This window comes from Oncorhynchus mykiss, chromosome 16 (genome assembly GCF_013265735.2).
Source record: "Oncorhynchus mykiss isolate Arlee chromosome 16, USDA_OmykA_1.1, whole genome shotgun sequence".
Taxonomy (NCBI): Eukaryota; Metazoa; Chordata; class Actinopteri; order Salmoniformes; family Salmonidae; genus Oncorhynchus; species Oncorhynchus mykiss.
The window spans coordinates 17,113,381-17,257,559 of record NC_048580.1 but is presented as its reverse complement, the minus strand read 5'-3'; the positions used below and the strand labels follow the sequence as shown (position 1 = coordinate 17,257,559).

The following is a 144,179-nucleotide window of genomic DNA, read 5'->3' as shown; positions in this document are numbered from 1 at the left end:
CCTGTCTTATCCGGTGTCCTGTGTGAATTTAAGTATGCTCCCTCTAATTCCTCTCTCTCTCTCTCTCTCTCTTCTCTTCTCTTCTCTTCTCTACTCTTCTCTTCTCTTTTCTCTTCTCTTCTCTCAGATGACCTGAGCCCTAGGACCATGCCTCAGGACCTGGCCTGATGACTACTTGCTCTCCCCAGTCCACCTGGTCGGACGTGCTACCTTGTCCCGGACCTGCTGTTTTCAACTCTCTCTCTCTACCACACCTGCTGTCTCTAACTCTGAATAATCGACGATGAAAAGCCAACTGACATTTACTCCTGCGGTGCTGACCTGTTGCACCCTCGACAACCACTGTGATTATTATTAGTTGACCCTGCTGGTCATCTATGGACGTCTGAACACCTTGGCCATGTACTGTTATAATCTCCAGCCGGCACAGCCAGAAGAGGACTGACCACCCCTCAGAGCCTGGTTCCTCTCTAGGTTTCGTCCTAGTTTCCTGCCTTTCAAGGGAGTATTTCCTAGCCATTTTTCCTAGCCATTTATTGCTGTTAGCCTATACCTACAGTGTGTAAAGTACACCAGTGTCTATGAACGCCATATGGGTATAATCAAATGTGTTAACTTTAACTTTAAATTGAAATATGACGTTGAGAATGGTTGCACATATTATTTGTATTAAATGTCATGTATGTCTTCTACTGTCTATATCGACCCTAATAGAATCTCGAAGCAGATATACACTATCTTGTACACCCATGATCCTATGATGAATACCAAATCAACCCCTACCCCCTAGGCAAGGTTGAGGCTGGCTTAAATATATTCAGTTACTTAAGATACAAAGAAGTGCCTAGGAGAAGTTGCTAGGGTCGGATTTGGAATTCAGCAAACGTGCCTATGTCAACACAACATATTAGTATTTGGTATTTATGGGTGCTTATTAGAATCCCTGAAAAAGCATCAGTTGCTCTTCCAGGGGTCCACATGAAATATGACATAATACATAGTACAGAACATTAAAAGTCAAGGACTGAAATACATACATTTGAAATGTCACACATAGCCTACATATCAGTGTATACTGTACACACAATATCTAGATCCACTACTGAACCAGTCAAAACATTGGACACCTTCTCATTCCAGGGGTTTTCTTTATTTTATTTTACTATTTTCTACATTGTAGAATAATAGTGAAGACATCAAAACTATGAAATAACACAATAGCACAAAAAAGTGTTAAACAAAAAGTGTCAAAGTAGGCACCCATTAACTTGACAGCTTTGCACACTCTTGGCATTCTCTCAACCAGCTTCATGAGGTAGTCATCTGGAATGCATTGAGACTGTGCCTTGATGAAAGTTCATTTGTGCAATTTCTGTCCTTCTTAATGCGTTTGAGCCAATCAGTTGTGTAGTGACAAGGTAGGGGTGGTATACAGAAGATAGCCCTATTTGGTAGAAGACCAAGTCTATATTATGTCAAGAACAACTCAAAAAAGCAAAGAGAAACGACTGTCCATCATTACTTTAGGACATGAAGGTCAGTCAATACGCACATCTCAAGACCTTTGAAAGTTTCTTCAAGTGCAGTCGCAAAAACCATCAAGCGCTATGATGAAACTGGTTCTCATGAGGACCGCCACAGGAAAGGCAGACCCAAAGTTCTCTGCTGCAGAGGATAAGTTCATTAGAGTTACCAGCCTCAGAAATTGAAGCCCAAATAAATGCTTCAGAGTTCAAGTAACAGACACATCTCAACATCAACTGTTCAGAGGAGACTGCGTTAATCAGGCCTACATGGTCAAATTACTGTGAAGAAACCACTACTAAAGGACACCAATAATAAGAACAGACTTGCTTGGGCCAAGAAACACGAGCAATGGACATTAGACTGGTGGAAATCTGTCCTTTGGTCTGATGAATCCAAATTTGAGATTTCTGGTTCCAACCGCCGTGTCTTCGTGAAATGCAGAGTAGGTGAACGGAAGATCTCTGCATATGTGGTTCCCACCGTGAAGCACAGAGGAGGAGGTGTGATGGTGTGGGGGTGCTTTGCTGGTGACACTGTCAGTGATATATTTAGAATTCAAGGAACACTTAAACAGCATGGTTACCACAGCATTCTGCAGCGATACGCCATCCCACCTGGTTTGCGCTTAGTGGGACTATCATTTGTTTTTCAACAGGACAATGACCCAACACCTCCAGGCTGTGTAAGGGCTATTTGACCAAGAAGGAGAGTGATGGAGTGTTGCATCAGATGACCAGGCCTCCACAATCACCCAACGTCAACCCAATTGTAATGGCTTGGGATGAGTTGCACCGCAGAGATAAGGAAAAGCAGCCAACAAGTGCTCAGCATATGTGGGAACTCCTCCAAGACTGTTGGAAAAGCATTCCAGGTGAAGCTGGTTGAGAGAATGCCAAGAGTGTGCAAAGCTGTCATCAAGGCAAAAGGTGGTTACTTTGAAGAATCTAAAATATATGTAACGATGTGCGCTGAGAGTCGGGAAGCAAGTTCAGGGAGCAGAGTGTTTTCATAAATAAAGGGAACATAATACAAAACAAGAAACTAAAACAGCACACAGACAAGAAACAGAAACAATGATGCCTGGGGAAGGAACCAAAGGGAGTGACATATATAAGGAAGGTAATCAGGGAGGTGATGAAGTCCAGGTGAGTCTGATGACTTGCAGGTGCACGTAACAATGGTGACAGGTGTATAAATCTGCCAATATTGAGCAGCCTGGTGACTTAGAGGCCGGAGAGGGAGCACACGTGACAATATAAAATAGATTTTGTTTAACAGTTTTTTGGTTCCTTCATGATTCCATGTGTGTTATTTCATAGTTGTGATGTCTTCACTATTATTCTACAATGTAGAAAATAGTAAAAATTAAGAAAAACCCTTGAACCGCTGTAGGTGTGTCCAAACTTTTGACTGGCACTGTACATAGCGCAGTTGAAATGACAATACAAGAAATATAAAATGGCTGTGTCTCTTCACAGTTCCCGTTGTGCAGTAAGGTGTTCTTTTATCTGTTTTTTTAAACTGGTTTTATTCCTAGCTTGAGTGACCTGGGGTGATATTTAATACAGTGCCTTTCCCAGCCTCTGTTCTGTTCTGGACCTGGGGACTGTGCAGAGACCTCTGGTTGTATGTCTTGTGTTGTACCAATGAGTGTCCAAACTGTGTGCCAACTGCTTAAATATAAAGGTCGGTACCTTCAACACATCAACACCTCACACAAAGAGCAATGGTGATGCAGTCAATCTCTCCTCAACTTTGAGCCAGGAGAGACTGACATGCATGTCCTAGCACCTACCTCTACACATCCATTTTGTACTCGCATAACTCCACCCACTAACATACCAGTAGACTTATGCATATGCATTAAACACATTTTCCCACGTCCCCCCCCCCCCGCTCTCTATTCATGTATTCATCCACCTTTCCCTCTTCATTCCGCTTACTTCAGCTTCCCCTGCCCACCTCTCCTCCAATGTGCACTAACAAGAGGGCGTTTCAGAACATAAAAACCTGCCCCACACAAAATAAACCGTCCCCCTATGCACCATGAAGGAATTCAATGCCCTGCCATATATCTCAATTACACAAGCTGAAAATCCCACGATGGACCTATGTGTACAGAGAGAGGAAGAGGGAGAGTGAGAGAGAGAGAGAGAGAGAGAGAGGGGAGTGGAGCAATGGATGCCTGACCTGCATGCCAAGTAGTCATCCCTGTACCCACCCTCTCTCTTTCTCTCTCTCTCTCTCACACACTCACTCACTCACACACACACACACACACACACACACACACACACACACACACACACACACACACACACACACACACACACACACACACACACACACACACACACCAGCCCCCTCCTGTTCTTTCAGACACTGCGGCACCACAACCACACCTGGCCAACACCTGCACACTGGTAAAACCTGGCATGAGCCAGCCCAGACACACAGATCATACACACATACACTCACACACCCCTCCTCTTTTGCCTGCAGAAAGGAGGGAGTAGAGGAGAGGCATACCCATTGCATCTTGTCTTACCTGCACTGGTCTCAGCTACACACTCACACACACTCACACAAATGAGCACACACTGGCTGGTCATAGTCACATGCACACACGCAGTCAGGTACAGAAACAGCTCTCTTCCATACATGCATACATCACTCTCTTTCTCGCTCTCCCTTTCTCCTCTCTCTCTGCCCCACATGCAGCGGCAGAAACACGTCTATTCCACAGTAACACCAGAACACACAGGATTCTGCACGTCTCCATTGATTAATGAATGAAAAGGAGAACTGGTACCGTTGCTGCTACTCAACGAGCCTGCTGCTGCCGCTGGCTGACTGGTGGTGTGCTGGTTCACATGATGCTCCACATGCCTCCCTCCCCTTCCTCCTCCCCCCTCTCCATTTTCTGACTGCGGTGGCTCTGTCCTCTCGCTCTCCCGCGAGCCCAGAGGAATCAGTAAATCCCAGGCGGTGTTGGTCTGGATATCTGAAGTAGAACCAGTGGAACTTCCTCTCTCTCTCTCTCTGTCCCTATACCGTTACAGCCCAATCGCAGTTTCAGTCATTCTCTCACTCCTCATCTCTCCCTCTTTGTTTCTCTCTCTCGCTGCTGCTACTGCTGCCATCCGCCCTCTCCACTCTCTCTCTTTGCCTAGGCATTGCCAGCCATATGATATCATTGACTGCCTTATATGGGAATGGGGGGGGGGGGGGGGCAGCGCGGGGGTTGCCGTGGCAACCGTGGACTCCACCTGTTTCTCCCTCTATCTGCCCCTCCGTCTCTCCCTCTTTTTCTCTCTCTCGCACACTTCTGTGTGCAGAAATAGATGGCTGTGCCAGGGTAAATACACTGGGAAAATAAAAGCAAAAGGGAGGAAACAGAGGAGGGGATGGAGTGATACTTGGCCGATGGAGGAGAGAGTGTGGAGAGACGGGAGTCTATGATGAATGGTGGTATTCACAGGCAGGTGATTGGGGTAGAGGGACGGAGGGATCAGGATAGAGGGATGAGGGTAGGGGAGAATAAACAGTCTACACAGCAAAGTCCTGGTGCTTTGCATCTCTAACAGCTTTGGCATGCAAGCATTGACTGCAAAGCATGTGGTGGGTGAGAGGAAAAAAAGAGAGATAGAGAGGGGGATTTGATGGGTGGAAGAGGTCAACCTTTCATGTATGGATCAATGTGTCTATTTCCTTCTTATCTCAAATCTCTGTTTCCATCTTCCTCTAACACCTTCTGATAACTATCAGCCAATGATGTCATAATAAACTGATTCATTGACATGTAGCCTGGATACTCCTGTGGTTCTGTTTTTGTACCAGGGATGGGTAATTGAGGGTATTAAGATGTTACCTGCTGTTGGCGGCCAAAGTTAGGTGATCTCTGGCCCTGAGACATACAGGGGCTGGCCGGATACTTCTGATTTTTCTGGAGGTCCATAAAGGCTTCGTGCTGGCGCTTTATGTCAGCCTTGTGAAGGTTCGTAAGGGCCTCCAGGCTCTTGGCAGCAAGGGTGTTGTGGCGTTGGCGGTTCCCAGAGGTTGGCGCCAGCCCGCCGTTGTTGTTGTTGTTGTGAGGGAAACAGCGCGTGCCGCCGTGGCCCAGGGTGTGGTACTCACACGGGAACTCTGCATCCCCAGTGGAGATCATGTGACCCTTTCTTCTCTCCCGACCTGGAAGGGTCAAAGATGAGGGAACGTGGGGTCAGGGGTCAAGATAAGAACATTTGCTGTGAAGGTTATACGGGGGAATTAAGAAAAAATGCTAGATCTCTGACTTTAACATTAGATTTCCCTAAAGTTAAACAGCCTCCTGACAATATTGGTGTATGTTACAGTATGTGTTCATGGGTGGAGATGGTGAAACAGGAATATCTTAATACTATGACCTGAGTACATGATCCTGTTCTATATAATGACAATCCAGAGTCAAGTAAGTCTCACTCTCCTTAAGATATGCGCGCGCACACACACTTAACCCCATCCATCCACACACACACACATGCATTCACACAAAGACACACACTTAACCCCATCCCTCCACACACACACACACACACACACACACACACACACACACACACACACACACACACACACACACACACACACACACACACACACACACACTTATCCCCATCCCTCCACACACGCACCCATCAATTTATATCAATGGCCTCAAACAGCTGCAGCAATTGCTAAATCCCACAACAGTCAAGGCGACACTATTGTCACAGGGTGAAGTCCCAAATCTTGGAGATGACAGCACTCATGAATGTCAGGACCATTCTGTGTCAGAAGCCAAGATTGGATGTGAGCTGTTCCCCCTTTAGGGAGTAGGTCATAGCGCAATCTAGATCTAGTGACTAGATCTGCAAGCTAGGCATTACCAGACTGTAGCAAACAGTTTTCCTGGGGTCTTCTGAGAATGGAATGGGCAGATCATGAGAGAGGAAGAGAGAGAGAGAGAGAGAGAGAGAGAGAGAGAGAGAGAGAGAGAGAGAGAGAGAGAGAGAGAGAGAGAGAGAGAGAGAAGAGCCTGTGTATCAAGTTTCAGGAGAAGACCCAGATGCAGACAGTGTCGAAGTAACAAAAGTTTATTACTAGAACAGGGGGCAGGCAAAACAACAGGTCAAGGGCAGGCAGAGGTCAATAATCCAGGGTGGTGTGACAAGGTACAGAACAGCAGGCAGGCTCAGGGTCAGGACATGGTCAAAACCGGGAAACTAGAAAACAGGAACTTTAGAAAAGACAGGAGAAAGGGGAAAAACGCTGGTAGACTTGACGAACAAAACGAACAGGTGTCAGACAAACAGACAGAGAACACAAGTGTGATAGAACCCCCCCCCCCCCCCCCCCCCCCCCCACCTGGGCGCATACCTGGTTGACCTGGGTGCCGGCGTTGGAACTCAGCGATGAGGCCTAGGTCCAGGATGTCCCTAGCGGGAACTCAGCACCTCTCCTCCGGGCCATAACCCTCCCAGTCAACCAGGTATTGGAATCCCCTGCCCGAGGTCGAACCTTCAGGAGACGCCTCACCGTGTATGCCGGTTTCCGTTGATGAGACAGGGGAGAGAGAGGTGGGCCTGGAAACAGGAGACAACGGGCTGTGAGACGTGGGTTTGATTCTAGACACATGAAAAAGGGGATGTATACGGAGGGTACAGGGCTACAGAAGACGAAAGGGTGAGGTCAAAAGAGACAAGGTTGGGAAAGAGAGAGTTGGAAAGAAATGAATCGGAGGCAAACGTCGGGAGGTTGAAGTCGCCAAGTACAGTCCAACAGCAAACTAATAAATAAAGGAGAGAATGGTCAGCATCATATACGATAGTGAACCATAAGCGTGCAAGCATCAATGCATTATTTAAACATTCTCTATAGAGGTCCATACATTACGCCTAATGCAACATCAGCTGTTGACCATTCACTGTTGCACTCCTCTCTGTTCCCGTAAGTAGGTCTTAGAGAAGTTAAACAGCTGACGGTATTGAATCCATACAGTAAATCACGTCTTATGGCTGCACTGATAGAGGGATCCATATTGATTTTCTGCAGTTTAGGCCCATTACTTAGTTTGTGGATGGGCAGCTCTATGTGTGATTATCTCGAGGTTAGAAAGCCACAGCCACACAGGTGTTAAAGCTCTCCGACCGACACAGATGTTCTCAAGGTAATACAGTCACTGTTACTGCATTGTCTGGGCTAGATAAGTGCCCTGTACCCAGTTTAAAGGGATAGTTCACTTAAAAACGCTATTTTAGAATTTTGTTCATTAATCCACAAATCTACAAAAAATCGTACATGTCAGAGGTCAAGTTTTCCAGATGGAGCTCTTTCAGTACAGAGCAAAAACGGTGATAATGCGTTTGATATCACTTCAGAGTTGAGGAGGGATGCAGGGATTCCATGATGCAGCCATATGACAGCAGAGATCTGTTAGAGGAGACAGAGAAAATCTGTCGGGGGCTGAAGGTTTTATAATGGAACATTTGCGAAGCCAAAGGCGTGTTTACACATCGATTGGACAGTATAGTATGTTATATACTAAAGTGATGACATCATGTAAATAGATGACGTATCACTTGAATTTGATATTCAATGATATCACTGTAACAATGACATTTTCAATGAAACCAGTTGAATCCATCTATACACAAGGAACCCTGTAGTATCTCCCAATGCTTTTCTACCCTGGCAGTATAACTCACAGCAGTAGGATTCTTAATGACCTGTCACCTCTAACACAGGTCCCATTATTAGAAACGTTATGGGAGAGTTAATTACACTATTAATGCTGGTGACGAACATCCTTTTAATTTTTTCCTATTCACACTGCAGAGTCTTTTATGTAAACTTTGTCTCCGTAGGAGGAGGCCATTTCTCACCCTCATCCCTCCCTCCCTCCCGACCCTCCTCCCTCCTCTTTTGCGAGGCGACCGAGGATTCATCATCGGCGGTTGTGTTCATTAGAGTTGAAGCAGAACTTAAAAACCTGTGAGTGATAGACATTTCCCGGCGGAATTGTATTTCAGCCAACCTGGAGCATGGATACATTCCAAATGGATTGTCTCAAGGCTGTGGCCAAACATTTCTCGTTATGGGGCGAACACAACAATCTTGGACACCGGTGACACGGGAGTGTGACAGAGGCCGTTTTTTATTTTTTATTTTATGGTTTCATCTCTGACACCTGATTATTTCTGTTCAGCTCTGGGAATGGCAAGTTTGTGCTCTGGCCAAGTTCTACTAAAATTATTTCCTAGCTTCTTCCTTCCTTAACTTCATAACTTATTTCCTTCCTTTCCTCCTAACCACCTTCCTCCCTATCCTTCCTTTACTCCCTCTCTCAGTCGCTCATTGATGTCAGTCATATTACTTTCCCAACTCGAAAATGGCCTTACTGAACCATGGACAAGCTAACCTGGTCCCAGATCTGTCTGCGCTGTCCTGTCAACTCCTACAGTATGATCACTGTCATCCCAAACGTTTGCAAGACAGCACAAACAGATCTTGGACAGGGCTAGGGAAACACTGCTTCCTTCCACCCAACAGTTAGCTCTTCTCATCCGGTTTGTGAAGAGCTTGGCTACTGGCCGATGGAAGAGCATGAGAGACAGCTCTGTTAAGCACCGGAACACAAAGTGACTTGAACTCTACTGTCTCCATTGGTTCATTCTAGTCAATGGGAATGAAGGGTTTGACATGCTAACCATTAGATGATAAATGCTTTGGGTGCTGGGATATTGCACAGGATATTGAGACAAATCTGTCATCAATTGCAGACAGTCGTGTTTGTGTGCATGTATTATTCAGCATAATGAAGATGACAAAATATTGAAATATATTGGTGCTTTAAGATGAATCTATTATTGGAGTGGGTCCCTGTGCTCCAAGCAGGGGGAATTGGTTCTGCCAGAGATAAACATCTCACCATGAAAACCCAATGTCCTCCACACACACATAAACTCGCACACGTCAAACGCATGCACACACAGATATATGCCCGCGCACACACACAAACATACACATACACACACACACGACTGATTCTCATTACTGTGCTCTGTCCTCCTCTCTATTCCTTCTCTCCACACAATCTCTTACCACCCAGCTCCCTTCCATTCCCCTCTATTGTCTTCTCTCACACGCTAAGCCACCATCCACTGACTATGCTATTAAGACACATCTCAATACAACCTTCCCATATGATTTGAATTCCCTTATCATACATCTTCCAATGGCCTCTGGCCCAAACGGTACATTCATAGCGTATACCGCTTTTTTGACTAAATACCACACCCATATCTCACAGTACAGTACCACAGTTTACCACGGTCCATCAGCTGACAGCCAGCCTGTCACAGAGCTTAGCACATGACACCCTGGAATTAAAGTGAAGAACAGCTTGTTCCCTCCACCAGTGAAGTCCCAATGGGAGGGCCTGAGGCATTAGTTGTGACATTATTTACATGTCAAAGGAAAGTGTACATCATAACGCAGAAAACACAGTTAACAGTCAAGATAGAGATGAAATGTTGAAACGGTAATTACGTAATAATGCCCTTAATAATTACCATTTTGTATTGAGGGATTCATTCCATTGGATATTGCATGGCGCTCAATACCTTGGAATATGTTTTTTTTTAAATATTTTCGGGTATACATTAGTACATGCCTACTATGACAGCTGGTGCCTGTAACTTTTTGACAATGCACACTATGCTTAGCATGACCACAGTCATCTGTTAATGCAAACGTTGTCCCTGGCCAGGATCTATGCTTGGAGCTGAGGAGACGTTCTCTCCCTCTGGGTTCAGACATTGACTGAATGCCGGGGCTGGATGAGTCAGAGTCTATGATCTAAAAATCTAATCAGTGGCCAAGATTGGGCTTGGGATTCAGCCAGGCAGCTCCATGTTAGTGACCAAGATTGGGCTTGGGATTCAGCCAGGCAGCTCCATGTTAGTGACCAAGACTGGGCTTGGGATTCAGCCAGGCAGCTCCATGTCAGCGACCAAGACTTTGACATGGTCGCGGTTTGACATAATTGTCACGCCCTGGCCATAGAGAGGCTTTTATTCTCTATTTTGGGTAGGCCAGGGTGTGACTAGGGTGGGCATTCTAGTTTCTTTATTTCTATGTTTACTGTTTCTATGTTTTGGCCGGGTAGGGTTCTCAATCAGGGACAGCTGTCTATCGTTGTCTCTGATTGGGAATCATACTTAGGCAGCCTTTTTTCCTTTGTATTTTGTGGGTAGTTATCTTTGTTAGTGCCACTATAGCCCTAGTAAGCCTCACGGTCGTGTCTTTGTTTCTTGTTTTGTTGGCGACATTTACATACATAAAGGAAAATGTACGCTCACCACGCTGCACCTTGGTCCGGTCATTTCCATGACGACCGGGACAATAATACACTAAAAACACCAGGAAATCAGCTCCAAGTGGTTTTAATTTAAGAACTCTGTTCCCAAGTCTTCCCACGCATGATAGAGAGACACGTGATCGAATATAAATGGAAGCAAGGTTTGAAATGAATGTTTTAGTGAGACATATCTGTTTGGGCTTCTCGGGGTCAACAAACAAACAGTTGATGATCCCTGGTCTATTCTGTATCCTTGGCGTTAGGAGGGTGCATTCTTTCGGAGCAGATGGGCTATTTAATTACCGGCCCCGCAGAGCTGAAGTATTGCTGGCTGTCTTCTCTGCGTGGCAGTTGATTGATCAACTGAATGTATTGATTAGGTACAAAATTCACTCATGTATTGATTAGATTGGATAGACTGGAGAGTGACCAGAGGTGTTTCAGTCATGTAGTACCCTGATCGAATAGCCCTGTTTTGAAGTCATACGACAAGCATACTGCATCAGTACACTACACTATGCCAACTAAGGGAAACATTTTCTGTGGATAGCATATGTACTGTAAAGCTCACTGCACGACGGCACATCGTTGGTTAGTCTTTAGTAATTTGCTGAATTCACTAATTTTGCTTAAGCGTCATCTCCAATCTGCCTTGACTGCAAATGTGATGCGCGCTGAGGCAATTCACACACCCAGCAACTCATAACTGGAAACTTTTTACAGACATATTCTACAATGGTCATAAGTCAACTGCTACATGGACAGTGAAGTAGGCTAAGCAATTAAAAAGACTGAAGCTCAGAGGAAAAGAAAGGCAAATGGGAAACTGATTCAGTTGAGCAGGCAGTTAAATAGAAAAGTGTGTGTGTGTGTGTGTGTGTGTGTGTGTGTGTGTGTGTGTGTGTGTGTGTGTGTGTGTGTGTGTGTGTGTGTGTGCGTTTGTGTGTGTTTGCATGCGTGCGAGAGAGAGAGAGATCCAGTGTATTGTGTGTCAAAATATTAAAAGCTTAGCTCATCTGATAATGAAAAAACACCACACACACACACACACACACACACACACACACACACACAAACACACACACACACCTCCAAGTTCAAGACAATGTGTTGCTGAGCATGAGGTCAGACAGGTGTATCGATGCATGTGCACAGCATCAACATCCTACCCTTTGCATTTATATGACACAGCCTGGCACCCCATGCTGTTGGTATCACTGATCTCTCCCTTCCATGTCCCCACAGGTCCAAATGTCTCCTTAACCCCTGCCCTCTGTAGCTGCTGGGTGCCTGGCTGGGCTGGTTGTCTGGCTGGGCTGGGGGCTGGAGGTTGGCTAGGATGGGGCCTGACTGGGCTGGAGGCTGTGAGTAATGCAGCGTGCCGCTGGGTCAGCTATTCTGGGTGGCAGAGTTTCAATCACAACCAACCTGCTGTAGCATCACGGTCAGTCAGCAAAAATACCACAGCCAGACCAGAGCATGGCCCTACCACAGCCAGACCACAGCCAGACCACAGCATGGCCCTACCACAGCCAGACCATAACATGGCCCTACCACAGCCAGACCATAACATGGCCCTACCGCAGCCAGACCACAGCATGGCCCTACCACAGCCAGACCATAATATGGCCCTACCACAGCCAGACCATAACACCGCCCTACCACAGCCAGACCATAACATGGCCCTACCACAGCCAGACCACAGCATGGCCCTACCACAGCCAGACCATAACATCGCCCTACCACAGCCAGACCATAACATGGCCCTACCACAGCCAGACCATAACATGGCCCTACCACAGCCAGACCACAGCATGGCCCTACCACAGCCAGACCATAACATGGCCCTACCACAGCCAGACCATAACATGGCCCTACCACAGCCAGACCACAGCATGGCCCTACCACAGCCAGACCATAACATGGCCCTACCACAGCCAGACCATAACACGGCTCTACCACAGCCAGACCATAACATGGCCCTACCACAGCCAGACCATAATATGGCCCAACCACAGCCAGATCATAACATGGCCCAACCACAGCCAGACCATAACATGGCCCTACCACAGCCAGACCATAACATGGCCCTACCACAGCCAGACCATAACATGGCCCTACCACAGCCAGACCACAGCATGGCGATACCACACCCAGACCATAACATGGCTCTACCACAGCCAGACCATAACATGGCCCAACCACAGCCAGATCATAACATGGCCCAACCACAGCCAGACCACAGCATGGCCCTACCACAGCCAGACCATAACATGGCTCTACCACAGCCAGACCATAACATGGCCCTACCACAGCCAGACCATAATATGGCCCAACCACAGCCAGATCATAACATGGCCCAACCACAGCCAGACCACAGCATGGCCCTACCACAGCCAGACCATAACATGGCCCAACCACAGCCAGACCACAGCATGGCCCTACCACAGCCAGATCATAGCATGGCCCTTCCACAGCCAGATCATAACATGGCCCAACCACAGCCAGACCACAGCATGGCCCTACCACAGCCAGACCATAACATGGCCCTACCACAGCCAGACCATAATATGGCCCTAACACAGCCAGACCATAATATGGCCCAACCACAGCCAGACCACAGCATGGCCCTACCACAGCCAGACCATAATATGGCCCAACCACAGCCAGACCATAACATGGCCCTAACACAGCCAGACCATAATATGGCCCTACCACAGCCAGACCATAACATGGCCCAACCACAGCCAGACCATAGACACAGACCACAGTCTGATCAAAGCAAGACCATTGAGACAGACCATGACAGACCACAACCAGAACATATAGTTAGTTAGACCTTACAGCCAATCTACAGACCACGGCCACTGACAACAACCAGACCAGTCAGGCTACAACAAGACCATAGCTAGACCATATAAATACCACAACTTGACCACAACCAGACCAGTCAGACTACAACCAGACCATAGCTAGACCATAGAAATACCACAACTAGACCACAACCAGACCAGTCAGATACAACCAGACCATAGCTAGACCATAGAAATACCACAACCAGACCAGTCAGACTACAACCAGACCATAGCTAGACCATATAAATACCACAACTTGACCACAACCAGACCAGTCAGACTACAACCAGACCATAGCTAGACCATAGAAATACCACAACTAGACCACAACCAGACCAGTCAGATACAACCAGACCATAGCTAGACCATAGAAATACCACAACCAGACCAGTCAGACTACAACCAGACCATAGCTAGATCATAGAAATACCACAACTAGACCAAAATCAGACCAGTCAGACTACAACCAGACCATAGCTAGACCATAGAAATACCACAACTAGACCACAACCAGACCATAGCTAGACTATAGAAATACCCCAGCCAAACCACAACCAGATCAGCCCCACCTCAGCCAGATATACACTCTTCCCTCTCATCATCTTTTTTAAAAAACACAGCATCTTGTACAAGGGAAATTACAGCTTTGAGACTGTATCAAAATGTGGGTCAATGTCTGTCAAGATGACCTCAACTAAAGTGTATGATTGAGTATTCTGATGGAAAGCTGGCTATAAAAAAATAGATGAAGACATTTCCAGAGAAATTAAGCAAGCCATCATAGTGAAAACATAATTAAGTGCTCTGGGAGATGGATGGCATTATGTCATAGAGGCAATTCTTTAAAAAATGTAAGCTGGATCAAAAAAAATGACAACAAAACGGTAATTGGGGTTGGGTTGAATGCAGAAGGCACATTTCAGTTGAAGGCATTCAGTTGTACAACTGACTAGGTACCCCCCTTTCCCCTTCCCTTTAAATTCAACCGGTGACATTCTTCCTGCAATAGTACAGTACCTCTTCGTTGAAAGACGTTTTTCAAGAAAAGAAAGCCCTAGATATCCGGGGATTTACAAACTGATATCAAACGAACATCAAAGGGATTCTGAAGTTGTAGATTAGTGGAATTTGATCAACACAACTTCAAAAGCATCACATTGATTCGGAGTCAGCAATCCTCTCCCGGCTGTATTAGAAAATAGAGTATATATCACCGGAGCTGCAGCTACTTCCGATATACGACGCAAAACCTCTGACGTACTCTAAACTAAAAAACAAAGTAATCATAAGTAATCAGTGTCAAAACCCAGAGGGGTGCAAGGCATCATCCAACAGGCTCGTCCTAATTTTCCCTTTGAAATCCTCTGACATCACAACAAAATATGAGCTAATTGCACAAGATGAATATATCCTATACTATTTGCATTTTGCCCTGACATGTCTGCTAGCTTACAACCTCATCCATATTCATGGTTGCCCCAGTCACGTGAGAAACGGACTGGCAGAAGGCTAACTGTGCCATTTAAGAAGGCGAGACCTCGACTAGTGCTCAGTATGGTTTTTAATAGTCTGTTAACTACTCAAGGTCAGTCCAGGTTAAAAGGGAAGTTACTAAAGTGTTTCAATTCCCCTTTAAGGTTGATGTGCCTTGCAGCCGCATACTTCTCTCCCTGGGCGGCAGGGCAGAGGATTTGGGCTCCACTACACTCTGAGCATCCAGCCCCTCTCGCTCTCCTTGGTTATGCAAAAGACAGATAATCTTGGTGCATGCAGCTTTGCAAGAAGGTCTGCTCCGCAGTCGAGCTGACTGCCTGGCTCATTCCAGCACCCCTCATCCAGTCCACTGATGCAGAATGTGTCAATTATAGCACAGCAGGAATGGATGGATCGTACCTGGCTGGTCCTGTGCCGGTGTGTCCTTTGCAGAGGCTCTACATTGTAGTGGAGTGTGTGTCCCAGTGTGTGTGAGGTGTGTGTGTGTATCGAGTGCCAGTGAAGAGCAAAGGAGGAGTGCACAGTGCAGTGCCGGAGATTGGAGACAGGCAGGGTTTCTGACTGTGCTGCTGAGACTGTGTGTGTGTGTGTGTGTGTGTGTGTGTGTGTGTGTGTGTGTGTGTGTGTGTGTGTGTGTGTGTGTGTGTGTGTGTGTGTGTGTGTGTGTGTGTGTGTGCGCGCGTGCGTGCGTGCGTGCGTGCGTGCGTGCGTGTGTGTGTGTGTCTGAGAGTATAATCCTTTCCCCGTCTTCAGGGACAAGCTGCAAATGAGCTGGTCTCCCTTTTCTCTCTTCTAGCTCTCTTCTCTCTCTCTTCTCTCACTGTATCTCAGACTCGCACATGAGCCTCCAGCACAATGATCCTCCCATGATGCCACCTTTCGCCTGATAACACAGGATGAGGCGAGCTGTCTTTTCCTGTCTCTATTAATGACTACGACGATATCCATCATCAGTCTCTCTCTCTCTCTCTCTCACTTTTCTCTTCATAGCAACTCGGTGGCCGCCTCGCTGTCGGTGCTGCAAAGTCTTGTGTATCTGGTGTACGCGATTAGACACCCACTCTACTGTGGGATTTACACATGCATGTTGTTTACACATCCACTGATCCACTCCAAGGGGATGCGAACACGTCCGTTTGATTGGGGATGTTTAGATATTCTAATAATTCCTGTAGTTTGTAAATTTATATTTGCGAAAGTGATGTTTACTTCCTATTCACACACTGTTGATGAGAACATATTTGGGGGGGATGTTGGTTTACTGTGAATATTGTGTTCGTCATGGTTGCGACTCAAATCTAACGCTAATAGATTCAATAACGGTATTTGCTCACCCACTATTGTGGTTGGGAGGATTATTTTTTTTAATAGTTGATGATACACCAGCACATCCAATTTGTGGTTCATCATGATTGTGGGGGAGTGATAGAGCCTGGAGTTAAAACGTAATCAAACTGGCAGAAGGCATTAGCACCGTGCCAATCAAAGGCTACATCATTTTCATCAGACGAGATCATTAGCAAGGTAGATCGAGACCATAGATAACGCTGCTCTGCTGTATTTGGCCCCACGTTCTGCTTTAAGGAGAAAGTGTGGGCAGTAATGACATCCCCTATTGTGCTAAAACCAGATTACCATTGATGTGAGGAGCAGTAAGGAGCAGCCCAACTGGGATGATTAGTGTAGACTTAGTGGGATTCAGGCTGAAGCGGCAGAAATATGGAGGGACTGCACACTTGTCATCCCAATAAAATCACACCGGAGGCTGTGGGACTGTTGTGGATGGGCAGGGTGAAGAACGAGCTTCTGCAGTGTGTGTGTGTGTGTGTGTGTGTGAAAACCCAGCACAATCTAATCAGCAAGCACTTTCTTGCTCTTTCTTTCTCTACTACTTTACCTTCAGGTTGTTGTTTTTTTACCTCATGGAAAGATTCCTGATGGGACATTGCCATTGTCAATCCGTTTTGATCCATTACATTTGAGTCATTTAGCAGACGCTCTTACTAAGAGCGACTTGCAGGCGCAAATAGGGTTAAGTGCCTTGCTCAAGGGCACAATGATATCTTTTTTTTACCTAGTCGGCTTGGAGATTCGAACTGGCGACCTTTCAGTTACTGGCCCAATGCTCTTAACTGCCATGCCACCCAATAATGAACCAATGCCTAAAGACATGAAAAGATAAGGAATTGAAATGATACATGCTATGTCCGCTTGTGGTGCAGGACAAAACATTTAATTTCACCGTCATATATCAGGATTTCAGAGGGACAGAGTGTATAATCAAGAAATCAGCAGTTGCTCATCCGCACAATGTAATTTAGTAATCAGGCTTTAGTCTCTGTTTGTTTGATTTCATTCAAGACATAGTTAAATTATCAAGCTCGCATCTGAGCAAACAAACGTGGGGAAAGCCCACATCTGTCACATACAAAATGCAGGAGAGAGAACCCTGAAGACAGACGCCTATTTCTGAACACCAGCCTTGGCTCAATTTCCTCCTGTAAGAACACCCAGTGTGAAAATAACCCCTTGCCCCCTGTGTCATGGCTGTGTACAGAAAGGAACTGGAACTATATAGGCAATACGCTTAACCTTCCAGTGGACTTATATTATTGGACCTTCGGCCATATAGCTTTTGACCCTATAGCTTACACCTTGGGAATGGATTTGGGGGAAATCAGTATGGGAATTCCTTACTGTCATATCCCCAGGCATTTAGCTAGGAACCTTTTTTACCAGTCAAAATGTCCCTCCTGATTGTAAAGAACCCTATATCTCACTTGATGGCTACAGTATATCTTACTTGAAACCTGGTCACTAGGAGTAACTGGCTTTCGAGCCTGTAATTCAATCTCATCTCTCCTACAGTTGACTGGCCTAATGAGTACTCAAAGTCATCTCACCTGCTGTGTACTTGGTTTAAATAAGCTCTTTCAGGTTTCAGCCTCTATGCCTTTCCCGGTGCTCTCTGCATCTCTGCGTGTCTCCTTGCCCCTGCCGTCTCGCCCACTGTCAACACGCTAGATCAAATGGCGAATGAAAACCAACATTTAGTTCAGCTCCGTTTTCCCGTTTCCAAAGACTGCTATTTCCGTGTGACAGACTCTTTCCTGTATCCCTTTTCCTCAGTCAGTCACTCATACGTTCTGTGTATCTGATGTTTGTCTTCCCCCCCCCCCCCCCCCCCCCAAGGCTTTTTCACATCACTGAGAAGAGTGAGCTTAACTCATTCAGTCGCTACACACAAAGATTTCAGGCTTTTAAGGCAAGTCTGAGAAAAAACGAGCAGTGCTGAGAAAACCTTCACTCTGCAGAGCTCAAAGCAATTCTCTAAATACAAACATACGATGCATGTCAGCCATTTATGGCCCAACACAAGGCAATGTGTTCGTTCAGTAAAAATATCAACTCATGTATAAAGTTTACATACACCTTAGCCAAACAGATTTAAACTTCACAATTTCACAATTGTTGACATTTAATCCAAGTAAATATTCCTTGTCTTAGGTCAGTTACGATCACCAATTTATTTTAAGAATGTGAAATGGCAGAATAATAGTAGAGAGAATTATTTGTTTCAGCTTTTATTTCTTTCATCACATTCCCAGTGTGTCAGAAGTTTACATACACTCAATTAGTATTTGGTAGCATTGCCTTTAAATTGTTTAAATTGGGTCAAACATTTCGGGTAGCCGTCCATAAGCTTCCCACAATAAATTGGGTGAATTTTGGCCTATTCCTACTGACAGAGGTGGTGTAACTGAGTAAGGTTTGTAGGCCTCCTTGCTCACACAAGCTTTTTCAGTTCTGCCCACACATTTTCTATTGGATTGAGGTCAGGGCTTTGTGATGGCCATTCCAATACCTTGACTTTGTTGTCCTTAAGCCATTTTGCCACAACTTTGGAAGTATGCTTGGGATCATTGTCCATTAGGAAGACATTTGCGACCAAACTTTAACTTCCTGACTGATGTCTTGAGATGTTGCTTCAATATATCCACATAATTTTCCAGCCTCATGATGCCATCTATTTTGTGAAGTGCGCTAGACCCTCCTGCAGCAAAGCACCCCCATAACATGATGCTGCCACCCCCGTGCTTCACGGTTGGGATGGTGTTCTTCGGCTTGCAAGCCTCCCCCTTTTTCCTCCAAATATAATGATGGTCATTATGGCCAAACAGTTATATTTTTGTTTCATCAGACCAGAGGACATTTCTCCAAAAAGTACGATCTTTGCCCCCCCATGTGCAGTTGCAAACCGTAGTCTGGCTTTTTTATGGAGGTTTTGGAGCAGTGGCTTCTTCCTTGCTGAGCAGCCTTTCAGGTTATGTCGATATATGACTCGTTTTACTGTGGATATAGATACTTTTGTACCTGTTTCCTCCAAGGTCCTTTGTTGTTCTTCTGGGATTGATTTGTACTTTTCGAAACAAAGTACATTCATCTCTAGGAGACAGAACAAGTCTCCTTCCTGAGCGGTATGACAGCTGCGTGGTCCCATGGTGTTTATACTTGCGTACTATTGTTTGGAAATTGCTCCCAAGGATGAACAAGACTTGTGGAGGTCTACAATTTAGTTTTCTGAGGTCTTGGCTGATTTCTTTTGATTTTCCCATGATGTCAAGCAAAGAGGCACTGAGTTTGAAGGTAGGCCTTGAAATACATCCACAGGTACACCTCCAATTGACTCAAATGATGTCAATCAGCCTATCAGAAGCTTCTAAAGCCATGACATCATTGTCTGGAATTTTCCAAGCTGTTTAAAGGCACAGTCAACTTAGTGTATGTAAACTTCTGACCCACTGGAATTGTGATACAGTGAATTATAAGTGAAATAATCTGTCTGTAAACATTTGTTGGTAAAATTACTTGCGTCATGCACAAAGTAGATGTCCTAACCGACTTGCCAAAACTGTAGTTTGTTAACAAGAAATGTGTGGAGTGGTTGAAAAATGAGTTTTAATGACTCCAACCTAAGTGTATTTAAACTTCAGACGTCAATTGTGTATACTCATAAATGTACCTCAGGCCAGACTCCAATTTATATATCAATATCAAATTGTATATAAAGTGAGGGCTACCTTGATGTACATTAATAACAATCAGTAATAACAATCTAATGTCACTGTGGGGATAATGTCAACACCATGACCATGGAGCACAGCATGTGCATCCCATATCCTCTTCAGGTCTCTCTCGCTCTCTCTCTACACAGTATATATATATATATATATATATATATATATATATATATATATATATATACATATATATATATGTATATGTCTCTCATCACATTAATATCATTAACAAATTTTAGTCCCCATTTGCCTGTAAAATGCCCCTTCAAACCACCTTAATACTATATCAATAACCATTTTTTAATAACACAACGGAAAGTCCAAGCCCCTGACATCCTACCTGCAACACACATGCAACAATATTTAAAATTCCACACATCAATATTGTGCATTTAGACATTTATCAATAACCATCATATGGAGGCGAGAAAACATACTCACTGATAAGACTTCATTCAAACCAGTCAATGAAACATTGGCATATCAACGAGAACATGAACATGCCAAAGAAAACATTCCCAAATCAGCATCCATCCCCCGGGTCAAAAGATCAAAGAGAACTTCCAGCCGCAGCATTTGAGAGAAAGGCACTCAAGTAAAAATTAAAAATACCTGCAGTAACTACAGTATGCACGGAGATAGAGTTGACATGCCTGGGGATGAAGAATTTCCCATTCTGCACCACGACAGTCACACTTCTCCACCGTCCTGTACTGTGTTAGTACTGGATCTCAGCTCCTTTCACTCTGTTTTCTGTTCTCCTCATAGTATATATTCTTCTATTAAGTCGTCTTTCTTTTCCTTCTTTCTTCTTCTGCTTCTCTCTTCATTCTTCTGTTTTCTCTGCATCCATGTTTTTGTCTCCGTTCCAGTTGTTCTGGTACAACCACACTGCACGGGGGAGAGTGTTTTCGGGTTGGTGTGAGTATGTCTGTTCTGTGGTGGGTTGGCAGGGGTGTGTCTGTCTGTCTGTCTGTCTGTCTGTCTGTCTGTCTGTCTGTCTGTCTGTCTGTCTGTCTGTCTGTCTGTCTGTCTGTCTGTCTGTCTGTCTGTCTGTCTGTCTGTCTGTCTGTCTGTCTGTCTGTGTATGTGAAATCCAGCATGCTACAGTGCAGGAGAGCCTTTACCCATGTCTTTGCATGTCCACTGAATAAACTAATGTTTTATTAATGTAAACCCCTCCCCCGAAACACTCCTCTTAAAGGCACAGTGTCCTAACAAAAAAATCTGTGGCTTTGATCTCTGGTCCAAATGACCATGGATGCTATATTTAATCTAGGCATGTTATTTCATTGGATACTATTCAGGATGTATGACTTGTAGAGGATTCATGTCTTGGACGCGTTCCTCTGCCCATGCGTTGCTGACGCATGCCAGATCTTACAACGCCTGGGTAGTTATTTTAGATATCAGCTAGAGCTAGACACATCATATGTAATCTGTCAGTCGATGACACAGTCAATGACGTGGCACGCCACCGTTGGTTAGGCATGCAACGTCTGAGCAGGGGAACGCAACCTTTATGTATGAGAAATGTTTTTGAACCAATGACAAAATCCCAACTATATGTTTGTCAACTCATACTATGTTAACCATTGGTTGCAGGTGTGACATTTGGGACAGTGTGTGGAGTTGTCTTGTACTTTTTCTAGTGTCTTTGACCAAACTTACTGATGGTAGATATAAATAATGGAAACTAACAAAGAAGTGTCTCGACAAGAGCACTAAAGAGAGTCCCATGGATGCGTTAGTGTCTAGTATTTTGTATGCGTGAACTGTGATACGAAGTGGAACCAGTTGATCTATGAGCAGTGTGTGTGTGTCGTGTGTGTGTGTGTGTGTGTGTGTGTGTGTGTGTGTGTGTGTGTGTGTGTGTGTGTGTGTGTGTGTGTGTGTGTGTGTGTGTGTTAGAGGACACAGGACAGACTTGGTCTAAGTAAATCCTGGGTTACCGTAGGCTGTAATTCAATCCAGTATGGAAGGCCATGAATTAATGAGAAGGTAGCAGTGTGTTTTCAGGGTCAGGCCTGGGCTACATCATATGCTGTGTGACACAAAACAATGCACACAACGTGAAGAATACTGTCCGTTGACCATAAAGTCCAGTCTAGTTTGTTGAACAGATATCATTGCATATGGCTTTGTAGTAAGTATATGCTGTGTGTGTGCCTAGGTTTATGCCTGGGTGTGTGTCGTGTAGGAGATAACATGTTTGTGTAATATATAGCCCATGTGTGTGTAGTCATAATGTGCCACAGGCCGTTTGTTTGCTGACTGGTTAAAAAAACATGGTGATATATTAAAGATGGTCTTGAGTGTAGTAAGTGGGTGAGTGACACTCACTGTGCCAGGTTGGAGTGAGGCCTTCCATTTGCCCTTGAGCGAGGTACTGTATTCACTAGGAGATCCTCTTTCTCAGCCCACCTTGCTTTCTATTGAGAGAAGGAAACGATAGGTCAAGATGGGAAACTACTGCAAGCTTCATCTTAGTTTCCACTGAATTCTATGCAGTTCAAAACTCTTGAATTCCTTCAGAGTATAATTAAAGAGAGGGAGACATGGAGTACTAGAGTTACTCACAGAGTGAGAGGTGGATGACATCTGCAGAGAGGAGGGGCAGAGTAGATGGAGAACAGAAGGGAAAAGGGGAAAGTGGAGAAGGAAGAAAAGGGAGAAGAGGGAGAGAGAGGAGGGAGGGAGAGAGAGAAAGGAGGGAGAGAGGGAGGAGGGAGAGAGGAGGGCGAGAGAGAGGAGGGAGAGAGAGGAGGGAGAGAGAGGGGAGGGAGGGAGAGGAGGGAGAGAGAGGAGGGAGAGAGAGGGGAGGGAGGGAGAGGAGGGAGAGAGAGGGGGGAGAGAAAGAGAGGAGGGAGAGAGGAGGAAGAGAGAGGAGGGAGGGAGAGAAGGGTGGCTATGAGAGGAGAAGGGGGAGAGAGGGAGGGAGAGAGAGAGGAGACTGTATAGTGACAGATTCATTGCTGTCCTTTGACAGCAAGTGCAGTTCCTCTCTCACCGTCCAGGCGCAGCAGCTGAATAATGAATCTGGTTCCAGGAAACGCTTCAGAAAGATTCAGTAGCATTACATTCATTACACTGACCCAGCGACAACCACCACACAGAGAGAGAATGAAAGAGTGCGTAAGAGAGAGAGAGAGATGAGAAATTACAAGTTAGATAGTATATTAATACATTTTGATTGGTGAATAGATTAATGTATTTCTTACCTCCCATGTAGGTTATTAGACAACACATTATCTTTTACGATGACAACCTGTCATCCATGGTTAATATATTTACGCTACGACATGTATAGGATATCTGCAACACTGTTGCAGTCTTAGTCCATGTCTCTCTTGGTCTCTAACATATCTGCCAAATGTTTCTAATTGTATGCCATTCATTAGAATCTAGCCTATCAGGCTCATTTGATCCCTCAGCTTCTTTAAAGCTCTCAATTTACCTGCCCATCTAAAGGCCTACTATGGGGGGGAACCTGTTGCCGTGGCAACCCCTGCAGGCCTGGCGAATGGATCTGAAGGTTTAAGCGAAGCTATTTAACCATACACACAAACACACACGCACACACATACACTTACACAGTTCTGTAGACCACCAGAGAAATCAAGTCTCGAGCTTTATAGCCGACCCAAAACTAACCCTCTACTGTCAAATGGTATATAGGTAGGCTACACATTCATCAGTAACATAGAGGCCCTTTCTTGTTGTTTTTATGTTGGGGAGATATTTATTTATACGCAGATGCCGTAGCCATAGTGATAAGACACCTCTATCTGGTCATGGCCATGATACAGTACGGAAATGCAAATTAGATCCAATTCAAGAAATCATATAGTAAATACATGATTTATTTAGCAGTTATGAAAGAGATATGGGCATTTGCCCTGTTGTATATCACACAATACAATTGAATTAAATGAAAACAACATGACTACAAAACATTAAACTGGCCTTGTGCATTGATCAAATTGAGATGTATAATATGTTGCATATATAGAACCACTTATTCAGATAAAAGCCTTAGATGTCATTGATAGAAATCTCATACATGTAAGTACTCAGGAATGAAGAGCCCGCATAGGTCTCTTTTTCCGTTAACTACAAAAAGCAAGATGTCAAAATAGATCTCCCTCAACCAACATTGTATAAAAATATGCATTTAAGAGTGCTAAGCGTTATATGGATTCACGGCACTTAGTATTGTGTCCTAGTATGAAAACCATACACAGTGAAATACACAGTGAATCATAAAACAGTCATTGAGAATACATATATTTACATAATTGTAAGTAATTCAAAAGGCATTCAGAGTACTTACAGTATTCACAAATGTTTTATATTTTTTATTTAACCTTTATTTAACTAGGGAAGTCAGTTAAGAACAAATTCTTATTTACAATGACGGCCTACCCTGGCCAAACCCTAACCCGGAGAACACAGGACCAGTTGTGCGCCGCCCTATGGGACTCCCAATCACAGCCGGTTGTGATAGCACTGAGATGCAGTGCCTTAGACCTCTGTGCCACTCGGGAGCCCAAACCTGGGCTTATTCAAGATGGTGCAATTTTACAGAACATTCGTATAGAAATGTATTTATTGCGCAGAACAGGCTTGATAATTCCTGATGTGAATAACAATACAGTTGATTTCCAACTGCAACCTTCTAAACGTTGTACCCTGCTGGGCAAAGCCCCAGATCCATTCCTCAATGACAAATCAACTCTCACATCTTTGGCTCTGCTATCCCGTGTATGAAGAGGGCTCTCTAGTGGTATACTCAAGAACTTGCACAATGTACATCCCACACATTGAAAGGTTCTTGATGTGCATCAATTCCGTCTGCAAATCACCTAGCCCCTATGGATGTACGTATGACAATGTTACTTTCTAAATTGAAGAATCTGCTCAGTTGTAGCAATCCAGCCAACTATCCACAGTGATATTGCTTCACAAGGGAGTGAACAAGCCCTTAAGCAAGTCAAATTCGTTAGGTAAAGCATAGAATCACAGCACGAATGACGGTGCTCTTTCTAAAGACCTTAAAGCTGTGCCAGCTAAAGTCGGTGCACAATGCCTAATTAAACTTAGCCTCACAGGAATTGCAAGCAATTAATTATAACATAAAACGGGAGGGGGGGGGGGGGGGGGGGGGGTATCTGAAACTACAAATTAGTTAGGTCCACTTTAAAATAAATCATATAAAAGCTACTGCTAGGGGTGTATAGCCGAGACCACCCATCCGTCTAGCCCCCATCGCACTGGTTACTGCATGGATCATTGACTTAATCTTAATCTGAGCTCCACAGGCATCATTTATGTGTTCACACCAATAGCCTAATGCAGGATTAACGCAAAACTCATAGTCTACCGTATGGCTCTGGTGGCCCAGTGGTCATACAGTATGGGGTGACAGTGACCCAGTGTCATATAGGGTGTCCCTAGCCCAGTGGTCATATGGGGTGTCATTAGCCCAGTGGTTATATGGGGTGTCCCTAGCCCAGTGGTCATATGGGGTGTCCCTAGCCCAGTGGTCAGATGGGGTGTCCCTAGCCCAGTGGTCATATGGGGTGTCCCAAGCCCAGTGGTCAGAGGGCGACACAGACACAGGGGTGTTTGAGGCAGACGGGGAGGATGCCTTTGTTGATCTGGTGGAACTCCCCCAGCTGCAGAAGGTCAACGAAGAGGGTGAGGCCATTGTCCATGGTGTAGTACTCCTACCACCCTCCTCACACTACACAGAGAAACAAGTTTGAAATGAGCCATGGATTACAGGCAACATTCGCATTGAGCTAAAGGGTAGAGCTGTCGCTTTCAAGGAGCGGGACTCTAACCCGGACGCTTATAAGAAATCCCATTATTCCCTCCGACGAACCATCAAACAGGCAAAGCGTCAATACAGGACTAAGATCGAATCATACTACACCGGCTCCGACGCTCGTCGGATGTGGCAGGGCTTGCAAACTATTACAGACTACAAAGGGAAGCACAGCCGAGAGCTGCCCAGGGACACGAGCCTACCAGACGAGCTACATAACTTCTGTGCTCGCTTCGAGGAAAGTAACACTGAAACATGGATGAGAGCATCAGCTGTTCCGGATGCCGATGTGAGTAAGACCTTAAAACAGGTCAACATTCATAAGGCAAGTGTCTTCACTGACATTTTCAATTTCGCCTTGTCTGAGTCTGTAATACCAACATGTTTCAAGCAGACCACCATAGTCCCTGTGCCCAAGAACACTAAGGTAACCTGCCTAAATTACTACCGACCCGTAGCACTCACGTTTGTAGCCATGAAATGCTTTGAAAGGCTGGTCATGGGTCACATCAACACCATTATCCCAGAAACTCAAATTTGCATATTGCACCAACAGATCCACAGATGATGCAATCTCTATTGCACTCCACACTGCCCTTTCACACCTGGACAAAAGGAACACCTATGTGAGAATGCTATTCATTGACTTCAGCTCAGCGTTCAACACCATAGAGCCCTAAAAGCTCATCACTAAGCTAAGGATCCTGGGACTAAACACCTCACTCTGCAACTGGATCCTGGACTTCCTGACGGGCCGCCCCCAGGTGGTAAGGGTAGGTAACAACACATCCGCCATGCTTATCCTCAACACGGGGGCCCCTCAGAGGTGCGTGCTCAGTCCCCTCCTGTTCTCCCTGATCACTCATGCCTGCACGGCCAGGCATGAGTGATCAGGGAGAACAGGAGGGGACTGAGCACGCACCTCTGAGGGGCCCCCGTGTTGAGGATAAGCATGGCGGATGTGTTGTTACCTACCCTTACCACCTGGGGGCGGCCCGTCAGGAAGTCCAGGATCCAGTTGCAGAGTGAGGTGTTTAGTCCCAGGATCCTTAGCTTAGTGATGAGCTTTTAGGGCACCATCATCAAGTTTGCTGATGACACAACAGTGGTAGGACTGATCACTTACGATGGTGAGGTAGCATATAGCATAGCAGTGTGGTGCCAGTGTGGTGCCAGGACAACAACCTCTCTCTAGACGTCAGCAAGACAAAGGAGCTGATTGTGGACTACAGGAAACTAAGGGGCGAGCACAACCCATCCACATCGATGGGGTTGTAGTGGAGCGGGTCGAGAGTATCAAGGTCCTTAGCGTCTACATCACTAAGGAATTAACATGGTCCACACACACCCACACAGTTGAAAAGAGTTGTAAAGAGGGTGCGACAGCGTCTCTCCCCCTTCAGGAGGCTGAAAAGATTTGGCATGGGCCCTCAGACCCTCAAAATGTTCTACAGCTGCATCGTTGACAGCATCTTGACTGGCTGCATCACCGCTTGGTATGGCAACTGCAAGGCACGCGACCGAAAGGCGCTACGGGGGGGGGGGGGGGGGGGGGGGGGTGTATGGCCCAGTACATCACTGGGGCAGAGCTCCCTGACATCCAGGACCTCTATACAAGGTGGTGTCAGAGGAAGGCCCAAACAATTGTCCGAGATTCCAGCCACCCAAGCCATAGACTGTTCTCAACAGGACCCTGAATAGCTTCTACCCCCAAGCCATAAGACTGCTAAATATATTATCAACTGGCTACGGGGACTACCTGCCTTGACCCTTCTTTACAATAACTCTCTTGCACTGACTCTATGCACACACACTGGCCTCTACCCACACAGGCACACATACTTGCACACCGACACACACACACCGACACACACACAACACACAGCACACAGCACACATGCAGACTGACGCTACGCACGCTCACTCACTCACACACACTTTCACCATCACCACATATGATGCTGATACGGTCTATTATCTATCCTGTTATCACTTTACCCCTACTTATACATAGATAGATAGCTTAATTCTCCCATTCCCCTTCACATCAACTTGGTACTGGTACTTCCTGTATATAGAAATGTTATTATCTCGTTCCCCTGCACATCGACTTGGTACTGATACTTCCTGTATATAGCCATGTTATTATCTCGTTCCCCTGCACATCGACTTGGTACTGATACTTCCTGTATATAGCCATGTTATTACCTCATTCCCCTTCACATCAACTTGGTACTGTTACTGATACTTCCTGTATATAGCCATGTTATTATCTTGTTCCCCTGCACATCGACTTGGTATTGTTACTTCCTGTATATAGTCATGTTATTACCTCGTTCCCCTGCACATCGACTTGGTACGGGTACTTCCTGTATATAGCCATGTTATTATCTTGTTCCCCTTCACATCAACTTCGTACTGGTTCTTCCTGTATGTAGCCATGTTATTACGTCGTTCCCCTGCACATCGACTTGGCACTGGTACTGGTACTTCCTGTATATAGTCATGTTATTATCTCGTTCCCCTGCACATCGACTTGGTACTGGTACTGGTACTTCCTGTATATAGTCATGTTATTATCTCGTTCCCCTGCACATCGACTTGGTACTGATACTTCCTGTATATAGCCATGTTATTATCCCGTTCCCCTGCACATCGACTTGGTACTGATACTTCCTGTATATAGCCATGTTATTACCTCATTCCCCTTCACATCAACTTGGTACTGGTACTGATACTTCCTGTATATAGCCATGTTATTATCTTGTTCCCCTTCACATCGACTTGGTACTGATACTTCCTGTATATAGTCATGTTATTACCTCGTTCCCCTGCACATAGACTTGGTACTGATACTTCCTGTATATAGCCATGTTATTACGTCGTTCCCCTTCACATCGACTCTTTACTGATACTTCCTGTACATAGCCATGTTATTACCCCGTTCCCCTGCACATAACCTTGGTACTGATACTGGTACTTCCTGTATATAGTCATGTTATTATCTCGTTCCCCTTCACATCAACTTGGTACTGATACTTCCTGTATATAGCCGTGTTATTATCTTGTTCCCCTGCACATCGACTTGGTACTGGTACTTCCTGTATATAGCCATGTTATTACCTCGTTCCCCTACACATAGACTTGGTACTGATACTTCCTGTATATAGCCATGTTATTACCTCGTTCCCCTGCAAATAGACTTGGTACTGATACTTCCTGTACATAGCCATGTTATTACCTCGTTCCCCTGCATATCGACTCTTTACTGATACTTCCTGTACATAGCCATGTTATTACCTCGTTCCCCTTCACATCAACTTGGTACTGATACTTCCTGTATATAGCCATGTTATTATCTTGTTCCCCTGCACATCGACTTGGTACTGGTACTGATACTCCCTGTATATAGCCATTTTATTACCTCATTCCCCTGCACATAGACTTGGTACTGATACTTCCTGTATATAGCCATGTTATTATCTTGTTCCCCTGCACATAGACTTGGTACTGATACTCCCTGTATATAGCCATGTTATTACCTCGTTCCCCTGCACATCGACTTGGTACTGGTACTGATACTCCCTGTATATAGCCATGTTATTATCTTGTTCCCCTGCACATCGACTTGGTACTGGTACTGATACTCCCTGTATATAGCCATGTTATTACCTCGTTCCCCTGCACATCGACTTGGTACTGGTACTGATACTCCCTGTATATAGTCATGTTATTATCTCGTTCCCCTGCACATAGACTTGGTACTGATACTTCCTGTATATAGCCATGTTATTATCTTGTTCCCCTGCACATAGACTTGGTACTGATACTTCCTTTATATAGCCATGTTATTACCTCGTTCCCCTTCACATCAACTTGGTACTGGTACTGATACTTCCTGTATATAGCGATGTTATTACCTCGTTCCCCTTCACATCAACTTGGTACTGGTACTGATACTTCCTGTATATAGCCATGTTATTACCTCGTTCCCCTTCACATCGACTTGGTACTGGTACTGATACTCCCTGTATATAGCCATGTTATTATCTTGTTCCCCTGCACATAGACTTGGTACTGATACTTCCTGTATATAGTCATGTTATTGCCTCATTCCCCTGCACATAGACTTGGTACTGATACTTCCTGTATATAGCCATGTTATTACCTCGTTCCCCTTCACATCAACTTGGTACTGGTACTGATACTTCCTGTATATAGCCATGTTATTACCTCATTCCCCTTTACATCAACTTGGTACTGTTATTGATACTTCCTGTATATAGCCATGTTATTATCTTGTTCCCCTGCACATCGACTTGGTATTGTTACTTCCTGTATATAGTCATGTTATTACCTCGTTCCCCTGCACATCGACTTGGTACGGGTACTTCCTGTATATAGCCATGTTATTATCTTGTTCCCCTTCACATCAACTTCGTACTGGTACTTCCTGTATGTAGCCATGTTATTACGTCGTTCCCCTGCACATCGACTTGGTACTGGTACTGGTACTTCCTGTATATAGTCATGTTATTATCTCGTTCCCCTGCACATCGACTTGGTACTGGTACTGGTACTTCCTGTATATAGTCATGTTATTATCTCGTTCCCCTGCACATCGACTTGGTACTGATACTTCCTGTATATAGCCATGTTATTATCCCGTTCCCCTGCACATCGACTTGGTACTGATACTTCCTGTATATAGCCATGTTATTACCTCATTCCCCTTCACATCAACTTGGTACTGGTACTGATACTTCCTGTATATAGCCATGTTATTATCTTGTTCCCCTTCACATCGACTTGGTACTGATACTTCCTGTATATAGTCATGTTATTACCTCGTTCCCCTGCACATAGACTTGGTACTGATACTTCCTGTATATAGCCATGTTATTACGTCGTTCCCCTTCACATCGACTCTTTACTGATACTTCCTGTACATAGCCATGTTATTACCCCGTTCCCCTGCACATAACCTTGGTACTGATACTGGTACTTCCTGTATATAGTCATGTTATTATCTCGTTCCCCTTCACATCAACTTGGTACTGATACTTCCTGTATATAGCCGTGTTATTATCTTGTTCCCCTGCACATCGACTTGGTACTGGTACTTCCTGTATATAGCCATGTTATTACCTCGTTCCCCTACACATAGACTTGGTACTGATACTTCCTGTATATAGCCATGTTATTACCTCGTTCCCCTGCAAATAGACTTGGTACTGATACTTCCTGTACATAGCCATGTTATTACCTCGTTCCCCTGCATATCGACTCTTTACTGATACTTCCTGTACATAGCCATGTTATTACCTCGTTCCCCTTCACATCAACTTGGTACTGATACTTCCTGTATATAGCCATGTTATTATCTTGTTCCCCTGCACATCGACTTGGTACTGGTACTGATACTCCCTGTATATAGCCATTTTATTACCTCATTCCCCTGCACATAGACTTGGTACTGATACTTCCTGTATATAGCCATGTTATTATCTTGTTCCCCTGCACATAGACTTGGTACTGATACTCCCTGTATATAGCCATGTTATTACCTCGTTCCCCTGCACATCGACTTGGTACTGGTACTGATACTCCCTGTATATAGCCATGTTATTATCTTGTTCCCCTGCACATCGACTTGGTACTGGTACTGATACTTCCTGTATATAGCCATGTTATTACCTCGTTCCCCTTCACATCAACTTGGTACTGGTACTGATACTTCCTGTATATAGCCATGTTATTACCTCATTCCCCTTTACATCAACTTGGTACTGTTATTGATACTTCCTGTATATAGCCATGTTATTATCTTGTTCCCCTGCACATCGACTTGGTATTGTTACTTCCTGTATATAGTCATGTTATTACCTCGTTCCCCTGCACATCGACTTGGTACGGGTACTTCCTGTATATAGCCATGTTATTATCTTGTTCCCCTTCACATCAACTTCGTACTGGTACTTCCTGTATGTAGCCATGTTATTACGTCGTTCCCCTGCACATCGACTTGGTACTGGTACTGATACTCCCTGTATATAGCCATGTTATTATCTTGTTCCCCTGCACATAGACTTGGTACTGATACTTCCTGTATATAGTCATGTTATTGCCTCATTCCCCTGCACATAGACTTGGTACTGATACTTCCTGTATATAGCCATGTTATTACCTCGTTCCCCTTCACATCAACTTGGTACTGGTACTGATACTTCCTGTATATAGCCATGTTATTACCTCGTTCCCCTTCACATCAACTTGGTACTGGTACTGATACTTCCTGTATATAGCCATGTTATTACCTCGTTCCCCTTCACATCAACTTGGTACTGGTACTGATACTTCCTGTATATAGCGATGTTATTACCTTGTTCCCCTGCACATCGACTTGGTACTGATACTTCCTGTATATAGCCATGTTATTACCTCGTTCCCCTGCACATAGACTTGGTACTGATACTTCCTGTATATAGCCATGTTATTACCTCGTTCCCATTCACATCGACTTGGTACTGATACTCCCTCTATATTGCCATGTTATTATCTTGTTCCCCTTCACATCAACTTGGTACTGGTACTGATACTTCCTGTATATAGCGATGTTATTACCTCGTTCCCCTTCACATCAACTTGGTACTGGTACTGATACTTCCTGTACATAGCCATGTTATTACCTCGTTCCCCTTCACATCAACTTGGTACTGGTACTGATACTTCCTGTATATAGCAATGTTATTACCTCGTTCCCCTGCACATCGACTTGGTACTGATACTTCCTGTATATAGCCATGTTATTACCTCGTTCCCCTGCACATAGACTTGGTACTGATACTTCCTGTATATAGCCATGTTATTACCTCGTTCCCATTCACATCGACTTGGTACTGATACTCCCTCTATATTGCCATGTTATTATCTTGTTCCCCTGCACATTGACTTGGTACTGATACTTCCTGTATATAGCCATGTTATTACCTCGTTCCCCTTCACATCAACTTGGTACTGGTACTGATACTCCCTGTATATAGCCATGTTATTACCTCGTTCCCCTTCACATCAACTTGGTACTGGTACTGATACTTCCTGTATATAGCGATGTTATTACCTCGTTCCCCTTCACATCAACTTGGTACTGGTACTGATACTTCCTGTATATAGCCATGTTATTACCTCGTTCCCATTCACATCAACTTGGTACTGGTACTGATACTCCCTCTATGTTGCCATGTTATTATCTTGTTCCCCTTCACATCAACTTGGTACTGATACTTCCTGTATATATCCATGTTAATCCCCCGTACCCCTGCACATTGACTCAGTACTAGTACTTCCATACATATAGCCATGCTATTACTCTGTACCCCTGCACATCAACTTGGTACTGATACTCCCTGTATATATCCATGTTATTACCTCGTTCCCCTGCACATAGACTTGGTACTGGTACTTCCTGTATATAGTCATGTTATTACCTCGTTCCCCTGCACATAGACTTGGTACTGGTACTTCCTGTATATAGTCATGTTATTACCCTGTTCCCCTGCACATAGACTTGGTACTGGTACTTCCTGTATATAGCCATGTTATTACCTCGTTCCCCTGCACATAGACTTGGTACTGGTACTGTTACTTCCTGTATATAGCCATGTTATTACCTCATTCCCCTGCACATAGACTTGGTACTGGTACTTCCTGTACATAGTCATGTTATTATCTCGTTCCCCTGCACATAGACTCTTTACTGATATTTCCTGTATATAGCCATGTTATTCCCCCGTACCCCTGCACATCGATTTGGTACTGATACTTCCTGTATATAGCCATGTTATTACCTCGTTCCCCTGCACATCGACGTGGAACTGATACTCCCTATATATAGTCATGTTATTACTCTGTACCCCTGCACATCGACTTGGTACTGATACTCCCTGTATATAGTCATGTTATTACCCCGTTCTCCTGCACATCGACTCTTTACTGATACTCCCTGTATATAGCCATGTTATTATCTTGTTCCCCTGCACATAGACTCAGTACTAGTACTTCCTTTATATAGCCATGTTATTCCCCCGTACCCCTGCACATCGACTTGGTACTGATACTTCCTATATATAGCCATGTTATTCCCCCGTACCCCTGCACATCAACTTGGTACTGATACTTCCTGTATATAGCCATGTTATTACCTCATTCCCCTTCACATCAACTTGGTACTGTTACTGATACTTCCTGTATATAGCCATGTTATTATCTCGTTCCCCTTCACATCAACTTGGTACTGGTACTGATACTCCCTGTATATAGCCATGTTATTACCTCGTTCCCCTTCACATCAACTTGGTACTGGTACTGATACTCCCTGTATATAGCCATGTTATTACCTCGTTCCCCTTCACATCAACTTGGTACTGATACTCCCTGTATATAGCCATGTTATTACCTCGTTCCCCTGCACATAGACTTGGTACTGGTACTTCCTGTATATAGTCATGTTATTACCTCGTTCCCCTGCACATAGACTTGGTACTGGTACTTCCTGTATATAGTCATGTTATTACCTCGTTCCCCTGCACATAGACTTGGTACTGGTACTTCCTGTATATAGCCATGTTATTACCTCATTCCCCTGCACATAGACTTGGTACTGATACTTCCTGTACATAGTCATGTTATTACCCCGTTCCCCTGCACATCGACTCTTTACTGATATTTCCTGTATATAGCCATGTTATTACCCCGTACCCCTGCACATCGACTCAGTACTAGTACTTCCTGTATATAGCCATGTTATTACCCCGTACCCCTGCACATCGACTCAGTACTAGTACTTCCTGTATATAGCTATGTTATTACTCTGTACCCCTGCACATCAACTTGGTACTGATACTCCCTGTATATAGCCATGTTATTCCCCCCCATCAATTCTTACTGATCATAAAGCTATATTCTTATCTTTAAATATTAATGGATCTGAAGTTAATAAACCGAATCGAAGTTATTGGAAACTCAATAGTAGACTGTTGGAAGATGATAATTTCAAGATGGATGCCAAAGATATTATACAAGAAAATTTGAGGAAAGCCCAACTATTTAAATCTTATGGGAAATATTGGGAATTAATGAAGTATGAAATAAGACAAACAGCCATAAAGAGAGGTAAAGAAATTGCTGAACTTAAAAGATTGAGGGAAGATAAACCTGTTAAGGAAATCCTTTCTCTAATCTAATTTCAAAATATGTTTCAGAATTCTTTGGTAATCTTTACATCAGTAATGTCTGTCCTACTAGTGACATATGTGCGTTTCTTCACTCTGTCAAAGACTATGCAAAAATCATAGATGAAGACTTCCAAAAGTCTTGTGATGAATGTATTTATATTAATTAAATAAAATGTATTGGACTTGATAGACTACAATGAGCACATTATGGAGATAGATAGCTTTATTTTATTTGTAGACTTTAACAAGGCTTTTGATAGAGTATTTTTGAGACTCTATAATTTTTTGGTTTTGGACAATATGTAATTAAGACACTTTACAATAATAGTAACAGCTCTGTTAAATTATCCCATGGAACTTCAGAGAGATTTGACATTAGATGCAGAATTAAACAAGGATGCCCAATTTCTAATTTTTATTGGTCACACAAGTTATGGCCTTCTTCGGGATCGGTGTCCCTTCCATGGGACGGTTGAGCTAACGTAGGCTAATGCGATTAGCATGAGGTTGTAAGTCACAAGAAAATATCCCAGGACATAGACATATCTGATATTGGCAGAAAGCTTAAATTATTGTTAATCTAAATGCACTGTCCAAATTACAGTAGCTATTACAGTGAAAGAATACCATGATATTGTTTGAGGAGAGTGCACAATTTTGAACATGAAAATATATTAATAAAAAAATTAGGCACATTTGGGCAGTCTTGATACAAAATCTTGAACAGAAATCCAATTGGATCAGTCCAACACTTTGAAAATACACTAGTGGCCAAAATCTAAATTGCATCTGGGCTGGAATAATACATCAGGGCCTTTCTCCTGCATTTCAAAGATGATACAAAATACAAAATAACGGTTGTTTTTTCTTTGTATTATCTTTTACCAGATCTAATGTGTTATATTCTCCTACATTCCTTTCACATTTCCACAAACTTCAAAGTGTTTCCTTTCAAATGTTACCAAGAATACGCATATCCTTGCTTCAGGGCCTGAGCTACAGGCAGTTAGATTTGTATTTTGTGGCTGTGACTCAGAAACTCTTGACCATTTATTTTGAGACTGTTCTTATGTCAGAAGATTTTGGAGTGAGTTAGAAGATTCTATTTGAAAAGAAACGACTGTTAATGTTAACTTGAGAGACTCTGGTATGTTTTATTTTGATCCAAATGATATGGACCCCGATTTAACTTTCATTGTTCATTTGTTTATCTTTCATGGAAGATTCTTTATCCATAAAAGGAAGTGGGAAAAGAACAAACCCCTCTGTACATTATTTAAGATAGAATTTAAATATTATCAGAAAAGTTATCAGTAAATGTAAAAACAAAAAAGCAATATGCGCCATAAAACTTTTTGACCAATTGAAAATGGATCTCGATATGTAATACCCCTGTCTGCTAGGTTTATGTACTCTTGTTTGTATATTTCTGTTTTGGTATTTGTTTTTTTCATAATAACAATAATCAAAACAATTATATAAAAACATTTAATAATAAAAAATATGAACATCAGTTTGGATATTTGATTAACTGCGCCCATCCTAAGTAAAACAAGGCTATCCGTCGATGGGGCATATCGACACAATATACTATAAACATCTACATACCGTTGATTTGATATGAAAAGCCTAGAACTAAATCAATGTGCATTAAATTGCTTGTCAATTACTTTCAATGGGACTTTCTGTTCTGGATGCTCTATTTTTATTGTAGTCATTTAGCAAAACGCTCTTATCAAGAGCGACTTACAGGAGCAATTAGGGTTAAGTGACTTGCTCAAGGGCACATCGACAGATCTTTCCCCTCGTTGGCTAGGGGATTCTAACCGGCTTTCAGTTACTGGTCCAACGCTCAGCTATCCACAGTGGTAATTGTTTATTCTAATCTAGAGTGAAACCTAGAATACACTGTAAAGGAGAAGCTATACCAGGGCAGTAGGCCGTTTCCCTGGATGAGCTCTGCTGAGGTCATTCCCTTGGTCTCATCAGCACTGTCTGAGATCATGTGCTCGGGGGAAATAATTGCTTTAACAGGAAGAGGAAGCTACAGTGAATCAACAGCTGTAAACCAAAGGGTTATTTAGATAACACAAGGCCTCTATAGGGCCTATATGGAGGGGTTCAAGGGGTTGAGGGCAGGCAAGCCATCAGGCAAATAAAAGCATTTAAAAAAAAATAACTGACAAATGTTTATTTTGCTTACTGTATGTACATGCAAAGACATGTGTGAATCAACCTGCCTACCATGCCAATAAACAGAGAAACAGATCAGAAAATACGATGTGATTGTATGTGCATGCGTTTGTGGGTGGGTGTATGTTAGGCTTGGGAGTTATACAGTATATCGGGGTATTTGGAAATAGCCACAGGATTGTTTTTGAAGACATTTGAATATTTGTAGCTACTTTTTAAGTAAATACTGCACCTACAGTCAACTTGTGCAATACCTCAACAGATAAAGAAGATTACATTCTTCATTTTATCTGCCACATAATTCTTTATGATGAAGCTTACCGGTACTGCCCAGTCATGTGGTGTTTGTTTACAAGCACACAACGACAAGAGACAGGAGCCTTGTGAGTCACTCACTGTTGTGCAGTGTCTTTTGGGGGTCAGTCAGCCCACACCTCCAACACCACCTAGTGGTCCTCCAGAACTCACTCTTGAGGAAAAAACACAGGATAGGGGTGGCCATCCCTTTTCCTGGAAAGCTACTGGCTATGCAGGCTTTCTCAAGCAGAGTGAGTCTGACAGCAACTCCTTATGAGTCTGAGGCTGTCCTTATATGGACACCGTAATCCAATTTCGTCTCATCTCATCTAGACTTTTTTTATGACTGGCATCTTCTGGGCAATGTTTGGACAGTGTGTGTGCGTAATAGACAGTGCGTGCGTGTATGTGTATGTGCATGTTTGCGTGCAAATGTGCACCTTGGCATCTGTGTGTGTTTGGTTTGGAGTGTGTGTGACGTGTGTGTGTGTGTTCATACCCAAGCCCAGGGCTAGATGCTGCTCGATCAGAGCCCAGTCCTCCTGTTCACTGCAGTGGGCCGTCTGCACCAACATATGGCACACACCCCAGGCGGTGTCCCTGGGTGACACCCACAGGGAATGACTGTGACCGTACTCACCAAACACCTTGATCAGCTAGACAGAGAACTAGATGGGGAGAGATATTACATTGAGTAGCAGAGTACATTACTACATTGAGTAGCAGAGTACCTTACTATATTGAGTAGCAGAGTACCTTACTACATTGAGTAGCAGAGTACATTACTACATTGAGTAGCAGAGAATATTACTACATTGAGTAGCAGAGTACCTTACTACATTGAGTAGCAGAGTACCTCACTATGTTGAGTAGCAGAGTACATTACTACATTGAGTAGCATAGTACATTACTACTTTGAGTAGCAGAGTACCTTACTACATTGAGTATCAGGGTGCATTAGTACATTGAGTAGCAAAGTAGATTACTACACTGAGTAGCAGAGTACCTTACTATATTGAGTAGCAGAGTACCTTACTACATTGAGTAGCAGAGTACCTTACTATATTGAGTAGCAGAGTGCATTAGTACATTGAGTAGCAGAGTACATTACTACATTGAGTAGCAAAGTAGATTACTACACTGAGTAGCAGAGGGCATTACTACATTGAGTAGCAAAGTAGATTACTACACTGAGTAGCAGAGTACCTTACTATATTGAGTAGCAGAGTACCTTACTACATTGAGTAGCAGAGTACATTACTACATTGAGTAGCAAAGTAGATTACTACACTGAGTAGCAGAGTGCATTAGTACATTGAGTAACAAAGTACATTACTAGATTGAGTAGCAGAGTACCTTACTACATTGAGTAGCAGAGTGCATTAGTACATTGAGTAGCAGAGTACATTACTACATTGAGTAGGAGAGTACCTTACTATATTGAGTAGCAGAGTGCATTAGTACATTGAGTAGCAGAGTACATTACTACATTGAGTAGCAGAGTACCTTACTACATTGAGTAGCAAAGTAGATTACTACACTGAGTAGCAGAGTGCATTACTACATTGAGTAGCACAGTATATTACTACATTTAGTAGCAGCGTAGATTACTACATTGAGAAGCAGAGTACCTTTATACATTGAGTAGCAGAGTACATTACTACATTGAGTAGTTGAGTAGAAGAGTAGATTACTACATTGAGTAGCAGAGAACATTACTACATTGAGTAGCAGAGTACATTACTACATTGAGTAGCAGAGTACCTTACTATATTAAGTAGCAGAGTACCTTACTACATTGAGTATAAGAGTACATTACTACATTGAGTAGCAGGGTAGATTATTACATTGAGTAGCAGAGTATATTACTAGCTTGAAATATACTTATTGTTACCATACCAGAGCTTATTGATTACTTTATATGCATAAGAAATGTATATGTTAGGGGTCAAGGAAGGGTCAAGAGAAACTTGGTGTGTGTAAAGTTACTGAGTGATATATAAAGTTACTGAGTGAGTAAAGAGAAAGCGCAGAAAGTTGACATTCTGTTCAAATATATTATTGTTGAATATGAATGTTCCTGAGGAGGAAGGCAAAGGGCAACAGTCTAATTTCAATTCTTGATAAGGCAGGCCAGTTGGTGCGGAACAAGGACCATGAGGGATGTAGAACTCAACTCGAGACAAGGTCAACAGTTGACGAGAGAAGATACTGCCAGAGTGAGAGCCTGGGTATCTGCTGCCAAGAGTCAGTTAACAGATTTAGTGACAGACAAAATAATACTTTATTTATCTCCCTTGACACTTTACCCTCCCCTTGATCTTATCTGGTTCACTCTCTCTTTCCCCCTTTTATTCACAATATCGCTACCTTCCTCTGTCCCTACACCTACCTCCTTCCAGACAGGTCTGATGGGACTGGAACATGGCCTAGCCTGGGCTCCCAAGGCCGAAGAGGAGATCCAGGTTCAGGCTAAATTGAGGCCGATTGATGACTTGTGACACCCCCGACACACTGTCTCAGCCTATCTCCTCAGCCTACTCCAAAACCTGATAGAAAACTTCAACTGTTAATCAGCAAACACACAGACTCGTTCCGTAAGGGACAACAACAGGCCAGGTAATGGATAAATGCTTGGAGCCTCGTGGGGGAAGTCTGCAAATTCTTTCAGAGCAATGTATCAATATCCGCTAAATTCACCCGGTCAGCAAAAATAGTTCAGTGAAAGGTTGAAAATAAATTCCCTGATGTTTGCAGTAGGCAAAGGGCAATCTAAACAGACAATATGTATGGAGATCAAAGGTCATTTCTGTGATGTTTTCAAAAACTTGCTGGAGCGGAGAGGAACGAGGTGCATAGCTGCAGGAAGTAGTGGTGCTGAGGGTGCTGCAGCACCTGATGGAAATGTTGAATAAAATATATATATATATATATATATATATATGTGCAGTACCAGTCAAAGTTTGGACACACCTACTCATTCACTTTATTTTTACTATTTTCTACATTGTAGAATAATAGTGAAGACAAACTATGAAATAACACACATGAAATCATGTAGTAACCCAAAAAGTGTTTAATAAATCAAAATGTATTTTATATTTTAAATTCTTCAGCTTTGCACACTTTTAGCATGATCTCAACCTGCTTCACACGGAATGCTTTTCCAACAGATACACATGGGAAATATTGTCCATACAATGGCTCTTTGTATCCACTTAATGGGAACCCTACAACTCTGCCTCCTTGTCTAGTCTGCCTGCCTGATCCAGGCAATTTGTCCCTTTCGAAATGCTTGCAGCCTGCCAGCATTCTTCTGATCCTCGCAAGCCCTATGTCCTGCATAGCAACGCTAAGCAAAGGATATAGCTTGTCAATTTGTTGGAACACAATACAGTACTATGAATGAGAGAGCCCTTTTATGAACAATTCCACATTTCCGGGGGTATTTGTTGTACCGGCATTGTGGTTGAGGATTCCATGGAGTTGGTAGCAGGTGTGATGTTTCCATTCTCAGCGGTTGGTTCTGTGACCGGTACTGTGTCATGACACCGAAACCAAACAAGAAAGTGTTAGGACATCAATAATACATGTTGTGAAATGTGCCATGTACTATGGAAATACATGTTTCCTTGTTTTTTTTAGGCACATGGCCCATTGGCTGTATCGCTGACGTAAAAATCTATTTTTAGTCACACATCTGACTGAACTCCTTATGCATTTAAAATACTGCATGTGATTACTAAGATTCTTTCTTTCCTTCATAATTTTACTGAGCCAGATCATTTAATGGAGGACCAAGGGCAATGGCCGGAGGTCTTCGAGGGCTTTGACAGACAAGAGAACTCTGGTGGGGAGGATGATCTGCTGGGTAGCTCCACACTCACCTTGGCTCCTCTTGTGGCCAGCCCCTCCTCCCCCTCCCGTTCGCTACTCCCAGCCCCTCATCATCCACAGAAGCAGGTAGCTGACATGACTTACACAAAGGCCATGACTCAATAGCAATTGACACACGTTTTACACTTGCCACCGGCTCAGCAGTCACTGAGTCATGTTCTGATATTGAGTCATGTCACATGTTGTTTTTGTAACCTTCATAAATAGACTTTATCCTAAAAAGAGAAACTATTTTAATGGAAATGTATTGTGTAATTTATTGGTTATATTGTGTGAGAGAAAAAAAAAAAGTTTTCCTCTGATATTTTGAAACATTGTATCCAGGCCTCATTTGCGACGCACTTGTTCCATTTTCTGTTATTTTGTTTAGCAACATTTTCCAGAATGAAAAGTTGGAACTGTCCTCCTTTGTTCCTCTATGCCCAATCCCTTTCCAGAGATGTGCAGCTCCTCTCAATCCCCAATCGGCTCTCTTTCACCTCTAAAAAGTGACACAAGTTTAAATTCAAGGGCTCAATTCAGTCAAGCCTTCAATGATATTGTTATTATAATGTGATTGGCTGTGCAGTCTTCGGGGATATTGTTCTGAATTAATTTGATTGGGTGTCATATTGATATCAATAGCTAAATGACCATCCAAATTGGAAAGACTTTCATGCAAATGTTATATAATCTGCTAAATAAATTAAATTGTGTTTCCATCATACTGACTTTGTTGCTGATAAAAAGCTGTGCGTGATTACGTTTGGCACAAACACATTTGTGGTTTTGTTTTCATGTGTCGAATAAAAACAACTTTTGCGATAAATGGCAAATTTGCCCAATCAGATTTTCGCGTATGGTCTCTAGACAACATTTATCTGATAAAGTGGACACTGGTGTCCACAAGTGTGGTTATGAAATTAGATGGAGAGGCGCAATATCATTTTTATTTGTTAATTGGCAGCTAAGCACGGATCATCATGTCCCTAGCATACAAATTAAGACCCTCGATTTTATTGGAAAGGCGAATCAAGCTCATCACTGTGCACTTTCGAGACTGCGTAGCCTAAACCGTGCATACTTTTCCAAGTCGCAGTGGGAGGACCACACAACATAGCATTGTGTGACTGCAAATTTACCTCGAAATGGTTATATATATATATATATATATCAACAATTGCGCAATAATTATTTTCCACCTCAATTTGTCACATTATTAATTTTAACGACACAAAAAGTACTCCACCATGTTGAACGAACAGATTGTCTGTCGACTTTTATAAAATTGTGCCGACACTTTCGTGTTACCAGCACACTTGTCCTGTTTTTTTTAAATATTTGTTATATATGGAATGACTTGACTCGCATAAAAACTGTGGATGGGAACGTGGTTACTGGAATACAGTAGAAGCTTGGGTCTGCAGAGGCCTCCAGAGGGGATATTATGGATTAATAATGTTATTGACTGTGTGACTGGCAGGGGTTCATTTGATTGGCAGAGGCCCACGAGTATGCTTGTGTGTGAGTATGCTTGTGTGTATTTAATGCTAGGCAACAGACTGTCCCAATGCCATAGATGCTCCGTGGCAACAGACTGTGTCACATTGCCATATATGCTCCGTGGCATGACAACACTCACTCACAACATATAAGAGTGCAACACACATTTTGATACACATAAAAACACACTTATTTTTTCTCCAATATCTACAGTATCTTTACTTGGGGTACAGTAGCACAGACAAACTCCATAACATTGTGACACCATCCATCACCGTCTGTATTAATACAGATGTATTCGTTTTGAAGGTCAGTAGCAGGGCATGTGAGCGGAGCTGAGCGGTCATTGCTCATGGAGGGCTCCACATCCTTTCCAACCACTCCGTTAAAAACCACTCAGCGCTTAAAGGATTAAAAAAAAAACTGCAATCACAATTTAATCAACAACCATCTATTTTTTTCTGACTACCTGGACCTACCATTCTTTAAGTATTGAAACCAAACCTGATTTTTAGTTTAGAAATACTTTGATACAATGACACAGTTAGCTACCTTTATCAAGTGCACGTTGTAAATACTCCATCATGCTTTCTGGTGTATTTTGAAATTCCACAATGATTCTTTGGTTGTGCACTCCATCTCTTGGTCCTCATCTTTGTAAGTCAAACCGTTTTCTTTAGGAAAATATTTAGCGAACTCCTTGACAGTAGCTAAAGCACTCCAGTCAAATTGGGCACGCTCGGCTCCTCGCCATAGGCGCAGGAAGTATTTTGTGGGTGCTATGATTTTTTAAATGTTGCACACACTACAGATGGCTATGTAGGTCCGCTAATACAGGACTATTAAAGGCCCGCTAATACAGGACTATTAAAGGCCCAGTGCACGACTCTGTGCACAAATGTGTTAACATCCCCATTAGTGAGCATTTCTCCTTTGCCAAAATAATCCACCCACCTGACAGGTGTTGCATATCAAGAAGCTGATTAAACAGCATGATCATTTCACAGGTGCACCATGCACTGGGGACAATAGAAGGCCACAAAAATGTGCTGTTTTGTCACACAACACCACGTCTCACGTGTTGAGGGAGCGTGCACTTGTCATGCTAACTGCAGGCATGTCCACCAGAGCTGTTGCCAGATAATTGAATGTTAATTTCTCTACCATAAGCCGCCTCCAACGTCATTTTAGAGAGTTTGGTAGTACGTTCAACCGGGCTCACATCCGCTGACCACATGTAACCACGCCAGCCCAAGACCTCAACATCTGGCTTCTTCACCTGCAGGATCGTCTGAGACCAGCCACCTGGACAGCTAAGGAAATTCTGCACAAACTCTCAGTAACCGTCTCAGGCAGGCTCATCTGCATGCTCGTTGTCCTCACTGCAGTTTGGTGTCGCAACTGACTTCAGTGGCCAAATGCTCACCGGCATGCTGGAGAAGTGTGCTCTTCACGGCTGAATCTGGATTTCAACTGTACTGGGCAGATGGCAGACAGTGTACATGGTGTTGTGTGAGCGAGCAGTTTGCTGATGTCAACGTTGTGAAGAGTGCCCCATGGTGGCGGTGGGGTTATGGTATGGGCAGGCATAAGCTACAGACAACGAACACAATTGCAATTTATCTATCGCAATTTGAATGCAGATACTGTGATTAGATCCTGAGGCCCATTATCGTGCCATTCATCTGCCGCCATCACCTCATGTTTCAGCATGAAAGTACATGGCCCCATGTCGCATGTTACCCATGGTTGGGATTCTCTGGATCGAGGTGTACAGCAGGCTACATTCAACAGCCTGATCAACTCTGAGAAGGAGATGTCACGGTCACACCAGATACTAACTGGTTCTGATCCACGCCCTACTACATATTTTTAAGGTATCTGTGACCAAGAGATGCATATCTGTATTCCCAGTCATGCAAAATTCATAGATGAGGGCCTAATGAATGGATTTCAATTGACTGATTTCCTTACATAAACTGTAACTCCGTAGAATCGTTGAAATTGTTGCATTTCTATTTTTTGTTCAGTGTAGTATGATACCTTAATCTAAACGGAATGGCACGACAATAGCAGTTTGTGCATGAGAAGCTATCCACAAATGTTTCTTAACGGCTAAATTATACCCTTGTTTGTTCACACTTTCACATAGATCTCATTGGCAACACCAGATATTAGGATCAAATCATATCGTTTAATATGTTCAGGAAAACCCCACAGAAACAGTAGCGGGGAAAACGTACAGATTTCCAATCATTCTTAACAGACGTGTCAGCCTAACAGCCTATGACCAGATAGCCCCCTCCTGCCCTTACAGATCTGACAATAAAGGTACTAGTACTGATACCAATACCTTTTGTGTTGGTAACTCAAGTATGTAGTACAACGTTGCTAAATGTAGCCAATGTTAGCGCTCATACCCTAGGCTTATTTCCTTCATTAGCCATAGCGTTACAGTTAAGAGCATTCATATTATTTGGTGCTTTTCCTTCATCCAAGAAATTAGCAAGCAGCTGGGGTACAGCATGCCGAGGTCCTGCCAACCTCCGAGACAATAACAATATTGTGAACATTTCCAGGTAGAAAACAAAAATGTAGAGTGTTGGCACCCTTGAGGGAACACTACATTTAATATACAAGATTTGTCATACTGCTCAATTGCATTTGGTTTAGCAGTTGTACAAAGATAAATGCTAGAACTAGAGAAAACAGACATGTAACATTTCTAGGAATAAAGTTTGAAGCTTCTGAATGTCCACCTTTGACCAGCCCAATGGAGCCCCTCAAAACAACCATGTATTGAAATGCCCAGTTGAATAAATAGGTGACATAAGATGAAAATGAAGGAGGAACTTTTACCATTAGAACATTTGCTTTCAATTAATTCAGTCAAAATGTCAAGTTTTCACAATTTGAAAAATGACCAAGAAGAAGACATGTAACTAGTTTTTAAATTCAAAAGCTAATTTTAACATTTGAATATGTCCTTATGGTTATTAGGTTGTGCTTCATGGTTTCTCTCCCTTTCTCGCAGGGAAAAGGTAGTGTTCGCTGGAGAACCATTAAAAAGGTGTTGGTAATATAATTTTACAAAAATAAAGAAAAGCATGGTTTTCAAATAACGCGAAGAATGTCCAACGGTGGAACGGGATCTTTTTCCATTTACTTCAACCTGATACAGGTTACAATGCAGTTTTATCACAGGTGGGGCTAGGTAAGGTTTCAAAATTCACATCCTTTCTTACAATCTCAACACTGGTAGTACAAATAAAGTTATATATATCTACCAAGGAGAGAGAGGAGGACCGTTTACTCCATTGCTCTTTATTTGCCTTGTGAAAACCATGCTTGGCGTGGGGAGGGGATCGTGCATGACAGAGTGGGGCTGGGTGGGATGGCGCTCGAGGAGCCAGACCACTATTTCCACAGCAGGTGTGTTAAAGGCACGCCGGGGTTACTCCTAATCCCAGCTAGACACTTCACACCCACACAACACACGCGCTCACCTGACTGCAAACACACAGTACACACAGAAGCAGCACAAGTTACAGCCCCAGGAGTAAGGTTTGATACAGAAAAAGTGGAGGATGAGGTTTTTGGAGAAAGACTGGGAGGGAGGAGTTCCAGGGGGCAAGGGGCTTGGAACCGGTGCTGCCATTGTGTTAGACAGAGGGAAAACTAAAAATGGTGAAATGGATCATTTCTGGTTCTTGAGTTGGTTGGAGAGCCAGTCAAGGCCCTCGTAGAGGCCGTCCCCGCTGGTAGCACAAGTGGCCTGGATGTACCAGCTGCGCTGGCGGAGAGCGTGGAGCCCCAGCTTGTCTGTGATCTCTGCAGCATTCATTGCATTGGGAAGGTCCTAAGAAACATCCAGGTTCAAATGATTAATTCTCTGTCTAACACACTGCAAGATCTTACTCAAGCCCAGTGATAGTGCAAGGGATTGGCAATTCAAAGAAATGATTAAGTATGCATGGTCAATGAGTATGGTCCACTCACAATTTTTAGCAGGATAAAAGAGCACTACAAGGAGTCAAGGCTATAAGAATTCAGATACGAGTACCCATGCGCACCTGTTTGTTTGCAAAAACAAGCAGCACAGCATCTCTTAGCTCATCCTCCGCGAGCATTCTCTGCAACTCCTCCCTCGCCTCGTTCACTCGCTCCCGGTCGTTGCTGTCCACCACAAAGATAAGCCCTGCAAAGAAGTACATAGTTAGATGACAATTTGACACTGGTTCTCCGATAAGCAACTCTGATTCATGTAACGATGGCACCATCTATGGACCACCATTGCCAACGATCCTCAAAGCTCCTTTGAATCTTACCTTGAGTGTTCTGGAAGTAGTGGCGCCACAGCGGCCTGATTTTGTCTTGACCGCCAACGTCCCACACTGTGAAGCTGATGTTCTTGTATTCTACCGTTTCTACATTAAAACCTGGACAAAGGACACAGAGAATGATGAAGGCACATATTCCATAAGTAGCCTAATTTAGAGAAGAAAATTGTGATAGGCTAATGCATTCAAGGAAAATTGTCCTTACCAATTGTTGGAATGGTGGTAACAATCTCTCCTAGTTTGAGTTTGTACAGGATAGTCGTTTTTCCAGCTGCATCGAGTCCAACCATGAGAATCCTCATCTCCTTCTTGCCAAATAGGCCCTTGAACAGGCTTCCAAACATATTCCCCATGGTCACTTATCTGAGAGAAAGAGGAATGCAAGGTGAAGAAAATCAGTAATGGTACACATTTAGATTTCTACGGGGTTCATACACATTTTGACCAATTGAATTTCATGACTTTTCACCAAATTTCCATGACCAAAAGAAAGTGGTGTCTACTTAAGTTTTAAAAAAGTGTTATGTGGTATTGACACTGGGAGGCTGCTCTCTGATTCCATGTATCATTGCCTGTCTTTGTGCAAGGCACTTAAACCCCACCAAGTAGAATACCTGTTAGGCAACTGTATAAATCACATGTAGTCAACCTTCAGACTGGAGAGCTACTGGGTGTGCAGGCTTTTGATACAGCTCTGCTCAAACACAGAGACAGTTAATCAAGGTCCGGTTGAGCAGCTAATTCCTAGAAAATGTGGTTTGTTAGAGGGGGACCAGAATAAAAGCCTGCGCACCCATTCGCTCTCCTGGAGGATGGTTGCCCACCCTCGATGTAAAATATATTGCAACATTACAACCAAACGCCTTTTAAATCATTTATAAATTTAATATATCAAAGATCCCCACAAATGTTCTTCAGGAAACATACATGTTAGTTTAGTCATTTATCTTACAGTTTATTTTGCAGGTTGACAAGCATCTAAATGTCCCATACATTGAATGCCCAAAGCAACAACTTTTTAAAACCATATAATCCAAAACGAATGTCTACAGCTAATATTTTTTCTTAAAATTACTGTCCACGATTCAAATAAATATTTTGCTTCACATTCAATATTTTGATTCATATTCGATTCATCACAATTTAACCGAATCCCAACTAATAAAATGGTAAAGTGAATTATTTGTTCAGTCAAAAAGAATTGTTTAAATTAATTAATCTACTTTGTATGGCCTTATTAGCGAGTGTATGTGTTTTGGGGGACATGACATTATGGAAACAAACTTTATTTAACTAGGTAAGTGAGTTAACAACTAATTATTATTTACAATGACGGACTACCCCGCCAAACCCGTATGACGCTGGGTCAATTGTGCGCCGCCCTATGGGACTCCCATTCACGACCGGTTGTGATACGGCCTGTAATCGAACCAGGGTCTGCAGTGACGCCTCTAGCACTGAGATGCAGTGCAATAGACCGCTGCGCCACACCACTCGGGAGCCCAACACATGCTAATAAAAGCTACACAATTAACTACAGGGTACAATATAGATGTTTTGAGCGGACTACTTAGTTAGTCTGTTCTCTATCATATGTTATAGGCTATATATGGGCCTACCTGCTGCTGGAATGTCCGTCTCTCCTTTGAGTAAAGGCCCACTCGTCTCGCACAATTGCAGGTTATGCGCGCAAACACATACGTGCTAAACTGCCATTCAGATCCTGGCTCATATGTTGACTTTTAACTGTGGCTAAATAAATTATTTTAACAGAAATTCAAATGAATTTCCATGACTTTTCCTGAACTTCCGGATTTAATCATCCAAAACTTTTCCGGGCCGTAATGCCGGAATGGTATTAGCTAGCTATAGTATGTACATTCAAAGATACATACGTTTGCAGGAATTAACCCCAAGCTACCAATATATTCCCCAAACCCAACGTCAGCATACTGCTATAGTTAGCTAGTTGTATGGCTGTGGATATATTCCGTTCCTTTAATGTCAGAAACGACTTAAAAAATAACAACAATGAATGCGATCCTGACGTCAGCTGACTCGCCACAGCTAGCTGCTTTTAGCATGTCAGGTTTATGATTTCGGTAGCTGGTGTTCTGTGACAAAATAATCAACATAATATAGTATTTATTTTGCCAAGTTGGTGCTTGCCCCTAAGTCCTAGCTTCTAAACACTGTGCAATTGTGAATGAATACGTTCAAGTTAGCTAGGCCTGCCTTAACGTGGGCAAGGCTAACTAAGCAAGCCTGAATGTTTCCCATCAGGATCTAGAAACTAAAATTAATATCCGAATTTAATTGGCAACATGCGTACCCGGTAGATAGTGAACTTGAGGGCCGACGACATTCTTCAAACTAACGTTAGCTAGGTACTATAACGTTAAAGCGAAAAGAAAAAGCTCTAACTAGTTAGCATGATGCTAAGAATCCGCCCAAGCTAGTTAGCTATCTTATTAACTAGCTAGTTAAGTTAGCGAACAAACTGGGGATCTCAGGCATTTAAAAGGTTTACCGAACATATCGTTGTACACGCATTTGCTACTCATCTTATGACAAAACTAGTCAGCCTGAAGGAAGAGACTGTGTTCGCTAACTTAGCATCACTAGCTAGCCATATATATGCCGCAACGTCAGATGTAGAGGAAAATTGTGACGTCATTTGAAGAACGGGCAACGGAAAAACTGAGCGTTTTTGTCAGATTCTTGTTCACTCGAACATACATTATTATATGTTAAACATACGTGATGTATGATATATTCACCTTAGAAAGACTGCTTCTCGATCTTGCTTCTCTTTCAGTCACTCCAAAATGGCGTTTGCGCAACTCAGTAGACACCGGTGTGTGGACAGGCACTTCCCACGGTTAATCTTATCCAATCATATCACCTATTGTACTTAAAGACCCCGCCTGTAATACCATTTCATCCAATCACGGGGCCGATATGATTTGTAGACAACGAGGAAGTGAACGTACACATTTTAGCCAATTACTTTTGAATCACATTATTAATGCAACGCAAGTTATCAATGTAAGTGGCAGATAGTAGATTCGGATCAATGCAGTCAGTAGCAGAATATTCTGTGATTCAACTCATTGTGGACTCTCCAGTGAGGTGATCAGGGTGTCTTTTTTCCAAAGCCCACAGAGCTTGTTGATTGAATATTTGTTTTAACACAAGCTTTTCAGAACTATTCCAACTCAATAAACCAGATGTTGGTCGACTTGTTCACGTGATTCATTTATTCTCAACATGGTGGATTGTTTAAAAAAACAAACATGAATTGTAGGCCTATGCATCATCACACTGATAAAAGGTAGAATTGTTGAGAGACACACCCCATCTATTCTAATGAGTAGCTAGAGACCTACCATCATAGGCTAATAATTACAGAAAGAGAAAAATCATCACAATGTGAAAATGTTGTGCCTGAGTCTCAATTTAGAAAATAGCTGTATGTATACACCTTCAAAGTTGTCTCATTCCCGAATCTCAAGCTTTCCCTCTTTGATCCTCCAGCTCCATCGTGGACAACAGTCTGGGGAAGGAATACAGCAAAGCCACAAGCCTGACTCCTGGATTTCCTGTTGGAAGGACACAGGCTTCCTGTCCAGAGTCTCCAAACTGAAGGCCTTCACTGTGATCTAAATGAGACACAGCACACTCTCATGTTATCTGTACATCAATTAGACAGGCTAATTGTATGTTCAACCTTACTCAGATCTACAGTGATCTCTTTCTTACCTGCTCGCTTATCCCTATGGCAACATGACCCACTTTGACCTGACGCTGTTCACGGATCCTCAAACACTCACCGCCAATGTTTTCGATCCATATCTCAACGCCTAGACCAGCAATGCACAGAGAACAGTGAATTTATCAACAATCATACCCTTCTCCCCTAATGGTTACAGACAAGTCTACCCAGAGCATTTTCTCACCTTCAAAGCAGTAAGATGGTGGCTGGTTGGTGGATACCACCAGCCATTCCAAGTTGAAGCTCTGTCCATCTGTCTGGCTGTTGTAGGAGAAGACTCCAGAGCTGAGGTCATCAGACGAGCAATCAGAATCTTTGTCTGTGTCTGTATCCTCCTTCTGGGATGAACCAGTGCTGCTCATACAGGAGGGAGGGTGGTCCCTTGGCTCAGGGGAGGGGGTCTGGGCCAAAATGCCCACGGTAACACCTGGAGAGAGACAGATCGCCTTACTTTCCTGTCTCAAGAATATACACCTCACTGCATCTTTTAGATGTGCATAAAGCCTGACTGTCTGTGCAGCAGTAGCCGCTTAACTCACCATCTCTTAAGTATTCCAATTCAGGCTCTGACCCCCAGGATTGGTCAATCTCCGGCTGGCCTTTCCGCAGGACGGGGAAGTGGGTGTGGAGAGCTTGGTAAAGTTCTGTGGAAGACTCCTCTTCCTCCCAATCGCCTTCATATTCCCAGTCACCTTTCCTCTCCAGATCTCCATCCTCCCCCAAGTAAATATCCACCTCGGAATCTGTCTCAGGTTCCCAATCTTCCACCACATGGCTCTCCTCCAAGGAATTTTGATAAGATTCCCAGTCCCTATCCTCCAGAGAGTATGTCACTGATTCAGAATCTCTCTCCAATTCCGATCCGCCCTCCTCAGAATCACTACTGTCCGCACCAGCGGCCAACGCTCTCCAGGGGCTCACCCAATGCATTTTGGGTGCTGACTGTGTGGCTGCTGGCTTTGCAGGGGCAGAGGGAATGTAGGGTCTTTTATGATTCCCAGTCTTGCTGTTCACCAGTTTTTGACAATCACCTTGACCAGAACTGTGACAAAGTCCTCCCACTGAAGAGAAAAAAGGGGCACTCTCATTATTCTAAAACATACACTCGCGCCATCTCACACACCAACACCCATGTACTGAGGGAAAATCTTCACAAAATCACGATGATTGAATTCCGACCATAGATACACACTTGTAAAAAGCTAATTCAAGTTTGTCAAATCATAGATAGATTACCTGCTCTCAGGGCCTTGGAGGTCATCTGCCTTAGCGCTGTGGCCGAGGCTCTACTGGTGGGGTCCTTCTGTAGTCCAGCTCTCAAGACCTCGGCAGTGTAGGGGTTACAGTTGGGGGGCACCTCCCTCAGAGGAGGTGGCTCATTGACAATCTGACCAGTGAAAGGAAATGTTTTAAACTACATGTTTGTAGCAATGACTTTTCTCTGATCTTGGATAACATGGGTTGTTTTTTACCTTGAAGCACAGTGGGTGGTTGTAGTAGCGGATCCAGGGGTGGCATCCGTTGAGCATGTGCAGTAGCATGCAGCAGCTACTCCACACGTCTGCCTTGGCACAGTGGAGGTCCCCTCGTGCCACCTCGGGCGCCATGTGGGTCTCTGTGCCAGCGGGCCACCCAGATTCTGAAATGTTAGGAAATAGTTGTGTGGGCATCGTTTTGTTTTTGTTTATCCCATTGAATACTAACTCAAAGATTTTTCATTGTATTCACACATATACACTGACGTCTAAAGGCTTTGGTGCTCTGTCCATTTGGGTCCAGCGTCTCAGAGAGACCAAAGTCACAGAGGAACGTGTCCCTCCCATCCTCAGACAGCAACACATTGTCAACTGCAACAAGAAAGGAAGAAAAGGGTAAACAAAATGTACAATTAGAAGGCAATCTGAGGAATAACGAGTTAGAGACGAATAGGGAACTGCTTTCTGCCAGACGTAACAGTACTATACATCCTGAAACTACAGGATGTGCTTTCTTATCTTCTGACACTAGAGGGAGTGCAACAACCACAAATAACTTTGCTTTTACAAAGTATCACACTAGTAAACTACACTCAAATTTACCTATGCTACTCTTTCAGATCTTACACGTCTCTAGGGGGGAAGGGCAAAAGGGGTTGTTAACATGCCTTTAACATCCAGATGCAGGACGTGTCTGTGATGCAGGTGTTCCAATGCTCCCAGGAGCTGACAGAGGTAGCGCAAGGCCAGTTCCTCTGGTAAACTTCCCCTCTCCCTCAGTAGCTGGGCCAAACAACCTGTCTTCAGGTCCATGAAGAGTGTGACGTACGGACCCTCCCTCACAGCCCCAAAGAGCTTCACAATGCCAGGGGCGTTCAAAGCACTCCACGTGCTCACCTCCTCACAGTTGAAATGACTCAGTGGGATCTGGAATGAGTAAAACTAATTATTTTATGAGATTATGGACCATGTTTACTAGGCGCTTGCATCAAGTGAAATGTTTGGGCCTATTGTTCTACAGAGGGAATTCAACTTTGAAGCTGCTGCTTTTAGTGTATAGGATCATCAGACAACTCTGTTGTATTTGGGACGTACTTTTTTGGCAGCACACTCGAACCCGGTACTTCTGTCCTGAACACTGAACACATCACCATACGATCCATTCTGAATGTGGTATAGAATGTTGTATTCCTTTCCCTCCCTGTATTCAAACTTATTGGGCTGGAGTTGCTGAAAGATACACAGTACACATAAATGCACATTCTGGTTATTCATGTATTCTTTATAAAACAAGGACACTGAATATTGATGAGGAAATAAATTAACGGGATCCCTACCTTGTGGAATATGAGGCCTTCGTTGATCTGTGCCGTGACCTCTTTCATCTCATCCGAGACATCTTTGACCAGTGCTTTGAAAAAAGGTGAGACGAATCGCTGATGCTTCTGGGTAACTCTGCTGCGCAGTTCCTCCAACATTACCTCAGAGCTAGACAGTCCCCCAACGCTACACAACAATCCAGACACATCCCCTGGGATGTTAGACACACCCACCAGACTGCAGAAGGAGTTGGACGTACTCTCCACACTGGAGGAGGATCCGGATTCCCATCCTCGGCTGCAGGTAGAGTCCGAGTCAGACACGCCCATCAGACTGCAAGAAGAGTCAGAGTCGGACACACTCTCTGGCGCCAGGACGTTGTCCGACACGCACATCACACTGGAGAGACAGTCCGACACATCCACCAGGCTGCAGACTGAGTCCGACAGATCCCCATCCCCAAAACTAGAAGATGCGTCTGACTCGCTCTCATGAGTATGAATGGATTCAGAATCAGATGTACTCTTCAGACTGGATGGAGACTCAGACATTCCTCCTATTTCACTAGAAAAGTCGGACACACCTATGAGTTCGTACGTGTCTGACAGGCCATCTGTACATTTTGACACACCTTCCAAGCTGCAGTGGGATACAATTTCAAACAAACCCTCCAAAATGCAGCCTCCGTGGCTATGAGGTACCGAGATAGAGTCTGTGTGTTTGGGGAGGTCCACAGGAAGTTGGTTTACCTCTGAGGCCCAGCTCATGTCCTTGTTGGTTGATTTAGACCAGTCGATCTCTTGCACCCATAAACCTTGGATGACTGGTGGCTCTTGTCCTTCCTCCCTCTCTCTTCCTTCCTGTGGCTTTTGCCGAAGCTTCCTTCGAATGTGGTGGTGTGGAACTGTGAGGATAGTACCCACATAGTTATCTTCGTCAGTATCACTCTCGGTTGTTGCTTTCTTGGCTATGGACCTGCAAATTAAGTGACATTGAGTGAGTTGACGAGACTGCTAGAGGCGTCTGGGGGCATGTAACCCCTGAATAATATTTTTGGGGAAATGAACAGCTAATTGTAATGAGCCTAAAATGTACTAACTTTATTACAAACAATTTATTGTGCCTTGTTAAGGATACAGTGCAAACACCATCTAACTGCAGTACAGTTAGTCCCAATTCAATTTAAAATTTGAGACTAAAGATGGTCATGCTCTGGTAAGTACCTGTGGCTTTTGAGCAGGTGAGATCTGGAGTAGACACATTCTGTGCTTGTAGGGCTGAACTCTTGGGAGCCTTCACCTGGGACACAGATTTACTCTGGATCAAAGATGGCTCACTAAATGACATGGGCTTGTTGTTCCCTCCTTTCTGCCCTAAACAATAGGGCAAATAAGGCCAGAACAGAGGGAACAACTTTCTAGAATGTAACCCCCATCCCTCCTCCTGGCTGCATGCAGATGCAAAACTATTTCAGTGCTACTTAGCCATTTAGCAGCATACAACCCTACATCCCACTGCTGGCGTGCCTCAGAAGTTAAGCATGGGTTGGTCCCTGGAGTGGAGATGCTGATGGAAGTGGTGATGGAGGGCCAGTAGGAGGCACTCTTTCCTCTGGTCTAAAAATAATATCCCAATGCCCCAGGGCAGTGATTGGGGACTTTGCCCTGTGTAGGGTGCCCTCTTTCGGACGCGACGTTAAACGGGTGCTGGCTCTCTGTGGTCACTAACATATCCCATGGCACTTATTGTAAGAGTAGGAGTGTTAACCCCCGTGTCCTGGCTAAATTCAAAATCTGGCCTTCATACCATCATGGTGACCAAATCATCCCCAGCTTACAATTGGCTAATTCATTCAAAATGTTTCCAAAAAAATGTGTCACTGTGTAACTACTATGCATTTTGGAAAATAAGAGTTCTCCATTAGTTACTGGCTTACCCTCTGCCTGGGCGATGATGGAGACACATGGGACTTGGTAACTGTCATCATGCCCCCCTGTGCCCACCTGCTTGGCAGTGCCCTGCTCCATCACCAGGCTCAGGGTAGGAAGGACGGTCCGCACCAACGGGTCCTTGTTCTCTTCACCCTCCATGATGTTTTCCTTCCCCAAAGAAAACAACAGTGACGCCCCCTTCACATCAATGAATGGCGGGTTTGAGTTGAACATCCTGGGTATGGCCATTCCTCTTGCACTTGACCCTTAGAGAAACTGAGATAAAATCAAAGACGTGATAAATAAAAAGTCAAATGAGTGCTAACATGCTACTGGAGAGAAATGGGGTAAGTTTGCTTTTGGGACTAATGAGAATGGTGACAAACCCTCTCCTCAAGGTCTTCTTCAAGGAGATCTTTGTGGCAATAAGCACTGATGCTCAAGAGCTAAGGCTATGTGGTAGTTAGTAGTAGAATGTCATTTGAAGAGCTCTAGGAAATGTAAAGGGCTACCAAACACCGAACAAGAAGCATTATGTAAATTAACCAAATTGTCTTATAATATACGGCAAAATAATTCTCACCATGTCATAAGAGAGTTCTTGACCCCTAAGGGAGGGAAAATGTACATAACTCAACAGGCTTATTCACTGTGCGGATATGCTGACGTTAGCTATGCATTTGGCAGGTATTTTAATGTGATGGCATTTGGTATGGTCGGTGTGAATGAACTGAGATGGCTAGTGATCCAGGCGAACATGTATAAATAGCATGCAGACTTTCAGCATGCTCTGAACTAGTTACATGCCTTCCACTGGGCTGCTCAGCTGTCAAAGTCTCTCTTTCTTAGCGCCCACCATATTGACAGGGAAGGCCAGGAATCAAAACAATCCTTTGTCAACTTACACACAGACAATGCTACACAGGTTATGTGTCCTTGTCCTCTCATAACTGCATTTGCAACTTGGACTAACTTATCCACTAACTTAACTTAGTTCAAGTATTTCCTATGTTTCTTAGTCCATGTTTTGGGAAACAATAATAAGTAGTATTTCTAAAGGTTCTTCATTACATCTTTGTTCATTGTTATGTGTATGTGTGTGTGTGTGGTTCCACGGAAAAGTTGTTGGAAGTTTAGATTGCAATCCTGATTCTTGAACATGCACCACTGTAAAGTTCCCATTCCCCGTGAAGTTGGAATTCAACCAACACCCTCAACCCTCAAATCTTACTGCATGAGAACCTTTATATCTAAGTCTTCTATTCACCTAAGGGTAAATAATGGCCCATCTTTCCCATTACTTCCTGTTATCTTCGTTGTCTGCCAACACCTACAATCACATCCCCTTCCTAGCCCTAGTAGAAATAAAACATTCAAACCAAGAAAATACATTGGTTTGAATGACAATAAAACATCAATAGGTAGTAATCCAACATACCGTGAAGGCGAAACAGTTGCTCCTTTTCTGTGAGAAGTTATCTTTGTATTAGTAGAAGTAGAGACAGAGTACTTCAGCCAGTTGGACTAAGCTACTTGCTTCTGTTCTGTCAATGCGTGTGGGTGTCTGTGTATGTCTGTATGTGCTGTCTCCAAGTGTAACCCACCGGCTTTCTGCTGACAGGCCGTGCTGATTGGTGGGCCATATGTGAGAGTTATGAGACAACGTTCACCCCCGACCCCCGGCACACATTACTGTTACTGAATCGAGACTCGGGCACTGTCTTGAGTCTATCCATTTTTTCCCCTTTCAATGTGTCTTTTGACTAACGATGTAGTCATTGTTAATTAAATAAACAAACACATACATCCACCTCCCCTCATGAAACTGTGCTCCCAGTCTCTGTCCTCGTCTCATTCTTTTGTACAATCACCTTCAAACATACGTTCAAGTTTGTATTGATAGCTATGGCAGTCCTAGAGAATGAAATGCATTGGTATAACATGGATATAAAGTCAATAAATAAGCAACAAAAGAAAGGTAAGAACCACAAGTGCAAAGAAGTGTAACTCAATGTATGTAGAATATCAGTATTGAGACTGATTTAAAAAAAAAGTGCAATTTAGTAACAGATTTAATCAAAGTGACGCTGGTAAAAGTTATTGCAGCGTCAAGTCAAACTTTTCATACAAGTCTGGTAGTTGGCACTGGTTCAGTTATTCCTTCCCATCCATCACCTGTGTGCTGCCCTGTCCCAAATTCGGATCGGCAGAATTTGCACATTCCCATGGGAATTAGCAACATGCCAGAGGAGGGGGTGTCAGCAAAAAACACATACAACCCATGAGCCATTTTCCCTGGCAACATCTGAATGGCGAAGGGACAAACCAATGGTGAGGCACTCAGCAGGAGTACACATAGGCAGGTCAGCGAGTTTCATCCGTGTACTGGTCGAGTGCCCTGGGATCTATCTATACATAGACTTGGAAAAGGTCCATTTTCAGAACTCCGTCTCAGAGTGGTGCTCAAATTCAATTCTGTTTCTAACCATTCATGACAAAGTGGTACAGTTGTACTTTTGTCTAATTACGGTACAAAATGTATGAATCGTATTCTTCAATCATGAATTGAAATGACTGGAAACCTTGGACTTGTGGCCCTTTTACAATCGTGTCCATTGGGCAAATACAACAACGGGTTGTAAAAAGCCAAAGGGGCCATGGGCCAGAGCATTATAGTGCAGACGTGCCTCATTGGAGTTAAACCTCGTTCTCTCTACCCGTGCTCTCCACTGAGGCTGATTAGTCCATGGCTCTTAGCTGCCAGCAGAGAGCACCAGAGCCAAGCCTGGCTGTGTCCACTGGTAACTGGGACACATCTCACCAGCTGTGATATGCCAGGGCAGGGTCAAGGCTTCTGTTACTCTTCATGCCTCTGCTTGGTACTCACACCTCTTGTTTTCATTGGTCGTCATAACAACTTCTAAGGAGAAAAGGGTAAGGGGGAAAGCAAATAAACATAATGCGTTTCTATGGGCTTATTTTGGACCTAAGCTTATCACCTGCCTTTTCGCCTTCGGGACGATTCCCATTGTTAGAGCGGAGACATGAACATCTTGTCATTATATACAGATCTCTGTGTAAAGGGAGAGGGGAGAAGTGCATAGGAAGTGAGGTGTCCTTTCCTTGGGAATCTCTATGAACCATACCCTCCAAGGTTCAGGCAAAAATATGACTCAGACATTAAGTGTAGGTAGCCTAGCGGTTAAGTGCGTTGGGCCAGTAGCGAAAGGTCGATGTTTAAAAACCTTGAGCTGACTAGGTGAAAAATCATTTGATGTGCCCTTGAGCAAGGCACTTAACCCTAATTGCTCCTGTAAGTCACTCTGGATAAAGGCATCTGCTAAAGGACTAAAATGCAATTGTCCTACAGTACAGCTCAGGAAATATGACATGTCTAAATTCAAGCACACAAATGTAAAGAATGTCAGATAATCCATTCACACATGAATGACTGGAAAAGGACTAGTCCCCAATGGAGTTATAGTACAAAATCACAATAATAAAAAAACACAAATAAACTAGGCATGTCAGTTAAGAACAAATTTTTATTTACAATGACGGCCTACACCGGCCAAACCCGGACGACGCTGGGCCAAATGTGCACCGCCCTACAATGCCACAAATACACCCAAAATGGTTGTTTTTCAAACGAAAACAATGAAATATATTAAAGATATTTCACCTCAGTTTGCATACACTTATCAGTGATGTAAATTCACCCTCTCTTCAATGTCTTTTAGAAGAAATTTCTTTTTTTTATTAAAAAGAAATAAGAACAGAATGTTTGGTGTAGATTTGTGTACATTTTGATATCAACTAACATTGTGCAAAACAATCATACATAATTCCTATGAACTAGACGTACTATGAAATAGGGACGTCTATCACTTTTGTAAAAGCACCACAAATTTCATGAGGAAATCATTTAACTGGGGTTTACCAGTAACAGTAACTGAAAATCAAAAAAGGCACAACCATAGAATTAGGAATTAGAATAATTTAAGAAGATCTCTATGGGCACAATCCTGTTTAAATAAAGTGATTTATGATCATTTGTATTGATCACAATAGTGATCAACAATAAGTATTATGACATCAAGATCACTTTTTAATCAGTCATTTTTTGCTTTAAATACATTGTATGCAACTGATTGTAATGTATTCCAACAATATGATTATAAAGATGTATATAGATCGATCGATGGAAATTACACATTTAAGAAAATGTCTATGACTTGACGGGTTTGAGTGACAGCATTCTAATTTTAAAATGACAGAAAACTGTCAGAGGTTGGACCATCCATCTCGATCCTCACTTCACAGAAAGTAAAGAACCAGCAGCCAAAACATACATAAAATCGCGAATTTAAAAAAAATGACATTAACACTGTCGGCTGATCAATGGCTATATAAGTACTTCCAGGCGATAAACTAACAGTCACTTAGTAATGCTAGGTTGTGCCCTGCATCAACGAAACATGAAAATCAGCTTCCTTATACTATACTATACTTATACTATGTAACTGTGTTCTTAAAAGAGTTTGGTATACAAATTAAATTTTGATGCGTCTCAAAGCAGGCTTATTCTGGAGAGTGATAGTTCCAACAAGAGGCTATAATACATTCATGTTTCTCATATGCATAGAGAAAATGGCATGATCTGGGGCAGTAGTAACTAAACGTAAATCTAAAAGACATTAAGGATAAACGGAGAAGCTAGCTGCATAACAAAAATAAAAACACTTCTGGATGGACATTGGGTGGAGATGCTGAATTTTCAAACATTTCTATTTCCTGGTTCTACCCCAATTGAAAACCAAATAAAAATCAGGTAAAAAAAGAAAGAAAAGAAGATGGATAGAAAAATACAAAATCTTCAGTCCCTTGTCCATAAGGTCGTGTTCCTCCTATGGCATGTTCTGCAGGTAGGTAAGTATGCTGGAGGGAGGAACATCAGATCAGTGCTGCTCCTGATTGGCTCAGAGTCCAAAAGGAACAAAGTCTCTCTTTTTGTTGCGAGTGAAGAAAATATCCCAGGTCAACTCAGCCTGCTGGGAGCAGCCTCCCTGCCCTAGGTTGCATGTGTATCCCATGGGGCAGCAGTGCTTGGCGTCTGCGCAGCATACTGCCTGTGAAGAGAAAGCGAGTTTAAAGGAGTAGTTCAAGATTTTTCAACTTGATGTTAGATGGTTCCTCACCCTGAAAGTAGTCTATGGGTCGGGAGAAACTGTAATCCATGGTAGGGTCTCTTTAAACAACCACCACAAACGTCAGCATACTTTATCCACAACAAACTAACAATCAATGGAAGTGATGGGGGCATGTAAGCATGTTGTTTTTGTTTTTTTTATGCATTTACCGCCCACATATTGGAGGCCTATTCACTTGAATTGACGGGCATGTTACCGCCTAAATGGGCAGAACGTTGTATAAAAAGTTGAATGGCACTTTACGGTCAAAATCCAAAGTTACATATGTCAAGTTAATATTCAAAGACGCCATGTCGCTCGCTACCTTTGGTTCGGGGCAGCAGGACCATTCTGTGGGGGAGGTCTTGCAGCATGTCTGCAGTTTGGGACAGCTGTACTCTCCAGCACCGTCACACTTCACATCTATCCCCGTCTCCACTGCTCTCTGCTGGGACTCTGCCACCTTTGTCTGGGGAATCGTATGGGGGAGAACACCCTCTACCGGTTTCTCACAGGTCCCAGTCTGCATGTTGCAGCTGTAGCCCTGTGGGCAGCAGTGCTCGTGGTCTGTACAGCAAACAGCCTGTGGATAGAGGGAAATAAAGAGAGAGAGAAAAAGAAAGAGAGAGAGAAGGAAAGTGTCCCAATTATACAAAGTGTGTGTACTATATAAATCCAGCCCATTATCACAGAAAGTCAATGGAGACGCACCTTGACCAGAGGACAGCAGCCCCATTCTTCTGTGGGCAGCTTGCAGCAGGTGGTCCCAGAGGCACAGCTGCTCTTGTTGTCACACTTGACGTCTTTCAACATGGCTCCCACAGTCAGGGCCTTCTCCTTGCGGTACCAGGGGATGGTCAGGCCCTTAGTGCAGCAGGTCTTTTGGTCGTCACAGCTGTAGCCGCTGGGGCAGCAGTGGTCTCCGTCGGCACAGCACACCGCCTGGGGAGGAGAAGAACCTTACACTGAGGTTATACAGAGATTACTACCGTATAATCACCATTTTACCACATCATTTCAAATCAAACTTTGTCACATGTGCCGAATACAAGTGTAGACCTTAGCTTGAAATGCTTACTTACAAGCCCGTAACCAACAGTGCAGTTCAAGAAGAGTTAATAAAATATTCACCAAATAAACAAAAGTTAAAAATGATAAAAAGTAACAATAAAATAACAACGAGGCTATTTATAGGGGGTAGCGGTACCGAGTCAATGGGTACAGGTTAGTTGAGGTCATTTGTACATGTAGGTAGGGTTGAAGTGACTATGCATAGATAATAAAGTGAGTAGCAGCAGTGTAAAAACAAATGGGGGCGGTGTCAATGTAAATAGTCCAGTGATCATTTGATTAATTGTTCAGCAGTCTTATGGTTTGGTAGTAAAAGCTGTTAAGGAGCATTTTGGTACTAGACTTGGCGCTCCGGTACCGCTTGCCGTGTGGTAGCAGAGAAAACAGGTCATGACTTGGGTGACTGGAGTCTGACAATTTTTTTAGCTTTCCTCCTTTCCTCTAATATATAGGTCCTGGATGGCAGGTACTGGCCTCCAGGTTACACACGGTGCCGTGGGGGCAGCAGTGGAGGTGGTCGTTGCAACACATCGCCTGAAGGACACAGAACGCACAGGCTTGTTATCACTGAGATAAGTTAGGCTAAAATGCGATGCTTATTTGCCTCTAATTTAATTAAATTACTTACTGAGATGACTGGAATAAAAGACTACTCATGTACAGGGACAGTTGTGGTTTTCAATTAGAGTCGAGAAAATTCAATTTCATGTCTAGTTACTTACAGAGTAGAATTTAACATTGACATCATTCAAATCAGATTCAACCTAAGGTAAAGTTGCCTAAAGGTTAGACCCTTAACTTAGCAAGGAACAAGTCAATGGGGGTATATGTGGAAATGGCCGTACATTGGGCAGGGGGCAGCAGGCCCAGTTTCCCGTGGTGGTCTCGCAGCACGTGGATTGGCCTGGACACGATGTGGACTCGTCACATTTGGTGTTGGGCAGCGGCTTCTCCTCCGACACGTAGCTGAAGGCGGGCACCTTGTCCAGCATGGGAACCAGGGCAGAGCCCGAGGAGGGGTCATCACACGTACTCTCTGCCAGGTTACAGATGGTCCCGTGGGGGCAGCAGTGGAGATGGTCATCACAACACACAGCCTATGGGGGAGCTCAAAGGAATCAGTGTGGGGTTCGCTGGTTCAGAAGAGTCCACAGTTTATATAGTGTTTCTGTTTGCATATCTTTAACGTTACAAGACAAATTTAACATCACCGACCGTAAAAGAATGGCAACACTTGCAACATGAATAAAGGGAATAACGCAAGATTTCATAATCACGTGAGTCTCAAGGGCTGAGCTCTACTGTCAAGTGTGATAGGAATTATAACAGACTGACTCTCTCACACACATATACACACACAGTACCTTGGGCAGGGGGCAGCAGACCCATTCTCCATCTAGTGATTTACAGCACGTACTCCCATCAGCACAAGCCACAGAGTCGTTGCAGGGCACAGCATTGACTGGAGGACACAGACCTTCACATGTTAACGTATGGATTTGACACCTCTGGCGAGATGCAGAATAGCAACAGATCTGCCCAAATATAAACTTTCCTTCCATTGGTCACTATGAAGCCGTCTATCTTAAAATAGCCCGACTTTGATAGTCAGTTGCAAATTGATGTTAACATCACGTGCTAATGTTTGATTGATTGTGTTACGTTACAGCATGTTGGATCGTTGTCCTGTTGGAAGGTGAACCTTTGCCCCAGTCTGAGGTCCTGAGCAGGTTTCCAGCAAGGATATCTCTGTACTTTGCTCCGTTCATCTTTCCCTCGATCCTGACTAATCTCCCAGTCCCTGCCAGTGAAAAACATCCCCACAGCATGATGCTGCCACCACCACCATGCCTCACCATAGGGATGGTGCCAGGTTTCCTCCAGACGTGACGCTTGGCTTTCAGGCAAACAAGTTCAATCTTGATTTCATCAGTCCAGAGAATCTTGTCTCTCATGGTCTGCGTCCTTTAGATGCCTTTTGGCAAACTCCAAGCAAGCTGTCATGTGCCTTTTTACTTAGGAGTGGCTTCCGTCCGGCCACTCTACCATAAAGGCCTGATTGGTGGAGTGCTGTGGAGATGGCTGTCCTTTTGGAAGGTTCTCCCATCTGAACAGAGCAACTCTGAAGCTCTGTCAGAGTGACTATCAGGTTCTTGGTCACATCTCTGACCAAGGCCGTTGTCCCCTGATTGCTCAGTTTGGCCGGGCGGCCGGCTCTAGGAAGAGTCTCCAAACTTCTTCCTTTTAAAAAATGATGACCTTCAACGCAGCATAAATGTTTTGAGTACCCTTCCCCAGATCTGTGCCGACACAATCCTGTCTCGGAGCTCTACGGACAATTCCTTCGCCCTCATGGCTTCATTTTTGCTCTGACATGCACTGTCAACAGTGAGACCTGTTGCCTGTGTGCCTTTCAAAATCATGTCCAATCAATTGAATTTACCACAGGTGGACTTCAATCAAGTTGTAGAAACATCAAGGACGATCAATGGAAACAGGATGCACCTGAGCTCAATTTCGAGTCTCATAATTTTTTTTATTTTACCTTTATTTATCTAGGCAAGTCAGTTAAGAACAAATTCTTATTTTCAATGACGGCCTAGTGGGTTAACTGCCTGTTCAGGGGCAGAACGACAGATTTGAACCTTGTCAGCTCGGGTATTCGAACTTGGAACCTTTCGGTTGCTAGTCCAACGCTCTAACCACTAGGCTACCCTGCCGCCCCTAACAAAGGGTCTGAATAATTATGTAAATAAAGTATTTCTGTTTGTAATTTGTATTAAATTTGCCCCCAAAAAATTAAAAACCTATTTTCGCTTTTTCATTATGGGTTATTATTGTGTGTAGATTGACGAGGATTTTTTATTTAATCAATTTTAGAATGCTGTAACGTAACAAAATGTGGAAAAAGTGAAGGGGTCTGAATATTTTCCAAATGCACTGTAACCCCTCATTCCACTGGAAAGTTACACGCTTACACTACAAACTCAATTAGTAACATCCCAGTAGCCAGGGATTAGGGTGAGAAGTGGTTGGTGCCTCACCATCGTTGGGGATTGCAGGGATCTTCTTGGCCAATGGAGTCTGTGTATTGGGGGAAGTGCACATCTCATGCTCCAGGTCACAGGTTGTGTTGCCAGGGCAACAGTGGAGTTTGTCAAAACAGCACACAGCCTGTACAGAACACACGATTTAAGACAGTACATCAGTTTTGAAAAGTTCGATCTCCACATCTCTCTTTAGCTTCACTTTCCTCACATTGAAACACTTTTTCTTAGACTAAGACATATGTGACTGACAATTACTACACATCCGCCTGTGTGTAACACACATTGTGCAACACAAAGCTGAACAAAATGGCTTAAGATTGTGTGACCCAGGATCTACTATGAATTATAAACTGGGTGGTTTGAGCCCTGGATGCTGATTGGCTGACAGCCATCGTATATCAGAACATTTATTTCTACTGCTCTAATTACATTGGTAACCAGTTTATACTAGCATTACGGCACTTTGGGGGTTTGTGGTATATCGCCAATATACCATGGCTAAGGGCTGTATCCAGGCACTCAGCGTTGCGTCGTGCATAAGAACGAGCCTTAGCTGTGGTATATTACCATATAATATTACTATATTACCATATACCACACCTCCTCATGTTTAAATGACCCCAGCACCAGCCCCAGCTCCACTCACCTCAGGGTAGGGGCAGCAGCCGAAGTCTCCACTGGCCAGCAGGCAACATGTGGTTCCGTCTGGGCACAAGCTCTTACCACCTGGGCAGGTCACTGCTCGTCCAACCACAGCTACTGAGACACCAGGAAGAGAACTGTGTTGTGTTCATTGGGCACCAAATTGAAGAAAACAGAAAAAGGAAGGGACTGTGGACTTTTCCCATTAAGAAACAGAATATTGATTTTTACGTTTTCTTTTGTGTGCCCTAATGAACACAACCCTGGAACATAACTCAAAAACAACTTCCTGGTGATCTTGTAGTTTATTTCGGTCTGTCCCTTCAGTACCTGACTGACTCTTTCTTGCAGGTACTTTCTCCCTCATTGGGAACGTGTCCAGGGTGGGCGACACACACTTGGAGTGGGCTAGGTCACATTTGGTGCTCTCTGGACAGCAGTGCATCTTGTCCTCACAGCACACCGCCTTGAGAGAGAAGACAAGGTTTAGAATTCGTTCAGGTGGGCATTCACGCTTCAGCAAACTAAGGAAAGGAGCTTAACAATTACAAAAAGGGCTTGCCCTCACAAATTACTTCCAATAGGCTGGCAGTTTCCACCAACAGATTCGGGGTACAACGATGTGAGCTGCATTCACTATGTGAATGTATTATGGTACACTGGAACGAAACCTTAATTTATATATATATATATATTTTTTTTTTATTTTTAGCCCTTTTTCTCCCCAATTTCATGGTATCCAATTGTTGTAGTAGCTACTATCTTGTCTCATCGCTACAACTCCCGTACGGGCTCGGGAGAGACGAAGGTTCAAAGTCATGCGTCCTCCGATACACAATCCAACCAAGCCGCACTGCTTCTTAACACAGTGCGCATCCAACCCGGAAGCCAGCTGCACCAATGTGTCGGAGGAAACACTGTTTACCTGTCAACCTTGGTTAGCGCGCACTGCGCCCGGCCCGCCACAGGAGTCGCTGGTGCACGATGAGACAAGGACATCCCTACCGACCGACCAATCCCTCCCTAACCCGGACGACGCTAGGCCAATTGTGCGTCGCCCCACGAACCTCCCGGTCGCGGCCGGTTACGACAACGAGACCTTAATTTAACCCATATTTTCAGAACGTCGCCCTTTGGAAAAGATACATAGACGACATCCTACTGGTATGGAGCGGTACTGATGTTCTCCTTAAATTTCTTATATTAACTTATCGGACCTCAATTTCAAATTTACAGCAGAGAGAAGAAGTCGGTAGAAAATAGACTTCTTGGATCTTACAATTCACAAAAATAAAGAAAACAAGTTGGAGTTTGCTTCTTGGGGGAGATGGTAGAGTAGGAATAAACTTTTACATGCAACCAGTAACCATCCAGTACACCTTTAGTGGAACATAACGGTGGGTCAATTCCTAAGACTCCTACATAACTGTAGTAAAGACATAGATTTCGAGCACAAAGCTAATGATATGCGCACCAGGTTCCTGCAACGCGTGTATGATAAGAGTGTCGTTGAACAGACAAATACCCATGCTAGAGAGACAAAGTCAAAGCCCATTGACTGGCACTAATTGAAACAAGAACAAAACAGCCCCACATGTGGGTATGGAGTACAGACTATGTGCGGGTCACATCAAACCCATTGTATTGAAACACTGGATCATCTTCAAAAAGTGATCCAGGGCTTGGGCCCCTCTCTCAGACGAACCCATTCCAGGGCGCCCTGCCTAAGAAACGTGGGGGCAAGTTGACATAGGGTCACAAAGTCAACTCAAATACACTTGCCAACTTGCACAAGCACGGTTTCAAAGTATTAATACCCTAGGCTGAAGTAGCATTTTGCCCCCTATTCTGGAGTGTTAACCATTACAATCAAATATTTACCAGCAAAATTCAGAGACCAAGGGAGTATTTCACAAGGCAAGGGTCAGTGTGCGCACGTTTGCAAATACTATATAAAAAAGTAAAAAAACATATTCAATTTTCACGTATTGTAACCAGCTCCTTGCTTCTGATTAGTGAAAAAAAAAAAAAACAGCCGTCAAGGGGACTAGCTTCATTAACTAGGTCTAGTCTGCTGCCTAGAAGTCAGGTCAAGTCACTTTCTAAACAAAGGCTTACTCTGTTAATAGCTGAAGCCAAGCTTACCATTTTATTATCATGCTCAAGAAGACCAGAGGAACTTAGAATGTGCGGATGAATCAATTATTTCAATAAAGTTCCCTATGGTATTTTAGTGTGCAGTGTTGAAAGTTGCAGAATCAACTGAAACATTGTTTCAACACATTACAGTGGTTGTTCCAGGTGTATATTGTACGACCACAGGAAGAAAGAATGGTCCTGAGGCTGCAGTTAAACGCAAGGGGCCTCATTTTGACAGCACTCAAATATGCAAAACACTACGGTATTATTCACCTACAGATTTTTGATCAATGCAATTTTATACTCTCAAAATGTCACCCAATGAGAACTTCCAAATATGGAATAGGCCTTATGGAAAAGTATGTAACGTACCTTAGCCAGGGGACAGCAGCCCCAGGTACCGCCTGGGAGTTCACAGCAGGTAGTGTCGTCTGGACACTCGGCCTCGCCGTCGGGACAGATGACTGCCTTCACTCCCTCCAGCATCTAAAGGAGTGAAAGGCAACGCATATCAATGAGTGAGTTTGAAACATGTGTTACATTTATTCAGGCAACAAAGTTAATTACCATGAATGAATAGGCTTGATAAAATGAAGACAAAACAGACAATAGATTATAATAGACAGAAATACACAGATATATGGATATGGTTGTATTTCCTTTACCAGGGGGCCGATTAGGCGTTTGGCAGGAACTCTTCTGACCCACGGCAGAGAGACGGTTTTATTAAGGCACTTGGAGTGCACTAAATCACACACTGTCCCCTCATAACAGCAATGCAGGTGGTCCGAGCAGCACTCCGCCTAGAGACGGGATTTAAAACAGCGTCATGTTTCACACTATGGGTACGATTCAAAGCGGGGTCTGCTGGACTGTCAATATGTCCTGCAGTAACCTCATTTAATCAAGCAATCACACAAACAAACTTTAGACCAGAGACTAGTCACTTACATTCGGTAGTGGACAGCAGCCATATCCACCGCTGGGTGTCTTGCAGCAGGTGTTCCCCTCTGCACACATCCCACCATCGGGACAAATCAGGGCTGAGGTCAGGCCTAGCAGAGCCAGACACGCCACCCCTATCTGCACAGTCTGAGGAGAGATTAAGAAAAGCTGAGACTGTGTGCTTGTGTGTGTTTGAGATGTTTCTTCATTTGTTTGATGATGCTATGTCAATAGGTGGGTGGTGGTGAATAACGTTGAGCGCAGGGTGATCAATGTTTCAGCTGTAAGCCTACTGGGTTCACCCACAATAGGAATGCAGAAGTCTGTGCTTAACTCCATACATTTGCTCTGAGGTTCACGTCCTTTCTAGGCAAATATGTGTGTGTGCTGGATCACACTAGAACATTTAAAACTACAATATTTAAGTCTTTATCTACACAAAACCGCAATAGATAGTATGTCATCTGGGGACTTATGAACCTGATGGACTACTTCACTCACTCACTGTAGCCTAGTCAGCCATTTCGAGAAACATGATTGCTAAAATGTTATCAGAATGGACTTTTAGCACATCCAACTCATTCCAAATAAGTACTGTAGCTTGCTAACTAACTAAGCTACAATACTTATTTAATACTATGGTGCTCAAAGCGGGGTCTGCTGGACCGTCAATATGTCCTGCAGTAAACTCATTTAATCAAGAAATCACACATTTGACATATTACCTCGACTACCGGCACATTGCCTCTGTACCGGTAACCCCCCCTGTATATAGTCTCGCTATTGTTATTTTACTGCAGCTATATAATTACTTGTTAAATTTATGTATTATTATTATTATTATTATTATTATTATTATTATTATTATTATTATTTTTTTTTTTTCATTTAAACTTAATTGTTGGTTAGGGGCTCGTAAGTAAGCATTTCACCTGTTGTATTCGGCGCACGTGAATAATAAAACATTTGATTTGAATACTACTACAACGCTTTTAATTTAGTCTCAACAAAGGGTTAGAGGGGAATATCTTACCATTGCCAGAGAGTCTGAGAAGAGGGCTTATGAGGGAATATCGTCATATAAGTTAGCCTTCTAAAAGATGAAAGAAAACAAGAGTAACATTACGCCATTATCAGACGATCACAACAGCAATGAATGACAGCGCTGACAGTCGTCGCTAGCGAACGTTAGATAGCTGGTAGTGGCTAGTAGCATATTAGCTAGCAAGTTAAGCAAACTCAATTGGTCAGGCGTGACACCCGACAAAAATGTATGAAATGTGTTATCTACCTTCGTGTGCGATGTACAAGGTCAGACTTGTTAAATTATCGTTCATTCGAAGCGAAGTTGGGAGTATTTTGCAATCTGGGGTGACTTCGGCTTTTTTCTGAAAACAAGATACGCGCACCGTGTGACCATGGGCCTGGTTCCAAATCGTTATCCGTCGCCCTGCTGCGGAGCGAGGCGACGCAGCAACCAACGTTGACTGTGTCATCGACTGACCAATGGCTACGACATATGATGTGGTTAGCTGACAGTTAAAATACCTATCCAGGCGTTGTAAGATCTGTTAGGCGTCAGCAACGTCAAAGCATCGGAACCGCCCATTAACTGTCATATTTTTCTCTCAAAGTTGGAGAATCTGTAGCACTGACTTCTCTGCAAGGAACTACATCAATATAATACATTATTGTTAAATGTATTGGTCAATACTGTAACTAACCAAGCGTTGATAAAACCGTACCAAATTGGTACAGGAATAACACAGATAGAACAAAGAGACACGTTTCACCACATGTATAAATCTGAAGCATCAGTTTGGGATGTCCATTCCCCACCAAATATAGTGAGGAGAGGAAGCCCAGTGACTGGCAGTGAGAGAGTTTGGAGCGAGATGGAACTGGGCCGACGTTCTACAGATTTAACGTGTTATGACTTTTTAACCTCTGTCATATTGTGGATTCAGAGCTATCTATCTAATAGGAAACAGAAGGTTTTATTTTATGGAAGCTTCTCTAATGTTAAACATGTAAAGTGTGGTGTATCGCAGGACAGCTCTCTTGGCCCTCTACTCTTTTCTATTTACCAATGACCTGCCACTGGCATTAAACAAGCCTGTGTGTCAAGGTATGCTGATGATTCAACCCTATACGTGCCAGCAACCACAGATTCAGATCAATTTTATTATTCCACCAGAGGAAAATTCATTGGGTAATGTGCTCAAGAAGACAGCACATAAACCATGAAAACACAGAAACTACACAACAAAATTCAATTCAATTCAAAATTCAAGTGCCACAGCTACACACTTAAAGTGAACGTGCATTATGGTGTATACTCAAGGGACCAACAGGCTATGTATTAATACAGCCTAATGGCTGTTGAAATAAAATAGTCCCCATATCTATCTGTTTTAATTGTCTTTTGAAGAAGTCTCTTTCCCCTTGTCCGGCTGCTGCTGTGACTGAGTTTTGAGTGCACGGGATGAGTACTGTCCTGTAAAATGATTTTAAGTTTTAGGAGGATGAGTTTTGTGTACATGTTGGTGGCTGATTCTTGATCTATACCAATTATCCTTCCAGTCGTCTTAATCAAGTGCTGAAGCTTGACTTGGTCTTGCACTCATATGTTTCCAAACACGCATATCAGACCAAAGGACAGTACACTCTGCAGGACAGATTTATAGAACATTTGTAAGATGTGGCGGTCGACATAAAAAAAAACATTCTCTGTTGCAATTTCTTTATCTTTGCAAAGGCACATTCATTGAATTTCAGTTTATTGTCTATTTAGATTACCAGGTACTTATATGTGGTCACTCTAATGACGGATTCCCTATTGATCTTCGTAGGGGTTAGTGGTGCTGTTCCTTCTGAAATCCATTTCCATCTCTTTTGTTTTCTCAGCGTTTATTTCAAGAAAGTTATCTACCACTGGACAAACACACCACTGGATGAATTTGACCATTTCTATGTCAAAACCTTGAAGAGAGACTTGGTCTGGGTGGAGAAAATCCACAACAGCTGTGTCATCTGCATATAAAAAAATGTGTGGGCTGCGTCAAAGGCTTGACAATCATTTGTATACAGTGTGTACAGTATCGGTGAAAGTACCCAACCTTGAGGGGCTCCCTTATTCACCGATCTAGATGTAGAGATTGTGGAGTTAAACTTCACTTGTTGAGTACAGTTCACATGGTAACGATTAATCCACTTGATCAGTAGAGCGTTGACACCCAAATTTACCAGCTTATCCACCAGTAGGTGTGGTTGGATGATCTTAAACGCGCTACTGAAGTCAATGAATACAATTTTCACTAGGCTATTTGCCTTTTCTAAATGTTCGTAGATATTGTTCTGCATCACCAGTAACGCATCATCAACACCCCTGGAGGCACAGTAGGCAAATTGGTTTGAGTGTAATTGGGATGAAAGACAGCTAGTGAAATCACTACAACCCTTAACAAAGTGTTGCAGTCAGTTTTAGAATGGGTGGCCAGTAACAAACTGGTCCTGAACATCTCTAAAACTAAGAGCATTTTATTTGGTACAAATAATTCCCTAAGTTCTAGATCTCCGCTGAATCTGGTGTGGCTGTTGACCCAGTTTAGGATACTAAATTACTTGGTGTTACCTAAGATAGTAAGCTGTCATTGTCAAAACATATTGATTCAATGGTTGTAAAGATGGGGAGAGGTCTGTCCGTGATAAAGAGATGCTCTGCTTTTTTGACACCACGCTCCACAAAGCAAGTCCTGCAGGTTCTAGTTTTATCTTATCTTAATTATTATCCAGTCATATGGTCAAGAGCTGCAAAGAAGGACCTAGTAAAGTTGCAGCTGGCCCAAAACAGAGTGGCATGTTTTGCTCTTCATTGTAATCAGAGGGCTAATATCAATAATATGCATGCCAGTCTCTCTTAGCTAAGAGTTGAGGAAAGACTGACTACTGTATCGCTTCTTGTTTTTCTAAGAAACATGAATGTTTTGGAAATTCCAAATTGTTTACTTACACACAGCACTGACACACACATTTATGGAAATGTACAGTATTATACAGAGCCATGATTTCATGGAACTCCCTTCCATATCATATAGCGCAAGTGAACAGCAAAACTGGTTTCAAAAAACAAATAAAGCAACACCTCATGGCACAAGGCATCTCCCCAATGTGTCCTACTTTTTGTGTGTATTTTGGTACTGACAATGTATGTGTAACTGATAGATGCAAATACACACACTACATGTCAATGTTTTAAAATGTATGTCAATTGTAATGGGGATCGTAATAAACATCGAATCCAAAAAAATCTAATTGAAGAAAAGCCCAATATCAATACAGTTTTCACTTCCCACAACTATAATCTGTTGTGAACATAGTGCACTAAGTTATGTAGGCATGACCCTTTGTCAAAGTTTCTGAAAATTGCATTGTTTACCAAGAGCCAGCAGCATACCACCCTGCATACCACTGCTGGCTTGCTTTGAAGCTAAGCAGGGTTGGTCCTGGTCATTTCCTGGATGGGAGACCAGATGCTGCTGGAAGTGGTGTTGGAGGGTCAGTAGGAGGCACTCTTTCCTCTGGTCTAAAAAAATATCCCAATATCCCAGGGCAGTGCTTGGGGAAACTGCCCTGTATAGGGTGCCGTCATTCGGATGGGATGTTAAACGGGTGTCCTGACTCTCTGAGGTCGTTAAAGATCCCATGGCACTTATCGTAGGGGTGTTAATCCTGGTGTCCTGGCTAAATTCCCAATCTGGCCCTCAAACCATCACAGTCACCTAATAATCCCCAATTTACAATTGGCTCATTCATCCCTCTCCCCTGTAACTATTCCCCAGGTTGTTGCTGCAAATGACAATGTGTTCTCAGTCAACTTACCTGGTTAAATAAAAAATTCAATAAAAAGGAGTGCAAGGGCAAAATGAGCTTGCACAATGCAAGTGCACATCATAGAGAAGGTGTTTCTTAATGGAAAAATAAATGCTAGAATGTGCCAATAGGATCTCGCTAGCTCATGCTTGGCTCTTTCAACCTCCTTGCTTGTTCTGCCCACTATGCTTCATTTGCTCCCATTGAAAACAAAATAGATTAACTATTTTGGGTTAGTTATGTGATAATCTTTCAAAACAGGGCTAAAATGAAGATGACCTGGAACGCGCCCAGTCTTCGCCTACAGCTGATTTCTGACCAATCACTGGTTAGGTGTATGGTTCGTTACTTCCGTTTCCGCTCCGCTATCGAAGCCCTCCCCCTTACCGACAGAAAGAGAATCGAGAACACCCAAAATAGTTTTAAAAAGCTTCTAACAGCTCGCATTTCAATAAAATAAACCACTGAGCGTAACGTGTGTGTGTTGAGGCAGGCGGAGTTTGCAAGAATTTGTTACGAATTCAGGTGATGAGTGAACGCACCTGTAGCCACCTGTCTAGCCAATAGCTAGCTGGCTAGGTACAGTAGCTAGCTGCCGGCACAGAGACGTGACCCTTTGCCAAAGTTTCTTAAAATGGCGTTGTTTACAAGGAGTGCAAGGGCACTTCACAGAGAAGGCATTCCCTAGCGGAAATATACATACTAGAATGCGCCAATAGGATCTCGCTAGCTCATGCTTGGCTCTGCCCCCCTCCTTGCTTGTTCTGCCCACCATGCTTTATTTTAATTAGCTTTCATTGAAAACGACAGATTAACTATTTGGGGTTATTTATTTATTTGGTGATAATCTTTCGTGACACAGCTAAAATTAAGATGACCTGGAACGCGCCCATTCTTCGCCGACAGCTGATTTCCGTTTCCGCTCCGCTATTGAAGCCCTTCCCTCGTGCCGGCCTGAAAGAGAACCTAAAACACCCAAAATAGTTTTACAAATCTTCTAACAGCTGTTTAAACCGAGAACCGCCCAACACACAATGTCATGGTTTAATTTTCACTAGTCTCTGAGGTAACCCATACAAATGAATCGAAGGATGGAGGTAGTTTTGTGCCAACGAAAAGAGTTACATAATAAACCACACCTATTTATTGCTATTTGGTATTTTATTAAGATCCCGTTAGCTGTTGCAAAAGCAGCAGCTACTCTTCCTGGGATCCACACAAAACATGAAACATGACATAATACAGAACATTAACAGACAAGAACAGCTCAAGGACAGAACTACATGCATTTTTTTAAAGGCACACATAGCCTCCATATAAATACATACACACAAACAGTGGTGAAAAAAGTAACCAATTCTCATACTTGAGTAAAAGTGGAGATACCGTAATAGAAAATTACTCAAGTAAAAGTGAAAGTCACTCAGTAAAATACTACTTGAGTAAAAGTCTAAAAGTATTTGGTTTTAAATATAATTTGAAATATAATAAATGTAATTGCAAAAATATACGTAAGTAGTAGTGGCTAGAGCGTTGGGCCAGTAACCGAAAGGTTGCTGGATTGAATCCTGGAGCTGACAATACATCTGTCGTTCAGCCCCTGAACAAGACAGTTAACCCACTGTTCTCCTGTCATTGTAAATAAGAATTTGTTCTTAACTGACTTGCCTAGTTAAATAAAGGTTACGTTTAAAAAATGATAAAGTATAAATCATTTAAAATTCTTAATATTAAGCAAACCATTTTCTTGCCAGGGGCACACTTCAACACTCAAACATAATTTACAAAAGAAAGCATTTATGTTTAGTGACTCCACCAGATTAGAGGCAGTAGGGATGACCAGGCATGTTGTTTTGACAAGTGTGTGAATCGGACCATTTTCCTGTCCTGCTAAGCATTCAAAATGTAACGAGTACTTTTGGGTGTCGGGAAAATGTAAAAAGTACATTATTTTCTTTAGGAATGTAGTGAAGTAAAAGTAAACGTTGTGAAAAATATAAATAGTTGAAGTACAGATACCCCAAAAAACAACTGAAGTAGTACTTTACACCACTGCACACAAACTATCTAGGTCAATTAGGGGAGAGGTGCTGTGCCGTGAGGTGTTGCTTTATCTGTTTTTTGAAACAGGTTTGCTGTTTATTTGAGCAATATGAGATGGAACGGAGTTCCATGCAACAATAGCTCTATATAATACTGCACGCTTTCTTTAATTTGGGGACTGTGAAAAGACCCCTGGTCGCATGTCTGGTGGGGTAAGTGTGTGTGTCAGAGCTGTGTGTAAGTTGACTATGCAAACAATTTGAGATTTTCAACACATTAATATTTCTTATAAAAAGAAGAAGTGATGCAGTCAGTCTTTCCTCAACTCTTAGCCAAGAGAGACTGGCATGCACAGTATTTATATCAGCCATCTGATTACAATGAAGAGCAAGACATGCCGCTCTGTTCTGGGCCAGCTGAAGCTTAACCAGGTCTTTCCTTGCAGCACTCGGCCACACGACTGGATAATAATCAAGATAAGACAAAACTAGAGCCTCTCAGAACTTGCTTTTTCGATTGTGGGGTAAAAAAATCAGACCATCTCTTTATTACGGACAGACCTCTACCCATCTTTACAACCATTGAATCTATATGTTTTGACCATGAGCGTTCTTATGCACTGCTCAAAAAAATAAAGGGAACACTAAAATAACACATCCTAGATCTGAATGAATGAAATATTCTTATTAAATACTTTTTTCTTTACATAGTTGAATGTGCTGACAACAAAATCACACAAAAAATATCAATGGAAATCAAATTTATCAACCCATGGAGGTCTGGATTTGGAGTCACACTCAAAATTAAAGTGGAAAACCATACTACAGGCTGATCCAACTTTGATGTAATGTCCTTAACACAAGTCAAAATGAGGCTCAGTAGTGTGTGTTGCCTCCACGTGCCTGTATGACCTCCCTACAACGCCTGGGCATGCTCCTGATGAGGTGGCGGATGGTCTCCTGAGGGATCTCCTCCCAGACCTGGATTAAAGCATCCGCCGACTCCTGGACAGTCTGTGGTGCAACGTGGCGTTGGTGGATGGAGCGAGACATGATGTCCCAGATGTGCTCAATTGGATTCAGGTCTGGGGAACGGGCGGGCCAGTCCATAGCAATCAATGCCTTCCTCTTGCAGGAACTGCTGACACACTCCAGCCACATGAGGTCTAGCATTGTCTTACATTAGGAGGAACCCAAGGCCAACCGCACCAGCATATGGTCTCACAAGGGGTCTGAGGATCTCATCTCGGTACCTAATGGCAGTCAGGCTACCTCTGGCGAGCACGTGGAGGGCTGTGCGGCCCCCCAAAGAAATGCCACCCCACACCATGACTGACCCACCGCCAAACCGGTCATGCTGGAGGATGTTGCAGGCAGCAGAACGTTCTCCACGGCGTCTCCAGACTCTGTCACGTCTGTCACATGTGCTTAGTGTGAACCTGCTTTCATCTGTGAAGAGCACAGTGGCGAATTTGCCGATCTTGGTGTTCTCTGGCAAATGCCAAATGTCCTGCACGGTGTTGGGCTGTAAGCACAACCCCCACCTGTGGACGTAGGGCCCTCATACCACCCTCATGGAGTCTGTTTCTGACCGTTTGAGCAGACAAATGCACATTTGTGGCCTGCTGGAGGTCATTTTGCAGGGCTCTGGCAGTGCTCCTCCTGCTCCTCCTTGCACAAAGGCGGAGGTAGCGGTCCTGCTGCTGGGTTGTTGCCCTCCTACGACCTCCTCCACGTCTCCTGATGTACTGGCCTGTCTCCTGGTAGCACCTCCATGCTCTGGACACTACGCTGACAGACACAGCAAACCTTCTTGCCACAGCTCGCATTGATGTGCCATCCTGGATGAGCTGCACTACCTGAGCCACTTGTGTGGGTTGTAGACTCCGTCTCATACTACCACTAGAGTGAAAGCACCGCCAGCATTCAAAAGTGACCAAAACATCAGCCAGGAAGCATAGGAACTGAGAAGTGGTCTGTGGTCACCACCTGCAGAACCACTCCTTTATTGGGGGTGTCTTGCTAATTGCCTATAATTTCCACCTGATGTCTCTACCATTTGCATAACAGCATGTGAAATTTATTGTCAATCAGTGTTGCTTCCTAAGTGGACAGTTTGATTTCACAGAAGTGTGATTGACTTGGAGTTACATTGTGTTGTTTAAGTGTTCCCTTTATTTTTTGAGCAGTGTATATCCTAGATATAAGACAGACACTTCAAAACCTTTTTCATTTTGACTGTCTTTTTTTCTCCATTTATGAATGGGTTATTCAATGCGTTTCTATGGGCTAAATTGAAATATTATCCCCAAAAATGTATATACAGTACCTAAAGGAGTCCTACAATTCAAAATCAAATAGCTAAATGACCCAACCATCTTAAAATAATGTCATATGTTAGCTACACTCTAAAAATTAGGGGTTCAACTGGAGTTCTTCTAAGATCCTCAAAGATCCCCGAAGAACCTTAGGGTTCTTGGCAATGAAAAACAGCCCCAAAAGGTTCTTCAAAGAACTTCTTAGGAGGTGGGGTTCACAGGTGGGGGCCTGTGCCAGGCCTTGGAATTGCACACTTCAGAATCATTTTGGTAGCTCATGTTGACCAGTAGTGTGTGCCACAAAGTTTTTGACTCAAAATTGAGGAAATTTGAAGGGGGGAGGATTTCGGCAAGGCTATTTTCTTGCCTGCTGACCCCCCCACCCCCCACCCCACCCCCTTCTCTCTTGGAATTGCAGGGCCTGGCACACTTCAGAATAGTTTTTGGTGACCTATCATGCCCTCTGATGTGTGCCACAGGAGGTATTAGACTCTAATCACAAAAGGAAGTGGTTATTTCAACAATAATCGTTTTCAGAGCCCTCTACTGTTCTCTCTACCCATTCCTCAATCCCCCATCCCATCGTGCTTTTCCCTCTTATGGCTTTTCCTACATTTTTTTTAACTTTTTCTGATTTAGCTTTTAAGAATGTAGGTACATTAGTAATAATAACAATAATATTAACAGTAATAAATCCAAAAATGTGTACTCTGGGCGAAAAAGAAAGTTAAAATATATAAGTCAACATGAGTGCATATCCATAATCACAGAAAACTGTTATAATAATAGAAACAAAATAAGAAAAAATGCATAATAATATAACAAACAAAACTATGACTGAATGTGCCTCCATGAAGAATCCTCTCCCCAATAGGTCCCATCGCCCTCAATAGGACACCCCCATCAACCTCCCCCCGCCCCCACCCCCCACCCCTCAACCACAAAACACAATAATGATAATAATAATAGAAAATAAAATATATATATACCAAGATATACATACACATACACACACATGTACAGTACATATACATAAACATATTCACAGGAAACTCAACTTATCTCCTATCTCCTTTCCTACATCAGATATGCAGGTGACATTTCCACGTGGATGACAGCACATAATCAGCAAGACGGAGATGCTCTTCATCCGAGGGAATGCCTGCCCATTCTCAGATGTTAGATAATCCGAGATGATCACATGTCATTTACATTCCGGCCCTTGTCAGCTCCAGATTTGACTACTTCAACTCACACCCTGCTGGAATCCCTGCATTCTCAGAAACGTCCCTTTTTCATGACCCTGTCTTTCAAAGATAATTCATTAAAATCCTAATAACTTCACAGATCTTCCCTGTAAAGGGTTTAAACACTGTTTCCCATGCTTGCTAAATGCACCATAAACAATTAATCAACATGCACCTGTGGAACGGTCGTTAAAACACTAACAGCTTACAGACGGTAGACAATTAAGGTCACAGTTATGAAAACTTAGGACACTAAAGAGGCCTTTCTACTGACTCTGAAAAACACCAAAAGAAAGATGTCCAGGTTCCCTGTTCATCTGTGTGAACTTGCCTTAGGCATGCTGCAAGGAGGCTTGAGGACTACAGATGTGGCCAGGGCAATAAATTGCCATTTCTGTACTGTGAGACGCCTAAGACAGCGGGCGCTACAGGGAGATAGGACAGACAGCTGATCATCCTCACAGTGGCCGACCACGTGTAACAACACCTGCACAGGATCGGTACATCCGAACATCACACCTGCGGGACAGGTACAGGATGTCAACAATAACTGCCCCAGTTACACCAGGAATGCACAATCCCTCCATTAGTTCTCAGACTGTCCGCAATAGGCTGAGAGATGCTAGACTGAGGGCTTGTAGGCCTGTTGTAAAGCAGGTCCTCACCAGACATCACCGGCAACAACGCCGCCTATGGGCACAAATCTACCGTTGCTGGACCAGACAGGACTGGCGAAAAGTGACGTTCGGATTCGTGTTTATCGTCGAAGGAATGAGCGTTACACCGAGGCCTGTACTCTGGAGCGGGATCGATTTGGAGGTGGAGGGTCCATCTTGGTCTGTGGCGGTGTGTCACAGCATCATCGGACTGAGCTTGTTGTCATTGCAGGCAATCTCAACGCTGTGCGTTACAGGGAAGACATCCTCCTCCCTCATGTGGTACCCTTCCTGCAGGCTCATCCTGACATGTCCCTCCAGCATGTCAATGCCACCAGCCATACTTCTCGTTGTGTCCATGATTTCCTGCAAGACAGGAATGTCAGTGTTCTGCCATGGACAGCGAAGAGCCCGGATCTCAATGTACATCATTGAGTACATCTGGGACCTGTTGGATCGGAGGGTGAGGGCTAAGGCCATTCCCCCCAGAAATGTCCGGGAACTTGCAGGTGCCTTGATGGAAGAGTGGGGTAACATCTGACAGCAAGAACTGTCAAATCTGGTGCAGTCCATGAGGAGAAGATGCACTGCAGTACTTAATGCAGCTGGTAGCCACATCAGATACTGACTGTTACCCCCCCCCCCCCCCCCCCGGGACACATTATTCAATTTTCATTAGTCACATGTCTGTGGAACTTGTTCCGCTTATGTCTCAGTTGTTGAATATTGTGTTCATACAAATATTTACACATGTTAAGTTTGCTGAAAATAAACGCAGTTGACAGTGAGAGGACGTTTCTTTTTTTGCCTTAGTTTATGTTCAGATCATTCCTGAGAGAGAAGGGGTGTAGTATCTCCAGGTGGCCATGTGGTACTCTTCCTCACCCATGCCAACAAGATGTTACTTCTTGTGGGGTCTTTGCCTTGAAAGTAAGTATGAGAGTATGCGGAAAACTGAAATACTCATCAATTTTTTTTAATGTTCTGAAGGAGGAGTCGATAGTCTTTTCAAATACGAACAAAGCTGTTAACATCATGAGAGAAGAAATAGCAATCACTCTCCTCCAAAACACTGGTATATTCAACTTCTAATTTAATATAATTGTAGATTAAAAAAAACACATTTATATGGCTCTTTCAAGGTTATCTTTGATCCAACTTCTGACTAGATGACCACTAAAACACATGTATTTAAATAATTATGTTACAAGAAACCTATACTATTCCCTTGTTCCCTGTTTGCTGAGAAAAATACATGTAAAGATATTGACTACGTGACATTATGTTTTACTGGATGACCTGAGCCAACTGTGCCACTGTGACAGTAATGAGGGTAATTGCTTGTTCACTTCTAAAGGAATTTTTAGGAGTACGAATTTGTATTGGCAGTAATATTTCTAGAGGTAGGATCATCCGCTTTGTCTGATAATGAAATAATTGTAATTCAAGAAAATGTAATTAATGTTTTAAATATATTAACAATTTTCATCATACATTTCAGGTTGGTTGTGACCGCTGCCCACGATGGTTCCACCAGTCCTGTATGAAAACCATCCCATCAATAGAGGATTATTATCATGCCACTGTCACGTTCTGACCTTAGTTCCTTTGTTATGTTTTTGTTTTAGTTTGGTCAGGGCGTGAGTTGGGGTGGGTAGTCTATGTTATTTTTTCTATGTTGTGGTTTTGTGTTTGGTCTGGTATGGTTCTCAATCAGAGGCAGGCGTTGTTCGTTGTCTCTGATTGAGAATCATACTTAGGTAGCCTTTTCCCACCTGTGTTTGGTGGGTGATTGTTTTCTGTTTAGGTTGTTTCCCTGACAGAACTGTGCGCTTTCGCCGTTTGTCATTTTGTTTGAGTGTTTTTCTTGTTGTTGTGAACATTAAATATGAACAATTTCCACGCTGCACTTTGGTCCTCACCTTCTTCCACCGACAGTCGTAACAGACACAAGGCGAGACCCAGACGCAGACACAGGAGGCAGATGGTTGGAGTCTTACAATGTTTATTCATCCAAAAAGGGGTAGGCAAGAGAATGGTTGTGTAGAGGCAAAAGGGTCAAGACTAGTTCAGAGTCCAATAGGAACTGAAGGGCATGCAGATTCAAGGTCAGGGCAGGCAGGATGATCAGGCAGGCAGGAAAGTAGTCCAGAGTCAAGCAGGGGTCAGAACCAGGAGAACTAGCAAAAGAGAATAGAAAAGGAGTACGGGGAAAACCACGCTGGTTGACTTCACTAAACATACAAGATGAAGTGGCACAAAGAGACAGGAAACACAGGGATAAATACAGTCGGGAAAATAAGTGACACCTGGAGGGGGTGAAGACAATCACAGGGACAGGTGAAACAGATCAGGGCGTGACAATTATATCTGCGTTGCCTGTCAGGACTAGGTTAGGCTTGAGTTCCAGGCGACGGTATCACCTGGAAAACTTTCCATAAAAAGTGGACTAAATGTTGCAGCTTTCCAATATCTGTTTATGTTATTTGTCTTTTTTTATTTGATTTATTGTCATTTTATCTTATTATGCAAATATCTGAATTTGTATTTCTTATTTAATGATTGTTAACAAACTGAACTTTCTGTGATGTTTTTCTGTTATTGTGTGATATTATTTGTATATTATCATTATTTTCTTAAACATTACAAAAATTTTCTAAAAAAATATGTTTATGTTTCTTTATTAGGGATAGCCCCCTTCACCTAAATGACATACACAAATCTAACTGCCTGTAGTTCAGACCCTGAAGCAAGGATATGCATATTCTTGGTACCATTTAAAAAGAAACGCTTTGAAGTTTGTGTAAATGTGAATTGAATGTAGGAGAATATAACACAATAGATATGGTAGAAGAAAATACAATGAAGAAACCAACCAGTGTATTTTACCACCATCTTTGAAATTCAGTAGAAAGGTCACTGTTAAAGCCATCACTCTGGTAGGTTAAATGCTGCATTTGAAGTGTACATTTAACCTACATAGCAGTCAATACAAACTGACATCTATTAGCATACAAATGTGTGCAAATGATCTTTTCAGATCTTCTCAGAAATTAATCAAGTCCATGGAATGAATATAGACAAGGGTTCTTCTAATAACTTTTAGGGGTTCCCTGCACAGTTTCAATTTCAAGAACCCTTAAAGGATACCTCAAGGAACCTTAACTTTTTAGAGTGTAGTAGAACCTTCTCACTGCTTAAACTTGCAGAGGTTAAACTGTGCCCGTGTGAGAACATTAGCAGCTTTTTTTAATCAAGAAAGGGCACGTAATAAGTGATCCTGCAAGTAGGGACAGTTTCATCAGCTACCTCATATAAACACATGAGGGGGAGGAGTTTCTGTGATTTAGGCCGGCTTCGACTCTGCCATTGGTTGAGGGCAGTTCTTGTTTTTACTGTCTGGAATGTTGGACAGTAGCCCATTTCAAAGGAGATGGGCTTGATAGACGTGGCTGGATAACAGACACAAACAGGACTTGGATGCTAAGCAGGTATCACCGTGAGTTTTTCTTTCCTTTATCCAAGTGCCGAAAGACTATGTCATTCAATAAAACGTGGAATACTAACTTCTGTGACTTTTTTTAAGTGTTTAGCTGTGATGTGAATTCTGCAAGTTCAAGAAATGAAAAGGGAGATAGAACATTGAAGATTTGACAGTGATTTAATGTACCTCTCTCCTCTAGCTGTTGTAGCGGCTGAAAGTTCGGGTCAGTTGACCATGCTGTTACAGAGGCTGTCTCTTCGTGCCGGGCTCCCTCCGAGCCCCAGGACTCAACGCACCACCATCTTCCCTCGTCTAGCCAAAGCACTGACACAAGGCAAGTGGGAGGGTCAAACGTATACATACATTCACATACCCGCACACATAATATAGGCAGGCCTACGTGCATCAGTAATTGAAGAGATGTATAGATGTCTCTGTAGGATAAATGTTGAAAATACTAGGCTATTGTTCCAGTAATTACAATTTCAATGATTTCAGTAGCTTGAGTTTTTAGTAATAACATGATAATTTCCCCAAGCAAGAAGGATAGCCTAGTTCCCTAAATTCATCAAGTCCAGATCATTCAATGATATCATCTTGCATACTTGTGTATACTTGTTTATCCTCCTGGGCCACTCTTAACATGAGATTGATAGCTTTAAGATAACGGAGGCCTATCCATTTTTGTCCATCTCAATCTATCTCTCTGATTCTGTTATTACCCCTCACCCCTGCACCCCAGTCTTTTTCTGCTCCCATCTCTGTTTCTATCTCCCTCTCTCCCTGTCTCGCTCATGCGGTTGGCTGCTCTTTAGTGGAGAGATGTGTGCAGTCAGCGCTGGCTTTTGGAGGTTGCCATGCTGATGTGGCAGTTTGCACCCTGTCATTTTCCATCTCCATGGATACCAGGGAATTTAGGAGGGGGGGGAGGTGAAGGGGGTTCCTGGCTGCTCTTAGCCTAACACTTTATATAATCAGTGATGGACCAAAACAGAACCCAGCACACACACTTACTGGTAGGAGATGTACTGTTGTGTGCTGGTTAGGCACAGTGTTTATGAACATTGTCTCAAGCTAACATGGTGTGTGTGCACAGCACAATGTAAGCATATGTGAAATGTGCATGAAGCTGATCTGTTATCTGATATCTTCCTTCCTCCATTTAGGCTTTGCTTTAATTCATCTTTCATCCAAATAAGGGAGGGAGGCAATATACATGTATAAAGCATTTGAACAGGGCTTCCGACTAGAGCTGGGACGATAAACCAGAAATGCTCGACAGCGACCATACCAATCATTTATCGTAAGCATTCTGCTGATGTCGTTCATTGCGATAAGTAGCCTATACTAGAGAAATGTGACGTTTGAAAATGTCATACGTTTGCTGCGTGATTGTTAACGGGACAATTGATGGCTACCACCATCAAACTAGTAGTAGTAGTTTAAAGGATCATCAGAAAAACAACTGTGGTGCACATTCATGTTGTAAATGGTCGTTCTATTTATCGTTATCGCATCAATTCAGGTAATTTAGCGCAATATAGATTTTTGTCCATATCGCCCGGCTCCACTTCAGACTCACACTATAAAGCACCAAATTGTGTATTCTTTCTCACAGTGGGTCTGGCGCGTGCCAAAAGTAACTCCTTCACCCACCGCGGGGAGCTCCGCAAGGCCAAGAGGATTGTGGTCAAGCTGGGCAGCGCCGTAGTCACCCGGGGTGATGAGTGCGGCCTGGCGCTGGGCAGGCTGGCCTCGGTAGTAGAGCAGGTGAGGAAGGTCATAAGGCTGACGGGATAACAAGACCTCCACACAAGATGTCTTGAAGCTTGTGTTTTTAACAACTGTCTGCTTATTGTAGTTGATTCATTGTTGCAAGAATACTTAAAAGGCTTTAGATGTGGCTCAATGAGGTAGAAAGTTTGTTGTGTTGTGTTGCAGGTGGCCATGCTACAGAACCAGGGGAGAGAGATGATGATCGTCACCAGTGGAGCGGTGGCCTTCGGGAAGCAGAGACTGAGGCACGAGATCCTGCTGTCCCAGAGTGTCAGACAGGCCCTGCACTCTGGACAGAACCAGATCAAAGACATGGTGAGACAACAGTCCAGTTCTTATAGAACCTTACCAGCGCAAAGACATGATGAGTCCAGGTCTTATACAACCTGCAAAAAAAAACATGGTGATATCACTTATTATAAAATCAACTCAAAACATTCCTCCCTCTCTCAATCTTTCTCTCTTTCTCTCTCTCTCTCTCTCTCTCTGTCGGTTTCAGTCAGTACCAGTTTTCGAGGCGCGGGCCTGTGCGGCAGCCGGACAGAGTGGTCTGATGGCCCTGTATGAGGCCATGTTCACCCAGTACAGCACATGCACTGCACAGGTACCTACGCTATCTCTATGTATTTGAAATCACACTGTGTTACCCAGCACAATTACCTCTCAATAAAGTTTTATCGAAACAGGATTTGCTCTGATGTAATCCCAGGTCCTGGTCACCAACCTGGACTTCCATGACGACCAGAAGCGGTGGAACCTGAACAGCACGCTGCAGGAGCTGCTTCGCATGAACATCGTACCCATTATCAACACCAACGATGCCGTGGTGCCCCCGCCCGAGCCCAACAGCGACCTCCAGGGGGTAAACGTGGGTAAGGGCACGGGGGGAACGGAGGGGCAAGAACAGGGGCGAGAGGTGTGTATAGCGGAGTAGTGTTAGCTGCTAGCATACTAGCATACAGCTATTATGTTTCACCGCCTCACCTCGCTCTACCCGCCCGCTACCCCTCCTTTCCCCCAAAAAGATGTGCATGCAGGGAGGGTTAGAGGAGATGGGAGGGGTGCATGCACACCTTCTGGATGGTGGCGGACTGGGCCTAGAAGTGTGGCTGTCTGGGGGTGACTAATGGAGGTAGAAGCACGTTTCTATACTCCGTTCACAAGCCCAGGCGGAACTAACAAGTTCTTCTGCTGCTGAAAACGCACTACTACTAGTAATAAACGACTAAACATTGTAGTATCAGTGGCTTTGCTAAACCACACAGTAGACAAGCTAATATCAACGATAGCTTAACATGAAATGCTTCGATTTCAATGATGTATTTTCTTATACACTGACCTCAATTTCAACGGATAACAAACATCAGAAACAGTCTGGTCATTGACCCTTGACCCAATAAACTCATTTTTTCCCTCCCCTGCAGGTCATCAGTATAAAGGACAATGACAGCCTGGCGGCACGCCTGGCCGTGGAGATGAAGGCAGACCTCCTCATTGCTCTCTCTGACGTAGAAGGTACACTGCTAACACAGCAACACATTTATTATTTTTTTAACATTTTATTTAACTTGGCAAGTCGGTTAAGAACAAATTCTTATTTACAATGACGGCCTAGAAACAGTGTGTTAACTGCCGTGTTCAGGGGCAGAACAACAGATTTTTACCTTATCAGCTCGGGGATTCGATCTAGCAACCTTTTGGTTAATGGCCCAAAGCTCTAACCACTAGGCTACCTGCCGTTAGGCAGCACGCCATCTGCCAGCACTCTGGGTCAAAACCACACACGCTCATTTAGGAGAATTCATGTAAGAGGGAGAACTACAGGTATTTTGGGTTGTGTTTGTCAGGCACAGAATGGAAGAAAACAGACTGAAACAGGAAGTGACCACCTGGACTTGTACAATAGGAAACACACATTTTCCATTGCAAAATGTTTTAAAACGTTTTCCGTTGCGTGCCCTAATTAACACAACCCTGGTTGTATTTGGAAATATCACTGATGGATTGGACTGGAAGGTAATCTTTGTGCAAGTAAACAATCACGTAACCATAGTTACCTCCCATCTCTCGTAGGTCTGTACGACAGCCCTCCTGGAACAGATGACGCCAAACTCATTGACATCTTCTACCCTGGTGACCAGCTGTCGATCACCTACGGCACAAAATCCAGGGTGGGGATAGGAGGCATGGAGGCCAAGGTATGTACACAGATGTCAATGTTTAGATTTAGTCTAGTTGTTCTCAAAATGATGAAAATAGTGGGCCATTTTAGTCAACTAAATACCCTTTCATTTTAGTCATTGTCATGACGTTGCCCTCTTTAGGTACAGCAAGCCCCATCCCCCTCTCCCTGTCTCCTACACCCAGGCTGCTGTGGTCAGAGAGAGGTCATGCATTCCTGGAGGAGATTATCTCCTCAAGGCCACAGTATAGAGACAGTGAATTTTCATAGAGAACAAAGGAATTTCTTCCACTTCACAGGTCTGAACAACATTTATGTTCCTGAGAAGGTATAAAAGATTATATAACGCTGTTTATATAATAGCCTCAGATATGAGGTTTACATCTAATTCTTGTATAAGATGATTGAGTGAGGATGATAATGTTGAGACAGCCCTTTTCGATGTTCCGAATAAAACCCCACCTGGGTTTTCTATCACCAGACCATATTGCTCTCAATTACGAGAGGACAAAGGTTGCAGGCCAGCTTACCTCAATAACGAGAGGGCCAAGGTTTGAGACCAGACTGCTGAATCCTTTAACCATCCCATGTGGTTAAACTCTTAGACTATCGATACCGACAGAATAAGAAGTATTTGATATTAATTACTAGTCTGTATTAACTATATTAATTACTAGTCTGCAGCTAGGAATTCGGTATCATTGAACGCGAAGACCGACAACCGCCGAAATATCTATCCATAACGACATGAATGAATGTCACTCATAACTATCCATTCTAACCACGACAGAGAGGGCGGACAAACTCTCCAACAGAAACAAACTTTTAAACAGTGACCCCGACGACACACTGAGCGTAAATATATATATTGATTGCAATTGTTCCCGAATGAGTGAGCATTCATGTGCAAAGGATTAGCATTTCAATTGTTATAATTATCAACTGTGCGTTGTCTTGACTCAGCCGCGATGCCGGTTTATCCCACTGGGGAAACTCCATTATAATTTCCTTGTAACTATCTACTGTTTGTTTATGCATTTCTGTATATTACTTAGTTAGTAAATAAATGATTTTAAGACAATTGATGTATGGATGACTCATAGTGAAGACTGGGTTCGTGCAGATAATCAACAATTTACGACGTTTGGAATGAGACTAACGTGAGGTAAAGAAGAATTCATTAATCAGAAGACTATTAATCAGATATGAAAATATCTGAAAAGTTATATTAGGAAAATTATAACTTTGTAATCTGAATAGTTTCCTTGGTGCTCTTGACTTCCTAGTTAATTACAGTTACATGATTAATCAGTTTAATTTGCATAATAATTACAGAGAGTCATCTGATAAAAACGAAGTCTTAATTTAATGATAGTAAAGACATGACATCATATTTGTATTGCCTCATTAACCTATAGTAAACATAAATCACTGAATTCCATGTGCGCAAACATACGTAGCCTTATAAATAAAAGAAACACCAAGGAGCCACCAGAAACACCAAGGAGCCACCAGAAACACCAAGGAGCCACCAGAAACACCAAGGAGCCACCAGAAACACCAAGGAGCCACCAGAAACACCAAGGAGCCACCAGAAACACCAAGGAGCCACCAGAAACACCAAGGAGCCACCAGAAACACCAAGGAGCCACCAGAAACACCAAGGAGCCACCAGAAACACCAACGAGCCACCAGAACAGCTTCAAGCACCTTATTATGGAACTTGTAGAATCTATGCTAAGTCCATAATTCCATCATTTTGTGTTTTGTTGATGATGGTGGAAAACACTGCCTCAGGCGCTGCTCCCGAATCTTCCACAAGTGTTCAATTGGGTTGAGATCTGATGACTTAGACGGTCATGACATATGGTTTACATCGTTTTCATGCTCATCAACCCATTCAGTGACCCCCTCGTGCCCTGTGGATAGGGGCATTGATAGCCATGGTAGCCAAAATAGTGGCTTGCCCAGCATTTTGATACATTGACCCTAAGCATGATGGGATGTCAATTGCTTAATTAACCCAGGAATCACACCTTTATGGAAGCACCTGTTTTCAATATACTTTGTATCCATCATTTACTAAAGTGTTACCATTATTTTTGCAGTTAACTGAAGATTAGAATAGGAAAGTGTGTCGATCAAAACATGTAAGAGTGGAGGACTACAGAGTGTCTAGGTCTACATCTCTGTAATAAGGTTTTGTGAAAGTCTTCTGAAGTCAATGTGTGTCAGACTGAGATTTGGCTTCAACCCACTGTTAATCAAGTCTTTACATTGGGGGCCAAATCTTTACTTGAGAAACAAGTGGGGAATAGAAAATTGTCAAAGTGTTCCCCCCCTCTACTTCCAGGTAAAGGCGGCCCTGTGGGCCCTACAGGGGGGCACGTCGGTAGTCATTGCCAACGGCACCCACCCCAAGGTGACGGGCCACGTCATCACTGACATCGTGGAGGGCAAGAAAGTGGGCACCTTCTTCTCCGAGGTCAAACCTGCCGGTGAGTTCACCCCGGGTCATCTCTGTGTGACAGACACTGATGATGAAGGTTATTAGATTGATGATGATCACCATGACAACAATGAGCATAGTGATTATGGTGAGGATCACAATGATGAGTATGGTGGTTCTTATGATGAAGAAGATGTTTGTTATTCTAAATGATGATGATAATTATGGTCACCGTAGCCTCATCGAGAACCAGGCTTCCCTAATCGGTAAAGCCTGGTGAAGTCTATGGCAGAAAGTAGCTACAAAGGGGTGGAAACCAGTGACGCCTCGCAACACGTCAAACCAATCAAATGCCTTGCTTGAGTGGAGCTCAAAAGTGTGTGAAGATGGCTGGGAAATCGCAGATTAAAACCCCATCGAAATATGTTGATGTCTGTTGAGTGATCAAGCAGAAGAGTTGCATTGCCTTCATCGACTCGGAAAACAGTGACGAACATAACACACGTGCTGCCCTTCTATGGGCATGTGCGGGGAGGGTTCTTGAAATGTAACATCCAATCAAAATGTAGCCGATCCTCTGGAATCCAGCCGACCGTTCTAGTCGTTTGGGCTAGCACGACATTATCCAGACTATGGCTACACGTGACTATGGTTATGATGATGCATGCGAATGTTGGTCCCTTTTGTTGTTGGTTTGTGTTGCCTGTGTTCATCACTGTAGTGTCTATCTCCAGGCCCCACCGTGGAGCAGCAGACTGAGATGGCCCGGAACTCTGGCAGGACCCTGGCAGCCCTTCATCCAGAACAGGTCAGACCCTCATACACAGTTCTAGAGTATACAGTCAGACCCTCATACATAGTTCTACAGTATACAGTCAGACCCTCATACACAGTTCTACAGTATACAGTCAGACCCTTATACGCAGTTCTACAGTATACAGTCAGACCCTTATACACAGTTCTACAGTATACAGTCAGACCCTCATACACAGTTCTACAGTATACAGTCAGACCCTCATACACAGTTCTACAGTATACAGTCAGACCCTCATACACAGTTCTACAGTATACAGTCAGACCCTCATACACAGTTCTACAGTATACAGTCAGGCCCTCATACACAGTTCTACAGTATACAGTCAGACCCTTATACACAGTTCTACAGTATACAGTCAGACCCTCATACACAGTTCTACAGTATACAGTCAGACCCTCATACACAGTTCTACAGTATACAGTCAGACCCTCATACACAGTTCTACAGTATACAGTCAGGCCCTCATACACAGTTCTACAGTATACAGTCAGACCCTTATACACAGTTCTACAGTATACAGTCAGACCCTCATACACAGTTCTACAGTATACAGTCAGACCCTCATACACAGTTCTACAGTATACAGTCAGACCCTCATACACAGTTCTACAGTATACAGTCAGACCCTCATACACAGTTCTACAGTATACAGTCAGGCCCTCATACACAGTTCTACAGTATACAGTCAGACCCTTATACACAGTTCTACAGTATACAGTCAGACCCTCATACACAGTTCTACAGTATACAGTCAGACCCTCATACACAGTTCTACAGTATACAGTCAGACCCTCATACACAGTTCTACAGTATACAGTCAGACCCTCATACACAGTTCTACAGTATACAGTCAGACCCTCATACACAGTTCTACAGTATACAGTCAGACCCTCATACACAGTTCTACAGTATACAGTCAGGCCCTCATACACAGTTCTACAGTATACAGTCAGACCCTCATACACAGTTCTACAGTATACAGTCAGACCCTCATACACAGTTCTACAGTATACAGTCAGACCCTCATACACAGTTCTACAGTATACAGTCAGACCCTCATACACAGTTCTACAGTATACAGTATACCTGATCCCAGGCGTGTCAGTAGCACTATTCTTACTGCGGTTTGTTTAATTTTATTGAATTGTCTCCACCCCAGAGAGGTGAGATCATCCGTCACCTGGCAAACCTGCTGGTTGAGAAGAAGGAGGAGATCCTTGCTGCTAACAAGATGGACATGGACATAGCAGTCAATGCAGGTAACTATTCCTATCTTGTCTATCTCTCTGAATGGGTTCATGGTATTTGTTAAACCAGCTCATACTTGTAGGGACATTTACTTGACAACATCCCATTGTGTGACTATGTGAGGATGTGGATAATTAGAGGGTGTGGTTGCATTTAAACGTTCTGTATATACGAGCTGCTCTAACTGAGTAGTCAAAGTGATCGTCCGGTGTTTTCTGCTGGATTGGATTCTTTGTGGTCTCCATCCCCTATCAGGTCAGTTGTCGTCAGCCTTGCTGAACCGTCTGAGCCTGTCCCCGGCCAAGCTGAATAGCCTGGCTATAGGCCTGAGACAGATAGCCCTGGCCTCTCGGGACAGCGTGGGCAGAGTGCTGCGTAGGACCAGAGTAGCCCACAATTTAGAGCTAGAGCAGATCACTGTGCCCATAGGAGTACTGCTGGTCATCTTCGAGGCCCGCCCCGACTGCTTGCCACAGGTAATTTGTGTGCGTTTCTGTGTGTTTGGGCTCATCTGTGTTTGAGAGAGAGTTTGGGGTTCTGTTTGTGCACTGCTGATCCTTTTTTGGTAAGATGGGGTGTTCGTGCTGGGGGTCATGCTATATGTTCAGTACCTGTGAACGTTTTTTACACACCTACTAAGGGTTTTTCTTTAGTTTTGCTATTTTCTACATTGTAGAATAATAGTGAAGATATCAAAACTATGAAATAACACTTGGAATCATGTAGTAACCAAAAAAGTGTTAAACAAATCAAAATATATTTTAGATTCTTCGAAATAGCCACCCTTTCTTTGCCTTAATGACAGCTTTGCACACTCTTGGCATTCTCTCAACCAGCTTCACCTGGAATGCTTTTCCAACAGGCTTGAAGGAGTTCCGACATATGCTGAGCACGTGTTGGCTGCTTTTCCTTCACTCTGCGGTTCAACTCATCCCAAGCCATCTCAATTGGGTTGAGGTCAGGTGATTGTGGAGGCCAGGTCATCTGATGCAGCACTCCATCACTCTCCTTCTTGGTCAAATAGCCCTTACACAGCCTGGAGGTGTGTTGGGTCATTGTCCTGTTGAAAAACAAATGATAGTCCCATTAAGCGCAAACCAGATGGGTGCAGAATGCTGTGGTAGTCATGCTGGTCACCATCACACCTCCTCCATGTTTCACGGTGGGAACCACACATGCAGAGATCAACCGTTCACTTACTCTGCGGCTCACAAAGACACGGCGTTTGGAACCAAAAATATCAAATTTGAACTCATCAGACCAAAGGACAGATTTCCACCGGTCTAATGTCTATTGCTTGTGTTTCTTGGCCCAAGCAAGTCTCTTCTTATTATTGGTGTCCTTTAGTAGTGGTTTCTCTGCAGCAATTCAACCATGAAGGCCTGATTCACGCAGTCTCATCTGAACAGTTGACATTGAGATGTGTCTATTACTTGAACACCGTGAAGCATTTATTTGGGCTGCAAATTCTGAGGCTGGTAATCTTGTGAATTTATCCTCTGCAGCAGAGGAAACTCTGGGACTTCCTTTCCTGTGGTGGTCCTCATGAGAGACAGTTTCATCATAGCGCTTGATGGTTTTTGCGACTGCACTTGAAGAACATTTATAGTTCTTGACATTTTCCAGATTGACTGACCTTCATGTCTTAAAGTAATGATGGACTGCCATTTGTCTTTGCTTATTTGAGCTGTTCTTGCCATTATATGGACTTGGTATTTTACCAAATAGGGCTATCTTCTGTATACCACCCCTACCTTGTCACAACACAACTGATTGGCTCAAACGCATTTAAGAAGGAAATAAATTCCACAAATTAACTTTTAACAAGGCACACCTGCTAATTGAAATGTATTCCAGGTGACTACCTCATGAAGCTGGTTGAGAGAATGCCAAGTGTGTGCAAAGCTGTCAACAAGGCAAAGGGTGGCTACTTTGAAGAATCTCAATTATAGAATACATTTAGATTTGTTTAACACTTTTTTGGTTACTACATGATTCCATGTGTGTTATTTCATAGTTTTGATGTCTTCGCTGTTATTCTACAATGTTGAAAACAGTACAAATAAAGAAACTCTTGAATGAGTAGGTGTGTCCAAACTTTTGACTGTTACTGTAATTCTGTGGCTAAAAGGCTGTTGCTCTCATTTGCGTGTAGGTATCAGCTTTAGCCATAGCCAGCGGGAATGCTCTGCTGGCGAAGGGGGGCAAGGAAGCAGCCAACACCAACCGCATCTTACTTGAGCTGACCCAGGAAGCACTGGATATCCACTGGGTCAAAGAGGCTGTACAGCTGGTAAGTTTCAGCTGGAAAAACATCCCATTTAAGAAAAACAGCATGGAAGTTATTTAAATAACATAATCTTTGCTAAAATCTGAGTTCTGTGTTATTCTGCCGGTAGTAAATACAATCAGACATCATGCAAAAGCAACCTTTCATTCCTCATTTACTAAGGTGAGTGATTCTGGAATGCATACACATTTTGTGTGTGTAACTGTGTGTACATATTCTATGTGTGTTCCAGGTGAGTACCCGTGAGGAGGTGGAGGACCTGTGTAGACTAGATGAGATGATAGACCTGATCATCCCGCGAGGCTCATCCCAGCTGGTCAAGAACATTCAGAGCGCAGCCAAGGGCATCCCAGTTCTGGGCCACAGTGAAGGCATCTGCCACGTCTACATCGACTCGGAGGCCGCCATCGACAAGGCCATCAAGATCGGTCAGTGGGACAACACACACAGACGCACATATGCCAGACCTGGATTCGAATACATGCTTATTTAATTATTTGTATTTTAAAAACATATATTTTCTGCGTATTTTAGTATTTTCAAATAAAGTAGCCAAATCAGCTACCACTTCGAAGTATTTAAAAAAATACTATTTGAAACTGTTTTTGAGTATATTTCAAGTATCCCTATGACTAAACAGACCTGGTTCAAATGTATGGGAGTATTTAAATATTTGTATTAGAAAATATACTTGTTGTTAAGAGTCAATGTGCAGCAGGTGGGACGGAGTCAGGCGCAGGACACAGAGAATGAGGACTTTACTCAACAAAACAGCAAAATATTCCACGCAGGGAAAATATACCAGCTCACAAATATAAGCGACCACTTAACACAGAACAAACATGCACAAAACCATGGGGGGAACCAGAGGGTTAAATAAGGAACATAATTATGGGAATGGAAACCAGGTGTGTACAATGAAGACAAAACAAATGGAAAATGAAAGTGGATCGGTGGCGGCTAGAAAACCGGTGACATCGACCGCCGAATGCCGCCCGAACAAGGAGAGGGACCAACTTCGGCGGAAGTCGTGACACCTGTCTGTATTTTCAAAGAGATGCCAATACCTTTCCAAATATTAAACTACCTGATGTATTTTCTAAGAAAAAATATCTAAATACTTAATGTAATGTATTTGAAAGTAATTGAACTACCTTTTAACTGGTATTTAAACCCAGGTCTGACACAGACACGCCCACATAATTGAATGGTTGTTTTACTACCAATGAAGGAGAAGGAAGTGATTGATTGACATTTTCTCTCTCCAGTCAGAGACTCTAAATGTGACTATCCTGCGGCCTGCAATGCTATGGAAACACTGTTGGTTCACAGGGACATACTCAGGACTCCTCTGTTTGACCAGATCATAGACATGCTCCGCACCGAACAGGTAAGACCACACACACAAACAAATACACAGGTACAGACACACTGACATAAAGTGATATTATTCTCATTTTCTCCAACTAAAATACAGGTTGAAAACACTCAAAGGCTTGGTTAAATAAGATCATGACTAACTGACTGGTTGTTTGGTGATGTGGTTTGTTACATTTTACTACAACTCATTATCAAATATTCCTTTTCTTTCCTTGGTGTTGGGGTGAGGTGGATGGGTTTACACGTGCTGATTAACCACATTAATCATGTCTCATTGTTGATGATTTATGCTCCTAAAACCAAATTCACAAAAATGAACACTTAACAGCTTACTATGCAGTTGATGATAACCATAATAAGAAGACAAGACTACCAAGTATCACTAAAAGTTAGGTTGTGTTTCACAATAGCAGATCAATCTATTGCACTCTATGGAAACTTTGGTCTTTTATACTTCAACTTTAAATATATATATATTTTTTTTACAGGAACAATTTATCTAATCAACAATGACATAATTTGGAATTATTTCTGCAACTCTTCAACCTACTGTCTTTTTTTCACAACTGCCACCAGTTTGGTGTAATGTAAGACATATTGACATAGTAAAATAAATGCATGTGTGTAAAAACATATAAAGAACATTCCATGCTGAAACACTCGTATTAAAGTTGATGGGCTATATTTAGGATAATGTTGAACAGCTATGTTATTCTATTTAGGGGAAAAAAATGGAATAATCTTATTTTATTAGTTTTATATATTTTACATGTTAGGAAAATTCCATCAAATCCTTGAATGTTTCAAAAAAGTTCCAGCAGTTTACTGGTAAACTTTGAAAGTTACTGGTAATATACCCTCCCTTTGTAACCCTAGAGCCAAGCAAGTTGTCTGACTCAACCAGTTTAGCAATCAGTCAATCTTAACTCCCCGATTGATTGATTAATTGACCGCTCGTTTTATGTAATGATGACCCCTCCCATGTGTGACCCCCACTAGGTGAAGATTCACGCTGGCCCCAGGTTTGCCTCCAACCTGACCTTCAGCCCATCAGAGGTCAAGTCTCTGAGGACAGAGTACGGGGATCTGGAGTGCTGCATCGAGGTGGTGGACAGTATGCAGGAAGCGATAGACCATATCCACAGATATGGCAGCTCCCACACCGACGTCATTGTGACTGAAAACGGTAGGGCTGTCTGTCTATGTAATTGTTGTGAGACGTTTCTTTTTTTCATCTTTTTACATTTTTTTTTTATCACGTTGATTCACCCAGATTAGTCTGGGTGAGAGAGACCACATCTCTCTTTCAAGAGAGACCTGTCCTTCAATCTTCCTACCACTTCTTTCTCAAAGTGATGACAGGACTTTTTGCCTCAGTGTACAACCTCCCTATGAGACTACTTTGAAGGGGACAGAACTGATTTGAATGTAGAACAGGTTTTGCTAAGGGAACAGTGTTATTAATTTATATTTAGTTATATGATTTATCGTCATCTTAAATGTTAATGTCCCCTCAAGTTTGATAATTCATTTTGATTGAGTACTTTGCTGACAATATCCAATATAGGTTGGGTTATAGATGTTTTTTTAGTCGGTTCCCTTCAGACAGAGCATTTATGCCTCAGTTCTACCATCTAGTGGCCACAGATTGTACAACACGTAGAACCACATTGATTTCTCCATTTTGTGTAATAGAAGAAATGTACTGTATACAGCTGAAGAGAGATGTTGATGTATAATGATGATGACAGTGACAATGATGGTACTTGACTATGAAGATGATGGTAGTTGTTGTGATGATGAGGATGATGATGATGATTCTTACAGAGGACACAGCGGAGCGGTTCCTGCAGCAGCTGGACAGTGCTTGTGTGTTCTGGAACGTCAGTTCGCGATTCGCAGACGGATACCGCTTCGGACTGGGTATGCATTCATTATTTACTTTTTTTATCACCTCACTTACTGTTCAACTACCCTACTCACTCACTCATTCTGTCTCCCTCCTTCCTCTAGGTGCTGAGGTGGGCATCAGCACAGCTCGTATCCATGCCCGGGGCCCCGTGGGCCTGGAGGGTCTCCTCACCACTAAGTGGGTCCTGAGAGGAGACGGCCACACTGCTGCAGACTTCTCTGAACAGGGCACCATGGAGTACCTCCACGAGAATTTGCCAGTCACACAGCCACAGCCCAGACAGATAGCTGCCCAGAGTGAGGAATGACAGAGGATCTCCAACTAGAGACACACCTAAACACACTTAACCACTTCATGAGAGAAAAGCTTTCCCCTGGTACCAAAGAAACAATCCCATTGTCATATTCATTCGATCTGGATCAGAGTTTCATTAATTCTACACCAGCTCTCAAAAGTTTTATTGCAGTGATTAGCTCACTCAGTATTCAGTGAATCAACTCATGATTGGTTACATTGACCCTGTTAGACTGTAGAAGGTCTCACACCATTGGTCTAGACATGAATTGGTCTAGATCTTATGCGCAGTAGTGATGAGTTTGGTAAATATGCTCTCCAGGACCCACACTTAAAGGGAATTTTTGCTTAAGCTAGTTTACATCTGTGTTATTATCTCTATCAAGAGGCTCCCCTCTTGGTTTTAGTTCCTATTGATTGGTCTGTTGTGCTGTGCTCTATCAGATGAGACCCTTACCCTCAAAGTATTGGTTCGGTGATATGAATGCACAACCAAACAGTGTTGATGCTAGGTTTAAAGCTCAACCTAAGTTAGGAAAGTTACTGGTGTGTCATTTAAATTGGGCTTGAATTGTAGGTCCTCAAGGCCACAAATTGTATGAATTGCTATTAACATTAATACTGCATCGTTTTGCAGTTCTACCAACACAATCCTTATTTATATGCAGTTAAATGACCAGTGATGAACCATTGGATAAACAATATTTAATAACCTTAAATGTGTTTTGTCATAGATATGGATGAATAAAACATTTATTGACCCAATCTTATTCATAAGCATTCAAGTTAGATTTAATTCTATAAGAAAGCACGTCCTTTTTTTTTTTTCCTCTTTTCCTCAAAACTTTTTATGTCCTTTTGAATGCAAATGCTTTATTCTCCTGCTTTTGCTTTTTTTTTCCCACACGGTCTATTTACGTCGACTTTACAGTGCCCAGAGCCTCTGTCAGATACAAGAGCTGCTTTCCGTCTCCTTCAGGGGACTACTGCCTTAAGATACAGCGCTGCTGTTACATTCCAGCTTATGAGCTTTATATCTGATGTCAAGTGACGCACACTACAGATCAGTTTTGGTTTTTTTTTGTTGTAATTTGTAGACCATATTGTAGAATAAAAGTTTTTGGTGAATAACAATGGGATTTTCATTTTTCTCTGGTCCTTTGATTAGGAGATGAATAACTCAAGAATGCCAATGACTTTACATGTATGTTCGTCTCTGTCCTTCCACCACTCTTTTCTACTAACACAAATAACAAATTAGCACCAAAGAAGGAATACTGATCTGAAAACAGACGTCAAAAAAGGGACTTTTTAATGGTTCTCATCTGGGAATAAGGCTTTTCCGTAAGTGGGGCATGGAAGATGGAAGACAATACTACAGAGGTTTAATTATCCAGCTATCAGAAATGAAAAGAAAGAGGGAGAGAACTGAGACTAATAATGGAATCACAGAGTATGCTCTTCTGTGGTTCTTCTTCTCTCAGCTAAAGAATTCAGCCTCCAAAACGCACTACTTACCCTTCAATCAGCCCTCCACAAGTCCAAAGGGTACATTGATGAAGAATAAATGAAGAAAAGACAGGATATTGTCAGATCTCACTGTTTTGGTACTTCTATGGAAGAAGCTTAATATTTGTAATGGAAAGTATTGTATTAATGACTTGCAGAGGTAGAGAGTCTGATACATGGGTATTTTGCTGTTCTAGAATAGTCTATTGATGAGGGATCATGCAGCTTTTGGCCGGCCAAGTAGGGCGCTGTAGTATGCATGTTCTCTGCATGTAGCGTGTACAGAGGTAAACATACTGAGACACACAAACATAACGTACATGGTTGATACTAGATTTGAATCATGTCAGGACCCCCTGCATTAACTTCCATTTACGACAGACGCCAAGCACCCTGTGAATCTTTTGTGGAACGTTTCCCTGTTTAGGCAGAGCCAGATCCCATGTTTCACCCTGTTGACTCACTGACGACCGTGGGGATTGGAGTCCACATATATCAGAGGACGCAGGGCAGGTCACTGGACTTTTACAGCAAAGTCGACCGTTCTTTAATTGAACATTACTCAAGGCCAAAACTTATATTTTTTGTTTTGTTTGATCTAAAGAGACTCAAAAGTGTTCCCAGCTGGGCTTCAATTTTTTTAATCAATAATTAATTGTCAAAGTTATTTATTCATGTGTATCTTCACCAATTATGGGCTTCTAATTAACAATTTCAATAATTGATGTTTATTTCTGAAAGGGTTCCTTATCACACTGGCTGCTGAAAAATGCATGAGCAGGGAAGCAGACTTGGTTTAGTTTTTTTGTTCTGAGAGAGCTTGATGCTCGGGGCTAGTACCAGGACACATTGACTCTTCCCCTTTGAGTTGGCGCTAGCCCTGTGATGTGGGTCTAATACGGGCTTCTTTCATGGACCCAAAGCCCCTGCTCGGCACCATGTGATCTCATAAAGACTCCTACATGCCCATCCTCAGATACCCTTTTTTTGTTCTTTAATTACCGGCTTCAAATAATAATGTTTCCGTGTTCATTTTTCTTTGTGTATCGGGGGATGATGATGATGTCACAACAGTCTGCAGAGTTGGACCTTGATGTGTATGCGTCTATGGCTATCCAACTCCATGGCTTATGTTTAAAATGCCAAATAATGAACTTTAATAAAAGTACGCAAAACAAGACTGTTCCCGTAACCTATTTTGATAATGACAGTAGTTAATAAAAACAAAAGGCTCCTTGGTTGACTTTTATCAACTTTTCATTTATTTTGGTTCCTATAGGACAGGGGGTTGGGGACTGGCAAAGCACATCATTTTGCTCTGCAGCAACCAAAGCTAGAGAGACCATCACCGTTACCATACGAGCATCGCCTGAGCACCGAGGTCTACTTTCCCAGTCTAAGCAAAGCAGCGAAGACCCAACACCAAATGGAACAAAACCCCCAATCACATTCATGTGATTTCAGGGTCAGATGACCACAGTAGACACACAATAGTCAAACAGTGCTAGCAATAGAGGGTAGGGCTTCAATACAGAATTTAGAATTGGGCTGCATTAGGGGAGGAAGAGGGGGGTCTCGATTGACCTTCAGGGGGTCTCTGTGACACGTCTCAGGGAGCCGATGGTGGGGCTGGAGCTTCCCCACTCGCTGTGCCTCCTGTACTCGCCAGGGCGAAGGAAGTACTGACGACCCCTGTAGTGGGGGTGCTCGTGGAGGATCCAGTAACCCTCCATGACGTTGGCGGAGGAGATGTCGCGGCTGTGGAAGCTCTCGTGCAGGTCGGGGCAGTCCTCCATCATCTCCATGTTCTGACCCCTGAAGTCAGAGCGCCCGTAGATCTTCATCCTGTAGTTTCCTCGATACTGGGAAAGAAGAAGACAGACAAAATGGACAATGGATATATTAAATGATACACAGACAGTATATAGGCGTTAATGTAAGTGTACTATTAGGAGAATGAAATATAACTTGAACCATGACATTTGTGAAGAAGAAATTGACCGTGTTAAAAAAAGGTGTTGGTTGGCATTTGTGAATCTATTTGTCATAGCCTCAGCCAAATGTCAGTAAGAATCTAGCCAAGTAATTACAATAAATGCTAAGAAAGAAAAAAAAACAGTAGACACTGAAGCCCTCAGCTCAAGGGACTGAAAACAATGTGGGACTGAGGACACACGATGTGGTACACTCACAGGGGGCACCATACGGCAGGAGCGGATACAGTCGTTGAAGCCAGCCCAACGCTGGTAGTCGGGGTACTCGCCCTTGTTCAGCATGTACTGGTAGCCAGTGTAGTTGGGTTTCTCGTAGGCCACCCAGCAGCCATTGTCCACCTTTATGGAGTTACAGCGGCTGAAGTGGTTGTGCATCTCAGCAAAGTCGCTGCTGCACTCATAATGACGGCCCTGGAAGTTCTTGTCCTCGTAGAATATAATCTAGAAAAGAGAGATGGAAAGTTCAAATCAAAATGATACACACGATAAGCTAACGTAGCAGACGTAAATGAAACACCCGAGCAGAGTTTCCACATCCGCTTTCCAGCGGAAGCTAGGTTGAAGGAACTGTATCCCTGAAAGCCAGATGCATCCTGTTGTTGGCAACACCGCTAAGGGTGGGTGCACACATGATAACACAGATATTGGGGAAAAGTTTTGGCTGTCTTCTGAAAAATGTAAATAACCTAGCACAGAATGAAAAACACAATTACATTTTCATTATCAGGAACTGCAATCCAACGTACACCATTTATGACATGGAATTGAAATAGGCCAAGCCTACCTATAATATATACTTTTAGTACATGTGTCGAAGAAGAGAGTGTCATTGGAACAATAAGAAATGATCCACGGCTCATTTTCACATCCCAGAAACCGCACTGAGGTACATGCACATCCTTTAGGGCAGTGGTTCCTACACCTTTTATAGTCCAGTACCCTGTCAAATATTCAACCTCCAGCTGCATACCCCCTCTAGCACTAAGGTCAGCACACTCTCAAATGTTGTTTTTTTGCCATCATTGTAAGCCTGCCACACACACATTTATTAAACGTAAGAATGAGTGTGAGTTTTTGTCACAACCCGGCTCATGGGAAGTGACAAAGAGCTCTTGTAGGACCAGGGCACAACCAGCCATCTTACATATAACACTTTATTTGTTGATCAAAAATGGTGAATAACTCACCACAGGTTAATGAGAAGGGTATGCTTGAAAGGATGCACATAACTCTGCAATGTTGGGTTGTATTGGAGAGAGTCTCAGTCTTAAATCATTTTCCACACACAGTGTGTGCCTGTATTTAGTTTTCATGCTAGTGAGGGCCGAAAATCCACTTTCACATAGGTATGTGGTTGCAAAGGGCATCATTGTCTTAACAGCGCGATTTGCCAAGGCAGGATACTCAGAAACCTGGCAGTGGCTTCTGATTAAATTACATTTTCACAGAACCGCTTGTTGCAATTTCGATGAGGCTCTCTTGTTCAGATATCGGTAAGTGGACTGGTGGCAGGGCATGAAAGGAATAAAGAATCCAGTTATTTGTGTTATCTTTTTCGGGAAAGTACCTGCATAATTGCGCACCCAACTCACTCAAGTGCTTCGCTATATCACATTTGACATTGTCTGTAAGCTTGAGTTCATTTGCACACAAAAGAATCATACAATAATGGAAAGACCTGCGTGTTGTCCTTGTTAATGCAGACAGAGAAGAGCTCCAACTTCTTAATCATAGCCTCAATCGTGTCCCGCACATTGAATATAGTTACAGAGAGTCCCTGTAATCCTAGATTCAGATCACTCAGGCAAGAAAAAACATCACCCAGATAGGCCAGTCGTGTGAGAAACTCGTCATCATGCAAGTGGTCAGACAAGTGAAAATGATGGTCAGTAAAGAAAACTTTAAGCTTGTCTCTCAATTTTAAAAAAAAAGTGTCAATACTTTGCCCCATGATAACCAGCGCACTTCTGTACATTGTAAAAGAGTTACATGGTCGCTGCCCATATCATTGCATACTGCAGAAAATACACAAGAGTTCAGGGGCCTTGCTTTAACAAAGTTAACCATTTTGACTGTAGTGTCCAAAACGTCTTTCTAGCTGTCAGGCATTCCCTTGGCAGCAAGAGCCTCTCAGTGGATGCTGCAGTGTACCCAAGTGGCGTCTGGAGCAACTGCTTGCACGCGTTACCACTCCACTGTCTCCATGTCATGGCTTTTGCGCCATCAGTATAGATACCAACACATCTTGACCATCAAAGTCCATTTGATGTCACAAAAATTGTCCAGTACTTTCAAAATATCCTCTCCTGTTGTCCTGGTTTCCAGTGGTTTGCAGAAGAGGATGTCTTCCTTAACAGACCCCCCAGAAACGTATGGACATATATCAGTAGCTGTGCCAGGCCCGCCACGTCTGTTGACTCATCCAGCTGTAACACATATACTTCACTGGCTTGTATGCGAAGCAGTAATTGTTTCAAAACATCTCCTGCCATGTCATTGATGCGTCAAGTGTTGTTTGATGAAGGAATTGTCTGTATAGTTTTTGGGCCTTTTCCCCCAGCATTGTCCCAGCCATATCCACGGCAACAGGAAGAATTAAGTCCTCCACAATAGTATGGGGCTTGTCTGTCTTAGCCACTCGGTAGCTCACCATATAAGACGATCTAGCCCCTTCTTATTAATGGTATCTGTTGCTTACTACTCGAAAGTCGTCTTAATTCTCGCTCAAAAAACTCCCGTGGCTTTTTTTATTTTTTTTAAATGTGAAGAATGTGAATCACATTTATATTTGGCGTACCCCCTACGGCATTGCGCATACCACAGTTTGGGAATACCTGCTTTAGGGCATGGGACAAAGGAATGTGTTGTGTCAATTGTGAGTGTGCCCATGTTGCTGAGGATCAGAAGTGCCCGGTACGAGAGAGACAGGTTGAGGTTGCCAGGGTGAGAGTAGAACAGAAGGTGTCGTATGCTGAGGCAGTGAAGAGGATGATTGGTCATGGATGGGTATTAGGCCTAGGCCAATACAGAGTGAATTTGAGACAAAAATATTTAAAGGATCGTCTTATTAAACAGACTTTTCATACATGAGTCTGTTGTAGACCCACTTCCTCTCTGCTTACCTCATGTCAAAATAAAAGTCCTGCACGTGCGCCATATGTGGGCAAAAAAGGAACAACTTGTGGGGGACTTTTATTTAGTCTGTTTAATAATACAATCCTTTAGATCCCTCAAACTCAACTCGAGCTCAAGGCCAGTTCCACTGCATTTTTTAAATTGTTCTCCTCTAATCAGGGACTGATTTAGACCTGGGACACCAGGTGTGTCCAATTAATTATAAGGTAGAATAGAAAACCAGCAGGCTCCAATGCCCCTGCTTTAGATAACAAATACACCGTGTTGCCAAAAGAACCTACCTTTGAGACTATGCATTGGTGCTGCCCTCCTCTCCGTCCAGTCCATTCATACTTGCACATTAGCTTTGAGCCTTTAACGCGTTCTATTCACCATCTCCTAAAATCCCCCTCCAATATCATTACTGGCCAATCATTTCTAGGTAAATTGCAAGCTATTTCGTTATTTATAATACTATCCAGTGAATCCAAATACGAAAGATGTATCACGGTTTATCACAGACAATTGTTAAATGAGCCTCTTTCCTGTATTTCCCCATGAAACTCATGGTGTGTTCATGCTTACCTTGCTCATTGTGACTGTGTTTAGTTCGGACCGGACCGGGTAGTGAGCGGTACTGGACCTCTTTATAGACCCTGCAGGGATCAGGCCTTTGTAAATGTGACACAAAGCTTTGTCGTGTCAGCACAATGTGCTCTACGGGCTACAGAAAACTATAGGGCTGGCCCACAGCAGCAGCTCTTTGTCTCGGTCAAAAGCTCTCTATCTCTATGGGAAATACTGTACAACGGCACTTTCCGAAGTCACACAATAAGAGTTGCAACCTCTGCCTTTATTGGCATTGAGGCTAGCAATGTATAGACAGACTACCAGAGAGAGAGAAAAATACTAAGCCATCCTTAACAGCTTTATAATGAATTGAACTTGTTGCAATGAGTTTCTGATTTGCAGGTCATTCATTCAATCAGTTAGTTAATCAATAATATTCTTAATGTTAAGGCTGTGACATACCAGTATAGCAATATTTTTTCCTTGGCAAAAATGAAAACAGGAAGCAGACCAAACTCTTTGGGCCTTTAAAAACTCAGCTATTAAGTTTTCAAGATATATAACTTTCAAAATACAGAAATACAGCTGGATAAATCATTAACGAGGGTGCAGACAACTTTTAGGGTTGATTATGGTATAGTATACATACTGTACACAGCAATTCTCCTGTCTAATAACCATACACTAATGCCCCCGGGCGCCGAAGACGTGGATGTCGATTAAGGCAGCCCCCCGCACCTCTCTAATTCAGAGGGGTTGGGTTAAATGCGGAAGACACATTTCAGTTGAAGGCATTCCGTTGTACAACTGACTAGGTATCCCCCTTTCCCTTTCCCTTAATTGCTGGAACTTAATTATTTACACAAAAGCTTTGCTATTGTTTTGCCATTGATTTGAGATGGGGGAAAAAAAATCACACAGAGAAGCCACATTTGAAAAACCAGCACCTTTAATCACTTTGTTACAGTCCAGATGTGAGAAGCTTACAGGCCACTCCTCATTCTCCTGAAGGAGCCCACCATGGGGTTGTGGCAGGCCCAGTCGTTGCAGGCCCTGTACTCCCCGGGGCGGAGGAAGTACTGACGACCCCTGTAGTTGGGGTGCTCGTAGAACACCCAGTAGCCTTCCATGACATTGGAGGAGAAGATGTCACGGTGGCGGAAACGCTCATACACGTTGGGGCAGTCGTCCATGAACTCCATCATGTGACCAGACATCTCAGGCCTGTTGTAGATTCTCATTCTGTAGGCTCCTCTGTACTGTTGGTAGAAGAGACAGAGAGGAGGGAATAGGGAGGACAAGAAGTGATTAGGGGCGAAATGATCACAGAGGTCACAGTAGTTTTATACACTGGGCGATCTAAGAATTTCTACACGTCGATTAATACCAGAGACTTGCTTCCTTTAGAAATAGATATTCAGTCAAATGAGGAAACCTCTCAAAGCAGAAGTATAATACTGCCAAAAACACTGAGTGATGATGAATAGAATGAAAATGAAGAAGGTAAGTCTTTGGGGTGCGTTCCTATTCCTTTAAAAAATGACTGGATCTCCTTGTGGACTTTGATGCTTTGACTCCTCTCTGTATCTATAAATGACATCAAAAGGCTGGTGATTGACGCTGATTTCTAAAGTGCCGTTTGATGTGTGGCAGGAGTAACCCTATCCATCAGTTTGACTGACTTACGGGGGGGAACATCTGGCAGGAACGGATGCAGTTGTTGAAGCCCATCCAGTGGTGGTGGTCAGGGTACTCTCCCTGGTTCAGGATGTACTGGTAGCCGTTGAAGTTGGGCTTCTCGTAGGCCACCCAGTGACCGCCGGTCACCCTGATAGAGTTACAGCAGTTGAAGTGTCTGAACGTGTCAGCACAGTCACTGTTGCACTCATAGTGTCGACCCTGGAAGTTGTGGCCTTCGTAAAAGATTATCTACAAAGAACAGAAATGTATAAAATAGTTTATGTGGAAAGTAATTTACACTGAGTCGGCGATGATGATAGTAAAATGACTTTTGACTGAAAGCCGTACTCATGGACGTAGTGTTGATCCTCAACAAGCTAGCTCCCTCGACAAGCTAGCTCCCTCGACAAGCTAGCTCCCTCGGCAAAGCTAGCTCCCTTGGCAAGCTAGCTCCCTCGACAAGCTAGCTCCCTCGACAAGCTAGGTCCCTCGACAAGCTAGCTCCCTCGACAAGCTAGGTCCCTCAAGCTAGGTCAAGCTTAAGAAGCATTCTGCCTAAGCCTATGTATGCTTGATTTGGTCTGTAAAGGGTCGCTGCACACCCCAGATATCTCCCACAATCAACAGCCTGATCAACTCTAAGGAGATGTGTAACGCTGCATGAGACAAATGGTGGTCACCCCAGATACTGACTGATTTTCTGATCCACACCCCGATTTTTTTTTTTTTGGTATCTGTGACCAACTCAAATGCATATCTGTATTCCCAGTCATGTGAAATCCATAGATTAGGGCCTAATTTATTTATTTCAATTGACAGATTTTCCTTATATGAGCTGTAACTCAGTACAATTCTAGAAATTGTTGCATGTTGCGTTCATATTCCTGCTCAGTGTAGTTTTACAACTGAAGTCTTTGACATAGCTTCATAAATTGTATGCCTAGCTTACTTTGCCAAATAGCTTCCCAATACCTTAAGCTTAATAGCATCTGGTGATCTCCCTAATTACATCAGCAATCATCGAACAAGTAAGCTAAACCTGTTAGCTCATACCTTTCCCATGGTTGGAGGGCTTGATGTCTGCACCGTAGCCCTCAGCAGACTCTCAGGCCCTTTTTTATACTCTTCTACTGACAGTAAAATAGACCTGTGTCTACATTGTAGTGACTAGAAGTGACCTTTTTAGACGTCAGGGACCATTCCAATTGTCTCTGAAACCATAGGCTACTCTTTACCCGCAAGTGCTGGAGTTTACCTATACAAATACAAAACCTCCCCCTCCACCCCATATGCCTACCTCATTCTGTGTTCTTTACACCGACCCTTGTTCAGCCATGACATGGTGATGCGCCCATTGAAACATCACACAAAAGGCCTTTAGGTACTGTATGTAGTGTGAACAACCGAGCTTTTAACGTTTGCAGGAGGTTAGACTGTTCGTGCACTCTCTAGTAAACGAAACAAAGTCAAATATTCTACAACTACTTGGGGTTGATGTGAAAAAAAATGATTGAAATTTGATGTGAAAAAGTTATGAAAATGTTAAACGGATTATCATAGTTTATTTCAGTGTGGGTTCATATTTTCCCTCTCTCTGATCTCAGGTCACAGAATCGTGGTTGTGTTCCCTTCGTAGACCTGTGTGTGTGTGTGTGTGTAAGTGATTCTGATGTTATTGATTGAATCAAGCCCTTGTGTTGATGTAATCTAGAGTGATCTGGTCTCTTTTTGCTTCCATAGCCTGCAGACCTACTCTGATGTCATGTACAGACAACTGTGTGTGTGTGTGTGTGTGTGTGTGTGTGTGTGTGTGTGTGTGTGTGTGTGTGTGTGTGTGTGTGTGTGTGTGTGTGTGTGTGTGTGTGTGTGTGTGGGTGTGTGTGTGTGTGTGTGTGTGTGTGTGTGTGTGTGTCAAAGGGAGGGCATAGTTGTGTCTGAGTCTATCTGAAAAGTAATAGTGCTTTGGCTTGTAAACATACCCCAGAGCGGAAGGGAAAAGGCCAGAAAGAGTTGCCCTTGTGTGTTCTGTTCCCAAAGCCCAGCTGATGCCAGAAAGTTCAGTCTCATCCTTTAGCCTTTCATGAGGATAAGAGCCCATTCCCTCTCTCTACTTCTGCATTTTGCTGCTTCAAGTCTGTAGAAAGACTATATTTTCTGAAACACAATAGCCATTCTGTTCCTGGGCAAAAACCTGCTACTCTGGCAACGTTTCTAACCAAATGTGACTCATTATCAGAGTGAGTTAAAACATGAAACCTAAAGAAGCCTAGGGGAATTTCAAGGCAACCATTATCAAAAAATGAAAGCTTATCAACTGTTCTTTAAGCAGCTCTCTTTTCGGTGACATAAGTAGATAATTGATATCCTTTTATCACATTGTGCAGTGTATAATTGTATCTGAATTATCAGATGTCTGCTTCTGTAAAGGTTCTTGTGAGAATTTTTTGGGGGTAGAAAATGTGACCACATTGAGGTATTGGGTGTATAATAGGATTCAGTCTTCATCAGACTCTTCGTTAGACTCTTCATCATTCTAGTTGCACTCATCTTATTTTTTTTTTGCTAAAGCTTTTGGACTGCATATTCATCGTTGTCATTAACACCACTATCCTCATCCTCATCATCACCATAATCATCCTCCTCATCCTCATCATCACCATAATCCTCCTCCTCATCATCATCATCATAATTATCATCATCCTCCTCCTCATCATTATCTCAGGTTCTTTGCTGAAACTCTAGTTCTGAATCTTTATTATCATACTCATCATAACAGCATAGTCAACCTCCATCTTTGTTGTCATCATTTTAACCCTCTGGGATGGTTTCCAACCTTTCCACTCATTAAATCTGATCGCAGCATCTGTGTGCCCCTGTGTTTTGCAAAGGAGAACCTTATTTCAGAACTCTCAAATTATCATCTTTAGCAGTGCTACAAGACATCTCCTTCCCATCCTGTAGGGAAAGCAACATCACAGACGCCCCTGCCTGTTATCTCTGGTCCCCCCCAGAGGAGAAATAAAGCAGCCACTGTGGAGCATTCCACTCTTCATCTTAGAATGAGAAAGATGGAGCGAGGGAGAGAGAATGTAAAGGGGGGGTACATTGCAGCCATCTCTGTGTCATCCAAGGAACACATAGTGCAGGGGAGTTACATGTAATCTGTTTACAAAAATGAACTATAATCAGTTACGTACAGTATGTCACCAGAAAAAATATTGTAATCAGATTACATATACTTTGGAAAAACTAGATGATTACTTCTTGGATCACTTTTAAATTTAGAAAGGATGTTTGCCAGAAAAAAATACTTATTGGATACTCTTCTAAATTCAGAAAGGATGTTTGCCGGGGGAAAAAATACACTATGACACCTTTCTGTGTCATAGTAACTGAGAGTAATCAGATTACGTTTCTGAGTTTAGGTAATCCAAAAGTTACAGTACTGATTACAATTTCGAATAGGTAACCAATTACATTTAGAAAGTAACCTACCCAATCCTGCAATATGTGTAGGCTAATCACATAGGAAATGATGAAACGCTTAAAAAAGCTCAACCTTTTTTAAATTTTACACACTTGGGAAAGAAAGAGGCATACCACATATTTGATAGGCTACCTAATTAAACTGAGCCTATAACATCCTGCAAACAGATTTCAGTCAAAACAAAGAGACATTGAATTGCACTAAAACTGAAAATGGCTTTAAATTCCAAACCATGTCTTTAAACTCACTGTCAAAAACCATCACAATATATCCCCAAAATATTGCAGGCAGAGAGATAGGACCAAGTAGGCCTCCAATGTCGCCCATTATAAGCAGTCATTTAAAGAACACTATCTTGCTGACTCTTCTGGGGTGTAAACAAGGGGTTTGTATGTATATATATATATATATATATATATATATATATATATATATATATATATATATATATATATATATATATATTAATTCGATGGAGGCTTCTCTTCAGAATTGGCTAATCTGGTGTTGAAAACGCGGCGTGATCGCTCTGTGCTCGCCAAAGCCTCTCACGTGAATAGAGTGAATACCTGTTTTGCTCAGAGATCATCCTCCCCATTCTTCCATTAAAAATCTCCAGGCGGCCTCTCTCTCTGTCGCTGCCAGCGCGCGCTCTATATCGGGTTTGCCAGACGCAGACGCGGGAACTGCTATGAGCTCATGCCAGGGCTGGGATTTACCGCGATGCGTCTGATGTGCTCCATCTTTTTGCTTGGGGATAATTAAAAGAGGAAATGGTGCTGGAAGAACAGAACGGAGGAGGAGATGGAGGGGGGGGGGGGGGGGGGGGGCAAATGATGCAGCTGTCATTTATTTTAAGCCGTTCATACATGTTGTTTTTCCCTCATTTGTGACTTTGCTTAAAACTTTTCTCACCTTAGAATTTTGTACAAATCCCTCACCCTCCCACAAGGAATGCAGCATACAACACACAGGTGGACATTTTAGCCAATATGCTTTTTCAGAGGTTACGTTTAGGCCTATTCAGCCTATATGCCTACGTTGCCTATAGGCATTTTTCATTAAATAACCCTGCTATTTAGCCTACTTGAAAAGACCATAGTCCACAATCTAAACACATAGCCTGAACCTTGCACCATGAACTAAACTTACTAAATAGTAAACCCACTTCTTCTTATCCAAACATTCACATCAATTTCACATGTGGGAGTAGCCTAGATCTGAAACGGATCTTGGTCTCAAAGTGTTTCCCCATCTTTAAACTCTATGTCTCCCATGCCCCAAAGGTTTCAGTATAAAGAGCAACTTTTCACCCTGTGATCCACGCACCTTTTAAACAATTCATTCTGTTTACTGACACATGACAAAAAAAGTTCAAATCCTCTTCATATCTCCTCTTACAAGGATAGGCTACACCTCACCTCAGCCGTGCTTGTGCATTTAGAGCCCGGTAGATGACTTCAATTGAGGCCCCTGAACAAACGGGAAATTCAGTTTGAAGGAGCTCTAACTTTCACCAATCCGTAAATTTATAATCACATGTGATGCCATTTCATACTTCCTCAAATGTGTCACCAAAGCAAATGTGTTCTGACAACAGTAAGTGACAAGCGCGCCAAAGGAGAGGCGGGAAATCAGCCGTTGCGCTTGCTATCAATTATTGATCGCGTCGCGCCCGACCAACCAGCAGACGTATTGTTATAGGCTAATGAAATACATGAATTTAAAAACAAAAAAAGAAACCAAGGTCGGCCCCATTGTTGTGTGAAGGCTTGTGAGTTTGATTGACTGACTGCACATTTTTCTCGTTTGCTAGTGTGGCTGATCAAAGGAGGGCCCTTATTGCCCAAGGCCACTTGCAATTTATTTAGAGGGGCTGTGTCGCTGTCCCAGCAGGTAACAATACTGGGCCAAGCCACTCAAGATAATCATAGCTTTGACGTGTCTCCCCCTCCCCCATGGGCCACACATGCACACACACAAGCATGGTTAAGAGGAAACATCCATATTAGACTGATTTAGATCACATTGGTAATATGCAAGGGTGTATTTTGGGCTCAAATTCTGAAAAGCCTCAAAGGAATATCCACATTACCTTGATAAAAATCCATAGGCCAACCAAGCGTTAGTGTTTGTCATTTAGGCCTATAGCTTGGACTTTATTTATAGTTCATTTCGGACTCATGTCCTGATTTCCAACAGACCCATATGTGCGGGAAATACCACGTGACAATTCATCCTTCAATTTTGTTTAAATTTGAATTTGAATTATTATTAATCGTTTACTTTGAATACAGTAGCCCAGGCCTAATAAATTAGGCTATCCGTTACAAATAAGTTGAGTAGCGTAACCAGCAGCTAGACAAAGAGAGGAGGGAAATAACGAGCAGTGTCACAAGAAAACGATTCTACGATATTAGAAATGAAAGGAAAATGCTTTCCATTAAAAAAAGTTACTCACAACGGAATTCTAGTAATAGGTTGCTATAATTTAATGGGGGTAAACACATTTGAACATGTGCGAGAAATAAATAATATTGGTGCATCCGGGAGTGGAAAACAAGTTACATTTCCGCAGGAGCATCGGGTTGTCTTTTTAGTAGGCAACATCTGCATGCCACCTTGATACGTTATTTTAGAAAGTGTGTTTGAAAACCCGTCCCGTGTACCGCATTAATAATACACGATAGAGAGCATATTAACAGTGCGCATATTCTGCGTCCAGACTCACTCGGGTGCTTACGAGGATGTGCTATAAACAACAGTCTCAGATCTCTTCCTCATAGAAACCGTCAAAAACAAAAGCCTGAAATACTACACCAGATTTACTCGTCTGACGAATCTTTTATCTCAAAATGTTCTAATTACAGCGAGGCCATCATTTCAGACACGTTTTTAATAGTCAGAACCCAAGAGAGAGACATTTTTTTTTAACTTTTGCGAACACAGGTTTGAGTTCAGGTAGCATAGTGAGCTGAACAGATAAACTATTGTACTGAATTGTGTTGTATTGTATTATATCTAATATTAGTATAGTAAATGTAGTCAGGCTACGTTATAGACATAGCCTAATAGTAGCATAAGTATAGGCCTATAGGTGTCATGTTTTGATAAGAGGTAAACTTGAAAACGTTGCAAACAGACTTAATTTTGGGGTTTATTATTATAAACCTGTTTCTTTTTAATTCACTCTATTATTTTAGACAAATAGGCTAATTTACTATAATTGATTTAGTAATATGTTTCATAGGCCCTGTCAAAATATGATATTTATGTTTCGATAATGTAGTTTAATATTGTCTGATTGCACAGGATATTAAAACGGTCTCTTTAGATGAAGACTTTTTCTCTTAAAGCGCCATAAACATTTAGAATGTTTTTGTTGTCTCATTTTAAGAGGAACATTGAATATGTAGGATAGGCTACAATCACTTTTAATAGAGGTGGATTTCATAATGATGATTCTCTTACCTTGCTGATGACCGTTTTTTTACTAGAAGGATACAGTTTTTGTCAGATGGGATTTATCGTAACAGGTTAGGAGAATTAACGTAGCAGATTAGGATAATTAACGTAGCAGGTTAGGATAATTAGATTAAGGTTAGGAAAAAGGTTAGGGTTACCTAAAATGTATTAAAAAAAACTTTTGACGTTAATTTGACAAGCTGGATCGCTTCTTGCCATGACCCTATTGCCCTCCTACTAATGAGATTTATTCAATCTCTTGAATTCGAATAGACTCCAATTAAATAATTCAAAGTCCATGTGATGTGGGCATCACTTTCTCTCATTGCTTTTTTTCCTATCATTTGTCGAGCAGGAACCGTTTATATGGACGAGTGAATACTGTAATAACATTGCTTTTTGGGATTTATCTTTTTTTTGTGAACATGAAGGATGAGCCAGACCACGTGTTTCAATCAGTACTCAGCACTAAGTAAAAACACTACCGACTGCATCTGTATGCAACCTGCTCTTTTATGAGTTGAAAATAATGAAGTGCTTTGGTCAACGTTTTATTGCTCCTGTAGATAGAATTCAATGACATTATGCATTTGGGATCTATGTGTTATCAAGACTCCAATGCTTTGTTGTACGTCTGTGGCTCCAACGTGTTAGAACGGCGAATCTTTACCGCCAGAGGGCGCTAGAACCCAAAACATAGGCCTTTCTCAGATAATCTGTCTCCTGCCTTTATGCTGTATCTCTGAGGAGGTTTATTGAGAGAGAGTGAGACTTTGGGACACAGTCACAGATGTATATTTGCTGAGGGGGAGATGCAGGGGCACACAGCACAGATCTGTGTTTACTGGATCTGTGGTCCCTCTCTCTGCACTGAATCCTATCAGTGTGTGCAGACACAGGGTTTTGCCCAGTGGAGGCGGCACCAAGTCGTTTTAAGCAGCCACTGAGAGAGAGGTGACCGGTCACACAGAATATAACAAACATACATGTACTGCTGATGTCAAACAGGCTGCCACGAGAATGAGTTTATCTATGGTACATGCTCACATATCTACATTGACATACCATTGTGACACACGCACGCACACACACACACAAGCACACACACACACACGCACGCACGCACACACGCACGCACACACACACACACACACACACAACAATGGGCAGTTGGCTTTGTACCAGTTTGTAGCTCAGTGGATGTGGATGCTGACTGAGAGATGAGTGGAATACCTGCAGGACTGCAGAGATGCCAGTTCTCCCATTGGGAGGGGCTCTGTCCAGGTCTTTTGTTCTGTTGACCAGTCACTCTATTCATTTAGCTTTGCTCTCTCAAATGCACCAGTGTGACCAATTGATCATTCAAAAGTATGTCCTCAAACCAGTCTATCTGTCCTCATAGCATGCCATTTAAACTGTGTGCCATATGCTTTCAATCAATTTGTTTTATGTGGAATAGCTGGGTAGCTAGTATACTCTACTACCTCATTCAAATGAAATAAAATGTTATTGGTTGTGTACACATACATTGGCAAGAAAAAGTATGTGAACCCTTTGGAAATACCTGGATTTCTGCATAAATTGTTCATAAAATTTGACTTGATCTTCATCTAGGTCACAACAATAGACAAACACAGTCTGCTTAAACTAATAACACACAAACAATTATAATTGTTCATGTCTTTATTGAACACACCGTGTAAACATTCACAGTGCAGGGTGGGAAAAGTATGTGAACCCTTGGATTTAATAACAGGTTGACCCTCCTTTGACAGCGATAACCTCAACCAAATGTTTTCTGTAGTTGTGGATCAGACCTGCACAGCGGTCAGGAGGAATTTTTGACCATTCTTCTTCACAAAACTGTTTATATTCAGCAATATTCTTGGGATGTCTGGTGTGAACTGGTCTCTTGAGGTCATACCACAGCATCTCAATTGGGTTGAGGTCAGGACTCTGACTGGGCCACTCCAGAAGGTGTATTATATTCGGTTGAAGCCATTCTGTTGTAGATTTACTTCTGTGTTTTGGGTTGTTGTCCTGTTGCATCACCCAACTTCTGTTGAGCTTCAATTGGTGGACAGATAACCTAACACTCTCCTGAAAAATGTCTTGATAAAATTGCAAATTCATTTTTCCGTCGATGATAGCAAGCTGTCCAGGCCCTGAGGCAGCAAAGCAGTCCCAAACCAGGATGCTCCCTCCACCATACTTTACAGTTGGGATGAGGTTTTGATGTTGGTGTGCTGTGTGTGTACCTTCCAAACAACTCAACTGTAGTTTCATCTGTCCACAGAATACTTTGCCTGTAGCGCTGTGGAACATCCAGGTGCACTTTTGCAAACTTCAGACGTGCAGCAATGTTTTTTATGGACAGCAGTGCCTTCTTCCGTGGTGTCCTCCCATGAACACCATTCTTGTTTAGTGTTTTACTTATCCTAGACTCTGATTGAGAACCATACTAGGCCAAACTCAACAACCAACATAGAAAAACAAACATAGAATGCCCACCCAACTCACGCCCTGACCATAATAAAACAAAGATATAATAACAGAACTAAGGTCAGAACGTAACACATCAGGCAATGCTTCTTGTGAATAGCAAACTCAAATTTCGTGAGTGTATTTTAAAGGGCAAGAATGCTCTAAACAACATCTCCAATCTTGTCTCATTGATTGGACTCCAGGTTAGCTGACTCCTGACTCCAACAAGCTTTTGGAGAAGTCATTAGCCTAGGGGTTCACATACTTTTTCCAACCTACACTGTGAATGTTTAAATGATGTATTCAATACAGACAAGAAAAACACAATAATTTGTGTGCTATTAGTTTAAGCACACTATGTTTGTCTATTGTTGTGACTTAGATGAAGATCAGATTAACACTATTCCTCTTGTCCAGATGGGATATGGCGATTGCGTAATCCGTGGATCTGTTGGGGCGGTATGCAAATTGTAGTGGGTCTAGAGTGTTAGGTAAGGTGGAGGTGATATGATCATTAACTAGCCTCTCAAAGCACTTCATGATGACAGAAGTGAGTGCTACGGGGTGATAGTCATTTAGGACCGCATGATGAATCTGAATGAAGTCTTCCATGTTCCCTTATGATGTATTGAAAATGCACATCTCTGTTCTCTTGTATAGCGTTTTCTGTACATCCCCTAAAAAAGAGGCACATTAAATTGATATTTGCATGTGTTTTCAGGTGGGAATCAATTGTTGTGCCTTAAGAAAGCTAGATGGAATCAAGCAGTTTGCTATTAACATTTTTGTGTGCAGTTATTTTGTGTCGGTGGATATGGTAGTGAGATGCGTGAGAAGCCTGATTATATCATGCGAGAGAGAGGTCTCAGAGGAGTTAAAAGTAGCGCTTCCCATCCCTACAACGGATAGAGGTCCTCAACACAATCCCTGGAAGACCCACCACTCCACTCACTCACTAGGGACATTCAACCAAATTAGAAAAGCAATGCAACAACGAGAGAGAATCCAATGCCAATTCCCATCAAGACCCACATCCCTCCTCTCATGCTTATAACTCTCTCTCTCTCTCTCTCTCTCTCTCTCTCTCTCTCTCTCTCTCTCTCTCTCTCTCTCTCTCTCTCTCCCTCTCTCTCTCTAACTCACCGCAGTGTTGTTTTCTTAGTTTGTTTTCCACTCCTACTCCTCTGGCTGTCGCCAAGCGCTGCAGCCACTTTCAAAGGCTCGGCTGTCACGCACCGGCTTTGAGTCACATTTGAATTTTTAACATACATGTTGTCAGGAGTGATTGACAGGTTTGTCCCAGAGCAGCACCAGGCTTGGCAGGCTAGCTGTCTTTGTCAGAGGCAGCTGAGGGAAAAGCAACAAAGGAAAAAGCAGAGGTGGAAAAAACACACATAGGCCTGAATAAAACAAAACAGCTCTTACACATTGCTCAATAAAGACCAAATTAGATTAAACTTAAGGCAGGCAGGCAGGCAGACTAAGAAATACACTTGATATTTCCCCCCTTCGTTCATCTAGTATTGGTTTGATGGTATACTGCTCGGAAGCTCTCTCACCAGGACACAAGCGGATCTCAGCAAGAGTTGCTTATAGGAATGGTAGATATTTAAGTGGAAAACGGTTTGGATTTGCAAAAAAATATTCAATGTTAATTAAGGGAGTTTCGTATTTTTGTCACCCAAATGTTTACCTAAATCCAATGACATGGTGAAATTATTTTTTGATTTCAGCTCATTTCATGTTAGTTGACAACTCAACAAAATGTAAATCAAAACTAGACGTTGAAATGACATCCGTGCCCAGTGAGTCACCTCGTTTTGTAGATATGAGCTAAAGTCAGAATGAGCGACTGCTGAATAGTTTGATAAGGGCTGTGGATGTAAAGCTGTTACTAGGAAACAGAAATATAAGGCTAGTTTCAAGGAACATGATGATGGACACTTTACCCATGCTAAGAAATAATCAATCAATGGTCTTTATTTTTGTATTATTGGACAATTGAATTGAGGGCCAAAACAACAAGCATAACTTGATTGCTCAATATATACTTGTCTACAAAAAGATAGAGAAAGTCACCCAAAGACAGCCATGCATTGTAATTTTGTAAGGGCAGAGATTCAGCAGGAGGCAGAAGGTTCCGGTGCAGAAGTGTCCATATCTATTTACATTGCTCACCTAAATCAGGCTCATACCAGAGGACACTCCCTGGAACATACCAACAAGGATGGCCACGTGTAGCAACCAAAACGGGCAAATTATACAAATGTAACTGGCATTCTCATAATAAAAACATGACATAATATTCCATTCAAAGCAGACTTCCATGTACACTTTAAAATAACTTTTAGAATGAACATTTCATAGCGAATTGGACATTAACCATAAATAGAACGCGCTATTGTGGCAGATTAAATAGTGTATGCGTTTGTGACCAGTGGGCATAGACACATACATGTTTATTGGTTGGGGAGTTGTTTGATTAAATAGTGGAGTGGGTAGGTTGTATGGCATGAATAATGCTAGCTAAGGACTGGATGATTGCTTCTGCATCAAGTCTTGCCAGTGCTGCTGATCTTGTCAAGCTAAGCCACATCATCCCATCTCCCCACGCTTTACACGTGTTCTGTACTGTGAGGGGAGTCCAACCAACATCAGCCCTGAGAATTAAATCAGGCGTTTGCTGGGGATTTAGTGGTGAACAAGTTGTCCCTGTCAGCCGGTCCAGGCAGATGAAGACACAGAGCCTCTTTATAGACATCATGGGGGATGGATGTACATGTAAACATAATGTGGGAGCTACGTTGGAGTGTCAGAGATGACAGGGGGGGCCTTGAGCCCCATCAGTGCTGAGGAGGAGAGGAGGGGCTGTCTGGGCTCAATCCAGAGACAGCATAACTACTGTAAGACCCCTCATTGCCAGTGGTACAACGTACAATATGTAGACGGCTGTTGTTGAATAGTCTGACAACTTCCTGAGAACTTACTCTTACTTGGCAATTTAAGTAAAATGTCTGTTTTTGGTATCCTTTCTATGCAAAAAAAAACATTCCTTTTTGTTGTTGTGGTGAAATTTATTATTTACTCCCCAAACAAATAATTGTTTTTGCCAGGCAGCAAGTCCAACCAGTCACGTTTCTTTTATAATTTAGAAGCATGCCTTTTGGGGAATTTTTGTCCACATGGCTTTAATCATCTCAACTGAATCATCTCAGCAGCTTACGTCAACAGCCTTAGATTTCAATTTTTGAGGTGAAAGTGTGAGCCTGGTAAAAAGGAAGGTTTTTACTAATCTATTCTAGAGGACTGCACTTGATGGAGGAAGAGTGACTTCCACTCCCTCACTGAAAGGTAATGCTTTTCCTTCTCCCGGCATCTTTCCTAAAGAAAACATGTCTGCCGTTTGATAACTCCTTGACATTTGACAGTCTTTTCAGACCAATCAGTCAGCGCTGACTGTTTTTTTTTTATGCTACCCGTCTCGAGGAGTAGCACTTGGGGAAAAAACATCCTGTCACTCTCCTCAAGCCTATCAAAGGCAGCTCTTCACCACACCGATCAACATCAGATACTGCACTGCCATCCCTGTTTTATTTACTTCTTTTATTTTGGATTTATTTCATTTTTTCTCTCTCTCTCTTAAACCAGTCTTCTGAGACCTCATCGCTAACATCAGAGCTGAATCCTGACGGAATGAAGTGACCCACTTTCCAGTGTCAAAGGGTGGCAGGTTGACTCTCTCTCCGTCCTAACCTTCTCCCAGTGTAGCAAGAACGTTGCAGTGACGTCGTTCTCACCAGAGGCCTGACGATTCAACTCAACTAATTCCGTATTGGAGCTTAATGCTTTTATTCTCAGAGGGTCATTTTCCCCAGATCCTTTCTATATAGTCGTACAATTAGACCTACTGGACATTATTTACGGTATATTATCTTGGAGGAGAGCGTGGGCTACGGGGACGCAACAAAGCCGCCAGTTTCTCTTACATTATTCATATCTGCCATATTCAAACAAAATTTAACAATTGTCATTCATCTAGGCAGGCGTGTGTGTGAAAGCACAGATAACTCCAAAATAATAAATGAATAACGCTCTACCATTGGGATCATGTGAATGAGCATGTTTAGTCATTCTGTTTGACAACAAAAGGAAACGGCCTATTCCGGGGAGTGGAAGTCAAATTCTCACTGATATAGTTCCCTCCTCCAAACGATGGAGTCTGGGACCTGTGCTGGCAGAAAAAATATGGTGCAAATACACAGTATGGAAGCAACTTTTGTTTGCCCAGAAAGAGAGGAAGATATTCTCTCAGCGTCCTTGGTTTAAGAAAGCATTATTCGTTGAAGAAAACGTGAGATAATGATTGCTTTTAAAACTCTATAAAGGATTGGGAACCTTGAATCTGGAGGTTACAGGAAGTGCTTACTTATATATGCAGGGTTTAGTAAATATTTCATTTTTATTTTCATTTTTTATTTTTTATTTTATTTTTTCTCCATGTCTGGAATGTGCTGTAAAAATATGATATGTTGTTGCCTAGTATTGTATACAACCAGCGCAATTATTTGAGAAAAGGCTGCACCGATTCGATATGTTTCAAGGATGGTGGAGAGAAATATTGAGAAAAAGATTGTCACGACTTCCGCCAAAGTTGGCTCCCCTGCCTGTTCGGGGGGTGCTCGGCGGTCGTCGTCACCAGCCTACTAGCCGCCACCGATCCCTTTTTTGTTTATCTGTTTGTTTTGTCTTATTAGTTTCACCTGTGTTTCTGTTGTTAGGTAGACCCGCCCTTGTTTTGTCTTATTAGTTTCACCTGTGTTTCTGTTGTTAGGTAGACCCGCCCTTGTTTTGTCTTATTCGTTTCACCTGTGTTTCTGTTGTTAGGTAGACCCGCCCTTGTTTTGTCTTATTCGTTTCACCTGTGTTTCTGTTGTTAGGTAGACCCGCCCTTGTTTTGTCTTATTCGTTTCACCTGTGTTTCTGTTGTTAGGTAGACCCGCCCTTGTTTTGTCTTATTCGTTTCACCTGTGTTTCTGTTGTTAGGTAGACCCGCCCTTGTTTTGTCTTATTCGTTTCACCTGTGTTTCTGTTGTTAGGTAGACCCGCCCTTGTTTTGTCTTATTCGTTTCACCTGTGTTTCTGTTGTTAGGTAGACCCGCCCTTGTTTTGTCTTATTAGTTTCACCTGTGTTTCTGTTGTTAGGTAGACCCGCCCTTGTTTTGTCTTATTAGTTTCACCTGTGTTTCTGTTGTTAGGTAGACCCGCCCTTGTTTTGTCTTATTGGTTTCACCTGTGTTTCTGTTGTTAGGTAGACCCGCCCTTGTTTTGTCTTATTAGTTTCACCTGTGTTTCTGTTGTTAGGTAGACCCGCCCTTGTTTTGTCTTATTAGTTTCACCTGTGTTTCTGTTGTTAGGTAGACCCGCCCTTGTTTTGTCTTATTGGTTTCACCTGTGTTTCTGTTGTTAGGTAGACCCGCCCTTGTTTTGTCTTATTAGTTTCACCTGTGTTTCTGTTGTTAGGTAGACCCGCCCTTGTTTTGTCTTATTAGTTTCACCTGTGTTTCTGTTGTTAGGTAGACCCGCCCTTGTTTTGTCTTATTAGTTTCACCTGTGTTTCTGTTGTTAGGTAGACCCGCCCTTGTTTTGTCTTATTAGTTTCACCTGTGTTTCTGTTGTTAGGTAGACCCGCCCTTGTTTTGTCTTATTGGTTTCACCTGTGTTTCTGTTGTTAGGTAGACCCGCCCTTGTTTTGTCTTATTAGTTTCACCTGTGTTTCTGTTGTTAGGTAGACCCGCCCTTGTTTTGTCTTATTAGTTTCACCTGTGTTTCTGTTGTTAGGTAGACCCGCCCTTGTTTTGTCTTTATGTTACATGTGTGCGGTTTAGGTAGAGGTGGATTTCTTTTCTGAACTTGGCACCCTGTGTTTTTTGGGTTGTCACGTTGTTGTCCGCGCCCTGTATTGTTGGGCTTATCATTTTGTGTGCCGAAGTAAAGAGCACTTTACCCCAGTGGAACTCTCTGCGTCTGATTCCTTCACTCACCTAGTCCCGCGTGACAAAGATACTCAAGTGCACCCTCAATATGAGCAATATTAGGCTGTAGCAATATAAGACTGACTGTTGTTTTTTAAGCCTCTTTTGTATGCAACCTAATAGAAGCGAACTGAATCTACAGTTTTTTGGTATGCAGTTTTTTTACTCAACACAAACACACACACCAGACCTGGGTTGAAATATTATTTCAGGTACTGTATTTCAATTACATTTCAATACATTTCAAAACAAGTATTGAGATAACCCTTTTTTGAAAAAACAAGTTGAAAATTGTAATGTATTTCGAAATACACTTGGAAAGTGTTTGAAACTCCCATACATTTAACCCAGGTATTCGAAAATAGTATTTGAAATAGGTATTTTAAAATATTTTCAAATATAATTTGGTGAACTGTTTGTTTTATACAAATAAATACTCAAATAAAAGTACTTGTTTTGTGCTCAAATACACAGGAAAAAAGTATTTAAATAACAAATACTCAATTATACATGTATTTGAACGCAGGTCTGACGCATGCACACACCCACAGCCAATTTCACACTATCACTCTGCCTGTAACTCTTTCTATCTACCCTGTCAATAGAGAGAGTTTGTCTGAATGCGGGCTTGTGCATCATGTGAGGTGTGACTGAAGATTTGATTAAAAAAGACAGCGAGAGAGAGACGTGCCAACTTCCACTTATCACAGACTCTAAAGTCAGCCAGGTGTCGAGTGTTTGGGAGAGATCATTTGAAATTCTGGTGAGAGAGAGTGAGAGGGAGTGGAAAAGGGAGACTGAGCGAGTGAAAGACTCTTATCCCTCCCAGACAGACCGGTTAGGAGTAAGAACAATGCGCTACAGATCAACAAACCTTCACATCTCAAACGAGAAGTCTCAAATGTGTACGTTTTGATATTTTATCATCGGCAGTGTTTTTGCTCTTATCGGCATGAAAGGCGGCTTTCAGTGCGCTCCTCTATCACTATATGTGCTTACATATTTCATGTGCTCTTGTTTGGATGAGTGCACTGGATGATAGAGATATTGCCTCTTTCTAAACAGAGGATTCTGAACAACTCTTCCTGTCCTTTTTGTCTGGGACTACTCTGACCCCTGTCTTGCACCAGGTGTAGATTTCCTTGATCCCTTTCCCTCCTCCCCTGATACCCACCCCCGCCACCCGCAATGAATGACTCACTTGGAAGCCCCCCCCCCCTCCATCAGAAAGGATCACAACCAACCATACACTACAGCCAAGCTTCTACCTCTCTGTCTGATCTCACTCTGTTGTGTAACACTTGAAAAATCTTTTGCGTTCCTCGTACTTCTCGCTCTTTTTCACACTCTCTCTCTCACTCCGAGTTACATTCAGTATTGACTGTTTATGCTTTTTAATGTTTTCGAGAGGGCCCCGGGCTTGCGGGTGGTGGGGAAAAGCGTTCTTCTTGACACACTTACGCCCCCGTAGTGAACTTTAGCTCCCAGCGCTCTCGCAAGTACAGAGACCCTCTCTCTCTCTCTCCCTCTTTCTCTCTCTCTGTCTTTCTCCAACCGGGGGCTCTTCTGAACATTGGCACCCAGGCGTTCCTCCTTTCCAAAGATCACCCAATGGAAGATTAAGACGCACAAACACTTGCGCAGAATATTTACACAATAACCCCTTTTGCTTCAAAGCGGAGGCAGTTGGGTTTCGCTGAGTTTTCTCAGGGGGGCTTGTAGTGCGTGTAGTGTGTGTAGTGCAGAGTCACCCTAGAAAAGGCCAGGCCTCAGTCAAACCTGACTGGGAACAACAAACATGGTCCTTCTTATTTCTCTCCTTCTCCATCCATCTCTCCGTCTTTGAATCAGTCTTTGAGTTGTTCCCTCTCTCCATACTTCATGTTATCGTTCCACTGGGGTATCTTTGGACCATGTCTATTGAGAAATACATCGAACCTAGCGTTACATATTTTAACTCACACAATCTTGAAATTGTACGTCGGGCTATTTGCAAACACAATTTAAACATTTTGTCCGTCAACATGCATCATGCTGCAGTAGAGAAAGAATCAACCTGCGTGGGCTTTTCTCAGAAGATCAGTGTGTCGAAATGAAATGGGTAAATATGATCACTTCTTATCTCCCAGTCACTGTGGGCTGCTGGGTCAGCCAAGTCTTTAAACTCTTCGTCTCTGGGCTTTTGCTACACATTTATGACATCAAATTCATCCTAATTTGACTCCAACTATAATCATATTCCTTAATGTAATATGTACAGACAGATAGTGACCCGCTTAAAGCACAGTGTAGAATCAGCCCACGATGGCCAATATGAAAAGCAGTCTGAATTCACAGCGATTATGTTGTATTGTTAGCTTTTCTTGTACTCTACCCGGGCGCTTTGATATCCAGTGATTGACTTCTAACTGGCATTTCAGAAGGAAAACACTTTTCAAGCCCCACACATATGCTTGAAGAGCATTTGATAGTAGGAAATGGTGAGCCTTCTCTACTGTAGAACAGAGAGCAGCCTGTAATGGAGGCTGTTTGGTGTGTGTTTAATGAACACTGGTACACAGTCAGATCCATCAACGTGGCACTTTGCGGTGACAAGAAGATCCTGTAATGTCACCATTTGGAGATTATGCTACAAATTAAACAAGTGCTTCTGTCCCATCATGCCCACAAGGGAATATATGTTACATCCAGCCATAGAAAAAAATACATCCCCATTCAGCGTAGGACCAGATAGATTCAATATGTCTTGACTAAATGAGATTCTAATGTGAAAATAGCCAGGGTGTTTAGCTCCTTCATCATCGAGTGTGATGACAAATCCGAGATGCTTGCACAGACAGACAAAAGAAAGGTCTCGTTCTGTGGTAGCCAATGGGGGGGGGCACGAATGCTTCCCCACAGCCGCTCCCTCTTAAACCTAAAGGAAGACATCATAATGAGTCAATGACCTGAGACAGTTAACGACCCTCCCTTCCCCCCAAGGACTCCTTGCCCCCTCCAGCCCCGCTGTTACTTCTGGCCCGGGCATAGGCTACAACTCAAAGGGATGACCGCTCACAAGTTATCGATCGGCCGCTCAATAAAAGGTCACGGTAGCCCTCCTCTGCTGTGGGGTCCAGCTCTGGGAGTAAGCCCTCTCTTCCTCTCTCTAGACGCTCCTCCACACACACACACACACGCACACACACGCACTCACGCACACACACACACACACCGCTGTCCCCCCCGCCCCATTCCCTGCCATTGCCTCAGCCACCTGGGGGATAAGCAAACAAGCTAATCATCTGTCTCTGCTCACACACACACAAACACACACACACACACACACACACACACACACACACACACACACACACACACACACACACACACACACACACACACACACACACACACACACACACACACACACACACACACCTCCTGACTGGCTGACAAATGTCAGGGTGACTTGTATGAAAATCCTTGATTCATTGAACTGGTTAATTAGGTCCCTGAGGGCTGCACGCTAATTGCAAGCCAGAGAGCTGGCGAGGCAAGAAAACCCAAACAAAAGAGAATGGCCCAAACAAACAGACAAGCGCTCAAGAGCTAACACACACACACACATACACACACACACACACACACACACACACACACACACACACACACGCACACACACACACACACACACACACACATACATATACATATTTATGCACACTCACTCACACATAAATTAACACACGAATAAACACACAACCGTTTTCATTTTTTACTCTTCTCGGCCTTCCCCTTCTCCTCACATAATTCCGTGACCTGCCAAATGTTCTCTCCTTCTTGATGTGCCGAGGAAGGAGAGAGACGCACAGCCACTGAAATCTGCCACATTGCACAAAGCATCTGTCGCCACACAACACCCTGCATTTATTAAGTTTGTACCAATTAGCGGCGATAACTTAGCACAAACATCCATTTGTGCTTCCCACGTTGAAAACCCCCCTAAAGTGACGGTGTCCCTCGATGTTACCCATGTGTCACCCAACTTTATCTTCCACAAAGTCGCTTGTTCTTGCATAATTAGAGCTGTTTTTCTTCTCCCATCTTCTCACTGGCTCTCGAGTGCACCTTGAGAGGCGGGCGGAGTGCTTTGTAAAAAAAAATCCCACCAAGGTTGTTTGAAAGACTCAGGGGCGTATCTTTTACTGGGGATGGGGGATGGGGGGGCGGGGGACGAGACATGTCCCTCCCACATTCTGAAATTGCATTTTTTGTTGCCCCCAGTTTTATGATTGTAATGTGATACAAAATGAGGCAACGGTGTGCCATAGGACCATGCGGACGCTTCTGAGCGGTCGGGTAGGCTGTTTGGAGTGTTCATCCGACTGGATTAAAAATATATACAATTATGTCCCCCCCACTTCTAAAACCAAAGTTGCGCCCATGGAAAGACTTGTGAGATGGAGACAGAGGCGGAGGTTGATTTTAGGGACCAGAACACAGAGGGAGCACGCAAACACTTCCACAGTTACACCTGTTTCAACAGTTATTCCACACTTTGATAAGGAGCTGAACTCCTTGGATCTGTGTTTGGTTGAGTTCGCAGAAAAGTGTTAGTCTTCTTCTTGCTGTAGACTTGTGTTTTCCCAAATTTCAAACCTCAGTAGTAGAACAGTATCTGAAGGGATGCTGATATTGTTGGAAAAGAAGCTGACCTGCTCAAGTAGATTTTAAAGATGGGCCAAGTTCCTTATTTTGATTATTTCAGCCACTTGGTAAGGCACACATAGTGTTATTAAGCACATTGGACTTATAGTAGACAGGGCATGTGGACTAGATGAGTGTGAACTCACCCGGTGGTCTGCTGTTACAGTTCTATGTCACTAAATCCCTTTCGAATGATGAGCAGCACCAAGGTCTGTGGTGCAGTCCTGCATTTCAATCTTTGTTTGCTGTCCGGGCTCTGGCTGAGCCACTGAAGGACATTCAGAGACTTGTCCCGAAGAATCAAATCAAATCAAATCAAATGTATTTATGTAGCCCTTCGTACATCAGCTGATATCTCAAAGTGCTGTACAGAAACCCAGCCTAAAACCCCAAACAGCCAACAATGCAGGTGTAGAAGCACGGTGGCTAGGAAAAACTCCCTAGAAAGGCCAAAACCTAGGAAGAAACCTAGAGAGGAACCAGGCTATGAGGGGTGGCCAGTCCTCTTCTGGCTGTGCCGCGTGGAGATTATAACAGAACATGGCCAAGATGTTAAAATGTTCATAAATTACCAGCATGGTCAAAAAAATAATAATCACAGGCAGAACAGTTGAAACTGGAGCAGCAGCACGGCCAGGTGGACTGGGGACAGCAAGGAGTCATCATGCCAGGTAGTCCTGAGGCATGGTCCTAGGGCTCAGGTCCTCCGAGAGAGAGAAAGAAAGAGAGAATTAGAGAGAGCATACTTAAATTCACACAGGACATCGGATAAGACAGGAGAAGTACTCCAGATATAACAAACTGACCCTAGCTGCCCGACACATAAACTACTGCAGCATAAATACTGGAGGCTGAGACAGGAGGGGTCAGGAGACAGACACTCCTGCGTTGTCTTGGCTGTGTGCTTAGGGCCGTTTTCCTGTTAGAAGGGAAACCTTTGCGCCAGTCGGGAGGTCCTGAGCACTCTGGAGCAGGTTCTCATCATGGATCCCTCTGTACTTGCTTCGTTCATCTTTCCCTTGATCCTGACTAGTCTCCCAGAAAAACATCTCCACAGCATGATGCTGCCACAACCAAGCTTCACCGTAGGGATGGTGCCAGGTTTCCTCCAGACGTGGCGCTTGGTATTCAGGCCAAAGAGTTCAATCTTGGTTTCATCAGACCAGAGAATCTTGTTTCTCATGGTCTGAGAGTCTTTTAGATGCCTTTTGGCAAACTCCAAGCGCGATTTTGTGCATTTTTACTAAGGAATGGCTTCTGTCTGGCCACTCCACCCACAAAGGCCTGATTGTTGGAGTGCTGTAGAGACGGTTGACAGTTTGGAAGGTTCTCCCATCTCCACAGAGGAACTCTGGAGCTTTGTCAGAGTGACCATTGGGTTCCTGATTACCCCCCTGACCAAGGCCCTTCTCCCCCGATTGCTCATTATGGCCAGGAGGCCAGCTCTAGAAAGAGTCTTGGTGGTTCCAAACTTCTTCCATTTAAGAATGATGGAGGTCATTGTGTTCTTGGGGACCTTCAATGCTGCAGAAATGTTTTGGTACCCTTCCCCTGTTCTGTGCCTCGACACAATCCTGTCTCTGAGCTCTATGGAAAATTCCTTTGACCCCATGGCTTGGTTTTTGCATATAAGACGAGCTCCGACTTATATGGCAGGGCCTGCAAACTATTACAGACTACAAAGGGAAGCACAGCCGCAAGCTGCCCAGTGACACAAGCCTGCCAGACGAGCTAAGTCACATCTATGCTCGCTTCGAAGGCAAGCAACACTGAGGCATGCACTGAGGCACTGAGCATCAGCTGTTCCGACGTGAGTAAGACCTTTAAACAGGACAACATTCATGGACAGATTACCAGGACATGTGCTCCGGGCATGTGCTGACCAATGTGTCTTCACTGATATTTTCAACCTGTCCCTAATTGAGTCTGTAATACCAACATGATTCAAGAAGACCACCAAAAGTCCCTGTGCCCAAGAACACTAAGGTAACCTGCCTAAATGACTACAGACCCGTAGCACTCACATCCATAGCCATGAAGTGCTTTGAAAGGCTGGTAATGACTCACATTAACACCATTATCCCAGAAACCCTAGCCCAACTCCAATTTGCATACCGCCCAAACAGATGCACAGATGATGCAATCTCTATTGCACTCCACACTGCCCTTTCCCACCTGGACAAAAGGAACACCTATGTGACAATGCTATTCATTGACTACAGCTCAGCGTTCAACACCATAGTGTCCTCAAAGCTCATCACTAAGCTAAGGATCCTAGGACTAAACACCTCCCTCTGCAACTGGATCCAGGACTTCCTTAAGGGCTGCCCCCAGGTGGTGAGCGTAGGTAGCAACACATCCGCCATGCTGATCCTCAACACTGAAGCCCCTCAGGGGTGAGTGCTCAGTCCCCTCCTGTACTCCCTGTGCACCCACGACTGTGTAGCCAGGCACAAATCCACACCATCATTAAGTTGACAGACGACACAACAGTGGTAGGACTGATCACCGACAACGACGAGACAGCCTATAGGGAAGAGGTCAGAGACCTGGCCGGGTGGTGCCAGAATAACAACCTATCTCTCAACGTAATCAGGACTAAGGAGATGATTGTGGACTACAGGAAAAGGAGGACCGAGCACAGCCCCATTCTCATCGACAGGGCTGTAGTGAAGCAAGTTGAGAGCTTCAAGTTCAAACTAGAATTGTCCAAACACACCAAGACAGTCGTGAAGAGGGCATGACAAAGCCTATTCCCCCTCAGGAAACTAAAAAGATTTGGCATGGGTCCTCAGATCCTCAAAACGTTCTACAGCTGTAACATCGAGAGCATGGTTGGTTGCATCCCTGGCTGGTACGGCAACTGCACGGCTTCCGAACCACAAGGCACTACAGAGGGTAGTCCGTACGGCCCATCACCGGGGCTATGCTGCCTGCCATCCAGGACCTCTACACCAGGCGGTGTCAGAGGAAGGCCCTAAAAATGTCAAAGACCCCAGCCACCCCAGTCATAGACTGTTCTCTCTGCTATCGCATGGCAAGCGGTACCGTAGCGCCAAGTTTAGGACCAAAAGGCTTCTCAACAGCTTTTGCCCCCAAGCCTGAACAGGTAATCAAATGGCTACCCGGACTATTGGCATTTTGCCCCCCCCCCCCCCCCCCCCCCCGCCCCCTCTGTTTATCATATATGAATAGTCACGTTAACTATACCTACATGAAAATAAAAGAGAGCCGCACACGCTAGGAGCTCTATACCTACATGCACATATTGTCTCAATTAGCCCGACTAACCGGCGCCCCTGCACATTGGCTACCTGGACTATCTGCATTGTGTCCCACCACCCACCACCCGCCAACCCCTCTTCTACGCTGCTGCTACTCTCTGTTTATCATATATGAATAGTCACTTTAACTATACCTACATGTACATATTGTCTCAATTAGCCCGACTAACCGGTGCCTGTATATAGCCTAGCTACTGTTATAGCCTCGCTACTGTATATAGCCTCGCTACTGTTATAGCCTCGCTACTGTATATAGCCTCGCTACTGTTATAGCCTCGCTACTGTATATAGCCTCGCTACTGTATATAGCCTCGCTACTGTATATAGCCTCGCTACTGTTATAGACTCGCTACTGTTATTTTCAGACTTTTTACTGTGGTTTTTATTTCTTTACTTATCTATTGTTCACCTAATAACTATTTTTTACATACAAATTGCACTGTTGGGTAGGGCCTGTAAGTAAGCATTTCACTGTTGTATTCTGCACATGTGACAAATAAACTTTGATTTGATTTGATTTGACATGCACTGTCAACTGTGGGACCTTATATAGACAGGTGTGTGTCTTTCCAAATCATGTCCAATCAATTGAATTTACCACAGGTGGACTCCAATCAAGTTGTTGAACCATCTCAAGGATGATCAATGGAAAGAGGATGCACCTGAGCTCAATTTCGAGTCTCATAGTCTCAAAGGTCTGAATACTTTCTGAATGCACTGTATACTTAGTGTGATAGTCTTCTGCCACATGAAACCATAAAATGATTATAATGTATATGTTCACTGTCTGGTGTATGGTGATATAGTTTACAAGCAGAGATTGTATTTGAAAATAAAAATCATACCTTGATTACATTGAGACATGATCACACCTCTTTTTTTTATTTGTGGGAATGGGAACAGATTAGCAAAATGAAATAAATGTTTGGCTGAATTCCTGGTGATTTTACAGTATTTGTTTTAACAAAAAAAATCCCATTACAGACCAAACAGTCGTGTAGGCCTACATAAATACATGACTCTTGCATTTAACATGCGACTCACATAGACTTAAACATAATAAACTATAGGTCTATAGATTAGTTAATAGACGATGGGATTAGAACAGAATGCCCTGATATGACAGTAATAATCACAAGAGAGGCTCATATTGACTCAAAACAAATTCATTTGTTTAATTACTCTGCCATTTTAAAGTCAGGTCCCCCTCCCCGCTTCTCCTTGACTTCTCGTTAATATGTCTATCAACCACACTGTGGTTGTTAGAATCTTAATGTCAGGAACAGAATTGGTGTTATAAGCTGTTTGAAGAGTGTAGACCTGTGCAGCTGATGATGGCCCATCAAAACTTCAACTAAACTATATTTAAAAAATACATTTCACACATATAATAATAGGTTTAGCCTAAAGACAAAATTGAAAAAAGTCTGATGGGTAACAATAGTATCAATGGTAAAATTGTGTGTGAAGAATCTGATGAACAGCACAGTTTGGAATTGACACAGAGGCAGGGAAACGAAACAGAGTGCCAAAAAGAGACTTTTGGGAGTGCCAAAAAGAGACTTTTGCAAATCCTCCTACAGTCACAGCCAGGTTAGACTTTTGATGTCTGTATAGTATCGGAAAGAGCAGATTCTGCAGTTTCCAAAACACCTATCCTTGCCAAACTCTCAAAAAGTACCCCTTGAGTGTTTTTTCAAAGTATAACTTTTTGGCAGAATTAATGTAGAGTGTTGACTTAAAAAAGAAACATCATTGGCCTGAAGGGGGGGGGGGGGGGTCCAATAAGGCTTTTTTTGTGTGTTAATCACTGGCATGGAGGCCAATCAAAGTCGATCAGGTTTGCATTAGGATACACGCTGCATATTAAACATCATCAAAGGAGACCTAACGGTATGCTAATACATATGGTAATAGGTCATAGTCTACATAGACTCGAACAGTGGTCACCAACCTTTTCTTAGTCCAGATCACTTTCTGAGTCAAATTGCAAGCCGAGTGCTATTCTCTGCTATTTGACCCAGGCTATTTACGTTGACTGGAAATAATGTTTCATGCATTTGCCTAATTTCATACATAATAAGAAGCTAGGCTGTATGATAACACTGGTAATGGGTCAGTCGTTGTAGCCTACTACTTGTGAGGCACATCAGAGCATAAATGTAAATATATATATATATATATTTTACTGGACTGATGGTCAGTCTCAGCGGAAGGAGGGAGAGAGTGCGACTCGAAGTGGAGAAGCGTGTTTCATGATTTCTAAAGGTGTCGAATAAAAACATTGTCCCCTTCGCTGTATTCTTTGACAATCTCTCTCTAAGCATGGTTTTGAAGTCTTACAGTAGCCTGCTCTACTGTCACTATGAACATTGCTGTGTAGCAGAAGCTGCTGTAGACATGGTGATCTAAGCTATCCGATTGGCCAGCGGTATGCCTACAGGTACACTCTCTGGGGGGAGTTTGTATCTTCGGAAAAAATAAAAAGGTTTAAAACACTTCGCCTACCCGGCATGCAGGGCAGTTGAATCAAGTTCACCTATCGCATTATTAGCGAATAGGCTAATAATAAAAATTGCCAGCTTTATTGACTGAGCGACCAACCTTCTTGTACCTTTTGTTTAAGCTGCTGTACAAAAAGAGTTAGTTCTGCGTCCTCCACCGAAATGCCATAATGGGTACTTGGATGACTGTATCGCTGTCATTTGACCAAATGAGTCCAAACGGGGCCTTCTTCATTGACCAGTATGAATCGTTCTGAAAATACTGTTGAGTTCCATAAATTGTATGTCCAATATCTCATTCCATAATGCCTGTAAATCCGACTTGCTCCTAACGGGGTCTGCTTTCCCCGCTGTAGATGTAGCATGCAAGTCCCCCAAACCTTGCTGGGCAGCTTTTTGTTTCGGGAACTCGTACAGTAGCTAACATCCCAGTTGTGGATTTTATTTTGGACCATGAAATAATCTGTAAGCTTAATGATTTTATTGCAATCATCTTTAGAATTGTCTTTGAATCAAATAAAACTGTCCTCCTTCAAACTGCACGCAGAGACATAAACATGGTATACGCGAGTTCATTTGACTCTGGGGAAGTAGATAAAGGGCTTTCTTGCCAAAATCCTGAAGTATCCCTTTAAGGCCCTTGATTAGATCAGAATCAGTGATTGATATAGTGGGGACTGGAGGCCCTTCGTCGTGGAATCCCTGATATCAAATAACAAATACAAAAATGTAACAGTGAGCTTTGTTTGACCATTTTACTTGTTTTTGTTAGCCAAGTTGGCTGGTGAGTCATAGCTAGCTAGCTAATGGTGAATAGCCTACACAGTGTAGCCTAGCCTATACAGCGATAGCTACTGTTTACTGCACATGGCATCAGTGCGGAGCGACACGTGCCAGAACCCGCACATTATTTTGAAATTGATAAGCTGTTTTTTTTATTTTTACAATTTGTTTTTATTATTTTTCCTGGTAAATAATCAAGCATAATTCAACTTCATTACATAGGTTCAGCACTAGATTTTAGGCATAATTTTAATTTGAAATGTATTACTATTATTATCATTATTATTATTATCAATATATATATATATATATATATTTCCCACCCCCTCCCTACTGCTCACTATGACTACAATCTGATGGTGTATGCATGTTTAGGCCAGTGCTTGACTTGGACTGAAATATGTGCCAGTACTCATTTTGGGTGCCAGTACTGTTTATATTTCTGTTCAGGAACTCCTCAATACTTTTGAGATACTATTCTATAGGAGGTGCAGGAACTCAAGCAGAATAACATTTCAGCACCGGTACTCAATTCAAGTCAAGTACTGTGTTTAGGTAAAAAGACAAATAATGTTCAAATCTAATTTATTCATAAAGCCCTTTTACATCAGCAGATGTCACAAAGTGTTTATACAGAAACCCAGTCTAAAACCCCAAAAATCAAGCAATGCAGATGAAGAAGCATGGTGGCTAGGAAAAACTCCCCAGAAAGACAGGAGCCTAGGAAGAAACCTAGAGAGGAACCAGGCTCTGAGGGGTGAACAGTCCTCTTCTGGCTGTGCCTGGAGTACATTATAAGAGTACATGGCCATATAGGCCAGATTGTTATTCAAGATGTCTAAACGTTCAAACCCGCTGGGTCAAATAATAATCACGGTGGTTGTAGAGGGGGAGAGAGAGAGAGAGAGAGAGAGAGAGAGAGAGAGAGAGAGAGATGTCCGGTGAACAGGTCAGGGTTCCATAGCTGCAGGCAGAACAGTTGAAACTGGAGCAGCAGCACGACCAGGTGGACTGGGGACAGCCAGGAGTCATCGGGCCAGGTAATCCTAAAGCATGGTCCTAGGGCTCAGGTCCTCCGGGAGGGGAGGGAGAGCGGGAGAAAGAGAGAATTAGATTGAGCATACTTAAAATCACACAGGACACCAGATAAGACAGGAGAAATACTCCAGATATAACAGACTAACCCTAACCCCCCGGCACATGGACTATTGCAGCATAGATACTGGAGGCTGAGACAGGGGGGGTCGGGGGACATGGTGGCCCTGTCCAACGATACACCCAGACAGGGCCAACCAGGCAGGATATAACCCCACCCAATTTGCCAAAGCACGGCCCCCACACCACTAGAGGGATATCAACAAACCACCAACTTACTACCCTGAAACAGGGCTGAGTATAGCCCACTAATATCTCCTCCACTCCACGAGCCAGAGGGGGCGCAAAATGTTCCGTTTGGAACACTGACAAGTAGAGCGTTAAAAATATATAGAAAATGATAATAATTGCTCAATATGATTGAGTGGACCTGGGCCCACCCATCCTCACCCGTGCCTATGCCCCTAGTAACAACGTTTGTATTAAGGCCTCTCAAAGGAGAGCAAAAGGAAAAAGTCAAGCAGCACTCAATGCAGATAATGCTCATCTTCTGAATAAGGTCCAGTACCACAACAAGGTCAATGTTTGATTCCAGGGTAATTTTGGAGCCCTTTGTAACAACCCTCCTTAACATTCATAAGCATTCATCACCCCAAGAAACGAGCGCTTTCGCAGTGTGATTGCCTGGTGAACACTTCTGCATTGTTCAAATCGCCCCCCCCAGCGCTTTCACAGTGCCCTCTGCAAACTCTGTCTCTGACCCACAATCCTTCACTCTTAAGGGAGCGTTCATCCTCTATCTCTGCAAGAAGAGAAGGCTGATGGAGCAAAGGTCAGGTGCCAGAGAGCTGGAGAAAGAATTTTCAAATAAATGGATGAATAAATAAATCCCCAGAGAAAACCAGAGATTGCTTCATAGTAAAGGAAAAAGGAATAAATTACACATTTAAATGGGATATGTAAAATGCCTTTTCCGGTGTTTTCATGAAATGTTTAGAAACTTTGATTCTCTCATTAACATGCCCCAGGCACTAGAAACATACTGTTTTTAAGTTGATGGCATGCAATTGTTGAAATGAGAAAGCATAGAGAAAGCCTGCGCTTAATTTCTTCTGTGTCTGTTTCTGTTCATCACTCTTGGGAAAGGCCCTAACTTTCCTTGGAACATGATGACAATAAAACAATACAAAAGCTAAAAGAATTTGCCTTGCTGAGACATGACGTCAGCCTGTGTAATGTGAGTGGCATTTCAGTGGCGTAGTCCATCTGCAAAGCCCAGTTAATGATGAGATTTGGCTTTGAATGCAGGGCGCCTCAGAATCTTCATACAAAAAAGTCCCCTACACAAGTCCTGCTGTTTCAATCCCCCTCAGACTAGCGCATATCGATCGGGTCGTTATTGACATGACACCTGCCGAGCCAGGCTTTAGCTATTGATAACCGATGCTATTTCTGCTGCAGATCAAAAACGGCGTGTCAGCTTTCATGTTTGAAAACCGTATTGATTTGCATAATAACCTCAAAAATGAGTACCCCAGATGAGGCAAGGACAAAACTGTTTCAGCATTTGTTATGATGTACGCTGCATAGACTTACAGTAACAAACAAATGAGCAGAGAACAGACTGTGATTGGCTTGACAAGTCAGAGTCAGTCGACACCTTTTGTAATGCCACTGTTAATGAAAGCCATTTTATTTTATTAAATAATAAAATAACAATGTAAAAATATAAAAAAAACACCCCTAGATAGACTGTAGACAAAAGCGCTGATGTGTCACTTTTTACACAGATGCAAATTATTGCCGCGTGTCGCAATCGTTTATTCATGAGAGGGCTGCCTCCTATTGGTGGGTTCACCTGTATGCACGGCACTGCTTTCTCTTCCTCCCCATCACACAGCCGTGAAAGAGATGTCAGCCTCCAGAAGTGATGTGGAGACAGAGTTACTCTCCCTTCTGAAATACGGGTCCAGTTTAAAACCCACGGAATTATGCATCCTTTGTCTGTCAGAGTAGCAATAGTACCAATATCACTGCATATGTCCATTTTCAGTCTTAATTTACGTATGACCTCACTGGGCTCCTGTCGTGGCGGAGTATAAGTGAACAGCTTGGGTGTTGGGTTTGTGCCTCACAGTAGATGCCACTGTGTATGTTCAGTGTTATACATGTCCAGTATTATCACTTAATTTCAACGAATATCAACCAGGGTCGACTGTATGTCCGTTTTCGTTTTGGCATGAATTACATGTAGATGAATTAAGACAATTGTCCAGTTACCTGTGATTTAAGGGAAATCCTTTGGTTCATTTCAGTTTATTGTAATGCCCTTTGGACTCCATCAGGCACCATAAAACGTGCTACAACAAGGGTGGGACGAAGGCACATTCCTGCACCAACTCCCACTATTGTATTATACACTAAAGCATCCCAGCAAGAATAATTCCCCAATGCAAGATGCAAAATAAGAAGCCTGGGTTTTAGGAAAAATAGAGGGGTAGTGGTGTCTCAGGCTTATAAATCTAGGACAGCTATCCTAAAGAAGGGTGCACAGATACTCATTGCAGAAACATAAAAGCCCTTTGTGGTGAGTTAAAGAGGGAGGTGCTAGAGGGCCGAGGTTCATAGCCACTGAAGACTTCTTGTGCTCCTTTACGCTTGTAAAGTGTAGCTCAGAGGGAGGTTGTTGACTTTATAGGCAAGTGAACATACATGTTTATTCATCGTTAAAAAATGTTTTGTTGTTAGGTGACAGGAAAGCGTTGGGAGGGATGGGGTTGTATTTCACGTCTGGTTGAATTCAGATAAAATGTCTGGCAGTATATATGTCAAACTGTACCAGCATCTAGGCTGATCATATTTTTGTGTAGACCCCTTTCCTGCAGTCAAACGACCATATCGCCCTCTAGTGGACTCATGGGTGGTATGTTAATATTATTCATAATTTCATCATTAATTAACATTGTTCATTTTTTAAATGCCAAAATTCTGGTGTTTTTATGTCAAACGTTTAAAAAAACATATATTTCAGTCTTCTGTGATGTACATAAAGTGTAATATTTGGATGCAAACTCAAAATGAAATACATTTCAACTCTATATCGGACATGGAAAAGGTGTCTTCTTTTCTTTAAGCACATATCCATGTGTGTGTATACTTTTGTTTCAAATTAGATTTGTGGAAGACTACCAAGAATCACTCTATGTGACCCTGATTTAGCCCACTGCTGTTAACATGTTCAAATCAGTTAACAGATGTTAACATGTTCAAATCAGGCTTGTTTTTTTGATAATACTAGCAGTTTTGTAACAAGTGTGGCAATTTAGCACAGGTTTAACACCGTGTCTGGAAACAGAGGCAAAAAACGATATGGAAAAGGTGTATGCTACTGAAGGACAGACACAGGAACAGATGCTTGAAGGAGGGCAGAGGGCTGGAATGGGGAAGACCGAAGACCTGATACAAAGACATGGAGGAGAAGAGAGGAGACGGGGGCGCTAGAGGGAGAGGGAGTGATTAAGGGGAGTTGGCCAGGTTAGAGAGGGAGGCAGAAAAAGGGAGACAGAGTGTTGTAATGCCACTCAAAAAGACCATGTGTCGATACAGCAGGTTGCCACGGCAAAATGGCTCTCCCAGACCTGCCTTGAAAAAAAAAACATAACATATGTGCCTGTTTATTTACAAAGTGCTGACACGAGTGCCTGAAAGAATTAGTATTCTGTTAGGTAAATGTTTTCCTCTGGGCTCCCCTCTCTGAAACTGCTTACAGATGTTTCAGCCATGCAGAGAGAGCAAGCCTTTTCCCACCACACTATGAATGAAAAACCATGTAGAATGTTCTCTCCTGGCCAAATCCTGACAGTGATCTATGACTTATAGCTGCCTACTCTTTGCCGTACTACCCCCAGCATCGGCAAAGAGTTTTGTCTGTCAGATACAGATACAGTATTTAATGCCGCTTTTATAGACCCCATATTTTTATGCCACAAAGTTTTCAAGTATTAAGTTTACCTGGCAGCGATCCAACACCAGATGTGTCGGCAGCGATGCAACAGGGGGGGGGGGGGGGGGGGGGGGGACTTACACCACACGGCCCAGTAACAGAATCATGCTAGACGCAGGTGACAATGACGTCTTGGCCTTTGTATCCTTTGGGAAATGCTAGGTATGCACCCGCTGTCCTGCAGGCTTAGATGGATCTGAAGACGTCAGTCACTGGCAACATGGTTGCTAAACTCTTGAGGGCCAAGGGGAGCTATGGAGACACTTATCATAAAACACTTTTCTTGTGTTTACACAACAAGGAATATAGAATAGATTGAGAATATTTAGCTTTTTTGTCTGTGATGTTGGAGATAGAAGGTACTGTGTAAGTAACAGCCACGCACACACACACACACACACACACCCACACACACACACACACACACACACACACACACACACACACACACACACACACACACACACACACACACACACATACACACAGAGGAAACGTAAAAGTAAACGACCCAATCTTGTTTACGAGAGTAGCGTTGGTCTCGCCAGACTGCCGGTGGAGGGGCACGCAGCCTTGACTCCCATTATTAATAGTAACTGAGGGAGTCGGGCAAGGAAAACATTCCTATCAGCAGGCCAGATAAAACCCCTCCAGAGGTAACTGGGGATAGAGAGCAGCCCTGCCGCTGGCCAAATAGAAAGATCATATCTCCATGCACTGAGCTGAGCCAGTCAGCCAATCAGACCAGCAACACAGAGACTTTCTACCAGGGAGATGTATAGAGAGGGAGACAGAGCCAGCAAATCAAGTCTGGCTTTGGGATGGTTTTGGAGGGAAAGTGGACCTTCTCTGTCTTTTTGGAGACTGAGGGGCTAGACCAGGTCTGGTTTTTAGACGATTTGGACAGCACATAAACAGGACCTTGTTTTGAGAGGATCTAGACTGGGGATAGTACTGTAGACCAAGTCCAGTTTTAGATGGCTGAAGAACGCTCAACTCCGTTCTCTTGTATGGAGGCGGTCCCCAGCTAGGTTTTACATGGCTTCAGAGGGCATTGAGATCTAATGTGGACTGAAGAGTGTTAGCAGGTGGGAGGTATACAGTACATAGTAACTAGAAGTTGATAAGAGCAGGTAGAGGCCCACGGGCTATAGCCTAGGTTGTAGCTGTTTGGTGAGGGGGCACCGTGGATCAAAATGATAAGCATATTGAAATGAGAATAGGTGTCACGTCCTGACCTTAGTTCCTTTTTTATGTCTCTATTTTAGTTTGGTCAGTGCGTGAGTTGGGGTGGGAATTCTATGTTTTTGTTCTATGTGTTATAGTTCTATGTGTTTTGCCTGGTATGGTTCCCAATCAGAGGCAGTTGTCAATCGTTGTCTCTGATTGAGAACCATACTTAGGCATCCTGTTTTCCCACTATGGTTGGAGGGTAGTTGTTTTCTGTTTTGTGTTTCTGCACCTGACGGGACTGTTTAGTTTTCGTTCATTCTGTTGTTATTTTGTTTTGTGTTCAGTTTAAATAAAAATGACATGAACACTTACCACGCTGCGCTTTGGTCCACACCTTCTTCATACGACGACCGTTACAGTAGGCTGTTCAGCAAGATGTGACTTTCAATTTATAAGCACCAATACACCCAATCCAGTCTCTGCCTTATCCGGTCTCTGCCTTATCCAGTCTATGTCTTATCCGGTCTCTGCCTTATCCAGTCTATGTCTTATCTAGTCTATGTCTTATCCAGTCTATGCCTTTGGGGAGCTTGCACCATAAGAGTCTGGCGTTCTGGTATTCTGATATTACTTTCAAGGAGGACATTTTGCTTCTCGTTTTTTGATAGAATTTGGATTACGTATAAGGCTTGAAATTTACAGACGTCAAATGTATGATGTTATCCCTCTGTCCTCTCTTTCTCTGTAATTGTCATTTCCACATTTCCTTTGGATGAAGGAATTTTTACTATTTTCTTTTTCATTTCCGGGTAATTACTTTTTCGGATGTTTGAGTAGTCCCACATTTTTTCAACTGACCTTGTCCTTTTCAAGGTCCACACTGTAAATCGGCACCTGGGCTTGACGAAGTGTGATAAATCAAATGAACACTGTATGGAGGGTGATAAAAACACATTTTCCAATCTCCTCCTCCTCTCGGGGTTTCTATTGTGTTATTCCTCATTCTACTTTCTCTCTCTCCAGGTTTGCTTATTTCCACCGTGCTCTACCTGTACATTGCCAGAGATGAGGGAGGTGAGATGTTCTCTCTCTCTCTCTCCTCATGAAACAATGCGCTTAGTCCTCAGGGTATACCCAGGGAGAGTCAACTGAACAACAGAAAAGACCATCCAACTGCACAGATATTTATGTTTCTGCCTATGTCTCCAACATGCACTGCACGGCGTGATTCATGGTGGTGGTGAGGGACCAAAAAGCACTCTGACAGACAGGATACAGGTTTATACACTGATATGAGCGATGTGGGGTGAAGGGGCTACACCTGTCATCACTAATCACAATGGTCTGAAATAAAGAGCAGGAAATGAGGAGGCTGGGCAGTACACATGATGAAAACGCACACACGTACAACATGAATATGTATTCACACACACACATGCCGTAACGCACACAGACGATGCACGCTCACACAGAGCGTTGCCTGTGACAGCTGTTGGCATAAATATCGACAGGAAGAGAGCCCTTTTATTTCTTTCATTCTTTCTTTTGGCATGCCTATCGCCGTACACACTGTGGCCATGTCCCTGGCTGTGTTCTTCATTTTACCTCCTGATTTTTTTTCTGTGAAATTGAAATGGAATAATTTGTGCCAACCAAGATGAGAAGGGGACTGGGAAAATGGGGGGGGGGGGACATTAATAAAAAGATTTCTGTCAGTAATGAGCTTACTCTATGTATAGTGCAGGTGAAATGGGGTTTAATGATGACGTTAGTACAGAGAGAAGAATGGACTCTCAGGAGTCGCCAGACAGAAAAACCGCAGCTTTACCTCAGCATAGTTGCTCTATTCAATTATGCAGATTATCCCATTGGGCTCCCATTGCCTTTACTTTAATGATGAAGTGGTGCATAAACAGACATGGAGTTCATTTCTCTTTTTCTCCATTGTATTATTTCCTACTTGTAAGAAAGTTAATTATTTTAGTCATTATAAAGAGGTTTCACTGTCATGCAACTGACAAAGCAGCCTGGTCTCATAGACTAGACGTAACATAGTACATGTAAATCCGAGACACTCAAATGACTGTTATATGATATCTTACGTTAGGTGTGGTTCAAAATACAGAAGGTAATTTAAGGCAAAAACGGAAGTAGGAGGGTGGATGTGTGTGCGTATAACACGAATGTCTAGCAACCCAAAGGTTTGGGGTGTTAGAATCTCATCACGGACAACTAGCATTTTAGCTAATTAGAAAATGTGCACTACTTACTACTTTGTAGCTACTTTGCAACTACTTAGCATGTTAGCTAACCTTTCCCCTAACTCTAACCCTTTAACCTAACTCCTTACCTTAACCCTAACCTTAATCCTTAACCCCTAGCCTAGCTAACGTTAGCGTTAGCCACTTAGCCACCTAGTTAACATTAGCCACAACAAATTGGGATCCATAACATATCCTATGTGTTTCAAATTCGCAACATATGGTATTAATTGCAATTTGTAATGTATCAGACAAATTGTAATTCGTAACATCATACAAAATGGATGGTGAACATCCACAAATTAATACATACCATACGAAAAGTAACTTATCATACTAATTGGAGTGGTCCGGATTTACATCTACTATGTTACGTCTACCCCTGAGTCAAGGTTGGACAAAGGGAGAAGGGGAGACAGAGAATGATGTGAAGAGACACATTTTTGCCTTCTGGGCCGATGGGATGAATCTATAAAATACAATCATCACATTTGATATAGGATAAGAACTGAGGCATCCTCTCATGTGTAACAACAGACAACCGAGCTTCCTTGGAGAATAAGTGGTTTCTCCCTTGTGACCACCGGGTGGCGGTAGAGTACAAGGGACATGCACACGTTGAAACCGCATCAGCACCCGAGCTTCATCACAAGAGATGATTGATCAATTTGTTTGCCTGTCTCAAGACATCTACAAAAACTATGCCAATAGGCATGGCGATTCATTGTTAACTTTTGAACGTAGGCTATACAATTTAGGCCTGCACGTTATTAGACTATTGACGCTAAGGACATGCGCATTTAAAAATATATGTTTTTAATCTTAAAGCACTTTTTTAAAGGTTTATTATTAGGTGTACATGTTTGTGAAATCTTATAGTGTATATATTATAGTGTAGGCCTAGACATTTGACCAATTTTAGGCTACTTTCCCTGCAGTAAATATGTTTATTAAGATTATTTATTAATGATGCATTCGCAAATCATTGCAGCCCATGTTAGAGTTTAGAGATGATGGTTGTAGGTTTGCCTTTAGTGGGACCTGCATGGATTTCATGACTTCATGGCCTAAAAAAAGCTTTTTAAATAGCTTCTCATCCCGAAGGTTTCCATACTCTTACTAACATAATACAATGTTTAATGCTCACTAATGGCATGTTAATATTATTATCGTTAATAGGCTAGCCTATTGTTATTAGGCAATTGTTATTAGGCTATTGTGGTTTTCAGTAGCCCATATATTGGTTTTATTATCAAAATGGTAATTTATTTTTGGGCATTTTGAGAGCATAGGAAATAGGATAGCCAGATTGACTGTGTGTTATTTTTCACGGAATTTGCCCAATCCGGGAACACTTCAAACTGCTTTCTGTAGGCTATTTCCTCAATGAATAGTTATTATATTGTTTCAGCGCTAGCCTATATGTGTTGTATAGTATTTTCTGCTGCAATTCCTAACGTTATTTAGATAATGTACTTTGTTGTGCGCCTTCTGTGCCTCTTCAGGGTCTTTCTCCCTATAGAATATAATTTTGAGCTATTATTGATGCTCGCTATAGGCTAGGTGAAATAAATTAGCTCTTATAGGATTCAATAGACTATGGGAGTGAAGGCCGATGTTTGTAGCAAAGGCAAGCATACGGTCTGATCAATTGGGGGGGGGGGGGGGGGGGGGTGACTGCATCAGAGCCTAATTCATTGAATGACGGAGAGAGAATTGAAGCCCGTTTAATGCATTGCAATGGGTTGGTATGGGACTGTGCCCAAGACAGAGCAATGCACAATATATAGGACTACATAATTAGGACTACATAATTATATAGGACTACATAATCATACACATCTTGTTTTGTGATCATGCAATATCTCAAAGGACATAACTTTTTTTTGCATAATAACTTGCATTCCTTGGATGCATTGGATGTTGCTGAATGGAATGAA

At 43.0% G+C, this 144,179-nt stretch overlaps 7 protein-coding genes across 13 annotated transcripts in view; 1 reads left to right on the top strand and 6 right to left on the bottom strand.

Moving 5' to 3' along the window:
* Positions 1-21,732, bottom strand: part of LOC110492842 (SRC kinase signaling inhibitor 1) — a 66,784-nt gene extending 45,052 nt beyond the window's left edge. Inside the window, exons 1-3 of the mRNA XM_036945876.1 lie at positions 20,949-21,732; positions 6,925-7,130; positions 5,399-5,718 (exon numbers count right to left, since the gene is read on the bottom strand). Coding sequence (XP_036801771.1) covers positions 5,399-5,695 — 297 coding nt within the window. The 5' untranslated portion in view covers positions 5,696-5,718; positions 6,925-7,130; positions 20,949-21,732. The remainder of the gene's footprint in view (positions 1-5,398; positions 5,719-6,924; positions 7,131-20,948) is intronic.
* Positions 21,733-45,442: 23,710 nt separating this feature from the next.
* On the bottom strand, positions 45,443-50,522 carry LOC110491469 (ADP-ribosylation factor 1). Its single transcript, XM_021564941.2, has 5 exons — positions 50,389-50,522; positions 47,814-47,971; positions 47,597-47,707; positions 47,342-47,466; positions 45,443-47,127 (listed from the first exon to the last, which is right to left on the bottom strand). The coding sequence occupies exons 2-5, from the start codon at positions 47,959-47,961 to the stop codon at positions 46,966-46,968; spliced, it is 546 nt and encodes a 181-aa protein (XP_021420616.1). The 5' UTR covers positions 47,962-47,971; positions 50,389-50,522; the 3' UTR covers positions 45,443-46,965.
* A 323-nt stretch (positions 50,523-50,845) lies between these two features.
* On the bottom strand, positions 50,846-57,703 carry LOC110491468. 3 transcript variants are annotated; one of them, XM_036946351.1, is made up of 14 exons: positions 57,548-57,691; positions 56,693-56,717; positions 56,115-56,385; positions 55,402-55,477; positions 54,196-55,153; positions 53,954-54,088; positions 53,527-53,785; positions 53,126-53,230; positions 52,856-53,022; positions 52,620-52,770; positions 51,923-52,444; positions 51,568-51,810; positions 51,371-51,477; positions 50,846-51,270 (listed from the first exon to the last, which is right to left on the bottom strand). In XM_036946351.1, exons 3-14 carry the CDS (start codon positions 56,356-56,358, stop codon positions 51,106-51,108), a joined length of 3,132 nt encoding a protein of 1,043 aa, XP_036802246.1. In that variant the 5' UTR covers positions 56,359-56,385; positions 56,693-56,717; positions 57,548-57,691; the 3' UTR covers positions 50,846-51,105. The 3 variants fall into 3 exon arrangements, with proteins under 3 accessions (XP_036802246.1, XP_036802245.1, XP_021420613.2); XM_036946350.1 differs by lacking the exon at positions 56,693-56,717 and having other exon boundaries at positions 57,548-57,703; XM_021564938.2 differs by lacking the exon at positions 56,693-56,717 and having other exon boundaries at positions 51,371-51,471; positions 57,548-57,703.
* Positions 57,704-59,636: 1,933 nt separating this feature from the next.
* On the bottom strand, positions 59,637-70,671 carry LOC110491467 (progranulin). Its single transcript, XM_036945875.1, has 14 exons — positions 70,437-70,671; positions 70,179-70,238; positions 69,152-69,292; positions 68,866-69,003; positions 68,573-68,686; positions 66,392-66,527; positions 66,066-66,178; positions 65,414-65,543; positions 63,734-63,831; positions 63,215-63,466; positions 62,828-62,903; positions 62,010-62,257; positions 61,624-61,881; positions 59,637-61,238 (listed from the first exon to the last, which is right to left on the bottom strand). Exons 2-14 carry the CDS (start codon positions 70,179-70,181, stop codon positions 61,089-61,091), a joined length of 1,857 nt encoding a protein of 618 aa, XP_036801770.1. The 5' UTR covers positions 70,182-70,238; positions 70,437-70,671; the 3' UTR covers positions 59,637-61,088.
* Positions 70,672-83,625: 12,954 nt separating this feature from the next.
* LOC110491465 (delta-1-pyrroline-5-carboxylate synthase) lies at positions 83,626-99,246 on the top strand. Of its 4 annotated transcripts, none has more exons than XM_036946347.1 (18): positions 83,626-83,779; positions 83,964-84,098; positions 85,383-85,534; positions 85,706-85,855; positions 86,040-86,144; positions 86,250-86,402; positions 86,965-87,055; positions 87,614-87,738; positions 90,076-90,220; positions 90,906-90,979; positions 92,148-92,247; positions 92,492-92,712; positions 94,392-94,529; positions 94,759-94,954; positions 95,795-95,916; positions 96,906-97,092; positions 97,734-97,829; positions 97,920-99,246. In XM_036946347.1, the coding sequence occupies exons 1-18, from the start codon at positions 83,761-83,763 to the stop codon at positions 98,123-98,125; spliced, it is 2,415 nt and encodes an 804-aa protein (XP_036802242.1). In that variant the 5' UTR covers positions 83,626-83,760; the 3' UTR covers positions 98,126-99,246. The 4 variants fall into 4 exon arrangements, with proteins under 4 accessions (XP_036802242.1, XP_036802241.1, XP_036802240.1 ...); XM_036946346.1 differs by having other exon boundaries at positions 86,250-86,408; XM_036946345.1 differs by having other exon boundaries at positions 86,250-86,456.
* Positions 99,247-100,860: 1,614 nt separating this feature from the next.
* On the bottom strand, positions 100,861-105,423 carry LOC110491464 (gamma-crystallin M2). Of its 2 annotated transcripts, none has more exons than XM_021564934.2 (3): positions 105,315-105,423; positions 101,814-102,056; positions 100,861-101,483 (listed from the first exon to the last, which is right to left on the bottom strand). In XM_021564934.2, exons 1-3 carry the CDS (start codon positions 105,321-105,323, stop codon positions 101,208-101,210), a joined length of 528 nt encoding a protein of 175 aa, XP_021420609.1. In that variant the 5' UTR covers positions 105,324-105,423; the 3' UTR covers positions 100,861-101,207. The 2 variants fall into 2 exon arrangements, with proteins under 2 accessions (XP_021420609.1, XP_021420608.1); XM_021564933.2 differs by lacking the exon at positions 105,315-105,423 and adding an exon at positions 105,032-105,248.
* An 807-nt stretch (positions 105,424-106,230) lies between these two features.
* On the bottom strand, positions 106,231-108,182 carry crygmxl2 (crystallin, gamma MX, like 2). Its single transcript, XM_021567354.2, has 3 exons — positions 108,033-108,182; positions 106,986-107,228; positions 106,231-106,558 (listed from the first exon to the last, which is right to left on the bottom strand). Exons 1-3 carry the CDS (start codon positions 108,039-108,041, stop codon positions 106,283-106,285), a joined length of 528 nt encoding a protein of 175 aa, XP_021423029.1. The 5' UTR covers positions 108,042-108,182; the 3' UTR covers positions 106,231-106,282.
* Positions 108,183-144,179: the final 35,997 nt, after the last annotated feature.

Bases quoted from the DNA above. Each gene is read 5' to 3' on its own strand.
- LOC110491469 (XM_021564941.2), bottom strand. From the start codon at position 47,961: ATGGGGAATATGTTTGGAAGCCTGTTCAAGGGCCTATTTGGCAAGAAG. The intron at 47,708-47,813 runs GTAAGGACAATT...TCCTTTGTCCAG, and splicing joins TACCACCATTCCAACAATTG to GTTTTAATGTAGAAACGGTA. The intron at 47,128-47,341 runs GTGCGCATGGGT...GATGTTTCTTAG, and splicing joins TTGTTTTTGCAAACAAACAG to GACCTTCCCAATGCAATGAA.
- LOC110491468 (XM_036946350.1), bottom strand. From the start codon at position 56,358: ATGGCCATACCCAGGATGTTCAACTCAAACCCGCCATTCATTGATGTG. The intron at 52,771-52,855 runs GTAAAAAACAAC...TTCACTGGTCAG, and splicing joins ACCACCCACTGTGCTTCAAG to ATTGTCAATGAGCCACCTCC. The intron at 51,811-51,922 runs GTGAGTTAAGCG...GTCTCTCTCCAG, and splicing joins ATTGGAATACTTAAGAGATG to GTGTTACCGTGGGCATTTTG.
- LOC110491467 (XM_036945875.1), bottom strand. The intron at 68,687-68,865 runs GTAAAGGAAATA...TCACTCCTTTAG, and splicing joins AACGCCTAATCGGCCCCCTG to ATGCTGGAGGGAGTGAAGGC. The intron at 63,832-65,413 runs GTGAGGCACCAA...TGTGTCCTCCAG, and splicing joins CCCTGCAATCCCCAACGATG to TCAATGCTGTGCCCTGCAAC.
- LOC110491465 (XM_036946345.1), top strand. The intron at 84,099-85,382 runs GCAAGTGGGAGG...TCTTTCTCACAG, and splicing joins AGCCAAAGCACTGACACAAG to TGGGTCTGGCGCGTGCCAAA. The intron at 87,056-87,613 runs GTACACTGCTAA...CATCTCTCGTAG, and splicing joins TGCTCTCTCTGACGTAGAAG to GTCTGTACGACAGCCCTCCT.
- LOC110491464 (XM_021564933.2), bottom strand. From the start codon at position 105,091: ATGTGCAAGTATGAATGGACTGGACGGAGAGGAGGGCAGCACCAATGC. The intron at 102,057-105,031 runs GTAGGTTCTTTT...TCTCTTTTCTAG, and splicing joins ACCAATGCATAGTCTCAAAG to ATTATATTCTACGAGGACAA. The intron at 101,484-101,813 runs GTGAGTGTACCA...CTTCTTTCCCAG, and splicing joins CCTGCCGTATGGTGCCCCCT to TATCGAGGAAACTACAGGAT.
- crygmxl2 (XM_021567354.2), bottom strand. The intron at 106,559-106,985 runs GTAAGTCAGTCA...TTCTACCAACAG, and splicing joins CCTGCCAGATGTTCCCCCCC to TACAGAGGAGCCTACAGAAT.